Source organism: Cricetulus griseus, chromosome 3, assembly GCF_003668045.3.
Source record: "Cricetulus griseus strain 17A/GY chromosome 3, alternate assembly CriGri-PICRH-1.0, whole genome shotgun sequence".
NCBI lineage: Eukaryota > Metazoa > Chordata > Mammalia > Rodentia > Cricetidae > Cricetulus > Cricetulus griseus.
This window is the reverse complement of record NC_048596.1, coordinates 72,482,256-72,595,721: the sequence shown is the minus strand read 5'-3', so window position 1 is coordinate 72,595,721 and position 113,466 is coordinate 72,482,256. Positions and strand designations below refer to the sequence as shown.

The 113,466-nt window shown below is 45.7% G+C and overlaps 6 protein-coding genes and 1 pseudogene across 12 annotated transcripts; 4 read left to right on the top strand and 3 right to left on the bottom strand.

Annotated features, from left to right (window-relative positions):
- Nucleotides 1-14,719: 14,719 nt before the first annotated feature.
- On the bottom strand, nucleotides 14,720-16,631 carry LOC113834555 (zinc finger protein 239-like). The gene has a single exon (XM_027404482.2). The coding sequence runs from the start codon at nucleotides 16,354-16,356 to the stop codon at nucleotides 15,343-15,345; it is 1,014 nt and encodes a 337-aa protein (XP_027260283.1). The 5' UTR covers nucleotides 16,357-16,631; the 3' UTR covers nucleotides 14,720-15,342.
- Nucleotides 16,632-16,633: 2 nt separating this feature from the next.
- On the top strand, nucleotides 16,634-24,119 carry Armc5 (armadillo repeat containing 5). The gene is made up of 6 exons (XM_027404476.2): nucleotides 16,634-17,452; nucleotides 19,364-19,471; nucleotides 19,569-20,355; nucleotides 21,693-22,189; nucleotides 22,820-22,952; nucleotides 23,041-24,119. Exons 1-6 carry the CDS (start codon nucleotides 16,990-16,992, stop codon nucleotides 23,831-23,833), a joined length of 2,781 nt encoding a protein of 926 aa, XP_027260277.1. The 5' UTR covers nucleotides 16,634-16,989; the 3' UTR covers nucleotides 23,834-24,119.
- Nucleotides 24,120-25,793: 1,674 nt separating this feature from the next.
- Tgfb1i1 (transforming growth factor beta 1 induced transcript 1) lies at nucleotides 25,794-32,299 on the top strand. 4 transcript variants are annotated; one of them, XM_027404477.2, is made up of 11 exons: nucleotides 25,794-25,997; nucleotides 27,132-27,247; nucleotides 27,376-27,428; nucleotides 27,538-27,680; nucleotides 27,850-27,937; nucleotides 28,056-28,161; nucleotides 28,272-28,466; nucleotides 30,643-30,816; nucleotides 31,046-31,127; nucleotides 31,336-31,484; nucleotides 31,665-32,299. In XM_027404477.2, exons 1-11 carry the CDS (start codon nucleotides 25,811-25,813, stop codon nucleotides 31,929-31,931), a joined length of 1,560 nt encoding a protein of 519 aa, XP_027260278.1. In that variant the 5' UTR covers nucleotides 25,794-25,810; the 3' UTR covers nucleotides 31,932-32,299. The 4 variants fall into 4 exon arrangements, with proteins under 4 accessions (XP_027260278.1, XP_027260282.1, XP_035298070.1 ...); XM_027404481.2 differs by having other exon boundaries at nucleotides 25,867-25,997; nucleotides 27,543-27,680; XM_035442179.1 differs by lacking the exon at nucleotides 25,794-25,997 and adding an exon at nucleotides 26,141-26,224 and having other exon boundaries at nucleotides 27,543-27,680.
- Nucleotides 32,300-39,438: 7,139 nt separating this feature from the next.
- Nucleotides 39,439-41,409, bottom strand: LOC100771460 (annotated as a pseudogene).
- A 1,329-nt stretch (nucleotides 41,410-42,738) lies between these two features.
- On the top strand, nucleotides 42,739-49,052 carry Slc5a2 (solute carrier family 5 member 2). Its single transcript, XM_027404471.2, has 14 exons — nucleotides 42,739-43,036; nucleotides 43,546-43,617; nucleotides 43,694-43,798; nucleotides 44,560-44,724; nucleotides 45,023-45,128; nucleotides 45,639-45,719; nucleotides 45,872-46,101; nucleotides 46,451-46,586; nucleotides 46,827-46,934; nucleotides 47,070-47,220; nucleotides 47,338-47,506; nucleotides 47,584-47,799; nucleotides 48,337-48,466; nucleotides 48,551-49,052. Exons 1-14 carry the CDS (start codon nucleotides 42,905-42,907, stop codon nucleotides 48,772-48,774), a joined length of 2,025 nt encoding a protein of 674 aa, XP_027260272.1. The 5' UTR covers nucleotides 42,739-42,904; the 3' UTR covers nucleotides 48,775-49,052.
- On the bottom strand, nucleotides 47,949-71,946 carry Rusf1 (RUS family member 1). 2 transcript variants are annotated; one of them, XM_027404472.2, is made up of 13 exons: nucleotides 71,613-71,945; nucleotides 71,266-71,380; nucleotides 67,489-67,534; nucleotides 65,783-65,815; nucleotides 65,587-65,692; nucleotides 63,211-63,312; nucleotides 52,532-52,602; nucleotides 52,266-52,450; nucleotides 52,126-52,183; nucleotides 50,669-50,739; nucleotides 49,750-49,893; nucleotides 49,570-49,647; nucleotides 47,949-49,186 (listed from the first exon to the last, which is right to left on the bottom strand). In XM_027404472.2, exons 1-13 carry the CDS (start codon nucleotides 71,904-71,906, stop codon nucleotides 49,089-49,091), a joined length of 1,401 nt encoding a protein of 466 aa, XP_027260273.1. In that variant the 5' UTR covers nucleotides 71,907-71,945; the 3' UTR covers nucleotides 47,949-49,088. The 2 variants fall into 2 exon arrangements, with proteins under 2 accessions (XP_027260273.1, XP_027260275.1); XM_027404474.2 differs by lacking the exon at nucleotides 65,783-65,815 and having other exon boundaries at nucleotides 71,613-71,946.
- Nucleotides 65,286-76,729, top strand: Ahsp (alpha hemoglobin stabilizing protein). 3 transcript variants are annotated; one of them, XM_035442176.1, is made up of 4 exons: nucleotides 65,286-65,415; nucleotides 75,711-75,883; nucleotides 76,062-76,136; nucleotides 76,370-76,729. In XM_035442176.1, the coding sequence occupies exons 3-4, from the start codon at nucleotides 76,062-76,064 to the stop codon at nucleotides 76,601-76,603; spliced, it is 309 nt and encodes a 102-aa protein (XP_035298067.1). In that variant the 5' UTR covers nucleotides 65,286-65,415; nucleotides 75,711-75,883; the 3' UTR covers nucleotides 76,604-76,729. The 3 variants fall into 3 exon arrangements, with proteins under 3 accessions (XP_035298067.1, XP_035298068.1, XP_027260276.1); XM_035442177.1 differs by lacking the exon at nucleotides 65,286-65,415 and adding an exon at nucleotides 70,672-71,084; XM_027404475.2 differs by lacking the exon at nucleotides 65,286-65,415 and adding an exon at nucleotides 71,989-72,122.
- Nucleotides 76,730-113,466: the final 36,737 nt, after the last annotated feature.

Genomic DNA, 113,466 nt, shown 5'->3' with positions numbered 1-113,466 from the left:
AAGAACACTTTGGAACCTATTGTGGTGCTTGTAGCCTGTACACAGTGCTGCAGGTTTCCAGCCTGTGTGGACTGTCATCCATGCTGGGGCAGCTATCTGCATTATTTCTGCTCCTATAAGTGACCCCTCCCCCATATTCCCATGAAACTCATTGGTTTACCACGATAGATTTTTGGTGGTGTGGTGGTTTGAATGAGAATGACCCCTACAGGCTCATATATTTGAATAGTTGGGCCCCAGTTGGTGGAACTGTGGGAACAATTAGGAGGTGTGGCCTTGTTGGAGGAGGTGTGTCAGTGCGGATGTGCTTTGAGGTTTCAAAGGCAGTGACTTTCTCAGTTAGTTCTCTCTGCCTTGCCCTTGAGCTCTCAGCTACGGCTCCAGTTCCATGCTTGCCTGCCTGCCTGCTGCCATGATCTCAAATATGATGGTCATGGAGTCTAACCTGTGCAACTGTGACCCCAAATTAAGTGCTTTCTTTTATAAGTTGCTTTGGTCATAGTGCTTTGTCACAGTGATATAACCAAGACAGGTGATCTTGGTCCGTCACTGGTTCTCTATCTGGGATAAATAGATATTGATCAGTATCTACAGGGACTCTAGCCAGCCCGAGCATGGCAAACATGGCTCTGGCAGGCCTTACCCTTCTCTCCCATTCTCTCTGCCTTGCTAAAAACTGTTAGATTACATTCTTAAAGATAGCCACCAAGGTCTATTCTCTTGTTTGGCCACTTCCTCCTCCTGAGGCTGACTACCAAAGTCTAGCTATCAAAGTATTGAAGTCCAGCAATCAAAACTCCCTTTTGGCTGCCCTAATTAGCATGCCAAATTAAAATTAGACACCTCATCCTAACATAGGGTTTCCGTTTTATCTTCATAAACAACCATTTTCCTATGGGCCGATGGGATATGTTATTCTGTATATGTGTGACTAGTGGCCAGGCAGGAAAGATAGGCAGGTCTACCAGATCAGGAGAATTCTGGGAAGTGTAGGCAGAAAGGAGTCGCAATGTGAGCCCCGGAAGAGAGGACGCCAAGGCCATATAGAAATACATAGATTAATAGTTTGGGGTTAATAATTAAGACAGAGCTAGCCAATAAGAAGTCCAAGCTACTGGCCAACAGTACTATACCAATATAGCATCTGTGTGTTCATTTGGGGCTCAAGGGCCATGGGACCTGCAGGGCCAGAAAACTCATGCTTACAAAATAAGTGCCCAACGTGGTTTGAATGAATTTCTACTTAAAACCTGATAAAAGCTTAAAAGGGGATTTTAGAAACAAAAGAACAAAGTCAAGCACAGCTTCTTGGTAGTGGCATTTTCTCAGGTGGTCTCTGTTTGTTAGAGACAAGCAGAGGTTCGTGTGGCTCCTTTAAGAGAGGCTTCCTGATTCAGCATAAGCAGTAAAAATGGCATGGTAGATGCTGGTTTAATTTTAGCCAGGCTGTTTAGCAGATAAAAGACTCATGGACAGAAAAAGATAAAGAAATATAGTAAAGACAGACTCAAAGAGAAAAAAAAAAACCTCTAAATGTTTTATGGTGTGTTTAAAAATATATGTAAGCTTGTGAGAGAAAAGAAACAGGATAAAGTGGTAAAAGAAAGAAAGAAAGAAAAGAAAAAAGAAAGAGAGAATAGCTGGGTGGTAGTGGCACACACCTTTAATCCTAGCACTAGGGAGGCAGAGGCAAGCAGATCTCTGTGATTTCAAGGCCAGCCTGGTGTATAGAGTGAGTTCAGTGCAGCCAAAGTTACACAAAGAAACCCTGTCTCAAAAAATGAAAATAAAAGTAAAAGAAATAGAGTAATAAAAAAGCCACATAAAGATGGAAACTACACAGAGAGTCTGGATTCTGTATGTTATTGTCTTGTCTTTAAATTGTTTAATTGCTGGAGAAGGAGCAACAACTGCTAAAAGATATTTGATTATGAATGCAGCTAGATTAATCCAACTTATATATTTTAAAAGTGCAAAACAAGATGGACAGTCTCAGGGCTGCTGCTTCATGGAAGAGTCTGCCATACATTCTGCAGGACACAGAAAATGACTGACAAACTGACAATACAGGTGGACAGTTTAAAATTTCCTGCTTTGCTGAGAAGTCTGGCAGACACACGAGGCCTGTAGGATGAAGATGGATGCCCCAACATTACAGAACTTCAGGTGACTATTCAGGCAGTAAGATGTCTCTGTCAATTCTAGAGTTTACATATTATCCTTCCGTGGTCTTTGATGGAGTTGAAGATAGATAGTCATGGCTATGGTTACATTAGTTATGATAAAAGATAAGTTACACTAAAACTGTAGACTCACAAAGATAGGATAGATGATAGGATATTTTCTATAAATTTTGCCAAATGTTAATGGACTAAATATTGTAATTATAGTTCTTACTTAATAACTGTTTTGTTATATATAATTTAACTATGTTAAAACCTTTCTTTTTAGACAGAAAAGAAGAGATGATGGGAGATGTTATTCTGTATATGTTTCACACTGTGTGGCTAGTGGCCAGTCAGGAAAGATAAGCAGGGCTACCAGATAAGGAGAATTGTGGGAAGCGCAGGCAGAGAGTAGTTGCAATGTGAGCCTGAGAAGAGAAGACGTATGAGCCATTCTCCGGTAAGCCAAGACCACATAGAAATACATAGATTAGTAGTTATGGGTTAATAATTAAGACAGAGCTAGCCAATAAGAAGCCCAAACTACCGGCCAATAGTATTATAACTAATATAGTGTCTGTGTGTTCATTTAGAGCTCAAGGGCCACGGGACCTGCAGGGCCAGAAAACTCATGCTAACAATGGACCGTGTGTCTGTTTCCTCTCTATCCAGAGGCAGTCCTTTGTCCCTCTGGAACAACACCCCAGTCCGTTTCCCTTGTTTTCCTCCCCTTCTCCCTCTATCTCTCCTCTTTGTCTCTTATTCCCTCCCTCTGTCTCTCTGGGACAAATAAATCTTTGTGCTGAGAACTTGGTCTTGGGATGTCCTGAGGCAATACCAGTCCCTTTCTGTATCCCCCTAGAAGAAGTCTGTCACCTTCCAAAGTCTGACCTTCCAAAGAAAGCCTCCTAATGGGTCTAAGGCCTCCTTGATAGGCTGTCCTGAGAAAGCCTTTCCTAAACCACTCCCTATAGGATATGGCCAGGGTCCTCTTCCACCTCTGTATTGGGACTTGGGGTCCAGTCCTGGCACCTTGCTTAATCCTGCAGGTTCCCTGATGAGTTTGTGTTTTTGTCCAAAAGAGGGTAGGGTGGAGGTCAGCCATTCTGGGAGTCAGAGAGCCATTCAGAAGAAGTTTCCAGAATACTGTCAGGGAGCTCTCTCATCTCATTTTTGGAGACTGGATTGAGCAGCACACAAAGGGCTAGCATGGGGGAAATCTTGCTGGGGCTTCCATTTGTTAAGGGGGAGAGAATTCTCAGTGCTCATAGATAACCCAGCTCTTTAATTAGCACACAGCTGTAGCCTCCCCCTGTTGTTAAAGAGGCCCAGCCCAACCAGAAATATTTCTTAGCTTATATAGGATTAGGCATTGCCATAATCTTGTCTATGTGGCCATTGACCATCCCGCCCAAGCCTCTGGGAAAAGTCTTTCCCAGAGCTAAGCCAGTTCACAGAAGCTGAAGGTGCAGGTCTCTAGTTACGGCAGTTTTATATTTAGCAGACAGAACTGGCTGTCTATGCTCTTTTCCAGAAAAAGAAGGAACACATAGCAGGTTTAGAAAAGCAGGCATCAGTCATTTTCAGCACTGTTGTCTCAGATGGGAGGCATTATTGCACTCTCTCCTTACTCTGATACAACCTAGCATTTATTTCATAAGAAAGCTTCTTAATCATGTTTGACTAAGGCTAAAGCTTGCTATTTCCCTTCTCTTCTTCACCATAACACCTCATTCTCCCTGGGCCACCATAGCCATCCTTCCTATAAGCCCTGGTACTAGTCTAGCCCAGGATTTTTTTTTTTTTTTATCTTACCTCTAGATTACAGTTTTCTACCATGTGGCCTTTATTGGGGGTGGGCTTTGTTTTCTTGTCCTACAGTTACTTACACAGGTTGTGAGGCATATTTGTTACAGTAGGATAGTGCTTCCTGTTTTGAGGCAAGGGATAGTAAGAAAATGTCACAATTGGGGCATCACACATCCTCTAGTCAGGGCTTTACCCCTCCCACTAGGGCCCCATCTACCTGTCTAGGAATTAAAGTAGTGGTCTTCAACTCCACCTGTGTAACAGAATTACCCAGGACCTTTACACAATTGTGCTAGCCAGTGTTGAGAAACTCAAGCTAAAGAACTCGGTCTTTGTCACTAACTTCCAGGCCCATCCTTTTACTGCAGCTCCTTTCTGAGAAAGGGGTCCCAGGTGTTAATAAACTAACGAACAGAGGTCAAGACCCTAAACCAGCCAGGCAGTGGTGTTGCATGCCTTTAATCCCAGCACTCAGGAGGCAGAGGCAGAGGCAGGTGGATCTCTGTGAGTTTGAGACCAGCCTGGTCTACAAGAGTTCCAGGACAGCCTCCAAAGCCACAGAGAAACCCTGTCTTGAATAAACAAAACAAAACAAAACAAAACAAAACAAAAGAGACCCTAAACCAAGGTGTTCTTGGCTTTCAGCGAGTGAGCAGACAACAAATTCTGATATTAAAACTGGATGTCTACACTAGGATCACTCTGTACTTTTAGTCAAAATGATGTGGTAGAAAGGTCTGGCCAAAGTTGACCCTGAAGGTGGGTGTGTGGTTATGCCAGTGTGTATGTGGTGATGGCAGTGGTATGGGCAAGGTGTTGGTCTGATGGAAAACTTAGGACCATTGTAGGAAGGAGATTGAGATTCTAAGGGGAGGATCCAACCAATGGGATAATCGTGTTCCAGGAAACAGATAGAAGGAAAGCTAAAAAGGGCAGTGGAGGTGCTTGTTCCATCCCTCCCAATGTTTATGTGGAGGCAATGTGGTATCTCACTAAACATTCTGGGGTGAGGTAACAAAATATTTTCACATCATACCTTTCTCCATGTGGTACCATGTGAGATGTGAGATTCCACATTTACACAACTCCTGCAAGGTTCCCAAAGATGCAGCCCAGCAGAGGAGTCACCTCCAGTCTTCAGACAGGACCCAGCCCTAGCCGGGCAAGGCTGTTGGCACTGGAGAGGACCCGAGCCTACCAGGAGCCACCCTGATGAACGCAGGAGGGTGTGTACTCTTGGCTTTAGTGAAGAGAAGAATTTCAGGATGAGCCAGTATGTAGAATTGGGGTTCATTAAAGAGTAATAAGATACAGATTTAAGCACCAGAGAACACACTGGAGAGTTTGGGTGTGGGCTTCTCAGTTGCTACACTAGTTATTATCTTCAAAGTATTCCTAAGGAATCTTTGGCGGGAACACTTGACAGGTTTACAGTTGATACAGTGAAACTCCAGATCACCAGAGTGCAGGAAGTTAGGTGGTCTCCACTGTAAACAAAGTTTCCCAGAAAATGTTAGGGAGAGAAGTGAGGCTCTACCATGGTCAGATACATTCAGGCCTTAAGCTTAGCTCACTGTTTTTTGAGCATGATTCATATACAATATATAACACAGATAAGGGATTTTATCTCTATGCAGCCTTCACAGTAAATGTGCTGGGATTCTTGCTTCAGGCTGGGAGAGGCTTCAGCCAGACTCCTGGGGGTGAGGGTTCCTTTCCCATCCCATGTCTCATATCACTTATTTGCCTTTCTCTTCTGCCTAGACTCACTCTAATCGTGGCCCTGGTCCTAATGCAATGTTATTAACAAGATCATGGGGCTTTCATAGGTTGTACTTTGCTTATTTTTCTTCAGTGCTAGGAATTGTACATATTATACAAGTTCTCTGCCACTAAATATATCCCTAGCACTTGGCTTTCTGAGATACTCTCACGAGATAGCCTAGGCTAGCCTGGAGTTATGATCATTCTTCCTCCACCTCTGAATCAGAATATTGGGGAATCCAGTGGGCTATCCAGGTTTAGTCCTCCTATTGTGTTTCTTGGCTTTTGGGATTGAACGTGCTGTCATCTTAAAGAAGAATGGTCATGGTCACTCACGGACAAGAGCCCCTCGAATATAAAAGAGGGAGGGAGGAACAGAGGGAGGGAGGGAGAGAGAGAGAATAGGCCAATATGAAAGGGATGGTGTAGGAGAGGCCAGAAGAGCTTCTACAGAGGACTTCCTTGAGAATTCTCAGACAGTCTGACTTTTTATAATTTTAATCATTTTTTAGAGGTGGCAGGAAGTTTCAATTGTATGATTTAGTTCAGCATAGATATGTGACAGGGAACATAAAGGAGACAGGTGCTATAAATTGAGACCTGTCAAGTCACACCACAGATTGCTTCTTAACTGTTTCAGAGGGCGCCACAGGGGAGTCAGGTTATGGGATCAGGCCTAAAGATGCAGTCCCATTGGCTGACCAGTTTTATGTCAACTTGTCAGAAGCTAGAGTCATTTAGAAGAGAGAGCCTTAAATGAGCAAATGCTCCATAAAATTGGCCCGTGGGTAGGCTGGTGGTGCATTTTCTTGATTGATGATTGATATGGAAGGGCCCGGCTCACTGTGGACAGTGTTATTTATCCCTGGTGTTCTTGGGTACTACCTATAGGAAGGCAGGATGAGCAAGCCAGTAAGCAGTAAAAGGACTGGGTTGGGCACCAGACACCCCAAGACCATGTTCTCAGCATAAAGAAGATTTATTTGCCCCAGAGGGTCAAGGGTAGGGAATAAGAGACAAAGACAGGAGAGAAATGATGAAGGAGAATGGGAAGGGAGTAAGGGAGTGGGGAGGGATATTTGCCTGGAAGGGACAAAGGACTAACTGCCTCTAGATAGAGAGGAGATAGACATGGCCCATGGGAAAATGTCAGTTTATAAAGGTAAAAGGGGCAAACCCCTGTGTTGGGATGACATGTTTAATTTAATTTTGATTGGACAGGCTAATTAGGTGAGCTGAAAAGGGTCTTTTGATTGCTGGACTTAAACACTTTAATAGCTGGACCTTGGCAGTCAGCTTTATAGGCTAAAAGGGCCAGCCAAAGACACCCACCCTAGCCCTGAAACTAGAGATAGTGAAAGAAACCCACCCTGGATCTGAAACCCAAGTGAAATAAATACTTTAGCCCTGAACCTAGAACTTAAGAAACACACCCTGACTCTGAAACAGAGCCAAAGAAACATATTTTGGCCCTAGAACCAGAGCCAACTCTGTCCCTGACCAATTGAACATGAAACCAACCAATCACTGAGCAGGAAAGCCAACCAACCATTTGAGCACCCTGACCCTGAACCCAGAGCTAGTGAAAAAAACACACCCTGGATCTGAAAACCAAGTCAGTGAAAGAAACACTTTAGCTCTGAACCCAGAACCTCAGAAACACGACCTGACTGAAACCAGAGCCAAGGAAACATACTTTGGCCCTAGAACCAGAACCAGTGAAAGAAATATTCCTTAGCCTTGAAAATAGAGCCAAAAGGCTAAAAGGAGCCAGTGAAAAATACACAGTTTGGCCTGAAAGCAGAGCCAACGCTGCCCCTGACCAACTAATTAATCCCTGAGCAGAAAATCTTCTCCCAGGGAAAAAAAACCCTAAGAAGCCCTATATAAGCTCCTCTGCCTGCTCAGTTGCTGGCTGTTTTTTCCCACCCTGGCAGAGGCAGCCACTCTGCTGGACTCCTCCTTCCCAAATAAATCTCTTCCTTAAAAGAGTTTTGGATGAAGATCCCTTCTGCTGGTGTGGAGCAGAAGAACCTTTGCTGAAAGGTTCCCTGGGGGGTGGGGGACTGAGCAGAAAAACCAGAAGAAACAGTTACATCTGCAGGGAAGCTCCCTTAGGAGCTTTTCACTGGAGCAGAAGGAGATTGCTACATTTCTGCAGGGGCATCTCCTTCAGTAGACTGAAGCAGAAGAAGTAACATATTCAGATGGAGTTAAAGCGGATAGCCACGGTAGGAAGCAGAAGAAGTGGATAGCCTTGCTAGGACGTTTCCTTAGGGGAACTAAGCAGGGCTCAGCTGTAACAGCTCTCTTAGGAGAGGAGCAGGATTGCTACCTCCTGCGGGGAGACCATCCCCCACTGCACTCCAGCTTCAGGTATAGCCTGGCCTTTCCCTTCAGAGCTGTCTCTTTTTGGGGAGCCATGAGATTGTAATGTTAAGACCATGGGAAAGAACATTGTTCTGCCAAATGTGCAATTCTAGGCTGCTGATGCCAGCAGGAGGTATATTGTGAGTGATAATGAAACTGTCTGTTCCCTGACTCAAGGATGGAGCAGGGATGTGGTCTTCTTAAGATAGTATCTGCCATGTGAGTGTCAGCTTGTTCTGAGTGCAAGTTTTATATTGTTACTTCTGCCTTAAAGTTGTATATAAACATGCCAAGAAATAAACTTGGGGCTGCAGTATTCACTGACAGTCCTCCCAAATCTATCTGCTGTCTCTGTCTTTTCTTAATCCCCACACCCCACTCAGGAACTGTTTCCCACCGTGCCAGCAGGTGCCGGCATCTCTTCACAGCTTCAGTTATCACCTGACTTTCCAGTGAGTCAGGTTTCACTTACCAACAAGTCAGGATACCTTTCCCTCCAGAGCTGTAACATTGGCTTACAAACCTCAGGAGGAGGAAGTGACCAAACAGGGGAACAGACCTTGGTAGCCAGCTTTAAGAATGTAGTCTAATAGTTTTTAGCAAGGAAGAGGGAATGTGTGAAGGGCAAGGCCTTCCAGAACCATGTTTGCCATGCTCAAGCCTGCTAGAGCCCCTTCAAGTAGTATCCTCCATAGTCCCTACATCAGTCCTGCTTCAGGTTCCTGCCCTGACGTCCTTTGATGATGGACCTGAGAATTGTAAGTGGAATAAACGAGTAACTTCCTAATTTTTTTTTTTTGCCATGGTGTTTTGCCACAGGAATATAAACCATAACTAAGGTAGAAATTGGCACTAGGCCATGGGATATTGCTGTGACAGATGTGACTTAGGATACTATTGCTGTGATGGAACACCATGACCAAAGCAACGTGGGGAGTAAAAGGTTTATTTGGCTTATGTGTCCACATCATTGGAGAAAGCACAGAGCTCAAGCAGACCAGGAACCTAGAGGCAGGAGCTGATGCAGGGGCTGTAGAGGGGTGCTGCTTCCTGGCCGGCTCCTCGTGCTTTGCTCAGCCCTCTTTCTTATAGGAGCAAGAACCACCAACCCAGGGGTGGTGCCACACACCATGGACTGGGCCTCTTATATCAATCATTAATTAAGAGAAAGCCCTACAGGCTTGCCTACAGCCTGATCTTATGGGGGAATTTTCTCAGTTGGGGTTCCCTCCTCTCAAAGGGAGGGAACAGAGAGCTCTAACTTTCACCCATGTTGGGGTGAGTTATTGGTGACCCTGTACATAACCCTTTACTCACACTCCTGTAACTCCAATAAATTCATTGCTTCAAATCGGATGTTGTTGATATAGTTACTTTGGTCTGTTTGTTTCCTATCTAGGTCAAGCAGACACTGCATGTCTCCCCAGGAAGAATGTCACACAACACTATTATATTGGCCCTTCCTTCACTTCCAACCTTGTTCATTGTCACCCCAAAGTAACAAGGGTGGAGAGAAGGTGCCAAACAAGACTATCTTTACATAATGCTATCGAGACCCATACTTCTGGCAAACAGAAAGCCTTGGGGGCTGAGATATTTATTTCACCTATTATTTTATTCTCAGAACTTAGCACAGTATGTTTATAAATGAATGAGTAATCCATTAATAATCATAAAAGTCATCTTTTAATACAGTGGCAATTTTTGGTATATAGATTAATGTCTTTAAACTAAACAGTCCCAAACCACCATACTACTTGAGTTTGTAGATTTATTTTTTTACAGTAGAGATTGAAACTAGGCTATGCAAGGCAAGCACTGCGAATGAGCTACAGTCTCACTCCTTCCCCCTTAAACTGCCCTCCTTTTTAGAGAGGGTTGTTGTGGAATAGAATATTTGTTTAACTATGTAAAGATGTGCTGCAGAATAATTGTTTAACCATGTAAAAATGTGTTGCATTTGTTTATGCTGCATTTGTTTAATGATGTAAAGATGTGTTGCTGTATGATACAAGAGATAAATGGAAAACTGGTTCACATTGTTAGTACAAGTACTCACACTACCTGTAAAATCGAATTATTAGAAACCAGACATGGTTTAATTTTAAACTCATATTGAAAACTTGAGGGCAAACACTTTGATTTTTTATTATTTTTGAGATTATATTACACCATTTCCCCTTTCCTCTCCTCCATCCAAATGCTCCCACATACCCTTCCTTGTTCTTTTTTCAAATCCAAAAACTCTTTTTACATTCTTTGTGGTTAAATATATATATATATTTATTATATATATATATATTATAAATATATATATTATAATTATATGCAATGTATATTCCTACAATATAAACACAACCTTCTCATTAAAAAAAAAAAAAGATGTGTTGCTGTTTTACCTTACTTGCCTAAGGTACCTGATTAATAAAGAGCTGAATGGCCAATAGCTAGGCAGAGGAGGGATAGGCGGGGCTGGTGGGCAGAGAAAAAGGGAGCCAGCTAGGGGCCAGACAGACAAACATGGAGGAAGCAGGAAAGCAGATGGACAGAGTGTAGATGAGGTAAATGAGCCTCACTCAGGGCAGCACACAGATGACTAGCAATGGGTTAATTAGAGTTAAAGGGGAAAAAAACTAACTAGAAATAAACCTAAGCTAAGGTTGAGAATTCATAATTAATAAGTCTCAGTGTCATGATTTGGGGTCTAGTGGTCCAAGAAAGCCCGCTACATGGGACATGTCCAGAAAAGGAGTCTGGGGTTCTCTGATGACAGAGTTTCTGAGCTGTGCATATTGGGATTCCACTCATGGCTTCTTGTAGTCGACACTACAGGAAATACTGTGAGCCTCTGAGCCAGAGCTGTTGCTAAGAGCATCTTTCCATGCTGAATGGACGTTCTCATTCCCACATTCTTCACTGTCATGGTCCCAAATGGAACTTGCTCTCCCCAACCTTCCAACTCATAATGGCTGTGGTATGGGAAGGATGTGGGCCTGGGGTTGAGGGATGTGAGAGGCAACCTGTTCATGACTCTGAACAGCTATGTGGGGGAAGCAATGGGAAGAGAGGAGATACAAGGCCCTGGTCAGAAGTTTTGAGGGTCCAGGTCCTAAGCCAGAATCACTTTTGATGTACTCAGATCATCACACACAGGAGGTAGGTGCATGTAGTAAGACAGGAGCGTCTTACTACAACATATGGTTTATCATGTTCCTGGACTTGTTACTGAAGACTTTGACTCTACCCTTTAAGGGTGGCTTGGAACAGGAAGTCTTGAAGTCACTTTCTTTTTTCTTTTTAAGTATAGGGACTCACTGGCTGGCTTGAAACTCACTAGGTAAGCCATAGTAGCTGGCTGCAGATTCAAGAGATCTTCCTGCCTCTGTCTCCTGGAGTATTGGGGTTAAAGGTATGTACTGCCATGTCAAGCATTGCATCCACCCAACATTCTGTTTCCAACTGGTCTCAGAACCTGAGCATGTCCAGAAATTTACCTGTACCCATCCTTTGAAATGAAAGGTCCTGGGATCCTCAACCTTGCAGCTACATGACTGAGGTAAGAGATGGATGTCTGCCCTAAGCCAGCCCATCTTCATCCATCCGTTCCTCAAACTGGCTTTTCCCCCATAGACTCCCCTAGGAAATGTACCCAAATCTTAGAGAAGAGAAATTGTAAATCACATGGCCTTTCTTCAGGGCTGTCTGTCCCATGATGGGATTGCTGAGACTCAGCAGGGAGAGCACCGATCCAGGCCTTGCCCCCTATAAGTACACCGAGGGGAATGAGCTGGGAAGGGAGTCAGCAAAAGTCCCAAAAGTCCTGCCACACCAGGTGAGCTTATAGGTAGTCTGGACTCCAGGTGCCAGGCACAGCCACACTTATCACAGCATGGGTCTCTATATACCCCATCAGGATTCCATGAGACAACTTGATGTCAGCACTTCAATCTATCCCATGTCTAGAACTAGACAGGAGCCGAGCCATTCCAAGTGTGATAATGTTACTCACTTAAACACTCCCTGGTTTACTTAAGCTCTAATAGAGTGCTTCTGTGTTTGCTGGATTCTCACAACCACTCAGTGAACCAACCAGGGTTCAATACTTAGACCTCTTCCTAACATGGGCCTTGATTAGTCTGTGTCCTCTTTCAGAGAGAAAAAGAAGCTTTAAGGAGTGATAACCTGGGTGGGGAAGGAAGCAGGGAGACAGGCAGACTCAGGAGGAGGAAGACAGGTCAGTTACTGAGAGTGCTAGGGGAGGGAAAAGAAGGAAAGTAGTAGGATGGGGCTACAAATGGGTAAAGGGGACATTTTGGCTTCAGTCTATGAAGGGTCCTTCTCATTCATGGTAGTATTTGAGTATTCCCTGTGGCTTTTGTAGGCTTACCCTGATGAGTAAGAAAAAGTCCTAATATTGAGCCAGAAATAGAATAAGGATGATGGAACAGCCACTACCAAATCATTGCTCTATTAGGATCTTATGTTGGGCTGACAATTAAGAATGACTACCATTCTTGCAGAGGACTTGAGTTTGGTCCCCAGCATCAGCATGTTAATGCTTATAGCTCCAGTTCCAGGGAATCCAGTCCCCTCTGGCCATGCAACACCTGCATGCACGTGGTGCACACAAACTCACCTCGGCACAGACACATAAAAATCAATCCTAAAAAGAAAAAAAGATCAAACATTGATGGATTAATCTTCTAACTACACAAACAGAAAAACTAGCAATCTAAATTTGAATGTGCAGTTTGACTGAAGTTTTGTATTGATTGTAACATAAACAGACACAGCCAGACAATTGTTTGGCATTTCTGGCCTACAAGCTGGTCACATACTTGGATAATGGTATCTGTTGAATTAAGCCCATCTCTCCTGTTTCTGAAATCTGCTTCTTTGTTTGGTCAGGAAGTTTTGTTTTTTTCTGCAGTTAAGAGAGTAGGTCCAGAGATTATCTGCTGTATGTGAGAAGAAAGCTTTTAGCTCCTCTAAGAAATTTTGCTTCCATGCTCACCTGTGCCATATGCTTAACACATACACAGAGGTATGAGTAAAACATTTGCATTCTCTCATTGTAACAGAGCCAAAGGCCAATAGTAAGCAGTGTAAACAGAACCCAAACATAGCTATTATTGAGTGCCAAAGAACCAGATTTCAGAAGCAGAAGATACGTATGTGCTATGCTCATGTATTCAACTCAAACCTTGGGTTGTGTTTTTTGAAGTACTGTTGATGGGAACATATCAAGAATCATTTCTTTAATTACTTACTCCTTCTTGGAGTAAGTTTCTCCTACCCAGCTTGAGGAGGCAGAGATGTTCATTAGATGTCACCTGGGTCATGCCTTTCAGATTTGCTCCAGGTGACACCCCTTCCCCAATGTTATTACTGGTCCATTGCCTTTATGGGACAATAGTCTACTACAGGAGTGTCTAGTTCATTTCTGTGATCTTAGAAGCTGTTCCGTGAGCTGCCATGATGCTTTCTGAACGATACAACCAACAGGACTCCAGACTTCAGAACTGAGGCTTACTGAGCCATTCTCCTAACCGGGTACTTCATGAAGGTAGGCATATTCAGGGAATCTTCACAGCCTGGTGAGGAACATTGCATGTTTCACAGATGAAGTAACTGAGACCCAGAAGAGGTAATGGGTCACACAGCTAGGAAGAGACAAGCCTGGACTCTTAGAAACTGAGGCTGGGCAACTTGACATTCTTCCTTAGCCTCTTACTCTATATATAGACAGTTCTAGATGCAACAAGCTAAATAAATGGCAGCAAAACTGGAGGGCAGGGGACAAGGATTTTGCAGTTAAGGATGAAAGGAATGTCACAAAGGACTTACTAGGTCTTTGAAACAGAAAACTCTATCCTCAACCTTAAAAAGCTTAGTCCATGACTCTCAGGACAATAGGCAGTCCCTGCTTGGACTGTGATCTGATTAAAGACTATGTGGTGCTTTGGGAAACCTCCCAGCTCTCATATACACTAATTTTAGCAGCAGAAATATATTTGGGTGGGCAACCTGCCTCTGTGTTAGATAAAAAGGCTACTTAATCTCTAAGGTCCAGAAGTCTTCACTATTCTTCCATTGAGGGGAGTGAGGAAGTGTTTGGGGAGGGGGGAACAGGGGAATTTTTTGAGGGAAGGGATTGAGGACTAGGAAAGGGCCAGATGACAAATCTTGGGCCTTTGCCTATGCCCAGAAATACCACAAAGCATCCTGAACTCAAAGTCTGTTTCTTTGCTTCAACCTTTACTGTGTGAACAGTAAAGACAGTTATTAAGTGGTGAAAGTGCACTGAATGGGATCCTACACCCAGAGCTTATGTAGCAACCCCAAATTCAAATTCTTTGGTCCTTTTGCTAGAACATAGCCTTCTTTATGATCCCCTCTGGCCCACCTTCATCCTCTTGCTACTGTAGTCCTCAACAGGAACTTTGCCTGGCTTGTAAGTCCTCTTCCTCTGAGAAACAGTAATTGTTCTTTTGTTATGGTTAACCTATCTCAAAGCAGCTGGTCAGGGTTATATGGCTCTGGACATCTAAAATTTCCCTCTAGCTAATGGATATTCTAAATGGAATCTCAATAGAAGGGACCCCCCCTCCCCCCCCCGCCCACTTTAAAATCTTGTCTCATTGAAGGTAGTAGCCATAGCTCTAGTGCTGTGCTTCTAGTCTGGGATTTCTGTCTCAGTCCAGATGGTTCCTTCAGGCTTCTCAGGGCTGGACCAAATCCAAAGACAAAATGTAGATTAAAGCTGAAGCCAGGGATATCTGTAGAAGCTCCCATTTTGGTAATCCATTAGTGTTAGAAAAAGTTGGGAGTTTTAGAAGTCTTCTTGCTACTGTGGGTCACTTGGTAGAAGAACAAGTGGGAAATCTGCCTGAAGCTCCTGGCACACTTACTGCAAATGTAAGGTCTTTGGTCTATGTGAATATGCTGGTGTTGTCCACAAAATACTACCCACAACCAGGAAACTTCTAGGGCTTTTTTTTGTTTTGTTTTGTTTTGGAGACAGGGTTTTCCTGTGGCTTTCGAGGCTGTCCTGGAACTAGCTCTTGTAGACCAGGCTGGTCTTGAACTCACAGAGATCTGCCTCTCTGCCTCCCGAGTGCTGGGATTAAAGGCGTGGGCAACAACCGCCCAGCTAACTTCTAGGGCTTTTTGCCCACGTGTGAACATTAATGGAGCTGTGGTATAAGATTCTGCCACATCCCGGAAAGGTCAGTCATTTGCTCAAGTGGATGCGCTGGTGTTCAATGAACATGATGCTCTTACTGAAGCCACGTCCACATTCAAGACACCTGAAAGGCGGTTCTCCATTGTGAGTGCGTTGGTGCCTTAGGCAGTTGGAGCTGTTGGTGAAGTTCTTGCCACACTCACAGCAATTGTAGGGCTTCTCACCTGTGTGTGAACGCTGGTGTTCCAGCAGATAGGAACTGCGCCCAAAGCTGTCTCCACACCAGGAGCAGAAGTAGGGTTTCTCACCTGTGTGACAGCGCTGGTGCTGTAAAAGATTAGAGCTCAGGCTGAAACTCTTGCCACAGAGTCCACAGCCGTAGGGTTTCTCGCCAGTGTGAGTACGCTGGTGCTGGATCAGGTTGGAGCTAACCCTGAAAGTCTTACCACACTCAACACAAGCATAGGGCTTCTCCCCAGTGTGCACCCGCAGGTGTTTTGCTAGGTCTGCACTGCGGCCAAAGGCCTCTCCGCACTCCATACACTTATGAGGTCTGAGACCTGAGTGAGAACGCCGGTGTTTAGTGAGATTGGAGCTGAGGCTGAAGCAACGGCCACATTCTGGGCAGGGGTAAGGTTTTTCACCAGTGTGTACCCTGTAGTGCTTAACCAGATCTGAGCCACGCCGGAAGCTTTTGTCACACTCTGGACAGCTGTAAGGCCGGTCACACCCATGGCTGTTTTGATGGTGAATGAGGTCAGAGAGGCTGGCTACAGTCAGCCCACAATTCCGGCACCTGAAAGCTTTGTGGACTGCAGGATCATTGGTCTTGGCAAAGGTTTCTTCCCCAGGGCCAGAGCCTGACCTACATAGGTACTGCTGGCCTAGCAACTTTCCCCCGGCGGCTGGTTGCTCCGGCAGCGCCAGGAGAGGGCGCTCATGCAACTCAGCCTCGCGATCGAGGGACGACTTGAGGGCTCCCGGGAATTTTGATGCCCGGTTCCCCAGCAGCTTCGCCCCATCTGGATTCTCCCTAGCAGCTTCTGGCGCCGCAAGTTCCATTGCGGGCGAAGAGCGCTCGCCACCCGTTTAGCTCGTCAGCACTGGGGGCTTGGAGGCCACCACCGGAAACGGAAAGGTCTACAAGCCCGAGCAGCTCTAGGAAGCAGCAGCGAACTTTCTCGGTAGGTTTAACTCTCTCATTCACTGAACGAGAGCTTGGAGTTCATCAGTCCGGCTTCGGGACCCTAGACCACCACGCTTGGGGGTTGTCAATAAAATCTGAATGGGGAAAGGCGGTCGCTGACAAGGACGTACCGGCAGCGAAGTAGCTAAGTCACGTTGAGCAGCACAGACTCCACAGCGGGCCGCCTGGTTCTAGAAGCAAGAGCTCACCCTTAAGCCCTGGGCGGAGTTTCTCACGCACCTCAAACTGCTCTAAGCTTGGGCTTGACTACATATCCCAGCATGCACCGCACGCGCCTCTTACTGTCACACAGATAAATACCCTTCTCGCCATGTCTTCTGAGACTGTGCTAGTACCCAAGTTCCAGAATCTAGAACTTCTACTTCCGACTCGCATGATAACTGCGGCGGCGCTATTCAGAGGAGCAGCCTGGCCACGCCCCTCTCTTCCAGTTCCGCTCTCTCAGAGAACCGGCGAGACGCGGGGCGGAGCCTTAGCCCCGGGCCAAGATGGCGGCTGCGAGACCGGCCCTTACGGACTCTCTCTCGTTCTGCCTCGCGCAGCTCACGGCGGCGGCCGGGGAGGGGCCGGGTTGGGGAAAGGACCCAGCTACCAACGAGACACCCCTGGGCCGCGCGCTCTTAGCCCTCCGCACGCGCCACATCAAGGCAGCAGACGGAATTGAGCGCTTCCGGGCACGCGGCGGGCTCCGCCCCCTTCTCGCCTTGCTACGCCGAACGGCTGCTGCGGGCCCCGCCCCGTCCCATGCAGGCTCTGGCTCCGCCCCTTCGTCGGTTGCGTCAGCTGTTTCTTCCCCTGGCCCCGCCCCCGCTCCTGAGTCGCCTTTGACACCTTCGTCGCCAGTGCGCCTGCGCAAGACGCTGGATTTGGCGCTCAGCATTCTAGCCAACTGCTGTACGGAAGAGGCGTGCCGAGCCGAAGTGCGTAGACTTGGAGGCATTCTCCCTTTGGGTAAGTGCTCCGCCCCATTGCTTAGAAAGGTTCCGCCCACAGGAGCTGTGCAATCCTTAGTTCTTTATGTCACGCCTCTGAGTGCGCGCTTTGTGATGGTGCCGCGCCACTCAACCTTCTCAGGGGTCATGCTGTGTGACGTCACTGCTCCCCATAAATTATACCCGGACCCGCCCAGACCAGGATTAGGTATTGGCTCCTGCCCCACTTTTGAGCGAATGGTTTGCACTTTCTACTTTTGGTGTTACAGCGGACAGTGCTTACTGCTGTGTCCGTCCCTGTGCAAGGCTTCACGTGGATGAGCTGGAGGTCAGAAAAGTGTAGTTTTAAAAGTTCGGCGAATGGACTTAGAAAGTGGTGCAGTCAGACATAGCGGGCAAATCACCCAGCCCCTCCAAAACTAGAATCCAAGATTGAAGTGGGCATAAAATGAAATTCAAATATAAAATGCCCAGACTCCAAGCTCAGGCTGGGTACTTAGAAACACACAGTAAACAGTAAATTACAGAAAAGGATAAGCCTTTCTGTGTATTCGCTCATTTGGCGCCTCCTAATGGTGATGATGGGAACAAAGTTGTGTCATTGCTTTTCCTCTGATAGTATGCCAGTTTTGACAAAAAAACAAAAACAAAAAACAAAAAAAAAACTTAATTTTTTTTTTTGGTTTTTCGAGACAAGGTTTCTCTGTATTGCTTTGGAGTCTGTCCTGGAACTTGCTTTGTAGACCAGGCTGGCCTTGAACTCACAGAGATCCACCTGCTTTTGCCTCCCAAGTGCTGGGATTAAAGATGTGAGCCACCACCTAAAAATCTTAATTTTTAAAGTGAAGCATTTATATATTTAAAACTTGCATAGAATGCACTTGTACAATACTGTGTTTGCCAAGAGGCTTGACAATAGCCCCTGTAAATACCAAGTTCTCTCTAACCTTGCTTCCACATTTCTGTGCTGGGCAGGATTACCTTTTGTTTGGCAGAAATGAAAGCTGACTTGGTTCAAGCCAAGTTACCTTCACTACTGTGACAACTTCAGCCATTCTTCCGGCCCCATCCTTGTCTTGTAATACCCCCATCACTACAGTTGCCAGAGTGTATAGGTCACTTCCACTCTTAAAACCCTTTTGTGGCTGCTGTGCCCTCTCATGTAAATTTTGACTCTCGGACAGTTATTTGAGGGACTATGTGAAATTACTGAACTGTTGTGACACTATTACCGTGGGGCATTTAGAAACGCTGCTTTCAAACCTGAGGCACGCTAGCCTTTCCATTTACCATCCTTCTGGCAAATATCCATTCAGTCCTCTAACTCTTGCTCACTGTTTAGCATCTTCTAAAGATTCTTCCCTAACCTTCTCAAATCATGTTTGTTTCCTCCTCTCTCATACCTCTCTCTCCCTCAGAGTTTTCTTGTCCTGACCACCTGGTCCCAAATAAACGCACAAAAGCTTACATTAATTACAAATGCTCGGTCGATAGCTCAGGTTTATTATTAATTAGCTCTTATATTTAAGTTAACCCATTTTTATAAATCTATGTATTGCCACATGGCTTGTGGCTTTACGTGTCCTCTAGCATCTTGTTTCCCTTGTGACTGGCTTGGGTAGCTCCCTGACTCCGCCATTCTTCTTCCCTTCCTAATTTGGTTTTCCTAGTTCATTTTTCCACCTAACCTTTTCTTGCCTGGCTGTGGTTAGTCAGCCTCTTTATTAAACCAATCAGAGCATAATTTACAGTGTACAGGAATATTCCATAGCACTCCTCCCTCTCTTTTTGGATTGTTGGGGATTGTCTCAGGGCTTGATACAAGCTTGATACCATTGAACTTCATCTAGACATTTACCACATTCTTGACATGATTAATTAGAAACAAATAAGGGGTAGAGCCTTCAAAGCAGACAAACTGTCCTTGCAGTGACCATTCTTCAATGTGTAAAGATAGACAGCATCCATAACCGAACGGCTCGTGCACTGGGGAACTTAGCCATGGAACCTGAGAGCTGCAGGGACATCCACTCTGCTGGTAAGGAGGCTGTGAGAGTGGGCTTAGCTGAGACTTGCAGGAGGAGGGCTTCCATGTCTACCCTTGCTCATCATCTATCTTCCTCTCCCTTCTCCAGGTGCTGTTCCCTTTCTTGTTGAGAGCCTGACAGCCTACCAGGACTCACAATGTCTACAGAGCATAGTTCGTGCCCTCCGCAACTTGGCAGACTCACCCCAGCACCGCCTAGCCCTAGCACAACAGGGAGCAGTTCGGCCACTGGCTGAGCTCCTGGCTACTGCCCCAGACCCCGCACTGACCTCGGCCCTAGTCCGTGCTCTCTTGGAACTCAGCCGAGGCTGTTCCCGGGCCTGTGCTGAGCAGCTGAGTCTGGGTGGGGGACTGGGCCCACTTGTCAGCCTGGCTTCTCACCCTAAACGGCCAATACGTGAGGCAGCCATCCTGATCCTTGCCAATCTGTGTGCTCAGGGCCTGGTGCGGCCTGCACTGGGCAATGCTGGTGGTGTGGAGGTGTTACTAGGTGAGCTTAGGCGACGACGGGGTTCCAGCGGGACCAGCTCAGCTGCCCAGCAGCCCCTAGTGCGGGCTGTGTGTCTCTTGTGCCGGGAAGCCATCAACCGGGCCCGGCTTCGGGATGCTGGTGGTTTGGAGCTGCTGATGGGCCTCTTGCAGGACCCTGGTGCCAGTGCCTGGCACCCACGTGTTGTGGCTGCTCTTGTAGGCTTCCTTTATGATACTGGGGCCTTGGGCAAGTTACAGGCTCTGGGCCTCGTGCCTCTTCTGGCCAGGCAGCTATGTGGTGAAGCTGGTGAAGAGGAAGAGGAAGGAATAGAAGCTGCTTCCTGGGACTTCCCTGAGGAACGGACTCCTGGGCAGACAGAGGTGGGAAGCTTCCGAAGCCTTAGGTGAGTCCTCTTGCCAGGGCCTGAGGGACAGATGGTTCTTTGGGGAGGGAGTTTGTGTCTGCTGTGGTCATCTTCCTTACCTCTGCCTCTTTTCTGTCTTGAGATTTACCAAGGTTTATTCCTAATTCATTGTTCTTCCCTAAAATGACTTGACTCTGCCATCTGACCCTGGCTCCACCCCATCATCCAGAACTCTGGGTCCTACTCAAGTTGATTGGGGATAGCATGTGACCTGGTTACAGTGGTATGCTATGGAGCCTGATTTTTATTTATTTGTATTTTTTTTTTTTTTGAGACGGCATTTTACTTTGAAGGCCAGGTTGCCTGACTCTCATTGGATAGCGCAGGCTGTCCTTGAACTTGCAGCTATCCTCCTGCCTGTTGCTATTCTGTTACCATCACCGAGACATTTGGGAAACTAATTGGCTTTTCTGAGCCACTGATTTCTTGTGTGTGCAATAGAGGGTAACAGCATACATACCCACAGAGTTGCTGCAAAGACTGCCCTTTACCTCGCTCCGAGTGACGGTCAGTAATGGCAGTCTTGTGGACTCTTCCACTCTCACTCCCTGAAGGCCTCCTCTGTAGTTCCTAAACATGATGAGAAAGTACCGTCTGAGAGTCTCTCTGCCTAGAACACTCTTCCTCCTGGGTGCCTTCATCTCTCACCTCCTTCAAGTCTTTGTTTGGTTCTACCATCTTTATAAGGAGGCGTGATCACCATCCTATGTAGTATTTCACCTCTCCTCTGGTCTTCAGTGTCCTCTCCCCCTGTCTGTTACCATACCTTGTTACACTGACTTCACAGCAGCATACCATGAAAGGGTTGCTTTATTTTGTTTGGTTTGGACAAGGGGTCTGATCTTAAACTTATCATCCTCCTGCATCTGTGCCTGAGTGCCAGGATCACAGGCATAAAACACTGTGTAACTAGTTATACCATGTAGTTTACATGCTGTTTCTCCTCAGTGGGTCATAAACTCCAGGAATAACATGTTTTGTTCATTGCTTTTCTTGAGCAGCTGAAGCTGGATGGCACACGGTAAAAACACTAGTAATTCAGAACAAGGTGTGGTCCACCTCAGCTTTGTGTCTTCCCCACTCACACTCCTTCACAGAACTGTCCCTTCTTTCCTTTCTCTCCCCCTCCTTCCTTCCTTTCTCTTTCTTCCCTCTCTCCTTCCCATCTGTCTACTTTTCTTTCTTTTTGAGACAGCAGCAGGTTGTCCTGGAACTCACTGCCCCGGCTTGCCTTGAATTTGTGGCACAGAAATTTTTGGTTCTGCGTCCTCACCTTGGCTGTGGGTTCAGACCCCTTTTCTCCTTCTCCTCCGTAGGTTGTGGCTGATTTCTGAGGGTTATGCAGCAGGCCCTGGAGATATCTCCCCAGATTGGTCTCCTGAGCGTTGTCCGATGCCAGAGCTATCCGAGTCAGTGAGTCCTACCCCTGGCCAGACCGCAGCGTCGACACCCCGAACACTTCGCAAACTGGGCCGTATCCCTGCTGCCACTACTGAGGAGCCTTGGGGCCAAGAGGGGCCAGCACTGTTGCTGTTGTCACGCTTCTCCCAGGCTCCTGACCCAAGTGGAGCTCTAGTGACTGGTCCAGCACTTTGTGGCCTGTTGGCCTATGTTACAGGTGCACCAGGACCACCAAACCCACGTGCACTACGTATCTTGGCACGTCTCACCTGTAACCCTGCCTGCCTTGAAGCCTTTGTGCGCAGCTATGGTGCAGCACTGCTGCGCGCCTGGCTGATACTCGGTGTCTCACCAGATGACTGGCCTGTGCCACATGCCCGGCCTGTACACCGAAACCAGCACCGAGAGCTGGGTATGTGCCCCTATCTCTATCCATATGAAAGGCCTGTTTTCTTTCATACGCTTTGTGGTCCTAGAACCTCTATTTCCTACTCACTTGCTCTCACAGTTCTCTCCAGCCCACCATCCAAGCTTCTCAGCCTCCAGGCATGGGGGTGGGGAGGTGACTGGAAGGCTGGGGACTATCCCTTCTGTTCCATAGCCCTGGAATACAGAGAGTTGTTCTGTCCTTTGCCCAAATAAATCTTGGGGCCCAAATAACCTGGTACCAGGTTTGGCTCCTATTACCGTAGAATCTGACCTTTCTGTGTTTGTTTACCCGCTCTACTCTTGTTCTGTACTGTCTCATTTCTACCCTGGGCACACTCACTTATGTGCTCAGACCCATCCACGGTGTCCTCTCAGCCTCTGCTACCATTTTCATCTTGGGACTGCCTTGTCTTCTGGGCCTGACTGTAGGCTGTTTCATTTCTTAAGGGCCCAGATCTGCACCCTGACCATCCATTTGCCTGTCCTTGACCAGTGCTCTTTGTACTCCTCTGTTGATTTCTTGCCCTGAGATCTTACTCTCCTCCCATTTACAGGCCCAGAGTCCTGTCTTGCCCACGACACCCCAACCTGACCCTTGTGTCTGTCTCTGCAGGTGAGATGCTGCTGCAGAACCTGACTGTTCAGGCTGAGTCCCCTTTTGGAGTGGGTGCCCTCACCCACTTGCTGCTCTCTGGGAGTCCCGAGGACCGTGTAGCCTGTGCACTGACCCTACCCTTCATCTGCCGGTAAGTGGGAAGCGGGTGTCTTGCAGGGACTGTGAATAAGATGCCAGCTCTCTGAGACCCCTGCTGAAAGATGCCCTTTTCCCCACAGGAAGCCTACTCTGTGGCGCCGCTTACTTCTGGACCAGGGTGGCCTCCGCCACCTCCTCACAGCACTAACTCAGCCGGTTCCACACCCACTCTTCCTCTTCTTTGCAGCAGATTCCCTTTCCTGTCTCCATGAGCTGGTGTCTCCCACCGTGAGCCCCATCCTTTTCTCTGTCATGCCCTCGGAACCTGACTCAACCTCCCCTTGCCTCTATGAACCTCTCCTGGGCCCAGCCCCTGTCCTAGCCCCTGACCTGCACTTCGTTCTGGATTCAGGCCTACAGCTCCCTGCTCAGCGGGCTGCTTCAGCTACTGCCTCCCCCTTCTTCCGGGCTCTGCTATCCGGAAGCTTTGCTGAAGCGCAGATGGATTTGGTACCACTTCGAGGCCTGTCCCCTAGTGCAGCATGGCCAGTCCTGCATCATTTGCATGGCTGTCGGGGGTGTGGGGCTGCCCTGGGGTCAATACCCCCACTTGGCCAGCCCCTGCTGGGATCCAAGGCTGAGGAAGCTCTGGAGGCTGCTGGTCGTTTCTTGCTGCCTGCACTAGAGGAGGAGCTAGAAGAGGCTGTTGGCCGCATACACTTGGGTCCCCAAGGTGGCCCTGAGTCAGTGGGTGAGGTATTCCGATTAGGTCGGCCCCGGCTGGCTGCCCACTGTGTACGATGGACACTGGGGCCAGGGCAGTGCCCTAGAAAACGGGCCCTGGCCCTTATAGGGCTTGTGGAAGCAGCAGGTGAGGAGGCAGGGCCTCTCACTGAAGCTTTGCTGGCTGTGTTAACGGGAATTGAGCCATAGCACAGGTGCTCCAGGCTAAACTGTTGGCATCCCTGGAAGAGCACCCAGAGATGAGTTCGTTGGACGGGAGGCTTCTCTCAGCATGGCATGAGGGGAGACTGCGAAGGAGCTATCCTCAGGGACTGAAGAGAAAGTGGAACCAAATCCAGGCTGAAGATCTGAAGATCTGTGACTAAAAGTCAGCACCAGAGTCTGTGCATGGTGTCCAAGAGGACAGCTCAGGGCCCCAGGATCTGGTCTGACCTGGCTCTGGGGTATTAAAATTAAAAATGAGATTTGGACACTGCTGTTGTATGGTGCTTCTTTCTGCTTGCTTTCCTCTGGGGATACTCTACCCATTCACCTGCCAAGAGACCTATGCTTTGACATGGGTGTCCTTAGATTTAAGAGTTCAATAAAGAATTGCCTAGTGGTTGTGGTAGATATGGACCCCGGCCGGGAGGCCTGTTTTCTATTTATGGGTCCTCATTGCTTAGACACAGCCATTCATCTAAATACAGAACCTGGCCAGGCTGCAAGGTTTGTGCTGAGGGCGACATGTATGGTAACATGTCATAACACTTCTGCCTTCTGACTGTTTTTACCTGTCAGTCTCTGTGACCACTCCCATCTCTTGAGTCAGATTTCTTTTTTAAAGATATTAATTCATGTTTGACTATGTGCATGTCATGGCTCCTGTGTGGAAGTCAGAGGACAGCATGAGGGAGTCACTTCTCTGTTTCTATCATATGGGTCCCAAACTCAGGTCATTTGGCTTGGCAGAAAGTGCCTTTACCTGCTGAGTTGTCTTACTGGTCTAAGACAAGTTTTAAAATGTCACTCACCTAAGGGGAAACCTGCTGTATTCTTAGGGTTTCTCAGCCCCATCTTAGTCACATTCAGAGAAAGGTGCTTTGCTGGCATTCAGATGAAGGAAGGGTCTCCATCATTGGGCTCTCAAGAGCCCTGGACTAAGCCTTCCAGGGTCTGGGCATTTCAGAAAGGTGAGTTAAGGTGGGGCTCTTGCTGCCCCTGAGTCTCTCTGGTTCAGATTGTGAATTTAAGATGTGGTGGCACACACCTTTAATTCCAGCACTCGGGGCAGAGGCAGGTGGATCTCTGAGTTCTAGGCCAGCCAGGGTTGTATAATGAGATCCTATCTTTGTAAAGGGTACTTATACCTGGTCCCTTTCCAGTTGATTTAGGCCAGCATGGATGTCTGTGCTGGGCTTGGGTGTTATAACCTAACTTTCTGGGTTCTGACTTGCTCCTGAGTTGAGCCCCATAGTCCATTGTTCAAATCTGTCCTCCAGGGTGCCTGTAAGACAGCAGCCACCTGTCCACACCCATCTCCAGGTGTTTCCAACTTGGTTTCTTAGAGAGTTGGTACAGGGAAAGCTTCTTGTCCCTCTGTGACTGGGGTCTGTATTGCTGCTTGCTTCCTCCTCTTTCATCAATATCTCAGCAAAGGGCTGATTTGAAACAGGCTCTGGTCACCTCAGCGCTAGGAAAGGGTTTTGTTTTACAAGTTGTCTGGGGTTTGTCAACCTGGGAGTTTACATGGGCTTAGGTCTTGTTTTTGCTCTCCCTGTTCTGTGTATCTATTTCCAGGTATGTTTTGCAGGGAAAGCCCTGACTTCGGATTGGTGCTCTCAGTATGAGACATTTCTTAGTGTCTTGCCGTTCGATCTCTATCTGGCTCCCTGTCAGACCTGGAGTCACTCCTGTCTCTAATAAAATTCTGCAAGGGACACGTATTTTAAAAATACCCTAGTGGGGAGGGGGCTCTGCATAGAACCCAGGTGCTGGCTTTGGGAGGAGTGGGCTTGGGGGGATTTCAGTTTATGGGGTTCCTTAGGAGGAAGCTACGGAAGAACCACTAATGATTTGGCTTCAGCTTCTGGGACTTGCCTCCCAGGCAAAGGCTGGGGTGTGGCCTCCTCTGAGCGGAGCCAGAAGGCTGGGTTGGTTGGGTGGGCCCTGGTGCTGTCTTTCTTCATGTCCCCATGCTCCCCCTTCATCGCTCCCCCCTCGACCGTATCCCAGCGGGTCCCGGCTTCCATACATGGTCACGGCCCTGCTTCTAACTCCCTGACGTCCCCCCCCCGTCCCCGCCCCCACCGGACACGGCCCCCGCCCTGCTCGCCCCAAGCTGTCTGCCAGCGCACCGCCATGGAGGACCTGGGTGAGTGGGGACCGGGTCCCCTTAGCCTCTCACCCCTGCCTGCATCTATCTTCCCCACTCACACCCCACACTTCTCCCATTCCAGTTTTCTCCCTCCATTTTCTCGCCTCTGCCTTCCTGTGCCTCCCTCCCAAATCCACGTACCCTTTCCTGTCTCTCCCTTCCTGCCTGCTCGCGATGCCGCACCCGCACCCTCCGTTCTTCCCTGACTCTGCTCCCTCAACCCGGTTTGTGTAATGGATTAGGCATTGAGATACCCACGGGGGCCTGAATTCAGAGGCTCTGGGAAGGAAGGGGTTAAGGGATCCTTGGGTCCAGAGACTAGGAACACAGACTGGAGAGGAGAGTGTGACATCAAGTTTCGGAGATGAAAGGGGGCCAGATAGCCTAAACCAGGGCTTCAAGAAGACAGGGGTAAGCCCTCTGAAGTATAGCAAAGGTCAGGTAAGTCCTCAGGGCAAGAAAGAGAATAACAGACAGAGAGTGCCAAGTTGACAGAAAAAAGTTTAAGGCTTCTGCCTAGATGCCCAGAGAAGAGTAAGGGGATCAGCGCTCATAGATCCAAAGCGCCCCAGGCGTTCTGCCCTCCCTATTTGCGGAGTCTTTGCTCCGCGTGACGAGATTTCTGCACCCAACAGCAGAGGGCGCTCCTCAATAATAGTACACGGATAAGAAATACACCAAAGGCAGCTCCCTGCCAGTACCTCTTGCCCCTGAGGAGAACTGGGTGAAACTTCATTGTGACCAAGAAGTGGGGAAGAATTAGTGGATATGCCACAGAGAACATCTAACCAGGAAGTTGGGTGTCAAGCATACAGGCAATTAAACAATTGGGAATTCAGTAAAAGCTAATCTTGGCTGCGTCAGGAAAGATGGAGAGAATAAAAGAGTTAAGTGACTAGGTTTGTACTTGGCTCCCAGGTTAAGCCAAGGGAGAGGTCATAAATACCTTCTGTTATCATCCTACTTCTTTGCCTTGGTCTGGCCCCGAGTTTGTTTCTTAACCTCTGCCTTTAACACTGGCTTCTATCTTTTCAAATACTGCCACTTGGAACCCTTTATCCTCTAACCACTTAAGACCTTGACCCCACCCCACCCCACCCCCACCTCTCACCTGAGGGCCTCTCACTGCAGATGCCCTGCTCTCTGACCTGGAGACCACCACTTCACACATGTCACGGTTAGGGGCTCCAAAAGAGCGCCCGCCAGAGACACTCACACCTCCCCCACCCTATGGCCATCAGCCACAGGTGAGATGAAATTCTGGGGGTCTGGGGCAGCCACTAGGAGGGCCTGGGTTGGTTTGGGCTAGGGAAAATCAGAGTCTGAGTGAGGCAGGGGACATGACTGCTCTTCCACACACCTCTACTCTCTGCAGACAGGGTCTGGAGAACCTTCAGGAGCCTCCGGGGACAAGGATCATCTGTACAGGTGAGAGGCCTGGAGACTGGGGCATGAAGATGGAGAAGAAGCCAGTTGAAGTTCAGGTGAGGGGACTTGGATTCCCCACCCTAAAGCCAGATTCTCTCCTGTCCCTTAGCACAGTATGCAAACCTCGGTCCCCAAAGCCTGTGGCCCCCGTGGCTCCTCCGTTCTCCTCTTCCAGTGGTGTCCTGGGCAATGGGCTCTGTGAGCTAGATCGTTTGCTTCAGGAACTTAATGCCACCCAGTTTAACATCACAGGTAACAGGGTTGTTCCTGAGCAATCATTGATGGGTCGGGGACAGAGCAAAGCAGGGCAGAGTTTAAGGGACACAGACTTCTCCAAGGAGCAGTTAAAGGACATAAAGCCTGCACTGGCAGGGTGAACTGAGTGTGCCCCTAACCTAGTGTCATTTTCCCATCTCTCCAGATGAGATAATGTCTCAGTTCCCATCTAGTAAGATGGCTGAAGGGGAAGAGAAGGAGGACCAAACTGAAGACAAGAACACACCCACTGTGTGAGTTTGGCATAGTTGACAAAGCTAGGAAGGAGATGATGGGTCCTGGATGTCTGAGTTACCATAGGGGGGTGTCATGCTGGCAGGCTCTAAGGTTATTCAACTGTGTTCTCCACAGTCCTCCCAGCACATTCCCTGTGCCCTCCAAGCCTTCAGCCACCTCAGCCACTCTCGAGTTGGATAGACTGATGGCATCACTCTCTGACTTTCGTGTCCAGAACCACGTGAGTCTGGAGGGATTTTGGCTGGTGTCGCTTTGTGGTTCACCAATCCAGTTTTGATGCTTCCAATTTGTGGCCTTGTTGATTCAATGTCCATGTACTCTTCACTGCAGCTTCCAGCCTCAGGGCCATCTCAGCCCCCAGCGGCGAGCTCCACCCAAGAGGGGTGCCCTTCTCCACCAGGACAGACGAGCAAGGGCAGTCTGGACACCATGCTGGGGCTGCTGCAATCCGACCTCAGTCGCCGTGGTGTTCCCACTCAGGCCAAAGGCCTCTGTGGCTCCTGCAATAAACCTATTGCTGGGCAAGTAAGTGCAGCCCTGAGAAAGGAGGCATATGCTCACATAGCCACCTTTGAGAACCAGACTCTGTGCTTTTCCCTTCATAAGTACTGTCTATTCTTTGAGAATTTAATGCATGCATACAGTATATTTTGGTTCTGTCTAATCCCTGTCTTAATTCCTTCTAGCACCCCAACTTCATGTCATATTTTTAAAATCACTAAGTACAGTTAGTGCTTCTGATATGTGCACGGGCATAGGGCCATCCTCTGGGGCATTGGCACCTCCTAGGGACCACATTCCTGGAGAAAACGGAAGCGCCCTCTCCCAGCAGGCCTTGACTGCCAGCCCATCCTCTGCTAGAGGTTGGGTTAAGTGAGCCCCTCCCTCATCTCTGGTGGAATTCTAACTAGCTTGGTACTGAGGAGGTCTTGTGAAGGATCCACAGCTGCTGTGAGCTCGTGAGTGTAACAACCCTGTCATGTGGTGAACGCACCGATTCACAGCAGTCTCCCCAACTTCTGCCTCTTACTGTCTTCCCCACCCCTCTTCTGTGATGGTCTCTGAGCCATGTGGGGAGAGGGTGTGCTATAGATGTTCCATTTAGGACGGTGTGCCCTCCCCTTTCAGTGAATGCCTGAGGGGTGGAAATTGGTTTTCTTGTGAAGTTGAGGCCCTTGAATATACTAGGTAGACCCTCTGTCACTGAGCTGTACCTGAACGCTGAGATTTTTTTGTTGTTGTTTTTGTTTTTGTTTTGTTTTTTGAGATAGTGTCTCATGTATCTCATGCTAGCCTCAAATTCAGGATACAGTCAAAAATAAACTCCAATTTCTGATCCTCTAGTTTCTACCTCCTGAGTACTGGATGATAGGCATGCGTTCCTCTTCCCAGTTAATATGTGATTCTTGGGGATGGACCCAGGACTTTGTGTATGCTAGGCAAGTACTCTACCACCTGAGACACAACTTCAGTCCAACCCTTGGAATTTTGAGATGAGATCTTACTACGTAGCCTAGGCTGCCCTAAAACCCATGATCATCCCACCTTTACCTCCCAAGTTCTAGGATTTCCAGCATGTGCCACTATGCCCACCTGGAATAGATATTATTATTTATATATTTTTTTAAAACACTATTTTATTTTTTGAGGCAGTGTCTCATGTAACCTAAGCTGACCAGAAACACACTCTGTAAACTAGACTGCCTTTGAACTCATGGCAGTGGCAGTCCTCCTATCTCAGCCTCCTAAGTGCTGGAAGTATGAGGGTGAGCCATCATGCCTAGCTATGCTTTATCTTTCTTAATTTAAAAAGGTGTGTGTGTGTGTGTGTGTGTGTGTGTGTGTGTGTGTGTGTGTGTGATTGAACACAGGGCCTTTACAAATGCTAAATACACCTTTTGCCATTGAACTAACCCTTGGCACCGTGTATTTTTATTGATGAGAAAACTGAAACTCTTAGTGATAAGCCACAGGGTAAGAAGTCCAACCTGGTTAGTATTTGGTATGGCCCTGCTGTGTGCCAGCCACTGTGTTAGTTCCTTTTTACACCTCTATTTCATTTTATCTTCACAACAGCCTCCTGGGTTTTGCCTAGTATCTCTCAAGCATAGTAAACACTGTCTCTTCCCTCTCAGAGTCTGACCCAGGAGTCCTGGTTCTTGGGTCATAGATTGTGCAGATATGATCCAGAATAGCTGTGTCTGATCAGCTTAAAGCATCTCCTTAGAGTAAGGAGATTCTCCCATAGCACAATCTTCATAGGTTGCTTCCTGGCCTGAAGATGACTCTGTTACCTGGCATGGTGGTATATGCCTTAATTCTAGCACCCTGGAGATTAAGAGGTAGGAGGATTGAACTACACAGTGAGTCTGAAGCTAGGGCAGTTTAGAAAGATTCTGTCTCAAAACAAAACAAAACAAAACAAAAAAACCCCAAACAACAAAAACAAACAAGCACCCTACACAAACTTTAAAGTAACCAAGCCTTTAGGAGGGATGTGCTCCCAAATACACCATGCCTTCTGTGCTTTGTGAATATGGACCCTGGAGTAAAGCTGGAAGGCCCGCTTTAGACCTCTAACACACCCTGGACTTTGGGTTTTCCATCCTGGTCCCTCAGGGTTAAGATTGGGAAAATGTAAACCCAGCCCCTGCCAAAGGTGAGAGCCTTTCTGACAGAAACTCCCCACTCAACTTCGCAGGTGGTAACGGCTCTGGGCAAAGCCTGGCACCCTGAGCACTTCCTTTGCAGCGGTTGTTCCACAACCCTGGGAGGCAGCAGTTTCTTCGAGAAGGATGGGGCTCCCTTTTGCCCCGAGTGCTACTTCGAGCGCTTCTCCCCACGTTGTGGCTTCTGCAACCAACCCATCCGACATGTAAGCTCTACAGAGCCCCACTGATTTGCCTGCTTCAATCAGAGAGAACCTCCTCCCTACCTCCACCCCATCCTGCCTCTCCTGTTTCCCCTCTTAGACCCCAAATTCCTTGTTAATTCTTGCCCTTACGGACACATACTTCATTCAGACTGTTGTCCCCACTCCCCCAGGTTCCCAAAGGGAGGTGGAAGGAAGAAGGGACAGTAGTGTTCTTTTTCATTTTCTGCAGAAAATGGTTACTGCCTTGGGCACCCACTGGCACCCAGAACATTTCTGCTGCGTCAGCTGTGGGGAGCCCTTTGGAGAAGAGGGTGAGAGCTCACACTAAATCCTACAGGTTCACTGTTCTTCCCCCTTGAATTTTCTTCTATTCTGTCTGGCCCTCCCTCTCCCCAGGAGTTTCCAATCCCCTCTCGCCCTTTCCTTGTCTTAGATCCTATCCTTCCCTCCCTGCTACCCAGACCCACTGCCACGCTTGGATCTCGTAGTCCCGCCCACATCCTCTGTCCCTGCCCCCAGGTTTCCACGAGCGGGAGGGCCGCCCCTACTGCCGGAGGGACTTCCTGCAGCTGTTCGCCCCACGCTGCCAGGGCTGCCAAGGCCCCATTTTGGATAACTACATCTCCGCACTCAGCGCGCTCTGGCACCCAGACTGCTTCGTCTGCAGGGTGCGTGGCTGTGGGGAGCGGGCTAGGAGCCCAGGGTTAGTCTGGTTGGCTCTTTCTGGAAGCGCCTCTTCCCGTCTGCTGTGAGGCTGCAAGGGTCAGGGTGGGTGTTAGTTATGCAGGTGGGTTATCTGGTCAGGGTTTTGCTCATTTGGCTCATTTTGTCGATTCCTCTTCTGGTAGGAATGTCTCGCGCCCTTCTCCGGAGGCAGCTTTTTTGAGCACGAGGGACGCCCGCTGTGTGAGAACCATTTCCATGCCCAGCGTGGTTCGCTGTGTGCCACGTGTGGCCTCCCAGTGACTGGCCGCTGTGTGTCTGCTCTGGGCCGTCGCTTCCACCCGGATCACTTCACCTGCACCTTCTGCCTGCGCCCACTCACAAAAGGCTCCTTCCAGGAGCGTGCCGGCAAGCCTTACTGCCAGCCTTGCTTCCTGAAGCTCTTCGGCTGACATCCTGGTGGGATCACCATCTCCAAAACGAAGTCTCCGAAGACCCATTTGTGAAAAAGGCTGAGTCCTCCAGATCCCTAGCTCTGGAGCTACCCAGACATCCCTTGTCCCTACCCCCACTCCCATCCCTGTTGTGGCCCAGCCACTGGAGAGACCTACCCCTAAGGTACCCTAGGTTTGTCAAGTTCAGAAAGGGACCCACACGCCCAAAACATCCAGTAGCCTGGAATGCAGACCTCACTCTGACCTGATCCTGGTTTTTGTAATTCCAACCAATCAGAGGCCAGGATATCCCTATTGCCGCACTGCTTACTATTCTGTACACTTTTTTTTTTCTACAAACATAAAAACACGCTCCACAACTCACAGTGCCAGAGAACCTTGCTTTACTACCCTAGCCAGGCCCTGTGCTCTGAGGGCTATAGGCCACAGCTTTGTGGAGGAGACCGAACTGTTCTTTCCAGCCTTGAGGATGAAAACAAATATCCAACAAAGGCAAGCTCAGAGATGCCTGCCTGTAGTCCCAACATGGAGGCCAGGACAGGCAGGCTATCCTCCATTGTATAGCAAAATTAAGGTTGGGTTGGGTTTATGAATCTATCTCAAACAAAACAAAACAAAACAAACAAACAAAAAACACCCCCCAACGACAACTGGAAACCCAAATCCAAAATCCAAAGCAATGATAGTTCATGACTGTAATCCTAACACGAGGGAGGCAAGTTCAAAACCAGTCTGGTTGTCTATAGTGTGTTCCAGGCCCCAGCCTGGATCCTAGGCTACAATATAAATATAGTATCAAGGCAGCTTGGGTGGGGTGGGGAGAGGACCCAAGTTCAATTCCTAACACCCACAACTGTCTGTAACTCCATTTCAGGGAATCCATCACCATCTCCTGGCCTCCGCAGGCACCAGGTGCACACATGGTATGCAGACATACCTGTTGGCAAAACACCCATACCTACGAAACACAATTGTTAAAAAGGATTGGAGAAACAGCTCAGTGGTTAAGAATTGCTACTGAACATTCAGAAGACGTATGTTCAGTTCCCAGCACACACATGGTAACTCACAACCATTTATAACTCCAGTTCCAAGGGGGCTCCTTTGTGCAAGTGCTGTGCACACATACATCCAGGCGCACACATACACATAAAATTAAATATTAAAAGCAATTTAAAAGTTCTAGGCTGGAAAGAACGTCCAGCTGTGAAGTACTGGACAGACAGGCAGCGGTGGAACCAGGATAAGGGCAGAGTCTGGGATGCCTTTCAACCCTACTCTCCCCCCTTCCCTCTCCCAGCTCCTGGTATTCTTGAAATAAGTGCTGGATTTGTGCTCTCTCTCTCTCTCTCTCTCTCTCTCTCTCTCTCTCTCTCTCTCTCTCCACCCCCCCTCTCTCCTTAGTTTCCCAGATTTTATTTCCCCAACTCCTTTGTTGTTGTTTGGTTTTTAGAGACAGGTTTCTCTGTGTAGCCCTGGTTGTCGTGGAACTTGCTCTGTGGACGAGGCTAACCTTAAACTTAGAGATCTGCCCGCTTCTGCCTGTGATTTAAGGCCTGTGCCACCACTCCCAGCTTCACCCAACTCCTTTTAAAGGACTCTTCAAGGTCACATCAAAGGCAAGAAGTTCCTTTAACTATTTTAGAGAATCACAAATCATGGAGGATTTCAGGATGAACTAGTTTATAAAGTGGAGTTAAGCTGGGCGTTTGTGGTGCCCATCTTTAATCCCAGCACTTGGGAGGCAGAGGCAGGCAGATCTCTGTGAGTTTGAGGCCAGCCTGGTCTCCAGAGTGAGTGCCAGGATAGGCTCCAAAGCTACATAGAGAAACTCTGTCTCGAAAAACAGAAACAAAAACAAAACAAAAAAAGTGGAGTTACTGTGTATTAAAAAGAAATTTTTGACATAGGTCTTAACCACAGGGTCAAGAGAGAGGCTCTGGGGAAGAAAGGAAGACCCACCTCAAACCATAGGTGTGGGCTCCTCAAAGACAGACAAGTTGGGCCTAAGTGTCCTAGCGGTGAGTGAGTATAGGATTTTAACTGCTAATGAGTTTCTAAGTTATTCTCTACTTCTCTGTTTCTACTCTTCTTTTTGATAATTAAGACTATTAATTTGGACAAAGTGTCAGGCTACAGAATTTAAAGATCTTTACCAATTGCACATCCAATAGAAGGTTGATATCTATAATATAAAAAGAACTAAAAAAATCCTCAATGTTAAGAAAACAAATAACTTGGTTTAAAATGGGGTACAGAACTAAACAGAGTTCTCAAAAGATGAAATACAAATGTCTGAGAAACACTTAAAGAAATGTCCAACATCCTTAATCATCAGGAAAATGCAAATCAAAACTATTTTGAACAGTATTTGGGAGGCAGAGATAGACAGATCCATCACACGAATAATAACAACCCAGAGACAGATATTGGGTTTCAAGCTGAAGATCAGAGAAGCAAAGCAGCCGGCCACTGGCTCTTACCTCTACCTCAGGTTGAAAGGGTTGTCCAGTCCTCAGTGTGGCTGGAGAATCAGTCTCTGAGACTGAATACTGAATGCCCACTCCTATAGTATATATCTTTCTAGAGCTGGGATTAAAGGCATGGGATCCCAAGTGCTGAGATCTTCTTTGTGTGAGCTGTTTCTCTTTTAGACTGATTCACTCAAATGTAACCCTGGGTGGCCTTGAACTCACAGAGATCCATCTGCCTTTTCTCCTGAGTCCTGGGATTAAAGGTGTGTACCACTACCACCTAGTTTCTATGGCTAACTAATGTGGCTGGCTTTGCATTCTGATACTCCAGGAAATATTTATTAAATCATAAATAATATATCACCACACAGATCTCTGAGTTTGAGGTTAGCCTGGTCTACAGAGCAAGTTCCAGGTCAGCCAGGGCTACACAGAGAAACCCTGTCTTGCAAAACAAACAAAAAAACCAAAACTATGTTGAGATTTCATCTTCAGTCAGAATGGCCAAGATCAGTAAAACAAATGACAGCTCATGCTGGTGAGGATGTGGGGTATGGGGACCACTTATCCATTGCTGATGGGAGTGTAAACTTACACCTCGGGAATCTGGGACTAGATCTGCCTCAAGATCCACCTATATCACTCTCAGGCAAAAACCAAAACAAACAAACACAATCCCCCCAAAACAAAACAAACAAACAAACAAAAATCCAAAAAACAAAAAACAAAAGACTCCACATCCTACTACAGAGACATTTGGTCAGCCATGCTGTTCTATTCATAATAACCAGAAATTGAAAACAGCATAGATGTCTATCAAGGGATGAATGGATAAAGAAAATGTGATACATTTGCACGATGAACTATTATTCAGTTGTTAAAAACATAATCATGAAAACCACAGGTAAATGGATGGAGCAAGAAAAAAATCATCCTGAGCAAGGCAACTCAGACCCCAAAAGACAAATACGGTATGTATTCTCTTATTTGTGGATGTTAGCTCTTAAGCTGTTGACAGACATGCTCCAATTCATATAACCACAGAGGCCAGGTGTAGAGTGAAGGACTAGGAGTGGAGGGGAGATCTTCCAAGGAAAGGGAAATAGAATATATGGTTATGGAGAGACAGGAGCATGGTGAACAGGAAGGTTAAATGGAGAGCAGGAGGAAGAGGGGTAAGAGAGGGAATGTGAGAAAGGGACCGCTAACCCTCAGGGCCATTGGAGGGGTCATTTGGAAACCTGCCGCTATGGAGTCTTCCTAAAATATATACGTATATAAAAGGAATCTAAATGGAGTCATCAAAGAATGGGGGAGACGATGTTTCAGCTAGACATTTTACACCACCAAGGGAAACATCCAGTGCCAGGAATGGGTTACATCTAGTTGAGTCGTTGGTCAAAGGAGCCCCCTGGAAACCTCCAAGCATCTCAGGCTATTACCAAGGATATTGGTTGCTCTCCACAAACTGATGGTAAGGCCCTCCCTATTGCTGAGGGTAACACATATGCCAACCAACATGGAGAAGTCAAGCTGGTGTCTAATAAGAGCCTCCACCACTACTAAGTAGTGTTCATGGTCCTGGAAGGTACTCTGCATGCTTCCAAAGGAGAAAGGTAAACACCAACCTGACGGGGAATGCACTGTGTATGTTCATCGTATTGACTGTTGAATAAAGTACTGTTTGGCCAATGAGACGGCAAGTTAGGCAGGGCTAGGAGTCGAGGAGGATTCTGGGAAATGCAGTAAGAAGTGGTGATCCAGGCAGGAAGTGACATAGCAGGGAGACCCATATTTAAGGAAGGAGAAGTAGGAAGTGGCCCTTTTTCCCTTGGCTCCAATGGTGCCATGTGATCCACCGACAAGGGAGGATGCCAATGGAAGGCATCTGATAAGTCTTATAAAACATATAGATTTATGATAATTAAGACGGAGCTAACAGATGAGAATCCTAGTCATTGGCCAAGCAGCATTTGTACATAATACAAGTCTGTGTATAATTTTGTCCATCCATGTGGCGGTAGGGCTCGGGCGGCTTTTGGCAGAAAGATTTATCCTAACACCAACCCAGCTACAAGCCCTTCAATATATAATATGGTGACTGCCTTCAGGATATGCTGGTGTAATAGTGGTGCACACACACAAACATTGAGGGAGTAACCAACCACTGTTTAAGGCCCACTCCATGGGATGGAACCCATGCCTTACGCTGCTCAGGTGGCCAAGAAACTGAGACTAAATAGGTCATAGACCTAGGAAATAAACAAAACACTATGTCCTGCTAGGAATGTGGCAATAAAATCACTCCTAATGACATTCTCCTGTACCCACAGATCAGTGTCTCTCTCACCCAGCTATCCTTAGAGAAACATTTTCCTGCAGTATGTGGGAACTAACACAGAAAGACTGGACAATCTTCAGAGAGTGAGAGAACTTAATGGCATGTCTTCATTAAATTCCTCCCCCCAAGGCTCGGAGAACTACATAGAAGAGGAGGCAAAAATATTTTAAGAGCAAGGGGGAATGAAAGACATGAAGGAAACATTGTCTACAGGCACAACAGGACTGACTTAAATATGAACTCGGAGACCGTGGCAGCAGGCACAGGGCCTGCACAGGTCCAAGCCAAATGGAGTCCCAATGCTGAGAGGGTGAAATGAACAGAAACTCCCACCCCTAACCAAGAGGCTGTCTTCAACTGACAGCCACTTGCAAGAGAAAAATAAGTTTTCTCCAGTGGAATCTCCCTGGTTATACAAATCCCTCTTAAGGGTAGGTCCCATGCCCAGCAGTAGCTGGCCAATATAACATGAACTCAATGGTATTTTTGGAGACTTTTTGTCTCTTATTGCTTTGTTTGGGCTTTTTTAAAAAACAAAACAAACAAAACAAAAAAAACCTGGTCTTTTGTTTGTATATTATGATTTCCTTTTTTTGTGTTTTTATGTGTGTGTCTGTGTCTGTCTCTGTGTATATGTTTCTCATACTTTGTTTTGTTTTATTCTGGTTTGTTTTATTTGCCTATTCTAAAGAGGGAGAGAGAAAGAAGGCTTGGAGATGGAAGGGGAGGATCTGCAAGGAGATGGAGGAGGGGAAACTGATCAGAATATATTGTATGAAAAATTATTTTACATTAAAAAATATTATTGGGTGGCTCTGGGGTGCCATGTGGGTTCTTAGAATTGATCCTAGGTCTTCTGCAAGAGAAAGCAGTGCTCTTAACTATCTCTCCAGCCCCCTTGTTAGAATTCTTGATTCTCAGATGGTGAGAGGCATTAACCAGTATTAAGAAATAAAAGAAGCTTGGGATAAAGATATCCTTTACTAGAAAAACACCAGCCAAATGCAAGCCTTTGAGCAAATCCATTTGAGGAAAGAAAACTGTGTTTGTACCGGGCATATGCAGAACTTTCCTGGTCATTATTTCTTAAACAATGGAGTATACCAACTGTTTTCATAGCATTTGCATCATTTAAGGTATCATGAGAAATCTTGAGATAACTTACAATATCTGGGCATGTGTAGGACTTGAGTATCCTTTTAGATCTTCACTTCTGTAGTGGATTCTGGAACCAAGACCTTACAGGTCCTGAGGAATGAGTATTCTTTAATTATCACATGAATTCTAGACTTAAGATGGTGGTGACCTGTGCCATTCTGTCTGGTGGAACCAGGACAGAAACTTCAGCTGGATCCTCACCAAAATGTCTTTCTTCCATTCTTATGTCTTGAGAGACTTTATGTCTCTTCTCCTCTGAAGGTATTTTTGCAGCATGAGGCACTTCTTAAACACAGGCCATCATGTTCATTCAAAGCATCTTTCTCTGTTTCCCATTTCAAGGATGCTCGAAACAAGTCCTCCTGACTCAGGATGCCGCTTTCTGAATTCCAGTCTGGTCAATTCTAGGAGGCAGAAGTGTGGCTATTTACCACACCTTCCTGTACTCAGCCTATGCTCAGCAATGGGCCACCAAGAACCAATCACATCAGACTGCTCTTGAGGAGTCTTTAATCTGCTGGTGAGAGAGATAGGAACCTAGACAAGGACCACAAGAATATCCAGAACTATATCAGAAAAGTCAAAGAAACCGGCTTCCCCTCCGTCCACACTCTGCCCCCTTCCAGGGCTCACAATCAAAGCAGGGCACTTGTACATGCTGGGCAAGTGCTCTGACACAGCATCATTTACTTTTGTGTCACAGAGACCAAAATACCTGACAAGGACTTAAAAGGAGAAAGAGTGTATCTTGGGTCACAGTTTCACAGGGATTATCCACCATGGTTGAGAAATCATGGCAGACCTGCTCTGTGCACTGTGGGAGAGTCTCTTCACATCATGGTAGACTAGGAAGCAGAACAAGCAGGAACCAGGAACTGAGTATTGTCTTCAAAAGTCTCTAGCCTTCCAAAAACAGTGTCACTATCTTGGGCTCAGACATTTGAAACATGAGATTGTGAGAGACATTTCATATTTGCGCCATAACAACCACTGAGTTACAGCCCATGGGTTTTTGAGACCAGATCTCATTATGTAGTCCCAGCTGGCTTGAACTTAGGATCCACGTGTATCCATCCACTGAGTGTTGTGATTATAGCTGTACACCAGCTGAGAAATCTTTTTAAAGGAGGTGTCATAGACTAGATACTGAAGCCGAGGAGAACTTCATTTGGGAGGCGGAGAGCTCTGTAACTAGTTGTTGTTGTTTTTTTTTCCTGTCCCACCAGCTCCCAAATAATGACATGTAGACTTATTTATTATGAAAGCTCCGCCTATAGCTTAAATTTGCTCCTAACTAGCTCATGTAATTTAAATTAACCCATTTATATGAATCTACGTTCTATCATATAGTGTTACCTCTCTTCCATCTTGCACCTCCTCTTCATGCCTTCTGGTGTCTCCTGCACACCTAGCTTCCTCCTCCTCTTCCTTTCTTTCCCCACCTATCTCTCCTGCCTAGCTATTGGCTGTTCAGCTCTTTAAGTCAATCACAGCAATATATCTTTTTCTTTTTTCTTTTTCTTTTTTAAAAACTATACACGAGTCTTTATTGGCCACAGTTACTTGAGGGGGATGAACCGGGAGGAGTGGGTGGCACCGATGCCAGGCCGGCCAAGCTTCACAGGCTTGTAGGTAATGGAGAACTCGCCCAGGTAGTGGCCGATCATCTCTGGTTTGATCTCTACCTGGTTGAAGGTCTTGCCGTTGTACACGCTCACCATGCTGCCCACCGTCTCGGGAAGGATGATCATGTCCCTCAGGTGGGTCTTCACCACCTCGGGCTTCTCCATGGGCAGCGCCTCCTTCTTGGCCTTTCTCAGGGCTTGAGTAACGAGTGCTGCTTCCGCCACAGGCCACGGTTCAGCGGTTGCCTCTGCTGGGCGCTTACAGCTGCATCAGCTGCTCATAGGACATGTCCAGCAGCTGGTCCAGGTCCATGCCGCGGTAAGTGAACTTGCAGAAGTTCTTCTGCTGCTCAACTTCAGTCATTTTGGTGGCTTCTAGGAAAAGGAAGTGGTGGCTGCGTCTAACAATATATCTTCATATAGCGTACAAATATCCCACGACAGAACTCCTCTAAGTAGAAGCCACAACATAGGCAAAAACTTGAGGACTATGAAAATTTCCGGTTAGCTGAACTCACTGATGCAGGAAAGGACTTTCTGAACAGGATCCTGATAGCACACGCATTGAGATCAACAATAGCTGCATGGGACCTCACGAAGCTACAAAGTTTCAGTATAGCAAAGGACGCCATCATTCAAGCAAAGAGGCAATCTACACAATGAGAAAAAATCTTTACCAATTACACATCTGATAGAGGATTAGTATCTGGAATATACAAAGAACTAAAAAAAATGTGAGCATCAAGAAAAATATAACCCAATTCAAAAACGGGGTATCCAAGTAAGTAGAGAGTTATCAAAAGATGAAACAAATAACTGAGAAGCAGACTGAGCTAGAAACAATAATTTTGAATGAGATAATCCACACCCAGAAAAAAAAAAAAACATTGCAAGTTTTCTCTCAGATGTGGATGTTAGCTTTTAAATTTTAGATACTTTGTTTCGTCCATAGTATCCACAGACGTTAGGTAGCTATTAAGTGACCAAGAGGGAGAGGGGATTTGTCCAAGGCAGAAGAAATAGAATATAGTGTTATAAAGGGACAAAGAGAAAATTAGAGTAGGAGGATTCAGTGGGGGCACAGGGTAGAGGAGGGGATATGAGGAGGGACAAATAACACTAAAGGGCTTTTGAAAGCTGTGTGGATTATCAGAGTAGCTTCCCCCTGCTGTAGATGGGAGCCAATACAGGGGCCCACATCTGGGCAATGTGGAGAGAGCGAGTGAGCCAGAGAGCCAGAGACAGACACAGAGAGAAAGACAGACAGAGACCTTGGAGGATTCAGGCCTAAATGGGATTGTCTGGGATGTCTGCATCAAGTCCCTGATCTTGGGCTCAGAGAACTTTACATAAGAGGAGGTGGAAAGAATGTAAAATGGGGATGAAAGACACCAATGGAACAAGGCCTTCTGGACACAACAGGACTGAAGCACACATGAACTCACAGAGACTGTGGCATCATGCACAGGGCCTGCCCAGGTCTAAGCCATATGGGTCCAGCTCCAAGAGGGTAAGTGGACATGAATCTCCATCCCTAACTCAGAAGCTGTCTCCAAATGATATCCGCTTGCAAAGGAAAAATTAGTTTTCTCCAGTGGAGTCTCAGTAGGTATACAAAACACACTCAAGGGTAGGCCCTATGCCCAGCAGTAGACAACCAGCATAAATACAAACTCAATGGTAATTTGGGAGCTATTTATGTCTGTCTCATAATGCTTAGTCTGGGATTTTTTTCCTTATGGGTCTTTTGCTTATATATTATAGTTTCTAACTTTGTGGTTTCGTGGGATTTTTGTGTGTGCAAATATGTGTGTCTCTGCATCTGTATGTGGTTTTTTTGTGCTTTTTCCTTGGCTCTTTTTTTTTTCTCTCTTCATTTTGTCCTATTTTGTTTGTTTTATTTTATATTTTAGATGACTGTTTTCTAATGAAAGAGAGGGAGAAAGGGTGTGGATTTGAGTGGGTGGAGAGGTGGGGAGGATCTGGGAGGAGGTGGAGGGAAGGGAAACTGTAATCAGAACATATAATATGGATAAGTCCATTTTCAATAAATAAAAGAAATAAAGAAGAGACATATGGAAACCTACTACTGTAGAAGCTTCCTACAATACACACATGCATTAATGGAATTTAAATGGAGCTGCCATATAATGAGGGAGACAATGTCCCAACTGGACGTCATATGCTACTCAACAAAATCCCAGTACCAAGAACAGGTTACCATCTCATGAAGTTGTTGGCCACAGAGGTCTATGGAATTCCAAGCATTACAGGCTATTGCCAAGACTCTCCATAACCTGATGGTAAGGCTCTATTGCTGAAGATGGTATTTACTTATGTCGTTAAGGTGGAGGTTGACCCCAAGGAAGCAGAATTTTCTAGACCCAACAGGGATGATGCCTATCTGAACTCACAGACTGTGACAGCATGTGTAAGACCTGCACAAGTTCAAACGAGACACAATCCCAGCATGGAGAAAGGGAAGTGGACACAAAATCCCAATCAAGAAACTATTTGTGATTGATAGCTACTGGAAAAGGAAAAGCTGTTTTCTCAATGGAGAAACACTGGGTGTATTAGCTATACCCCAGGGCAGGCCACATGCTCAGGAGTAGCTGGTCAACACAAAACAGTCTCCATCTTTTTTCTTTTCTTTTTGTGCTCTTTTTCTTCCTTCCTTCCTTTCTTTTTTCTTTCTCTTTTCCTTTTTTCCTTTCTTTCTTTGAGAGAGAAAATGAATATGAAGCTGATTGGGGAGGGGAAGAAATCTATGACGAGTTGAGGAAGGGAATGAATATATTCCAAGTGTATTGTATGAAATGTTTTGAAAAATAAAATTTAGAAACTTCCTGGGACAGAACAAAAAGAAAGTAGGAAGCATTTGGGTTGGGAAGGGCAGGGGAGTGATGAGGGCAATGTGATTTCATTCTGGGTTTTATATGGAAGAGGTCAGGGTCTGGCAAGTCTGGGTAGTCAGCCCGGGGAGCATGCACTTCCTGCCCACTGTGGTGGGGAGCTATGGAGGACTTCTGGGCATAGGACCAACACTGCCAGCTTTGGGTTAGAACCTAGAGGCTCCCTAAGCCAGGCCCCCTATTTTGAAGCTAGAGTGTGTATTTTCAGAGAAGGTGGGAAGTGACTTCGCCTGGAACACTGGGGATGGGATGGAGGCTGAACCCAGGAAGGCATGCTTCTGAACTCAGAAGGGCCCAGCATCCCAGGACCAGCCTTCGGCCTTGATAGAAACCTGATTCAGCTAAATAAATCGGGAGAGGGAGGTTGAGACCTGGGGGACTTGTCGGCTCAGTGCTCCTGAGGTAAACATTAATCCTTCCACTGGGAGAATCCAGGGACTAGCCCTTTGAGGGGCAGATGCTAGAGAGAATGGAGGAACGCATAAAGGAAGGCTCTGAATTTGGGGAGCAGAGGGTCCTAATTGACAACCCTGCTGACATTCTGGTCATTGCTGCGTATTTCTTGCTGGTCATTGGCGTTGGCTTGTGGGTGAGAAGTTGAGGGGGTTTTGATAGGGAATCGCTTCTGGGGCTTGAGGGTAAAGATTTAGGGAGACCTCAGAGAGAGGTGGGAGAAGGGTATTTGGATATTTGAGGGAGAATCGTAGGTCCAGTAGGTAAGCAAATCTTTAACTCTTTGTCTCTTGGGTTCTGGACTGTGCAAAAGAGGGTGGGGGTATCAGTGGGTTTTCATTAAGCTAAGCATTCTAAATGAGGTCTCTGTTTCCCTGTCTGCATTGTGGCTGCAGCCCATATCTGAAGCCACCAGGTAAGTCAGGCTGAATCCAGCCATAATTAGGCTCCAGCGGTTGCACTAGGATTAGGGCTGGGGTGTTCTGAGAGTCTGAGAGGAGGTTGGGGGTAGGGGACAAACAATCGGGGGGAGTCTAGTACTGGTTAATCTTCAGCCCGAAAACAAGGCTGAGGAATGTGTTGAGGAAGCTAATGAGGTCCAAAGATGTGCCCCAATCCCAGTTCCCCCCCACTTCTGTTTCCCAGTCTATGTTCAGAACCAACAGAGGCACAGTTGGTGGCTACTTCTTGGCAGGACGAAACATGGTGTGGTGGCCGGTGAGCTGGGCTGGGCCATGGGATGGGAGGGACCCTAAAGGAGCAGCCTAGCTCACCCTCATTTCTGGCCACCCAGGTTGGAGCCTCTCTGTTCGCCAGCAACATTGGCAGCGGTCATTTTGTGGGCCTGGCAGGGACTGGTGCTGCAAGCGGCTTGGCTGTGGCTGGATTTGAGTGGAATGTGAGGTCTTTTTTTTTTTTTTTTTCCTATAGTAACCCACCCCAGTGGAAACTCCCGAAAAGACCGTGGGGAGGCTCCCGGTGTGGGGATCTGAACAAGTTGGAACAGCCCAGTTGTGGGGTGAGGCTGGGCTGGGAGCAAGGATCACATGCTAGTTTACTGGGAGTAGGGTACAGGTAGGTCCTGCTCCTGACTTCCTGTATATGCCAGCATCGGTCCTCAGGGGGCCTTGACCTATGTACTCCACTCTGAAGCAGGGCAGGCAGCTCATAGATACAGAAGTACCTGTCCCCATGTTCTTTGATGCTGTGGTCTCTGGGCATCTCTAGCTGAATTGAAGTCTTTTTCAAAAACAAGGAGACCAAGGAGTCCTGGGACTGAGCTCACCTCGCAGGGTTGGAGCTGGAGAGTTTGAGCCTTCCTGGAGGAGACCTCTGAACTGAGCCTTTGAGAATAAAATTCTTGGGTGGGTGTTGGAGGGGAGGAGCCCGGCAGATGCTGAGGTCAGTTGGAAGAGTCAGTGCACACAGCTTCATTTGCTAGAGAGGTAGGGAGGGGCCGGAAAGACCTCTTTGGGGGAGACTGTAAGTGCAAAATGGGCTCTAGCTAAGGTGCCAGGAATACGTCAAGATTCTGTTCCTCTCGCGTTCAGGGCCCAGGCTCTTCTGCTGTTGTTCTCTGGGTCCTGGATGTGAGGATTAGTACAGGCCCGCTTAAGATGCTAAGACCGAGTCACCCTGGGCTGTCACGTGTTCCCACAGGCGCTCTTTGTGGTGCTGCTGCTCGGCTGGCTCTTCGTGCCCGTGTATCTGACCGCCGGTGTGATTACAATGCCTCAGTACCTACGCAAGCGCTTCGGGGGGCACCGTATCCGCCTCTACCTGTCGGTGCTCTCACTTTTTTTGTACATCTTCACCAAGATCTCGGTGCGCATGTGTGGTGGGCAGTACAGCTAGAAAGGTAGAACCACCCAATGAGGTCTTCAGAGAGCTCTGGAGGAGGCCGGACCAAGGAGAAATGCAGGAATCATGGGGGCAGGGGGTACTGAAAAGAGCAAGTCTGAAAAGCTGTGGGCACAGTGGTTAGGACCCGGGAAAACTAGGTCATTGAAAAATGAGTGGACTTTTGAGGTGTGGCCACATTGGATGGATGGTTTAGGAGGCAGGAGGTGGACTGGGGTCACTGCCTTTGCCTCTGATCTATGCATTTGTTCTCTCCTGAAAGGTGGACATGTTTTCCGGGGCGGTATTCATACAGCAGGCCCTGGGCTGGAACATTTACGCTTCCGTCATTGCACTCTTGGGCATCACCATGATTTATACTGTGACAGGTGACTGGCTGTGCAGGGGTGGCGGTGGTGGGTGGGGAACTTAGAGGTGGTGACAGAGCTGGCTTGGAAATGATTTAGAAGTGTCTACCCTTCTTGGATGTCTTGAAAAGTTGACTTGGTCAGTCTCCAAGATCTTCGGCTAAATCCAGTGCAGTTCCCAGGACCCCAGATCACACACAGAATTGGGTAGAATGGGGCCAAAGTGGGCTTGGAAGCCTGCTGCAGGATAGGATGCAATCAAGGGCTGAGTTAGAAGAATTGTCCCCACTCCATTACCCAGTTGAAAATAAAAGGTTAAGGAGCATATTATGGGCATCTTGTACCGCATGGATTCCTGGCCAAGAAAGCATCAGTGGACTCTAAAACTCAACTCTGCTTCCTGGTGCCCCAATGCACAAGCCTAGCATCATTTTTTATGAAATTTGTTCTCTAGAATGGGTACTCCTTAAAAAACATGGGTGCCAGGGTCCAGCAGCTGTGCTGCCCCTCACTGACTTCAGGTCATTGCAGGAGGGCTGGCAGCACTGATGTACACAGACACTGTGCAGACCTTTGTCATTCTTGCTGGGGCCTTCATCCTCAGTGGTTACGGTATGGGGTTTGCCCGGTGAGGGCGGGGCACGGATCTGTGTTGATAAAGAGCTTTTAACCCAAGGTCTGGAACCTTGCTTGTCTCTGCCATGTGGGTCCTGAGGAGGGCTTTAACACTTGAGTGAGATCCCCTGACAACCTTGCCTGCACAGCTTTCCATGAAGTGGGCGGGTACTCGGGTCTCTTTGACAAATACCTGGGAGCAGCAACTTCGCTGACGGTGTCCAAGGACCCAGCTATTGGCAACATCTCCAGCACCTGCTACCAACCGAGGCCCGACTCCTATCACCTATTGCGTGACCCAGTGACAGGAGACCTGCCCTGGCCCGCACTGCTCCTGGGGCTTACCATTGTCTCAGGCTGGTATTGGTGCAGCGACCAGGTGAGGTCAAGGTTTGGGGTGGTGTGTGTGTGCGCACACACCTGGGATGGATCTTTAAATGACTTGTGCTGGTTGATAGGTGTGCCTGACACCACCCTTTTTGGAGTTAGGATGAAGGCAGGGCCTCAGCTGATGGAATCATGCCAGGGTAGACCTAGAAGTCAGAATCCACTGGCAGGATCTGAGGATGGAGATACAGTAGGGGCTCCGTAGACATAGAGGTTGAGTATGATTTAGAGTAGGGGGGAAGGCTAGTGTTGAGGGGCCATGAAGAGTGGACGGCAAAGCCTGTCGGGGCGGGGGGGTGAGGTACAGGGATGACCTATATAGTTGGACGCCCCCATCACAGGTAATAGTGCAGCGCTGCCTGGCTGGGAAGAATCTGACTCACATCAAAGCTGGCTGCATCTTGTGTGGCTACCTGAAGCTGATGCCCATGTTCCTCATGGTCATGCCAGGCATGATCAGCCGCATCCTTTACCCAGGTAATGTCTGCACCACACCAGGCTCAATGGTGCTGTGCCCCATCCAGCACCCCTACCTTCTTGCACAACGATCAAAGTGCCTGTCTCTTATAGCATCCTTAGACTTGGGAACCTGGAATGTCAGTCCTGCTTCCCACCAGGAGCACCACACCTCTAGGATCCCCAGCCCACATTAGGCTTCAGTGATCTTCATTTCCAGATTACAGTCCTTCCTAGCCCCCTACGTCTTGTTTCCTGCAGATGAAGTCGCGTGTGTGGTGCCCGAAGTGTGTAAGCGGGTGTGCGGCACTGAGGTGGGCTGCTCTAATATCGCCTACCCACAGCTTGTTGTGAGGCTCATGCCCAATGGTGAGAGAGAGCTGGAAGTGGGCTTGCCTTTGGCCAAGCCTGCAGGGACTGCCTATGGGAGGGCCACCTCTTGCCAGTCTTTCTCCACCTTGAACACACTAATGGCCCTGGCCTGACAGCCTTTGTTGGCCACAGGTTTGCGTGGACTCATGCTAGCAGTCATGCTGGCTGCCCTCATGTCTTCCCTAGCATCAATCTTTAACAGCAGTAGCACACTTTTCACTATGGACATCTACACACGCCTGCGGCCTCGTGCGGGTGACAGGGAGCTGCTGATAGTTGGGAGGTATGGCCTGGCTTCCATCTCCTGCTCCATAAATGAGCCTGCGGTGTGGGCATGGGATACCAGAAGGGTAATGGGGAAGGAGGGTTCTCCGTAGAATCTGATTGTCTTCTATTGCAGGCTTTGGGTGGTATTCATTGTGGCCGTGTCAGTGGCTTGGCTCCCTGTGGTGCAGGCGGCGCAGGGTGGGCAGCTCTTCGACTACATCCAGTCTATCTCCAGCTACTTGGCGCCTCCCGTGTCGGCCGTCTTTGTACTTGCACTCTTCGTGCCCCGTGTGAATGAGAAGGTGAGCGGGGCGTGTGCAGGTGAACTCTGGGTGAGGCTTGGGCATCTTGAGTGGGCTAATACTTGTTTCTCCTGCAGGGTGCTTTCTGGGGACTAGTTGGGGGCCTGCTGATGGGCCTAGCACGGCTCATACCTGAGTTCTTCTTTGGCTCGGGCAGCTGTGTGCGACCCTCAGCATGCCCAGCGCTCCTCTGCCGGGTACACTACCTCTATTTTGCCATCGTGCTCTTCATCTGCTCTGGCCTCCTCACACTTGTAGTCTCCCTGTGCAGTGCACCCATCCCACAGAAGCATGTAAGTGCTGGCCTCTGGGGGAACGGGGAGAACACACATGAACCATATGGGACGGAAGAACCATTTTCTCCCCTTTAGCCAGTTTGCTTCAAGGATGCCCACAGAGAGAGACTGAAAAAATTTCATACCAAGGGTTGGTAGGAGAAGGCTGGGAGTTCAGTATGAAGTTTCATTTCCAGGGCAAGCACATTTACCTAAGTGACATTTTGGGGGAGCGGAGCAAATGACAATAGGAACACACTGTGATCAGAGCTTTAAGACCAGTCTGAAGAACTACAATTCTGGGCATAGGCATAACATTTGGGGTGAAACAGGATGGGACTGGGCAGGGCCAATGACTTTAATACTCAGATGAAGAGTTTGGGGTTCAGTGTGAAGGCAAAGGCTATCCTGGAAAGAGGAGTCTTGAGTGAGCTGAGCCTCGGCAAGTGTGCAGGCCAGGACAGGGGCTAGGGAGGCAATGACAAAATTGGTATGCCAGTGGACCTGGGGTGGAGAGCAAAGCTCCCACCTGGTCCCTTCTCCCTAACTTCCCAGCTCCACCGCCTGGTTTTCAGTCTCCGGCACAGCAAGGAGGAACGGGAAGACCTAGATGCTGATGAGTTAGAAAGCCCGACCCTGTCCCCTGTACAGAATGGGTACCAGGATCATGCGGTGGTGATCGAAGGTAAGGCACGCTTCAGCGAGTGTCCTGGGAAGCTAGGGGAGCTAACTCCCTTCAAACTAACTGTATAATTACCATTTCTTCCAGATGTCCAGTCCCCAGCGCCAAGCCTGCTCAGCAGGTGCCTTCTCTGGTTCTGTGGAATGAGCAAGAGTGGGCCAGGAAGTCCTCCACCTACTAGTGAGGAGGTGGCTGCAACAACTAGGCAGCTGGAGGACATCAGTGAGGACCCTCGCTGGGCCCGTGTCGTCAACCTCAACGCCCTGCTCATGATGACTGTGGCTGTGTTCCTCTGGGGCTTTTATGCATAAAGTCAAATGTGTTCAGTACCATGAGCTGCAACAGGGGTGTGCCTGAGCCTCACAGAGAGTGAGGATGGGGACCTTGTAGTGGGTCCCAGAAAAGTAAAAGGGGCAAGAAGGTGTGGTAGGAAGGAACTGGTTCCCTTCCTCTTCGCCTGGAGTCCAGTCCATTTGATTGGTTGCCACTTCCCACAAGGTGGTGGCCAATTGGTCATAGCAGTTTGCCTATGCAAAAATAAAGTTGCCCTTCTAACATCCTGTTGTAGCTGTAGTGTCCTTGCTCCAGGCTCCTGTCCTGGGCTCTGGGCCTCTAGCTGGGCTGCTTATGAGACCTTCTTTTCTGGAGACAGGGGCCATGTGGCCCTCCACTCATCCACTTCTAGATGGTGCTTCTCAGTCTTCCAGCCAGCAGCCTGCAGTCCTACAAAGAGGTCACAGGGTGAGGCCAGGGAGAAGGTTCTGGGCTGGACCTGGGGATGGGTTATGGGAGCAGAAACACAAGCTGGTGCAGCCTTTCACACTGCTTGGGCTCTTTTGTTGAGATTATCTATGGCAGAAAACAAGGCTAAGATTTCACTTGTGTAGTTAGAGATCAGGCATGGCACATGGAAAAGGGGCAGGATGAAGTAAGTGCTCTAGGACCAACTTGGTTTATAGACTATCAGTATCGCTAGAGCTTCGGAGACCATCCTGTGCAGCAATCCTGCATTGAGGAGCACAGACTGAGACTGAAGACCACAGACAAATCAATCCTTTATCTCCCAGGCAGGGCGCAAGGCTGAAGAAGCCAGGAGCTGGTGTTACCTTTCAAGAACTTTGGGAACAGTGTGTCCAATACTTGATGTGTCTCCCTGACGAGAATCCAGCTTTCTTTCTTAGGACCTGGTGGGTGTAAAATCAGAAATTCTCATACCCTCGTCAAAACAGATAGTCCATCCCTTTCTCACCGTTGCTACTGTCAGCCCTGGTCCATGAAGCTCTTACCAGCCCGAGCCTGCTCCCTCAGCTCTGCTAGCTCTTTTGGAAGTGGTCCATCTTCCTGCAGGGCTCCAAGAACCAGGCCATGAGTGGCAGCCCTTAAGACAGCCTCAGGGCCTGCCACTTGGCTCAGAGCAACCTGGACCTGGTCTGGAGAGACCCACAGGACAGACAAAGATCAGAAAAGAACTATTTCTCAAATGCTTTCCACCCATCTTTCTGATTCACTCATCTGCCTGAGGCCACTGCCAGGTATGGAAGTCCCCATTCTCCCCTTTCCAACGTCAATTTCAGTTGTTTCTTTAGCTAAACTGATATGCTCAGTTTCCAAGGACAATTTCACAGTAGCTCGGAGAGGCTATCAGCAATCCTAAGAACTTGCTTCCCTACCAAAGGACTCAGGCTAAGAGACAAGGTGATCTCCATAAAAGCCAATGGGCCACAGTCTTTACTTGAATATGCTACAATATACAAAGTCCTTTTTACATAAATACCCCATTCAATCCTTGGAAAAATGACACAAGTAATAAGGCAACTTCTGTAGCTTCATGTTATAGATCACTGGTTCTCAACTTTCCAATGCTACAGACTTTTAATAGAGTTCCTTAAGTTGCGGTGACCTCCCCAACCAGAAAAATATTTTCGTAACTGCAATTTTGTTACCTATGAAGTATAATGTAAATATCCGACACACAGGCTATCCCTGTGAAAGGGTTTTTAGAACCCCAAAGGGGTTGTAACCTACAGGTTGAGAATTGCTGCTACAGATACAGTGAATTCACTAGGCATGAAGCTATTAATTTGAATGCATCAAAATTTTAGTCTAGAGGATCCTCTAGGACACGAGGCAGACTCCAAACTGTCCAGAGATTGACGGCCTGGAGTCAGAGGCAGTAAGTGAACTGGGAGAACGTAGCACACTCACTTTGTGATTGGTTCCAGCAAAGGAGGTATGGTTCTTGATGCCCTTCAACCAGCTGCTCGAGCTCAAAGACACTGATGGAGAGAAGAGAGCACTGGGGCAGGGGAAAGCAAGGCAGGAGGACCCACTTGGTCAAACTGTTGGCTGTGGCTGCCCGTTTGCCACTGGCCTTCGGCTCACTGCCCACTTTTTCCTAGCTCCGACTTCTACCCCACTCCCACGCCTTCTTCCTTCCTGTGTGCAGCCCCCGTCCTCCCGATGCACCACCCCCTCATCTGTGCGCATCTCCTGTATTGAAATTATTAGTTACAGCTTTGCATATGCACATCCTGCATACTGATGACTTAAACCCTCCCCATCTACCTCCCACCCCTCTCCATCTTCCTTCTCCCCACAAATCTCTTGCTCGTATTTGTTGTCTATTTTGAGCCTTCCTTATGACCAGGGGCTTGGAACTACAGTTGAAGCCTGGTGGGCTCAGCAGTGGCTACACGGCTAAAGACTGTGATTTTTCCCTTCTCACAGAATCCATTAATCACTAATGGTCCTCTTCCTTGGCTGACTGGTAGGGCCAGCCTTATGTGGGCTTAGTGCAGGTCACTTCAGTTGAGTTAATGACTTCATTGTTTATAATGTGTGGGGCTACTGGCAACTTGACACAACCTAGAGTCACCATGGAAGAAGGAGCCTCAACTGAAGAACTGCTTTGACCAGGCTGGTCTTTGGATATGTCTGTGAGATACTGTCTTGATTGATGCTGGATTTGGGAAGGACCAGCCCACTATGGGTGACACCATCCTTATGCAGGCAGGCCAGGGTTGCATAAAAAAGCTAGCTGAGCATGAGCCAGCGAGTGAGCTAGCAAACAGCATGGCTTCTGTCTTAGTTCTGTCCTGCCTGCCCTTGATGACTGTTTGTCTCCTGGAAGTCTACTTCAAAGAAACCCTTTCGTTTCTTTCCTCCCCAAGTTGCTTTTGGTCATGGTGCTTATGATAGCAAAAAAGCAAACCAGATCATACCAAGTGTAGAAAATGGAATTTCAGAGCTCTTTATCTTCCAGCTCTTACACACATCTGCCCCCATTCCACAATGTTCCATGGGCCTCAGAGGGGATGGGTGTAAGTGCCTTGTAAGGATGGGTCTACATCCTCCATTTACTCTGTGTACCTTGGGTGGCCATGAGTCTGCATTTGCCACCACCATTCATAAGGAGAGGCTGAGGGCTGCTTTTGTCTATGGGTGTACACAGAGGTATGTAGAGGGCAGTTTGCTGTTAAAACGAATCTGCTCACTGCTTCCCTCAAGCACTCAGGCTGATCAGAAGACCTGTACAACAAGAAACCTAGAACAGGATATACAGTAAAACCTAACCAAAAATCAGTGTGTAACTAACTGAAAGTACGGGCCCATGGGACAAGTATATGAAGCAGCAGTGAGGGAAGAGACACCGGGCCACTCACCTGGAGACCAAGTGGTGTAAAGGAACACCCAGGGACAGAGACAGGGATGGCCAGAAACCTGTAGGAAGCTGTAGTCAGAATGTCAGGCACAGGAGCAAGGCTGGGAGACAGGGGGATGTGAGACCAAAGGGTTGGGTCACCTGTCCACAATGGCTCCATCTGATTGGCTGAAGCAGGCGCAAGTACTTCTCCTCTCTGAAGGAAGTGCTTTAAAAGCAGCTGGAGCCGGCTTTCATTCAAGGTCTCCAGGACAAGGGCTCGGACTGCCCGGTAGTTGGCATAGATGTGGAGAGCGGTCAGGAGGATGAAGCATCCAAGGCTGAGGCTGGGGAAGACAGTACGGTAGCCAATATGTACACGGAGAGCTGCACTGGGCGTCTTTGTCCCAGCCTCACTCCTGCCTTACCTTGGGCAATCTGATACCAGAGGAAGCATCAAAAGGCTGACCAGGAGTCCTGCTAGGTTCACCACTGTCTCCTGGAAAACAGCAGAGAAGTTGAGCATTAGAGAGCTTCCTTCAAGGCAGAAGGGATGACCTTGGGTGCTTTTCATTATAATCCTTACTGCTCAGAACCAGCCAGGGCTCCTTCCCTTGATGGGAGTGCCAACTGCATTTTTCATGTTTTGGTGAATGGGCTGCTATTTAAAAGATGCTGGGAATTTCTCTGCTCAATAGACACAATGCCCTCAGAACACCCATGGAACATATTTTTGTCGAGTCATCTGAATTCCCACACTGGGTACTCTTGGCTGTGCACGACTAGTTTTCTATAGTGTGTTAGGAAACACTGGCAACAAGAGCCCTAATAGCTGGATGAAGACACCTTAGTGGGGAAGAGCCTGCTGCCTGGCCCATGTATTATTCAAGAGGATAAACTGGGGGTTCCTAATTACTAGGGTTCTGGGAAAAGCTGGTCTTGGAATCCCCCTGCCCCCTCCCCAGGCTCAAGAGCTCGTTTGGTCCCAGCTTTCTTTGCAAGGAGGTAGGCGGAGGGAATGAAGGCTGTATGAAGTGGTAAAACAGGGATTGAGGTGCTTAGGAGCTCAGGAGCAGAAAGGTAGAGAAAGTTTCAGCAGCCATGTAAAGTGAAAGCATGTGAGCACTGAACACAGGACCGGAGAGGAGCTACCTCAAGACAAACGTGTGAAAGGAGCCAGGAGGAAGATTTGTGCCTTTCATCTGACAACAGCATTCTCCAAATAGCCAGAGAAATACCAAAGTGGTGGTGGGGGCGTGCTCGTTCATGAAAGAACACACAGCTTGCCTGGGTGCTCTATGGACTTTTCCTCAGCTCACTGCCCACTCCCATTCCTGATGGACTTTTAACCCCCCCTTTAAATAATCTATTTCTATTCCATGTCTAACTTAGAAGTTGTTGACTTTTTCTCCATCTTCCCTCTTGGAGGCTGCTGGGATTTTTCACTTGTACTGTTTTTCTCTTAAGTGCTAATAAAGGTACCCTTGAGCTTCCTTCTCAATCTGTTCTTAAACTCTTTCATTAATGAGACTTAAACCCGCACAGGGAACACTAGTTTCCCCTGTAAGATGTGGTAACCAGGAAGGAATTCCAAGGAGGCTCCTCGAAAGATTCAGCTCCCAGTTGTCCACGATTCCCTTTGAAGCACTGTCCCCAGGCTTCATCTTCTGTTCTGCCTCGGGACTTGAGGCTCGGTGCCCAGATCTCTGGTGTGCCCACAAACCTGCCTGATCTGTAAGGGCTGGAGGGCTGTGATGGCAGAGCCCAGTATGAGGGTCCAGAGCCCAAGTGAGGGTAATGATGGCACAGCCAGCCCCTGCTTCCTAGTGAGCCTGCCTTTCTATGGGGCTGCAGGGTATGTGAAGGCGGCATCGACAGCCAAATAATGGAGGCAAGAAAAGCAGGCCAGAGGCACGCCCATCCACAGAGTCCCCCGTGACCTGCAAACCACTCTGCCAGCATCCATTTACTTGCATATCCCAGTCTTCTCTACACTCCTTTTATCTCTCTCATCCTGTAAATCTTCCAGACCCACCCACCTGGGCACAGAGGCTGCTAAGAGCTGTGTACCTGACCCCAAGGGTTCAGGCAGGTGGGGCCCAGGTATGATGGAAGCACTACAAAATGGTGCCGAGGCTTGAAATCAGGATCAACTCTCTTAACTTCATTTAAACAAATGCTATCTGTATATTCCTGACAATTCTGGTGATGTCTCTTTTGCTTCATAAGATCTACAAAATCAGACCAAGACCATGCCAAATACCTCCATCTCATTGGTAAACAGGTTTAGAATTAAATCTCTAGGTTTTTGTGGCAGAAATGGGTTATGTTTATTATAATCTGTTTTGTTTTGTGTTTGGTTTTCCAGGACAGGGTTTCTCTGTGTATCCCTGGCTGTCCTGGAACTCACTCTGTAGACCAGGCTGGCCTCAAACTCACAGAGATCCTCTTGTCTCTGCCTCCCACGTGCTGGGATTAAAGGTGTGCACCACCACTACTGCCCAGCTATTATAATCTTAATAGTGTGGTGACATTGTGTATTTTTTAACTTTATGTCCTGTTTATAGTCAATTGACACTCAGATGGTCCTGTGAAACTCTTTGCTCCATCCAAGGCCTGAAAGCTGGCAAGCGAGGGAATCCCAAATTCCCCCATACCCTACTCTATGCAAAGCCTATTCTTCCTGGTTTCTCTTCCTTTTATTCTCCACCCCTCGGGTCTCTGTCCAGGTACTCCTTTATTAAGAAGGGTATAATACTTCCTGGTGCTCCCACCCTCATAGGATAAAGTGAATGCTAATGCCACTCCTTGCAGGACCTTACCGTTTACAGCTTTGAGTGATGGTGCCACCCAGCTTACATTTCTTTTCTCTGCAGGGACAACAGTCTGGGGTTCTACCCCAGTGGACCTCAAGGACTAACGAGTGGCACTAGGAAAGATTAACTCTGGAACTGAGTGGTGTACATGGTGACTTGTAGGTCCTGATCCCACACTACTCAGGTGATGGGGGAGGTCCTTCTGTGTATATGTTTGTCTTATTGGTTGATGAATAAAGCACTGTTGGCCAATAGGTGGGACTAGGAGTCGAGGAGGATTCTGGGAAATGTCGTAGAAGGAGAATTGTAATGTGATCACCAGGAAGATTGGACGCTAAGGCCGGTGTCCTCGATAAGTCTTTATAAAAATATATAGATTAATAATTATGGTTAATACTTAAGACAGAGATAGCAGATAAGAAATCCTAGTCATTGGCCAGCAGCACTGTAATTAATATAAGACTCTGTGTGTTATTTCCGGCGCCCATGTGGCTATGGGGCTCGGGTGGATGGCAGAAAGATTTATCAATACACTCAGGAAACTTAGGTCCCTGCAGCTAAGGTAACTCCAGATTTCTACTGATTCACCTCTCAGATGTCTTCTCCATCACAGGAAAACGTTTATCTCCAAGTGAAATGATTCTAGAGGTAAAACCCAAACAGAAAATCACACCCACTATGTACTTTTAACCTGCTCAGTGATTTAAATCAGAAGAGCTTTGAACCCACTTGTTTTTCTCTTTTCTCCATTTTTGTTTACTTTTTAGAGCATCTTAAGAGACCACGTTCAACCTCAGTGCAGGAAACATCTCAGAGACGCTAGCAATGGGGATCTGCACCCAGTGGTTTGGGGTGAAAGAGAGAGGGGAAGAGGTGTAGTGGAGAGGGGAGTATGAACCGGTGTTTCTAATTCTATTGGGGCTACACTTGGGGGCTTATCCTCAAGGATGCTTGGTAGCTGAAGACGGGAAGATTGGTCTTGGGCACAGAGTGGCATCAGGGGACATTCTACTTTACTTTGGGAGTTCTAGCAAGCCAGGCAAGCACAGGAGACACTTTATGACCCTGGGCTCCTACCTGGTTTTGGTTTATGCACATCTGTCTCTTGTTACAAGGCACTGAGCAACTGGGCTCCTTTATCTGCATGTACTTCACACACACACCTCCAAACACTGCACTTAGCACTCACAAAAACTCTCCATTCCTGACTTGCACTGGCCTTCCAGTATTCCCTGCCCCTGATAAACCTCAAATTTAGACAGTTTCTATTCAAATGTATTCCCTATGTATGCAGGTATAAAGAATAGAAAGGCCAATCTGTCCTGCACTGGTTTTGGGTGCATGAGCAGAGCAGTAAGGCAAAACTGTGCCCTCTAATAACCTTTTAGGGAGAGTTCTCTATTTATCATCTAATGTCTACATAATTGAGTTTGCATATGACTAAAATTGGAAGCATTATGGGAATGGGGCATACACAGTAGAGAAACAATTATGTAACCTAAGTTATTAATCAAAATATTGAACAACCCAAACTACGCCTGTTAGTAACCAGCTCCTCCTTTCCTTAGGCTGTACCAGGGTCCTTTAGTATTTTCACTCATGTGGCCAGCTGTCAATCTTGACAGTGTATCCCATTTTAATCTATATGACAGCTTAGCTCCAAATAAGGTATGCTTCTTGTGTATATCTCTGTGAGCTCTTATTTCCAATTCTTGGGCTAAGAAGCCAAGACCTGGAAACCCTAGTGCAGGCCCCAAGTACTGGTAACGCTGGTGCTGCCTCTCCTTACATTCGTTGCTATGACATGCTAGGATGCAGCCCTAAAATGCAGAGAAAAAAGAGACTAATATTTTACTGCGATCTCTGGCTTCAATACAAGGTAGGTGAATGAAAAATCTGGCCCAAAGGTAAATCTTAAAGTTTAATGCCTTCCTATAGCTGGATTTATTTTGTAAAAGTCAAGAGAAATGATCTAAAGTCCTATAGGGTACACCAGGAGTAAAGAAAGTCTCCATAAACTCCAATGTATATAGTGCCTCTGGTGGGGAAATGTCTGGCCCCCAGGAATAATCATGGTCCACATTCCCTTTCATTTATATACCCTCAACAAAAGCTACAAAGTGCCTCTGGAGACTCCCCAAACAGCAGCTGGCCACATTTAAATCTATGTCTTACTGTGATTATCTGTTGTGTATCTTACGGTGACTTACAAAACCCCCACTTCATAACGGGTGCCCTGTTCTTTTTGTTGCCTTCCCAGAGGGATGCTCCTCACACCAGCTGGTTTCCTCTTTTTTTTTTAAAACTGTCCAAATACTATTTCTAAACTTACTAACTCAAGTAACAATGTTATTCTAAGATCTTTTAATAATAATACAGGACTCAGCCCCACCCCACCCCCACCTAACTGCTGGACACTACCCTTTCGATGTTAAAACAGTGGTGACATGAAAACCCCATTCTTGACTCAGCCTTTTTATACACACAAGGTTCTGAACATACGGACACAAGGCAGCCTAAGTGATTCCCCAAGAACTAATCTTGCTCCCTCTAAAGCTACAGAAGGGGACTTCTGAACATCTGATTGTAATTGTGCAATGTGTTTCCAAGTGATTGGCATTATGATAGTCTATGTTGGAACAATGTGGAATGGAACTCACTCTGTCTTTAGAATTCAAGTAACAGGGACCACTTAGATTTTTTTCTTTCATCCATTTTCTTCTGTATACTTATAATTGTGTGTGTATTACATGTAATATATACATATATATGTGCCTATATAAACATAAATATTATTAAAAATTTTGTAAATACATAAAAATCTCACACTGGAAATTTAAATTTATTTTTTAGTCTTGGCATACCTTAAACTGTGTTTTGGCATATATTAAAAGGACTTGTATGTGTGTATATATAAATTAAAACTCTCACTTGCTTTCTTAAAACCTACTAATATGGTATCTTTGGGTTTATAAGTTACTTCCTAAAATCTTAAAATGCTATTTGTTTATATAAAACAACAATAACATTCACAGTCTAGGTTACCTTGCTCTTGAGATGACTACATTTTTAAGTCCTAAGTTATTAATAATGGATACCTTACATTTCTAAAGCTAAACTTTATCTTAGAACTATATCATTATAAAGCAAGAGCTGCTGACAGTCCCCTCTGCTCTCCTTTACAGACAGGCCTTTCTAGATTCTTATTTTGTCCAATGTGAAGAAAGTCACATAACGATCAAGCTTCAGGCTCCTGCCCAGCCTTTTCAAAGCCTTAGAGTCAGGTTACACTCTGATTTTAAGGTCCAAGGTCTCTGACTTTATATTATAAAATCATGTCTGTAAAAACTTATTTTGGATTAAGAATTGCTAGTGCTATTATAATGTGATCTAATCGGCGGTCTAACTTAAGACTAAGGAGTGGTACAGAATCTAGCATTATCTTTACAAATGACTGTGTTCACATATGATTGCATTTTTATAGTTCACATAGAACCAAACTGCTTTATAAGTAAATGGTCTTATTATTTAAAACTGCTAAGTTTAGTAAAATTCTTTTTAATTCATACTGTAACTGAAGCTTAAAACGAAAAAGGGGTCAGACAAAGTTTCAGCCAAAACACTAGCTTTTTGAAAGTTTCAGTGCTGGTCTGTAAGTGGTCTGAAGCATCCTACGCTTGGGAAGTAAACTGGCTTTTAGGATGTGATGAGTGCTCCACTGCAGGCCTTGCCTTTGGGACAATCACCTCATCAGAGAGGTGACTGTCTAGGCTCTGCTATTCCTAAAAATCTAAAAATCGGAACAATGATTTAGCCCTGTGCCTTTAGGTTTTCCCAAGCAATTAATACACTTAAAAAGAAAGATTATATTTTATCAAAGTAATTGCTTATAATTTCTACTAAATGTGCCAGGCCTCTAACCAAAAAACTGACCCTTAATTCAGGTTCATTAAGACAAAATTTGTCTTTGCTAAGCCTCTCTGGTGCACACACCAATGTATTCTAAACTTGATTTGTGTCTGTCTCTATTCTGTGAAACTAATGGAGTACTACTCAGTGGGGAAAAAAAACCCAATGAAATCTTGAAATTCGCAGGCAAATGGATGGAACTAGAAGAAACCATCCTAAGTGAGGTAATTCAGTCACAGAAAGACAAACATGCTATGTACTTACTCATATACAGAGATTAGACACAGAGCTACAGACTACAATCCACACCACCACAGAAGCTAGGCAACAAGGAGGATCCTAAGAGAGTCATACATGGTCCCATGGTGAAGGGGAAAGGAACAAGAGCTTCTGAACAAATTGGGAGCATGTGGGGGGGGAGGTAGGAGAAAGAGGAGGGAAAAAGAGGAGGGGGAGGAGAACGAGGGATCAGGAAGATTGAGTTGGGAGATGAATAGAGGAGAACAAGAAAAGAGACACATCAATAGAGGGAGTCATTATAGGTTTAAAGAGAAATCTGGCACTAGAGAATTGTACAGAGATCCACAAGGATGACCCCAACTAGGATTCTAAGCAATAGTGGAGAAGCTACCTTAAATGCCCTTCCCCTATAATGAGAATGATGACTACCTTCAATGCCACCCTAGAGCCTTCATCCAGTACCTGATGGAAGCAGAAGCAGAGATCCACAGCTAAGCACTGAGCCCAACTCCTGGAATCCAGTTGTAGAGAGGGAGGAGTGATGAGCCATGCTGGGAAAACCCACAGAAACAGCTGACTTGAGCAAGTGGGAACTCATGGACCTCCGTCTGACTGCTGGGGAACCAACATAGGACCAAACCAGGTCCCCTGAATGTGGGTGTCAGCTAGGAGGAGTCTATAGGGCCTCTGGCAGTAGAACTAGGATGTATCCCTAGTGCACAAATGGACTTTGGGAGCCCATTCCCCATGGAGGGATACTCTCTTAGCCTAGATACACGGGGGGGGGGAGGAGGGAGGGGGGATAAGCTAGGCCCTTCCCCAAATGACTTGACAGATTTTGATGATCCCTTATGGAAGGCCTCACCCTCTCACAGTGGAGTGGATGGGGGAATAGGATGGGGGGCGGTCAGTGGAGGGCATGGGAGGATGGGAGGAAGAGGGCATTGGGATGATATGTAAAATAAGATTGTCTCTAATTTAAATAAAATTCATTTAATTCATTTAAAAAAGATTATCCTTGAAACTGTCTAGGTTATCAAGGGCATGCACATCAGAAAAGCCACTAAGTATCTGAAAAATGTCACTTTATGTGGTCTTCAATGTGGTCTAGCATGTTGGGGAAATTCACAGAGACAGCTGATCTGAGCAAGTAGGAGCTCACTGACTCTAGACTAACAGCTGAGGAACCTGTGTCAGACTGAACTAGGCCCTTGAATGTGGGTGACAGTTGAGGGGGGGCTGGGCAGTCTATGGGGCCACTGACAGAGGAACCAGTATTTATCCCTAGTGCATGTGGCTTTTTGGAGCTCATTCCCTATGGAGGGATGCCGTACTCAGCCTAGATACAGGGGGGAGGGCCTCAGTCCTGTCTCAAGTGATGTGACAGACTTTGTTGACTCCCCATGGGAGGCCTCAACCTCTCTGAGGAGTGGATGGGTGGGTGGGGTGGGGAGAGGATGGGGGGAGTGGGAACTGGGGTTGGTATGTAAAATAGGATTGTTTTAAAAATAAAAAATATTAAAAAAATTCATGAAACTGCTTCCATATTGGAACATGGAATTGGGGGTACAATTCTGTGTTCCTGGGCAACAGTCACTCAAAATGGCTCCAGAATAAACCATCCCTTATCTCCTTTAAGATGACAGCTGTGGTTTTTGTGTCGACAATTGCTGCCCTTTTTTTATCCTGGTATCATCTAAAACAGTCTATATGAAACACAGCCTGCAAAGTACAATAGGAGGTGGCTATAAAAGACCATATAAGCATGGCTGGATGCTCTCTGGAGTCTTTCCTTAGCTTGCTAGCCACTTTCTAGCTTGCTAGCCACTTGCTAGCATTCTTGGGAGTGCTTCTTCCTTCAATAAGCTATTTCTGTTCCATGCCTAACTTAAAGGGCATTAAAGTTAAACCTTTTCTCCATCCCTCCTCCAGCAGGCTGCTGGGATTTACACCTAACCTCTGCTATGTATTTATCTTAAGCTAATTATTCCTGAGCTTCCTTCTGAGTATTAGGTCTCAGGCAGTCCATATGTCCAGAAATGAGCACAGGTATTGAGATAAAAGCCATAATGCTTCAGGAACTTGTGAAACAGGTTTCCTGTCCCCCAAAGGAGTCATTTCCCTTGCCTCTGGCAGAAGGGACATATGGCTCTCCATTGACATGTACCTGTGGGTTTCATAGCAAGCCCATGCTGGCCTCCAGCTCCTCCGTCCCTCCTGACAAGTACTTGTTATTCACCAGCACCCTGACCCCTTTCCTTTCTTCCTTCCTTCCTTCCTTCCTTCCTCTCTCTCTCTCTCTCTCTCTCTCTCTCTCTCTCTCTCTCTCTCTCTCTCTTTTCTTTTCTTTTTTTTTGATGCAAACTGCATGAGGCTTTATTGTAGTTGTTTAATGAGCTAACCCCATGTTAGCTCCGGTCTTTCACCCACCCACCATGGCAGATGGCTAGAAAAGACAGCTCGAAGCGTCTGCATAGAGATCTTGTAGGGCAGCATAAGGGGAGTGTCTAGGGGTACGCACAGGCTCAGGATTGGTGTGGCTCCAGGCTTGGAGGGTTTGCCCTGTGTTGATTGGTCAACTGGTTGTTATGGCCCATAGGCCCTCCCAGGGTGGTTGCTATGCTCTGCGCGTCATTGCTGTGCACTTGTCCGTAAAGCACACCCAGAGCCGTAAAGCATAGCACCACCAGCTAACTTCTGATTGGTTCCTTGCCACGAGGCAGGCATCTAACCTCCTAGTGACTAAGACAATGGACCCCTTTCTTTATACCCTGTCTTCCCCACTCTTGCTATTGTATCTTACCATTCTCTGTCTCTTGCTATCTCCAATATCCTTTCCCGATCTCTTGCCTCTCTTGCAGATAGCCCTGCAAGAGAGGCAAGAGTCTATGTCTACTTCTTATCTCTCTGTTATGGACTCTTCCAGATGTCTCTAGATATTCTTTCTCTCTTATCTACAATAAAAATCTAATAATAGAAAATAATAACAGTAAAAATCTTAATAATAAAGTGACCATTTTAGTAGTTTCCTTACTGTACCCCCTCACATACAGTGAATCTGTTTCTAAATTATTTTATTAATGAGACTAAGAGCCCACAAAGGGAACCTCACTTTCCTGCAGAAAGCAGGGGCCAGGGACTGAGCACATGGTTTACAGTGCCCTGGTGACGTACTTCTGCCTTAGGGACAGAGCTCTACAGAAACATGGCTTGGGGACTGAGGCAGGACTGGGAGCCAGGGAGAACTAACATGAGAGATGCTGGGCAGAAGGATCTGGATTTTACTTGATTTAGTCTAACCATTGCCTGAGAGGAGGGACTTAGATGGACTTGGAACTTCCTGTGCTTTAGCTCCTTATTTGTGAAATGGTCACAATAGGTACAAATAACATGGTAAAGACTGGACTGGAGAGGATACACTTGACATGTGATTAATGCTTTACAAATATTAGTTAAAGATTACTGAACAAAACAATGTAAGATAAGGTGAGAACTAGGACTGGATAGAATAGGTTTCTAAACTGATTCAACAACTATAGGAATAAAGAAGTAACAACAACATCACCCCTTCACATTTTGGGGACCTGCCTGAGCCTTGCATTCCTCAACTGTGATCCAGGATCCTAATAGTGTTGATTTTACAGGGGAGGTATGATTTAAATGAGAAAACCCAGAGAGCACTTAGCACAGAGGTTTGGGGCAAAACCTAACACCTATCAGTCTTAGGGCCGTCCCTCCCAGCCCCACTGTGCTCCAGGCTCCCAGTTAGGGGGAAGGTGCTGGCCAGAAGGACCTTCCAAACTACTAAGTGGAGGCCTTTGGATGGTGACCCTAACAACCTCACATGCTAAGTACACCGCAACTTGCCAACTGTGATCAGTACACCTAGCTCCCAGGGTGGGGATTCAGCCTACAGAGGGCAAAGGTTCACTGTTGGCCAATAGGCAGTGAGCAGGGGCTGAAAGGAGTTTGAACTTGTCTTGTCAGATCTGCCCCACACCCTGAGTCACAGCAGGGGCACTTGCGGTCCCTACTCTACCTCCTTCCCAGGGGTACTCACCGGCCTCTTTCCTACTTCTCAACTGTGGCCTGTCCTGGCCCCTTCCCTACCTCACACCGTTTCCCCAGTGCTTGGTGCTCACCTGGCTGCTGTCCTTGGCTGATACATCAGCCATGTTGTTTCTTCGGGCCTGGTGCATGGTCAGTGCCGCTCGAGTGGCCCCACCAGCCACACCCACAATGCACTGGGAGGGAAAAAGAGGAGTGAAGGTCAGAGCAGCTATGTGCTGTAGAAACACTGACCCTTCTGTGGATGAGCACATAAATAACTCAAACCATCCAGAGAATGGCTGGTCTCTGGTGACCACTCCTCTCCAGCAAAAACCAAAGTCCTTTTACCTCTAACTTGTGTCTTTAGGGGCATGCTCCCTATCTTGTTCCATAAGAACGAAAGCCTTGCCTGCCACTATCACCCTGTGACCCTGACTGTAGGGAATTCCAACTTCCTTTCCTGCCCAAAGATCTTTTTTTGCCCTTTGAGTCAGGGTCTTAGTAGGCTGCCCTAGAACTTGCAATAGTCTTGCACCAGACGCCAACATGCTAAAGACACAGGTGTGTGCCTCCGCAGACATCTTTTTAAGCCATATCTCCCATCCCCTTTTCTCAGTTTGGCTGCAACCATTCTCTGACTGAACCATGAGGCCCTGTCTGGTCTCCATTCTACCTAAGTATAAGTCCTTTCTTCTCCCTGCCCCAGTTTAGCCCCCATTTAGCCTTTCAGGCCAGTCCAAGCTTATTCCAGGGGCCATGGAGTAAGGTACTTACACCTCTCCTTCTGAGATCTCTAGTAGCAAAATCCATTAACTACAGTCACTAGTTTGATGACTCTGCTCATCAAACCTCTTGTGGATGACAGACAAAATGATAGACTGTGCTAAAAATCAGACACAGCTTCTTGATGAAACGTGTATACCTATGAAAGTAGAGGAACTAATTTGCTCACAAGCAAGAGAAAAGTGGTATAAAATGCGGCTGGGGTGACTGGCAGGCCACAGACTGGTCCAAGTAGAGCCTTGGAAGCCTTTAAGGTTCCCAAAGAGCAATGGGTCAGATAAGTAACTTAATTTGATTTTGGCCTTTATTATTTTTTAATTAAAAATATTTATTTATTGTATATTGGGCATGTGTGTGATGATGCATGCACGGAAGTCAGAGGAGAATTTGTAGGAGCCCTGACTCTCCTTCCATCATGTTGGTCCCAGGGATTGAACTCGGGTTGGCAGGCTTGGTACCGCCATCTTGCTGGCCCAATGACTTCCACTTTCAAAAGAGTATTGGACTTTGTTGAGGACTTAAGAGGGATTATACTACCTAGGAAAGAACGGCTTCTTCAGCAGAGGGAGACAGGGGGATGAATGGAAGGAGGAGGAAAACTCCCAAGAACAGAGTGGAAAGTGACAGTTGGGAGGAAGTATGGATGACAGCCACTTTCAGGCTGCTGTGGCTGTGGATGAAGGGCTGGTCATGGAGTGATCTTAAGGGGAAAGACAATGCCTTGTTCTGGTACAGTATTTGATAGTCACACAGGCCTCAAAAGCAGTTTAATGCAGGATTTGAAAGTCACAACCCTTGGTCCACAGCTACAGTAGTGTTTCCTACACTAGTAACAAAAGCAGGGGTGAAGGATATGGTGTGCACAGCATTTACTGCTTGCCCTTAAGCAAAAAGACTGCTTAACACCAAATGCCAAAAGTGCTTGCTTGGGTGTGGTGCTGAACAGACAGGCCCTTGAGATGGGGACCAGCACTGAGTCACAGAGCTTTACTGTGACTTTACTGACCACAGTGGGCTTCTCTCCTGACCTTGCTAGGCCTGTTTCCTCACCAGAAGGAACTGTGGGGGCAAATGAACCCTATCACAGAGGGGAAGCTTATGTTTACTTCAGTGGCCCTTCAGCCTCTCCATTTGAATCTGTTGTGATTTGTGGTTGCTGTGTGTGTGTGATTTCTTGGCCCTAGAACACCCTCCCTTCACCATACCCCGCCCCCCCTCTTCAGGACTCAGCTTGAGGCAGGGCCTTCCTACAGCCCCAGACCATTTCCCATCTGGTATGCCCAGAACTGCAATTCTATAAATATTTGTGTAATTATGCATCATTTCCTTTAAAGATGGGAGAGTCTGTGGTCTGTGTCACTCATGTAGTAGGCATGAAAAAGATGTTTTACTGAAGAATGAAAAACAGCCAGGAGCTAGCTCCAGACACTGGTGTCAGACTGCCCTCCAGCTCGCAGCTCAGGACTCCCTCACCAGGATGGTTTCCCAACATGGCCTTGCACAGGCTGGCTGAGGTACAAGGGCTGTCCTGTCAAAGGAGGGTCAGAAAACTCGTCTGTGTCTGAGTAGAAACACATGAACTTTGTTCCCCTTTCAGAAGTGCCTTCAGCACAGGGTCCAGGTGAGCCACACACAGCACCATTAAGGACATACTTCAGTTACACAAGTGCCCCAGGGGTGGGTACCTTGGCTAGGTTGCTGATACTGACAGTCATGGTGAAAAAGATGGGGTACATGGGAGCCATAATCTCCAAGAACATGGCTATATCGTTGAGGACATCAGCAAAGAGCCTAGGGAAGGGACCAGAGGCCAGGGGTTATAAACAAGAGACTTTTATAAGAATGGCAGATTCCCCCATCCTCTCCCCCGCCCCTTCTCACCTCCACTGCTTTGCATTACAGTCCAATTTGCTCCTGGTGGGGATAAGAAGTTGTAATTTAGAACAAAGGAAAATGCTGTGGGCTCTAAGGGAGTTGTCCTTCATCATGGTGAGGTCTAAAGAGCTCAGGGAGGAAATGGGCTTCCAACCCAGACAGCTGTGACCCTGTCACTGTTAGATCACAAATCCTCTAGCTGCTTTTCACTAACCCAGTAATCAGGCCACACTCTGCTGCAGCTCTATGACAGCAGCTGTGGGAGCCTTGCAGGCCTTCCCAACCGAGCTGCAGAGTAAGTCCACCGCCCTAGCTAGTGCCGGCTCCATCCCCCTTAGCAACAGACTGGCCAAACTAAGTCCTGTGGTGTGGAACTTGCTGCTACTTGTCTGAAAATCTATGGAAGTCAGATCTCTGGGGGATGTGAAGGTTTTTTTTTTTTTCCTTTGGGCTCCTCTTGTCACACCACACGTGCATGGCTGTCATCTCCCCTCACCTAGCTTCTCTCTGGGTTTTGAAGGGAAGGCCTGTTCTCTTCTGTTGGGGCCCCACCATGCTGCCCTTGGTAGGATGCTCTATCCTTCCTAACTGGTCTCCTGCTGCAAGGCAGGAAGCTCCCTCTCCTGATGAAGCCCTTCTGAAAGGTAACTTTGTATCTGCTTCTCTGCCAGGGTTTTGTTCTGACTGTCACTGCTGCCTGAAATATGACCCTTAGCGGGGAGGACCATCAGTGACCGCTGGCTGGGTATATCTTCCTCTTACTGGCTCCAAGGAAAAATTATCCTGTTTACTGGCTGTTCTCCCACTGCCTGGGCAACCTTTGAAGAGGCTATTTCTGGATCATTCTCCTTTTTTTCTTTTCTTCTTGCTTCTTCAAAGGTAACCAGGCCAAAGTCCACATACCCGGGACTGCTTTATGCACACTCAGTATAACTGCAGGGTACAGGAAGCTAGCCCAGGCTCTCTTGGCTCACGAAACAATGGATGGGTGGGAAGGAAGGCCAAGGGAAATGGCTGGGCTCCAATATCCAGGCTGAGGATGTTTCTGTTATACACCACGATAGGTACTACCTCTTCTGTCTCCATTCCACAGTTATTCTCTGGCCCGTGCATAAACACCTGAAGCCAATTGCTCTAAGATCTTAGTGTTACGAGATGCTGCAGTGCAGTCCAGCCCAGATTCTCATCCCTAGCTCTAGATCTTCATCTGGAATCCCTCAGCGGAGGGGGAGCCCTAGCTAGGGTAGACTATATGTGCCCAGGGGAGTTGCTGAGCACATGGCACCCTTCCCACTTACCCAGCCTGATGGCATGGTAAGAAGAAAGGTCTCGGTCCCACCACAGCAATTACAGAGTGAGTGGCTTGAGAAAAAAATAATTTCCCGATTCTAGATATATTTCACATCTTAAAAAGTGTCCCTGTCATCTTTTCAGTTTGGGCAAATTGAACCCAGGGCCTTGTCCATGGCAAGGCAAATGCTGTACATCTGAGCCATATCCCCAGACTGGCATCTCCAAAATGTTCAGTGCTACCCAAAAAGCTTACAGGGATTAGAGATGATACAAAATTCAAGTAGGATATAAAATGTTAAACACTTTGCATAGATTTTTTTTCCCATTGAACTTTCTCCAACAAACAAAGGCTTGCATTATTACCAGTGCCACTGAGAGGTACTACCAGAGCCAGCTGACTGGAAGAGTCACAAACTTACCCTTTCCACCAGGCAAAGATGATGCGGCCCAACATGCCAGTGGAATCTGGGGATGGGAAGAAGGCATTGTAAGGACAAGGAAGGAACTCAAGAGCTGCAGGGCAAGACAGACACTGGCTCTGAACTGGCTGATTCACTTCCAGTCATGCTGCCCTTGGGAAAACATCTGGTGTGACAAATTCTAGACAGAGCTAATACTGAGGGGTACGATGAGGTCAGCAGTTTTCCAGTACACGAGAGCTATGTGCCTGAGTACAGAGTGGACAAGAAATGTTGTTTGCAAACTCGTTGGACAGGCAGGCACTCTATAAAGTGAGCTGCATCCTCAGCCTGCAATGCTGTTAAATGACAGCAAAACACTAAAATGATGTAAATGTTTAAAGATAAGGGGATTCATAACATCCTGGTAGATCTACTCAGTGGCATATTAGGCAGTCACAATGATATGTGCCAATGATTCACAATAACACTGATAAATATTATAATCTTGTATGAAAGACGAATTCATAGAAATTACATACAGCACAATATGCTCTTCAGGAAGCTCTACAACTACAGTGTTGAGAAACATCTCATATATCTTAGGCTTATGGGAACATCCCAGAAAAGGGGGCAGAAAGATTGTAAGAGCCAAAGGACCAGGATGTCTTCTTTGAGATGGTGCCTTCTCTGTACAACAGGGAGGCTGAACTAATGAAATCTCAACAAATATGGTTGCCTAAACAAGACCTGAAAATGATACCAGTTGACTTACCAGCATGGGGCAGGGGTCAGGGGTCAGGGGATGGAGCTCACAAGGCTCCACCCCTAGATAAAGAGCTACAGGCAATTAATAGTTTCGAGACAGGGAGACTCTGTCTTCTCTAGGAATGTGCTCCCTGATAATCCAATTACAACATTAAATGAACACCCCCCCCCCCGTGTGTGTGTGTGTGTGTGTGTGTGTGTGTGTGTGTGTGTGTGTAACAATAATTAAAAAATAAGAGCCTGTGGATTATAGGTGTGGGGATGATGAAGGGAGAAGAGGGTAAATTATGTAAATATAGCATTCACTTGAAATTCTTAAAAATATAAAGAAGGAGACACAAGAGTCACTTGGCCTGGGACTGATTGGAGTTTCTCTGTCTGAAAAATGAATAAGGCCATCGAACTGGCTACAGCAGGCATTGAGAGACAAATTATATGTAAGAGGGCAAAATGCCTGGCCTATAGTAGGCTGTTAAAATACTAGCTGCTAGTGATACTACTATTGTTGGTTACAACAATTAATATGGACCCAATAGAGTATATGTGTTAGTTGGGGTTCTATTGCTGTGATAACACATATGACCAAGAGCAGCTTGGGAAGGAAAGGGTTTACTGGCTTATATTCCCTGGGTCACTGTCCACTGAAAGAAGTCAAGGCAGGAACTGAAGCCCAGCAGGAGCCTGGAGACAGGAACTAAAGCAGAAGCCATGGAGGGAGAATGCTGCTTACAGGCTTGTTCAGTTTGCTCTCTTGTACACCCAAGGACAACCTGCCCAGGGATGGCACTGCCCAGTGGGCTGGGCTCTTCCACATCAATCAATTAAGAAAGTTCCCACAGGCTCAGACCAATCTTACAGAGGCATGTTCTCAATGGAGGTTCCCTTTTATCAGGTGATCTTAGCTTGTTTCAAGTTGGCAACAAACAAACAAAAACTACTTAGCAAAACTATCTAGCCAACCAATCAGGACAGTATGTGTCTGAAAATGATTACAACGTACATTCCAAAGCCAGGTACAGCAGTGCATGCCTACAATTCCAAGTGAAGAAACAGGGGTTATCTCCAGTGACACATGTAGTTCTAGGCTAGCCTGGGCTACAGAAGACCCTGTGTCAAAAACAAAGCCAACAACGAAAATTCCAATGGTACTTCTTATGTGGTGCATATAAAATCTTACCCTTGAGGGAAACAAGCTTGAGGGAAACAAGCTTGTAAAATCCTTTCTAAGAGGATTTCTTTTAATACCAGTAACAGGTTCTAAAGTACATATACTTTCATAGCTTAAAATGGTCTCAGGTTTTCTTAAAAACCTGTTGGACATATGCAGCATTCTGATGACAAGAAAGAGATGCATAGAAATGACACTAAAACACTGACCCAGACCTCACCTGGCTAACAGAAGAACAATGGAAAAGATTAAGTTAAGCACAGTATGATATTGTGAAAAGGACTAAATCACCTGTATTCGAATCCAGGCCCTATAACTTACCAGATGTGTAACCTCGACACTTCTATTTCCCCAGCTGTAAAGTGGGGAAAACAGCAACACTTGTCCTACAGCTATTATGGTGTCTAATCAGCAAACTTAATGACTGACATAAAAACACTGCAGCAGCTATTATTATTATTGCCATTATTAAAAGACAATGAGGACGAAAGGCCATGGATCACTTCTGTTCTAACAAGCTCTTTTAAGAGATGACCCCTAGTTACACAGTGTGCTCAGTTCTAATAGTTAGGGCATAAATGGAAGCCTCCTGATGTTCACAGGGTCCAGGGAGGCTTGCCAAAGACATGGCCAGGCCGATGAAGGGAGGATGAGATTGCCCCTAGGTTTCATTTAAACACCTGTTGTGCCACGTGTTCAGTTCACTCGGGTTGATGGAAGAAACAGGGCCACTCTAGGATGATTTTAGGCCTTTGTGGCCATTCTGGTGAACTGACTGAATATAGCTTTGCAAAAAGCTTTTTATTGTTATACAATTTGCACCTTAACAAGTCCATTTCCACATATCAAAACCTCTTATCTGACTCGCCCCAAAGAGACAAATGCCAAAGCAGTTTTCAGCCACAGGACATCTCAGTTTTCTAAGTCCTCCCTCAACCAAGTTTCTCATAGGCTTTGAACCTTTAGGAAACTCTCAGGCAAGATTTACATACTTCAAACAGAAGGCAGTACATACAAAAGGTAGCAGTCACAAAGGGCAGAGCAAGGCCCAGGTGCTAACACTCCCAGAATCAAACCAACTGCAAAGCTGTTCCGGGAACTCCCACTACAAATACCACTGTGAACAGCAGGGCAGAGGCCAGCAGACTGAATCATAAGAACCCCTAAACGTGAAACTAGTAGCGATATTCCTTTTCTCTGCTTCACTCTCTGGGTGGCATGGTGCTAAATTAACTTTTTTTCTTGGCGATTTTTTTTCCCTTGAAAAGCTGTACACTCTCAGCTTACTGTAATCATTACTTCAGCACTCTCTCCTACCCCAGAGGAGTCAGAATACATTTTAACCTTACCAATTTAGGTCCAGCTACATCCCCTTTTCCCCACTTGAGGTGTCCAATTTTCAACCATCCCAAGAAGCTGGCAGCTTTATGTAATAAACTGCATTTCTATGCAATCCTGCATGAAGTAGGACTAAAGTTAATTTAACAATGAGGGACCCAGACGACTTGGGGATTCTAAACTTTGCAAGGGTAACGAGTTGTGTCTTTTTGGCTGATTCACCGATGACATATTCCGACAATGAGCAACGAGAATACTGTTGCAGGCATGGGCACACGTGGCTTCTGTGTACTGTCTCATCCGACAACAGACCAATAAACACACACCAGAGCCACTGTTGGAGGTCAGAAACACTGCGGAACGGCAAGACGAGGATAACTTGGAGGAAAGGAGAGGAGAGGAGGGGAGGGGAGGAGAGGGGAGAGGAGAAAGCGAAAGAGAGAGAGAGAGAGAGAGAGAGAGAGAGAGAGAGAGAGAGAGAGAGAGAGAGAGAGAGAGAGAGAGAGGAGAGAGTTCCAGCTCACCTTTCAGGAGCCAGGTAGACGTGGCAGCTGAAACAGAGGCTTTTGCGTCGCCTACCCCTAAGCCCTGCAATACTGCCTGGGTGGCTAGGGAGCCGGAGAGGCTGGAAGCAAAGGCCTGGAGAGAAAAGACGTGGAGTGAGGAGTGGTCGCGGGAGCACGGGGGGCCTACTGTACTATACCAGCTCTCCTCGGTGGTGTGACCTGGAAAACTGCCAGGACTCGGCGGTGCACCCCAGCCTTCCACGTGCAAACGCAGACCGCAGTGGCCTCTTCCCTTGGTCCCCAGCTACGAGCCGCTGCTCACCCCCACCCCACCCCAGCCCTCCCCGGCAGTCGGCCGGCCGGACCTGCACGGAATCCCACAGCTGGTAGGGCAGGTAGTCCGTGCTGACGCTGTCTGGGAAGCCCTGCGGCAGCAGCACGGCTCTGAGGCCCGAGAGAGCGGGCAGCGCTGCCCAGGGACCCCCGCCTCCACCCGCATCCTGCCCGGGTTCCGCGGCCGGGTTCCCGGAGAGCCAGCCCCAGCGCCGAGCCCCGTCCCACTGCAGACTCCCGTCGGCGGCAGCGCGGCAGGCGCGCGGGGCTCGGGAGCCGAACTGCTCCGTGCACAGCGGCACCCGCAAGCTCGCACAGTCAGCCATCCCCAGGCTCGGCGGGTCCGTCCAAATACAACACGCCAAAAAACCAAAACGAACTACATTTCCTGTTCGGCTACGGCGGCCGCAGAGGAGCAATAATCTTCCTTTACTCTCTTGGAAATCAGACTTGTGAATTCCAACAACTGGGAGAGGGAACCATGCCTTCTTGGGGAAATAGTTGTGATCACGACCCCGTTCAGATCTCAAACTTTTGGTTATGTAAGTTTGAAAAGTATTCCTCTCCGGGTCCCAGGTGCCTTTTTACCTCTGTGAGGCCAGGGACAATGTAGCTTTTGCAATTTTCAAAATTAGCTTTTGACTTAATGGGCGTCATTATTGTGTCTCCTTCACCACTCACCTCCCCTGTGCCTTGCCTGACTCCTACTGGTTAGACACTCACTTCACTCCCCCCTGCCATTTTTATCTTCTTTCTACTCTCCTGAAGATCCCTTCTTCCCTCTTCATAGTTCCATTTCTAACTTCGTGACCCATACCGCCCCCCACACATACACACATATAAAAGTTTAGATCTAGGAATTGCATACGAGAAAAAAACATTGGGTATTTGTCTTTCTGAAACAGTCTTAAACTCATTTTCCTGCAAATGTCATGAGTTCACTTTTCTTTATGGCTGAATAAAATTCCACTGTTATTCCACACTTGGTTACCCGTTTGTCTACAAACAGAGATCCAGGCCGGTTCCATTTCTTAGTTGTTATGAATACTGCCGCAGTAAACGGGGATGTGCAGGTTTTTCTGCGCTAGGACACAGAGTCCTTTGGTGTAAACCTACAAGTAGCAGGGCTGGGTGGTTCTACTGTTTGTTTCTTCTGCTCTTCATAGCAGCTGCAACAGTTTACATTCTCACTAGCAGCACATGAGAGTTCTTTGCCAATGTTTGTTGTTGTTTTGTTACTGGGGAAACTGAGGTTCCCATGGGAACTTCTTAGTCTCTTTAATTAAAAGAATTTAGAGGCTGAGGGATGGCTTAGTGGTTAAATACATGCAGTTCTCCAGAAGGTCAGTGTTTGGTTCCCCACACTCATGTCAGTTCACAAACCACCTGTGACTCCAACTTCAGGGGCTCAGACACCCTCTTTCTGACCTCCTCAGGCAAACACAAGGATGTGCACCTACACACACACAGAGATGGGGTAATAAAATCTTTTTAATAAAAGAATTTAGAAATGGAATGAACAGGACTCTTGGGGATAGTTTTATTAGTTTAAGAAGGAAACATAGAACAGGTTGAGCAGAAATTCTGGCAACCACCAGGAGGAGCAATGGAGAAAACTGGTGCCTTTTAAATTAGGCATGGAATAGAAGTAGATAGCTTACAAGAAAGAGTAAAGACTCAACCAAGAATAGAAGTGGGCTAGAACCGAGGAAAGAGCCCAGATAGATCCAGCCAAGTGCTGTTTGGTCATTTAGAGTTGTCATGTAATAGCCCCCCTAAACATATAGAGTGATACAAATAGTCCCTCTGACCATTGCTCATCCCTATCCCTTGAGAGCACGCTCTCCACAATGGTCTCTTTGAACGCTGTCCATTCTCACTCTGTGAGAATGTTTTCCTTTACAATGGCTCTGTGGCCATTGCCCACTCACAACCCTTATTATTATGCATTAAACTCTGTCTTCTACACTACACTCTGTGTCTCACCTGAAGTCACTTAATAGAGAACACAAGGACTGGGGCACTGAGGGAAAAACAGAGCAAGATCCAGTAACAACATCATCTCTGCCAGGTCTCTGTGTCCTTTGCTACCTTAATCTCCATTCAGACCATTTCTGCCCAACTCTGCATGCAGATATATTGATCATTAAGAACCACTTTGTCTAGAACAAGGTTGATTTGACTTAAACTTGCTTGCTTCTCTTCCCTTCAGGGACGAAGACATCAAAATTAAGAGTAACTCAACCAACTACAGCCACTAGAGTGGCCCCAGGAAATCACCAGTCATCGGGTTTTTGTTTTAAAAATCTCCTCAGCTGTTAGCTCTTTCTTGCTTGCTGCTTGACTTTCCTCTCTATAAAGCCCTTTCACACCCAGATGTTTTTTTTTTTTTTTATTGGTGTTAGCCTTTTTGTTTCCTTGACTTTCCAAACACTTTTTTTTCTTTGCCTAGGTACTTGCCCCTAAGTCATTGGCAAATAGACAGTGTGTCTCCCTAACATCGTGAGAAGAGATTCTCTGTCCTTCAGTTTTCCCCAAATTAGAGTGTTATTTCTAAAAGGCCTCTAAGGATCCTGGGGAGTAAGAACCTCCAGCCATTGCAGGGATAGTTCCAGAAAACACCATAGGCACAGGGAGGTTCTTGTGTGTTTCATGGCAGGGTTGCTCCGTGGAGTTAAGAAAAGGGTCTAAGTCACAGGGTTTCTCTCCCTCCAAACTCATCCCTTTCCTTTCTCCTCTTTCTCCTTCCCACCAACTTTAGGGAGCTGGCCCTAAAGTAGGAATTTACCAAAAGCATCTTCTTTTTCTCTTTAAATCAGAAAATAAAATATCATTGTTCCTTAGCCTGGCATTCTTAGATGGCCACCCACCCCCAACCGCACCCTGTTTGACCTGGATAACAACTCCATTCTGGAACTGATTCTCAAGGGCTGCTGGCTTCATCATGAACTGTGGCTAGGAGCACCCTGCCAACCCATACCACTGTATCTGACCCCACACAGAGTCTGTCTAAGGTTGAGATAAACACTAGCACTTTTGTGAAAAATTGAGTTTCCAGGAAGAATGAAAAAGTCAAAGGTCACTCAACACTGTGTTGTATTCTTTATGCTAGCTTCTGTGAATGAACCAAACCCCGTAGCCACTTTCCATGAGTGAATTCACCCAAGGGCCTTACTTGAAAGGCATGTTTGTAACTGTGAGATCTTGGGAAAGCTACTCGTTTCTCTGGCATTCAGTTTCTCAATCTAAAAAATGGAAAGAATACTAGTATATACAAGAAAGGGTCAGGGTGAGGGCTAAAAAGATTATATGTGTAGGGGTCTAAGTCAGATTTGGCAAATGGTATACACTATTTTACTTTTACTTGCTTACTTATTATTTATTTATTTGTGTATGTGTGAGAGAGAGATATACATACACACCATGGCATGTATGTGGACATCAAAAGACAACTTGTGGGAATTATTTCTCTCCTTCCACAATGTGGGTCCCAGGCATTGAACTCAGGTCAGTAAGCTTGGCAGCAAGTACCAGTGAGCCATCTTGCCAGCCCAGTACATAACTATTTAGATGTTACAAATGATTTGGAGGTAGTGACAAGTATTCAAAGATTCCTTTGCTCTGCTGAAGCAGACATAATTTCATTTTTCTTTATAGTTGAAAAGCTCCAGTATGTACATAGCCTACATTTTCTAAAGGGGTTTTTATAATGATAAATACTTAACACATGCCTGAAAAAATGTCTGGCATAAAAGAATACCTAAAATGGCAAAATAAGAGAAAAGTAACATAAACTTCTTTTTTGAGAACAGGTTTTGTTTGGAGATAGCCTGGGACCGGCCTTTTTAACTTGATTCTCCTTCTTCTGCTTCCTGAATGGGGGATGGTAGTCTGGCTTCTAAACTGTTATGATATGGGAGCTGTAGATGGAGAAACAAATGCCATTGTGTATAATGCAACAGTACCCATTATATAATGGGGTCCAGTAAATGTTAGTTTCTTTAAAATATAAAGACTGGTTTGGGTTTGTGGGGAAAAAGGAAAGCTTATGTCCCTGGGTTGTTTCTTGCATTTTTCTGTCTTCATTTATCTGTATTTTTTTCTTGGTCTCTCTATCTTTCTAACTCCAGGGAAGCCTCACCACCCACCTTCCCCGCCCCAGGATGACCTATCACGCTCCTTCAGGACCTTCAGGCAGGGCGTTTCCGACTTAAGCTATTCTGCCTACATCTAGCTTAGTGCAGAGGACACACCAACTCTGAAGAGTGTGTGCAAGGCAAGCTCAGCGCCATTGGACTTGAAGGTGAGCACATAGAGGTAGAAGTGTGACTTCCAACAGAGTAGGACTGGAAAGGTTTTGGAAAGGAGGCATCCCTCTCGGCCACGAGGGATGTTTGGGGGCAGGTAAGGGGTGAGAGACCTGGGAGAGTACTCAGGTGTGAAAGAAAAGGATACATTTTACCTCTTTCTTTAACTGACAGATGGCCCCTTTTCAGACCAATAAGGAACTGATTTCTGAAGGAATAAAGCAATTCAATGTTCTGCTGGGTCAGCAGGTAAGCCGGTGCACCCTGTTTCAAAGGACAGAGATGGATACAGTGTCTGTTGGGAGGGTAGAGAAGGTTCATTTGGAACGACAAGGGCAATGTTGGCATTGGTCCAAATGTCTAGAAACAGGGAGTGCAAATTCAAGAAAAGAGAATGTGAGCGTTTAGAAGACCATCCTGGCGTTCCACATTGCTGAACACATTCTCCCTTGCCAATCTCTCCCTTCTATCCCCACCCCCAGGTCTTTGATGACCCTCTTATCCCTGAAGAAAACATGGTGACTGTGGTGAATGACTGGGTGAACTTGTACATCAACTATTACAAGCCCCTCGTGTTTGGGAAGCAGCAGGAACAAGACAAGGCTCTGCAGGAACTCCAGCAAGAGCTGAATACTTTGGGCAGCCAGTTTTTGACCAAATACAGGACCATTCTGAAGTCCCGAGATCCCCCGAACAGTAAACTGCCTTCCTCATAGCCAAAAGGCTCACTGCATCACATCTCAGAACCCTGAAGTCTTGATCCTGGGTTATGTCTTCAGGCTGTTGTCCCATGGCCTTGCTGTACCTTGACATCTCAATAAAGACCAATACTAATTTGTTGACCCCTGGCTCTTTTTCCCATCGTTCCTGGATGGGGGTGCATTTGATCACTTTTTCCTAACTAAGCAATTAAAAAAAATATTTTTAGAGGTCTAATTTAGTACAATAGAGCTTGGTAGCTTTAAGCAAACATTGGATAATGCTGGAGTAGGATGTAGTTGTGTGTTCAGCCAGCCAGGGACCACAGAGAAAGTTCTGAGTGAGGAAGGTAACAGAAGAAAGAAAAGCAAAGAGAAGTCTTCTATGAATTGCTATTTCCCGAGCTGTTTGTCCAGCAGAGCCTCTGCTTCATCTTTTGTCAGGTCTTCTGCTTCTCCCTTAGCTCTATCTTGACAATATTTTAGGATCTTCTGCTACAAAGCACCCCGTGGACCTCAGAGGTGGAGCATGGTCATTTACAGTTGGATAGGATGTTGGGAACCATTTGGTACATCCTTTACATATCAGGTGGGAAATCCTTACCTTGGGCTCTACCATCACCCAGTGTAGATTCCAGAAATAGGAACAAAGCAGTCAGCTTTCCAACTGCATTAGCTGTCTCTTGTCACTTGTGGACTAATGGCCTTTTGTTGTTGTGGGTTTTTTCCCTCTCTCTAGGCTTTTTGCTTTAGGAAGTTTGGGGGATACAGAGCCATGTTAGGAAAAATATGAAACCAAATTTTAAGACCATAGTTCAGTCTTCCATGAAAGCCTGACCACATGAAGGATGGGGACAGCGGCAGGGTGAGAGGAAGAGTGCTTTCATGTCGTTTTTTATGGTTCCTTTCCAGTGGGAAAATTTGGGAGGAGTAAGGTACATCTGTGAAACTCAGTTTGAGAGAAAGAGAGGTGGGGGTGGGGAGGGATGAAGAGAGGGAGGGAGTCATGGAGGAACACATGAGGGGTGGCATTACGTCTGGTTCAGAGTAACAGTGAACCAGCACAGTGTGCTAGCATCCTTCCAACTTGCAGGGCACCCCCGACTTACTGGGAGTGGCAGCTTACCAGGGAAGCAGGATGCATGCCCCTCTGAGGATAGCTGGTTCTCATGGTGGCTGGAGACTTTTCCCTGGACCCCCTTGGCAAATCTCAGGCCGTTAATGGGAATCTGGTGCCTTTGCACAGAGGACAAAAAAAACTGCTTGACACTTGAGTCAGAACGTGGAGTAGAGTGTAGGTGGGTACAGGAGTCACTGGGGGGCCAGATAAAGAAGTTACTTATTTACACTGTTATTATGCACAGTGTACCTGCAAAGACTAGTCAGAAGCCAGTTGGCCTTAGTGCATGATAATCTTTCTGAAGCCTTGGGATGCTATTTAACCTCTCCTCAAGAATTCAGACCAGGGAAGATGATAAATGAGTATAGGTATGTCTAGTAAGGTGAACGATTAAACGCCAACCATTCCTTAAACTATGAAATTGAGAAGGTACCTTTTAGTGGCGTCCATGTTCTTACATTCTTATTCCATGTGTTTAGTCATAAATCTACCTAGAAGACCACCTAGAATCCTTTGAGCTTTGTATTTAGAGGTGGCAGAATCTCTAATAGCCCCAAACAATAAAATAAACAGAAATAAAGTTCTAAACCATTGTGTGCCTTGTATCCATTACTGAAGAAAAATGAAGCAAACTTAGCTGGAAGGATAAAGACTCTGAGATAGAAGCTCTGAATTAATTCTATAGAGAAAGCTGTAGGCAGGAGGTGGCATGAAGCCACAGTCCCACCTTATCTACACCCTGGCGTGAACCCTCACCAAGGGCTGGCTCCGAACTTGAACCACGCCTTCAGCTCTGATACCATGCCCCACCCAACTTTCCCAGTGCCCATGGCAGACACCTTGCCCTCACCCACAGTGTCCCAACATTGCACCAAGAATTTATATTTACACTAATCTTGATGATGAAGTTGCTCTGACTAATGGGATGATTCTAACCCTGAACCTGGCTCTCTCTCTTTTTTAGAGAGTTCTATAAAATCTTTATAAGCTTTATGAAAAATTTACATAAAAATTTTACTTGAAAAAATGTTGTATAAAATATTACTCTTATCGTCAAATTTCCCCATAGAGTTCAAGCAGCTTCCTGCCTTAAAGGTTATGATATGACATTCAAATGAACGGTTTTTTCAAAGAGCCACCTGGCTTTCAAGTGCCTTTTAGGTATGAAAACAAGTAATATAATTTTGTATCCATTTGAAAATGGCACATATAGTGAGTATATCCCAGCGGGTACGAGACTGCCCACGTTCGGTTGTAAACACAAAAGCAATGCAGAAAATAGCATTCTCCGAAAAGCAATTCCAGATGCCGTGACTTTGTCCTAACACCAGTTCAGACAGTGAGCGATCAATGCTCAATCAACCAGCAGAGCATAAAGAACCCAGATATGCTTTGACTTTTAAAATATCACCAGTAAAAGGTAAGAGAACAGCCACCAGGCCAAGGAGGGCATCTCATTTCCAATCCCATGTGACTGTTGGCTGGATGTGCTGCCCCCCCCCAAAAAAAAAACAACACTGCATGATGAGGCTCCTGAATGTGAAGCCATTCTCTGGTTCCTCTGCTGTAACCTGGCAGACTTGAACTGCCAGTCCTCTGCAGTTTCTTCTTACAGAACTTCCCTCCCTGGGATGGTAAGAAGGACAGGATGGCGGTTGATAAAAATGTTTTTAAATGACAGTTACAGAAGCGGCTACAGGCACCCTTGACAAGGGTGAAAGGTTTCTTCTGATTTTCTTGGATTTCTTCTTCCAAAATGTGCTCACTGGCATCACTGCACATGACCGCCTCAAAACACCCCCACCCCAGGGGCACTGCTCCCACTAGTGTCCTGTAGACTCCATGCTCTCTCCTTCTGGACTTCAGGGTGGACTTCCCAGGGACAAGTGTTCCACTCACATAAATAAGACTGTAAATGTCAGAGGAGCTCCTGATCACCGCTGGCCTCCAGGCAGCATGTCTGCCCGCTGCTCTTCCCTCCCTGGTTGGCTCCTGGCTTCTTTTCATTGCATTTGAAAGTGGTATTTTCCCTGTATTTATTCAAACACTTTTAGAATCAACAGTATGAAAAGCAAGTATATATTATTGGTACAGAACTATCTCTGGAAGCAACATGGTCATTTTCATTATCACTATCATCAACGTCGTCTTCATTATCATGGAGGCAGCTTGGTATCCCTGTGCCCCAGGGGGCCCTCAGACCTGTCCTGTTCCAGTTTTCTGCCACTCCCTTCCCCAGCTCCCTCCACCAATCTTAGCTGAAAGGGGGTGGAGTCTGGGAGTGCAAGTCCAAAAGAGAGGGGACACTTTAAATTTTTAATTAATTAATTTTATTTATTTTGTTGCCAATAGACATTTAATTCCAGAAAAATGCATGACGTAAATGTCAGAACAGTAACAATGAGAAGAAGGGAGCAATTGTAGCTATATTGGTTGGTCTCCTTTTCTCTACTCTCATCTTAGGCCTTCCGTGTATTTTTAATTGATTTATTTGATATTTTAAAAGATTGTAGTTTCCCTGAGGACTTTCCACACCTAGGTGCAGACTTAGGGTCCCCCTAAATGTTTCCCACAGTCTCTCCCTTTGCTTCTAGTCCATCTCCATTGCCTTGTGTCACCTGCTGACCCTCAGAAACACTATGTACCAGGGATTCCCTAGTGTCCACACCGGGCTGGGACACAGGTGGCAATGTACACTGTCATTCCTGTTCTCCATTCCAGTCTCTCTGGGCTTCTTCTTAGTCCTGCAGGAGTCCCTCCTCCCACCTTGCCTCCATTCCCTGGGATTCTTCATCTTGGTGCCAACTGCAGAGACCCTCTAGCTCCTTCCCAATGCCCCTCTAAGTCATATGGGCTGATCCACAGAAACACTATTGGGGACCCCACAGCCATTGCACTTGCTTAGGATCCAAAGCAGGCAACTAGAACCAAGGAACAGAACACACACCCAACAAAGATAAGGCCAGATATCTACACCAGAAATACTTCAAACATCGTAACTCCAGATGCCTAGATTCCAGTGCAAAAACCCAAACATGAGCATCAAAAACAATACCCCTCTTCCTGAAGCCAGCCATCCTATTAAAATGGATCCTGGAAGAAGCTCTCTAGCTGAAGCACAAGGTGAATAGCAATTGTGGATATGTTCAAGACCTTAAAGAGGTTATGAGTAAATGCCTTAAAGACTGTAAAAACACAAACAGTGAATAAAATAATGAAAGTAGTTTAAGACATGAAAGTAGAGTTTAACAAAGAAATGGAATTACTAAAGAAAACACAAACTGAAATAAAACTTACCTCAGAGGTAAGTCTCACCAACAGATTAAAAAACATGGGAAAGAGAATGTCAGGTCTTAAAGATAAAGTAGAAGAGCCAGGTGGTATCGGTACAAGTTTTTAATCCCAGCACTCAGGAGGCAGAGGCAGGTGGATCTCTGTGAGTTTGAGGCCAGTCTGGTCTACAGAGCATGTTCCAGGACAGGCTCCAAAGCAATATAGAGAAACCCTGTCTTGAGAAACAAACAAACAAACAAAAGACTAAATGGCAAACAACAATAAAAACAAAAACACATACATACCTGGTTTTTTTTTTTTAATACCTATAATCTGACTCAGGTCCTCATACCCATATGACAAAGATTTTACTAACTGAGCCATCTTCTCAATCTCAGCATTAGATATTCATAAGTAGTAACCCTTTACCTCTGTGACTGACAGTTGTTTTATTGCCTATGTCCTAATTTTATCTTTTCCCTTGTTTGACACACAGTCTCATTATGAAGCCCTGGCTACCCTGATATTCTCTGTGTGACCTAGTTGGCATGAAACCCATAGGTCTCGCCGTTTCTCGGCTCCCTATGTGCCACTGTGCCTGTCTTGGATATTCTTTTTAAGGTACTTTTTATTTACACTTCTAGTCACCATGCAAGCTTGTGGTCAGCCTGAATCTACCATAATGGATACCATTGCATATAATACCCATCCATTAACCTCTTAACTTTCATCCTGTATGTCAGTGCTGTGTGTTTGGATATTTTCATACATATGGGTACATGGGTGTAAATGTGCCTGTGAAGGCCTGAGATTGATGCCAGGAATGATCCTTCATTGCTCTAGCAACTTATTCACTAATGCAGATTCTCTCAACAAATCCAGAGTTCACTAGCCCACTTGCTCTGGAGAGCCCCAGTACTACTAACCATAACATTAATCCTAAAACAAAGAATATACCAACACCAGCCCTAACCTTAATCATAAACCAAAGGTTAACAGAAGTATTAACCCTAACTCTAACACAAAGGATATTCTCTAACAGTAACCATAACCCGAACCCAATACTAACCCTAACCTCCAAACTACCCCTTACACTAGCATTAACCTCAGCATTAGTGCTAACCTTACCACTAACTCAAGACTGTACAACCTAGCCCTAAACCTAACCCTGACCCTACTAAAAAAGTATCTTACCCAAACCTACCACTAACCCATGCCCTAACCTAACCCTAGCCACAGCTACAACCCTAACAATAGACCTAACCTTAACCTAACGCTAACATTAACTCTAGACCTAAACCTAGCACCAGCCATAAACCTAACAGTTGCCCTAACACTAACACTACATCTAATATCAATGGTAACTCCAACTATATCCTTAACACAAATCATCATTCTAACCCTAGACCTAACTAAAACCAAAAAATATAACCCCATCTTTACCCCAGCATAAACCAAGCCCTATCTCTAACATTAACCATAAATCTAGACCAAAAAATACTCCTACCACAAATACTAACAATGACCCTAAACCTAATTCTAACCTCAACCTGATTGCTAGCCCTAACTCTAGCCATCATCATAACCTTGGGCGACAGTCTTAAACCTAAATTTAACACTGGGCTTAACCCCATACCTAGCCTAACCAAGCCTTAACCCTAACCCTAAAACTATACCTAACCTTAACCTAATCCTAACCCTAACCCTAACTCTCTATCAAGAATCCTAGATATAAGCCTAAACATAATTCTAGTACTAAATATAAATCTAGCCCCAACTTTAACCCTACAACCTATAAACACCTCTATTACTAACTCCAGCCTTAACCCTAAATATACCATTAAACTTAACCCAGGCCCAAATCAGTGCCTAATCCAAGCTAACAATCCAAGCCCTATCCCTGACACTAAATAGTTGTCAATCTTAAACCTTCCCAGTTAAGTTATAACATTGCACTTAACACTAACCTCAGCTAAACTTAACACTAGCCCTAACATTAAACCTAGCACTAATTTTAAATCCTTACCTTTAAAACTATCATACCCTACTACAGACCTAAATATGTGGGCCTAGACCCATACCCAAGCCTATGCTAGACCCAGCCCATAACTTAACCAACCCTGCTTCCTAGCCTTAAACCTACACAAAACCCCAATAGTCACTGTAAGTAAAAGTTTAACCCTAACTCTAGCCATAATTTAGCCCTAAGACAACTCAACACAACCATAACCCTAGCCTATACCTTAAATCTAAACTTAGGAAACCTAAACTTTGTAGGAAAACCCATAACCCTAATCCCTAAATCTTTCCCTAACATTCTCAGCCTTACAATATTTGTTGGGAAGCTCCACCCAGGTCTGCTCCTCCCATTCTAGACCCCGCCTCTGAGAAAGCCTGCCATCGAAGCTCCTCCCCCAAGATGCTCAAGACCTCACCTATAGGCTATTTAAGGTGAAATACCCCAATCTGTCATGTGTTGCTCTCTCCTGCTTTCTCTTCTTCCCCTGGGACCACCCAGGAATGCTTTGCTCAGATTAAGCCTGGACTTATTAATTCGGCCTGATCTGATTTATTACATTGGATGACAGACTTATTATCAGAGTACAGAAACCTTTCATCTGATGCATTGTCTGGGAATTGAACCCAGGTCAACTGCTTGGAAGGCAGCAGTGCTCACACTGGTTTTGAATGTCTGAGTTTGTGTATTCTGTGTGTCTTGGTTCAGCTATGCTCACAACTAGCTGCTGGGGCTCAGATTTTGTCCTGAATCTGATGTAATGGCAGGAAAAGTTATTTTATATTGTTCTGCCTTATTAAAAAGAAAAACAGATAAGAAATAGGGTATGGTTAAGCTTAAAACTGATAACTCCAAATTGGAACTGCTCTGGAAAAGTACAAAAAAGTGGCCAGCTGCCATTTTGGTTAAGAGTTGGAAACAAACAAACAAGGAGGTCACATGTCTTCACCGCCATCTTGAATAAAGGTGACCACATGGAGACATCTGGTCTCCAAGTTATTTTGGTTCTGTATGATATTTTTTGTCCTGTCCTAAAAACAAGGTGTGTTAGACCCTGGAAAAGCCGAGGCTTCCAGAATCTTAGCCCAGGACCTCGGCCACCCCAATCACAGAATGGAGGCGAAAGCTTGATGCAAATTGCATGAGGCTTTATTGTAGTTTAATGAGCTAACCCCATGTTAGCTCGAGTCTTTGACCCACCCACCATGGTGGATGGCTAGCAAAGACAGTTCGAAGCCGCTTCGTACAGATCTTTATAGGGCAGCGTAAGGGGAGTGTCTAGGGGTACGCACAGGCTCAGGATTGGCGTGCCTCCAGGCTTGGAGGGTTTGCCCTGTGTTGATTGGTCAACTGGTTGTTATGGCCCATAGGCCCTCCCAGGGTGGTTGCTATGCTTTGTGCGTCATTGCTGTGCGCTTGTCCGTAAAGCACACCCAGGGTCGTAAAGCATAGCGCCACCAGCTAACTTCTGATTGGTTCCTTGTCACGAGGCAGGCATCTGACTTTCTAGTGACTAATTTCTGATTGTTTCCTTGTCACAAGGCAGGCATCTGACTTTCTAGTGTCTAGGACAAGGTCATAGAAGCACGTGTTCGGCCATTATGGCTGCCAAAAGGGAAGCTGGTCCCTTCAGGTGTATATAAGATAGGATTTAAAACAACACTGGTTTACTGAGATATTAAAGCTGCACCTTGCATTCATGTATGGGGGTGAATCTTGCTAGCAGACAGATTTTATAACCCTTAATAGTGATACAGGAGACGAAGGTTCAATGTACTCGCCTTGACCTAGCTTCCCCAGCGGGATTCACAGTCCTGGCCACCCACCTCATTTCTCAGTCAGCACCAGATATTAGAAAGAAATTTAAAAAGGCTGGGGAGGGTCCCAAAACCTCTATACAAGAATTGCCTTTAAGGTTTCAATGCCTGAGAGGAGGCAGCAGAGTCTTCCTGACAGGCTAGGCTGCAACAGAAGTCTGTGCTCCAAGCCCATGCCTTGGCAGTTGCCCTGAGACCACCAGCAACCCCACAGCAGAGACAGGGGAAGTTCATGAGGCTCCATCCTGCTGGAGCTTAGCCCTAGTCAACTCCACCGGGAGGCTGCCACAAATGTGGACAGAAAGGTATTCCCCTGACACTTGGTCTCCAATGAGGCTATGCCTGTGCACTGGGAATCGGAATGCCCCAAAGCGGGCTCATCTTCTAAGCCACACCACAGAGCCTCACTGACACCAGCATCTGAGACTCCTCCAGCCTTTGAACTCCTCAGCCTGGCGGATGACTGATGTGGCCTAGACTTAGGGATTCCCATTGCTCTCTCCAAGTCTAGGTTAACACTCCAAGTATGGGTAGGTCTATTGCCTTCCTATTGGACACTGGAGCTACCTAATCTGTTTTAAACTCTCACTGAGACCCCACAGTTCCCTCACCAATTTCTGTCATGGAAGTGGGTGATAGGACTCCCTTCTTCCCATTTAAGACCCTGTCACTTCCCTGCATTCTTGCAGGGCAATTCTTCTCACACTCTTTGCTAGTTACACCCGACTGCCCTGAAACCACCTCCTACCCACCAAGACTACAAGTGCTTGGTAGTTCATTAGTTAAGCCTCCTGTTAAAAGTACAGACAGGTATGCCACATTGACAGGCTTTATGGTACAGGATAAAACAGATTTCAGATGTAACTTCGGAGGTTCAGAGTTTTAAATTTCTTCTGGTTGTCTTCTAAAAATGTTCATGCCCTTTAACACAAAGCCATAGCCTTTTGCTATGACATGAAGATGTAAATCTGTTCCAGCTGCTTTATAGATAGCTGCAGATTCCTGGGAAAAGAGCTGTTACTGTGTCAAGCAATCTGGCTAGGTGAAAACTAACAGTCTCCAGAGTCTCTCTTTGATCCCACCCCATTTACTAGTATATTTTGCAGGTTTACTCCTCCTGCCTGGGCCAAGGCCAACCTGCAGGGGGCCTTACAGATATGTCAGCCTCTGCACCAGCTTTGAGGACACCAACCCAGCGATTAACAGCAGGTCGATTTTACCTGTACATCCACTCATATAAACTCTGTTATCTTCTAACTTGTTGACACTTTTACAGAATGGATAGAGGCATTTCCCACCTCCAGACAAACAGCAGATGTGATGGCTCAAGTACTCCTGAAGGACACATCATCCCCCTATCTGGTGTGCCATCTCCCAAGCTCCTGGGACTTCACTGCTGGTACCACTTCTCCAGGCTCAAGTGGGTACCTACCCAGCAACTGGAACCTGGCTTTCCAAGATGTCCCAATGAAGGACACATCTGCTCCCATGTCTGGCTCATTCACCCTTTTCCTTTTTTGTACAACCAGAACATATCTCCATCCTTTTTGGCAGTCATCACTCTTCCCATGCCTAGCCCCATTCATAGCACCAGTGTTAATAATAATCTAATTTTTCTCCTACCAACCTGCCTTCTCAGCTCCCTCAAGAACAGATACCTAAGGTCTTCAGTGTGGTAGCTAACCAAATGTTTCTTCACCCATACCCTATGCTGAGCTTGGGCCCACCAACCCCCAACTCCCCATGATGTCCCTTGTCAGCAGGAAGCAGTCAGACTTGAACCTACACCCATATATACCCCAAAAGGTTGAGATGTTGGGAAGCTCCACTCCACCCCTGAGAAAGCCTGCCATCAAAGTTCCTCCCCCAAGATGCTCAAGACCACACCTACAAGCTATTTAAGATGAAGTCCCCCTATCTGTCACATGTTTCTCTCTTCTAGTTTCTCTTCTTCCCCTGGGAACACCAGGAAATGCTTTGTTCAGATTAAACCTGGACTTATTAATTCAGTCTGATCTGATTTATTACACTGGTGGAGAGACTTATTACCTGGGTACAGAAACGTTTTACTATCTTAACCCAAACTCTAACTCAGCCCTAATTCTAACAACATACCCAACCTGAAACTCAAATCTAACAAGGCTTCTAAACATAATCATAGCCCTAATCCTAACCCTAATGTTATACCTAACCCAAATCCTAACCACACCATAAAGTTATTCCTAAATATAACTATAACACTACCTTTATATAAACTATAGTCCAAATATGAACTAGCACTAGGCCTAGACTTCACCCAAGCTCCAATCTTTATCCTAACCCTAGTCCTAAACCTAACTATAACCTAGAGCTAACCCCAATGCCAGTTCCAATCCCAAACCTAAACTTAAATCTAGTCCTAAACTTAACCCTAGCCTTACTGTTAAATCTAGCCATAACCCAAATGCCAGTTCTAACCATAACCCAGCCCTACACTAACCCAAGTACAGCCCTAACATTAAACTTGACCCTAAATCTAAGTTTGCAGCAGCCCTTAATATAACCATAGTACCAGCAGTAACCCTAACCCGATCGCCAGCCTCCATGCTAGTTTTAGCCTTAACCCTAATCACATCACTAGCCTTAACCCTAAACAATTCCATAGTCCTTATCCTAACTTTACCTGTACCAAATCTCCAGGCCTTACTGCAACCTATCCCTAACACAAACACTAACCCCAACCCTAGCCATTACCCTGACATCAGCCCTAAACCTAATTCTCACTTCTAGTCCTGATCCTTAACCATAGTCACAACCTGACACTAGCCCCAACTCTAAACATAGCTGCAGTTGTAATTATAATCTAACCATAACCTGCCAGTGTTTTTAGCTATACGGAGTCAGTTGAAGAAAAAGACACTGTGGGATGTTTTATAGTTTAGTAACAGCAACAGGGCACAACAGTGTCTCGTAGACTGAACTCTAAACTTCTTTATTGTTACATGAAAAGCATTTTTAGCAAGTCAGTTCCTGCCTACCAAAACCTCTTACCTGATCTAGGAGGTGTCTGAAGGAACCATTACCTAAGCAGTTCTCAACATTATGAGACATCTGGTTTTCCAGGTATGTCTGGAGACTAACTTATGCAAAGGCCCTATGAAAACTTCAAGGAAAAGCAACTCCATAAACCTCAGATAACAACCACTGAATATTTACAAGAGGTTCTGTCAAAGCCCAGATGCCATCACTCCAAATTCGTGCCAGACACAATGAATCTGTGGAATCTCTTACTACAATAACTTTGGGCCTAAGCTTCCTTCCCATCAACCTAACCAGAACCCAAGACTTGTCCCTAAATCTAACCCTAACACTACACCCAGCTCTTACAATAATCCTAACCTTAATCATACCCTAAGCCCTACGCATGGCACCTGCACAAACCCTGAGTCTAGCCATTATCTTAACCAAAGCACTGATTCTAACTCTAAATCTCCCCCTAACTCTAACATTAACACAAGCCTTAATTCTAACCTATCCCTAAATATGGCCTGAGACCAACACCTATCACAACCCAGCACAAAACTAGATCCTGCTGTGGAACAATCTTTGTATGCTGTAAACATGTATTACTCTCATTAGTCAATAAAAGGGCTGAGTGGCCTAAAGCTGGGCAGGATGAGCTAGAGTAGGAGAGCCAGACTAGGAGGACACTGGGAAGAAGAGTGTAGTCTGAGGGGTCTTGAGGAGATGCCATGAGGTGCAGAGCAAGCAGGATGGGAAGTATATACATGAGGTAAATGAGCCTGGGCAGCACATAGCTTAATAGAAATGGGTTAATTTAAGTTATAAGAGCTAGCTAAAAACAAGCCTAAGCTATAGGCTAAGCATTTATAATTAATATTAAGTTTTTGTGTGTTTTTTTGGGAGCCAGGGGTCCTGATGAAAAACTCCACCAACAAGATCCAGTACTTACACTAATTATAAACCCAGCCCAAGATGGACACTGGTGGCACACGCCTTTAGTCCCAGCACTTGGGAGGCAGAGGCAGGCGGATCTCTGTGAGTTTGAGGCCAGCCTGGTCTCCAGAGCGAGTGCCAGGATAGGGTCCAAAGCTACACAGAGAAACTCTGTCTCGAAAAACCAAACTAAACCAAACCAAACCAAACAAAACAAAAAAACAAAAACAAAAACAAAAACAAAAACCCAGCCCAAGTCCTAAGACTAGCTACAACCCTCACTTTAAACCTAACCAAACTAGTCCTAACCCTAATATTAGCCATAACCATAACCTTGACACTAATCCTAAAATTAAGCTTTTCACAAAGTCCCAAAGCTCATTTTAGCACTAGCCCTAGCCCTAACCTTAATCTTATAACCAACTCTAAACCTAACCAAATCCCTAACCCTAAACACAGTGCTGCCTCTAATCACAATCTATATTATTAATAATATATAACAAACCTACAATAAACCATAGGTTTAACCTATAGTGCTAACCCTAACCCTAACCATAATCCCAGCCCAAACAGCCCAAACTTAACTCAAACCAAACCCTAGCCCTGCACCTGTCCCCGACACTAGTCATAGTCATAGTCTTCACCCTAAACCCAGCCATATTATCAGTTTTAATCTTAACCCTAACCCTTGCCATACTCAATCCTAACAGTTGACTTAAAGTTAACTGTGGCCAGGCAGTGGTGGCATATGCCTTTAATCCCAGCACTCAGGAGGTAGAAATAGGTGGATCTTTTAGTTAGAGGCCAGCCTGGTCTACAGAGTAAGTTCCAGGACAGCCAGGGCTACACATAGAAATCCTGTCTCAACCCCCCCCACAACCCGGAATAATAATAATAATAATAATAATAATAATAATAATAATATAATATAATAATAATAATTTGGATCTTCTCTTTGGGTAATTTGTCTAAGTAAATCTCACTGATTCTTGAGTCAAAGAATCAAGTCTTTGTTTTTTGTTTGTTTATTGTTGTTTTTACTTTTGTTTTATTTATTTATTTATTTTTCCTTTTTTTAATTAGAAAGAAAATTATTTTACATGTCAATCCCAGGTCCCTCTCCCTCCCCTCCTCCCCTGCCCCCCCAACTAACACCCTACCTATCCCATACCCTTTCTGCTCCCCAGAGAGGGTGAGGCCACCCATAGGGGGGCTTCAAAGTCTGTCATAGTCTTTGGGATAGGGCCTAGGCCCCCCCCTTGTGTCTAGGCTCAGGGAGTATCCCTCTACGTGGAATGGGATCCCAAAGTCCATTCCTATGCTAGGGATAAGTACTGATCCACTACAAGAGGCCCCATAGATTTCCAAGGTCTCCTCACTGATACCCACATTCAGGAGGTCTGGATCAGTCCCATGCTGGTTTCCCAGCTATCAGTCTGGGGACCAAGTCTTTGTTTCACTAACTCTTTGTTTCATTTTTTTTGTTGTTGTTGTTTGTTTGTTTGTTTGTTTCTACTTCATTGATTTCCATTATTTCTTCCCAACTTCCCTTTTAGGGTATTATTTCTTTTTTTTTTTAAATAGAGCTTTCAAGTGCATCATTAAGTTACTAATACAGAATCTTTCCAGTTTTTTAGTACAGGCATTCGGTACTATGAACTTGCCTCTTAGATTTTCATTGTGTGTCCCATAGGTTTGGCTATCTTGTGTTTTCATTCTCATTCATTCTAAAGAGTTTTTAATTTCCTTATTAATTTATGTATTGACTCAATTTTCATTCAGGAGTGAGCTGTTCGGTTTCAATGAGTTTGCATATTTTCTGCTGTTTCTGCTGTTGTTGATATCCATGGTGGTCAGATAGGATATAGGCTGTTATCTCAATTTTCTTACATCTGTTGGGACCTGCTTGGCATTCTAATATGTGGTCAGTTTTGGAGAAAGGTTTGTGAGTTGCTCAGAAGAAATGATTCTTTCTTATTTTGGTGGAATGTTCTGCAGATGTCTGCTAGAGTCATTTGATTTATAGTGTTATTTAACTTCAGGCATTCTCTCTTTAGTTTTGTCTGGATGACCTGTTTATTGGCAAGAGTGGGATTTTGAAGTCTCTCACTACTCCTCAGTCAGTGTTCTATTGCTGTGAAGAGACACCATGACCACAGCAACTCTTACAAAAGAAAACATTTATTTGGGGATGGCTTATGATGGTTCAGGGTTTAATCCATTGTTATGGTGGTGAACATGGCAGCATGCAGGCAGACGTGGTGCTGCAGAAGTAACCGAGAGTTCTACATCCAGATCTGCAGGCAGCAGGAAAAAAATGTGAGACTGGGCCTTAGATTGGGGAAATTTTCTTCTATTATTTTGTTAAAAATATTTTCTGTGTGTTTGGGTTTCTTCTTCCTTCATAGCTTTGGTCTTTTTATGGTGTCCCAGATTTCTTGGATGTTTGTGCCTGGATTTATTTATTCACTTACTTACTTTTAGATTTATCATTTTCTTTGGCTGAGCTATCCATTTCTTCTACATTATCTTTCTCTCTGTGTGTGCATTTCTCTCTCTTTCTCAAGACAGGTTTTCTCTGGGTAACTGTAGCAGTCCTAGAACTCGCTCTGTAGACCAGGCTGGTCTTGAGCTCACAGAGATCCACCTGCCTCTGCCTCCCGGGCCATTTAATCTTAATAAGTGTCTCTAAAACTTGATTAAGATAAAAATATTGATAAAAATATGTTAACTTTGTTAAAGTAGTTAGATGGGCTTTAAGACTTTGTCATTAATGTCTACAAGTAACAGACAGGTGACCACAAGAAAGGCTGAGAAAAGCTGAAATGCAACTTCATTTCAGTAACAGAGAGTGCCACTTACACGAGTGCCAATACTCTCCCGCTGCCTCTGACAGCTCACATCAATTGACTTTTATTCAGATGTATCTTGGAGTGCTTTCATAAGGGTATCAAAGAAGTAAAAGCAACAATTGGTCAAAATCAATAATGTTGACCACTTAAATTATATTCACTTAAAATTGTTTTTCAGGCAACTGTGAGAACCAACCAGTTCAGACAAAAGCAAAATATCAGTAGTTAAACTTAACGTGAAATGAAAGTTGACTGGTATACATTTGGTGTTGAGCTGCCATTCTGCCATACAATAAGGAACTGAGTGACCACTTATAGAGACAGGTTACCTGCCTTTTACACTGACCACATGTAGTCTACTGCGACAGATTGAATTTGTCAAGTGCAAGGTGAAATTATGTTGTTTGGTTCTAAAACTGCCTTACTTCATTTCAGCCAAATGATACTATAGATAAAAACTAATACCTAAAACCTCTGGGTGGTGCTAGAGATATGCTAATTAGTAGTTTATTAATTCATGACTATCCAACAGTTTCTAACAATTACCTATCCAACTCTTACTGACTCTTATAATTCATTGAACATTTATTCTTTAACAGAATCACCAAAATGTTCCTGTTATCCTGTGAAAGATGTTAGCATTTCTCTGGCAACAGTTTAATGAATGCATTCTTTTATCTAAGATTGTGGTTTTAATGAATGGATTCTCTTTTGCAAAGTCATTCTATGACTTGCATTCTTGGCTCACACATAATATGTTTTGTGTTGGCTTCGCATTATTGTTTGTTGTGGCCACCAGCTGCTCTGGTAGAGTGCTGGGAAGGACTTCTGCTTGCAGGCTGGGTTGTCTCTGCCCTTAACTGGTGGTTCCTCAGTCCTGATTTTTTGTGTCTGTTAAGTTGGAAGTGATATAATGTATGTATGGGAAGCCCTTGGTCATCTTAGAAAACCTAATCAATGTAGTAGGTACCAAAACTGCTATCCACACAGCTGCATTCTCATCCTTAAAGTCAAAGCAACCAAGAAAATCATTGTTCTGATGATTGTCTTTAACAACAACAACTAGTTTTTTACTTAAAAATAAAAGAAAATTGGCATTTGAATGGGAATGTATCATCTTCATTTTGCCATGTAAGAGGCTTCCAAAAGACTGTAAATCACAGTTTATCATATTTAACATGTATGAGCTCCGTCCGGGAAATACAGATTTGTATCATTAATTATGAATGCTCAGTTTATTCTTGTGTATGCCTCTCATATGTGGGGTGGATCTTCCTACTTCAAATAATCTCATTTAAAAATTCCTTTACAGGAATGCCCAGCAGCTTGTGTCTTAGTTGATTTCAGACACAGTCCACTATCAACCAAAATAGTGCAAAAGCCAAGAGTTATTGGCAATTGGTGACTTCTGGGGGGGCAGGAAGAGCATTACCATTGGTGAGCTCTAGGGGAAGGCCACACATTCATGAGTATATGGGAAGCACTAACTGGACTTGATGGTGGGAGAAGTTGGGGGAGAGGGTGAATATGTTCAAAAATCATTATTCAAGCATCCTCAAAGAACTAATAATAAGAAAAGCAATTTTTTTTCAAAAAAAAGTTACAGTAACCAAGGTAATTTGGTATTAGAATAAACAGACATGTAAACCAATGGAGGTAGTCCAGAAAGAAAAAGTCACATATATGGTCACATAATGCCCAGTTGTCTGCCCCATGACCAGCCTATGCTAAAACACAATTCTATTTCAGAAAAAGTATAATAGTTTTCTCATATCATTGCATTTCTGCCTTCACAGAGCCCAGGCATCCCACGTATAAAACCCACATTATAGTTTGCTCACAGATGAGCACACTATTTATTTATTTATATAAATAGTCACACGGTAAATATTTTTCAGTTGCTGGGGAGATCTGGTATTCCTCAAAAGTGCTCAACTCTGCCAGTGTAGCAGATAAAAACAAATATATGTGTATCTGTGTCAATAAAACTTTACTGCCTAAGTAGGTTGTTAACAAATTTGGCCCTGGTTTGATTCAACCATCTAGTTTGATTCACCATCAGTTTGCCTTTAAGATAAAATGTGAGATCTTTAATTGGGACAAGATTCTGCACGATCTGTTTCCTGCAAACCTCTCTCCTTACCACTGAGTCTCTTTTCATATTCTGGTCACAGATTTCTTATCTCCTTTCCAACTGAATAAAAATTTATTATTGCTATGGCATGTGCCCATTAAAAGGGTGAGCTCTTCTTCTAGGTTTCTGCACAGCTTCTTCCCCATAGTTCACTCTTTTCAAATATTATCTCTAAAAAGATACAGTTTTCCCCAGACTACCCATCCCAGTGCTCTTTAGCCCTAGCATTCTCTAAGTGACTTTTCTCTGCTTTAATTTCTTTATGACATTTGCACTGAACTAAAATGATCCTTTGCTTATTCCTTTGAGTTTATTTTTGCTCTTACCCACCTCTCAATTAAGCCTTGAGAATTTGGGGGCTTTACCTTTCTGTTTTTAAGATTTTATTTATTTATTATGTATACAACATTCTGCTTCCATGTATATCTGCACGCCAGAAGAGGGCACCAGATCTCATAACGGATGGCTGTGAGCCACCATGTGGTTGCTGGGAATTGAACTCAGGACCTCTGAAAGAGCAGCCAGTGCTCTTAACCTCTGAGCCATCTCTCCAGCCCGGCTTTACCTTTCTTATGTCTGGCTGTATAGTTCCTATCTAACAAGTGCCTTGTATACTGTAGGTGCTTCCTAAATTGTTAACAGAAAAAAAAATTGAAAGATGCACCTGGAGAGATGTTAATTTACTTCTATTAGGTACTCAGCATAGAATAATTCATTGCTATTACCATTTAATATACTCCACAGCTAAGTCCCAAATACCATATCCATTGGCAATCTAATTACAGCAAACACTGCATTTCTTATTTAATCATAAGCAAATGCTCATTTGTTTCATGTGTCACAGATTACCAGTGTAATATGAAGTTAACTATTAGTGTTGTCATCCTTTATCATAAGTTTTTTATGGTTTCTTAATTTCGGCACAAAAAGGTGTCCTTACAACGCCATAAAGAAGCAAATAATGAAAATTCTCATAAAGCACATAGCACCACATAATCGTGAATTTTCTGTCCTCATTAAAGTGTGACGCCAACTAGGTCACAGGTAGAATCTGCTAGCACAAAATTCAGTGTGGTTGTTTCTCAACTTGTCCTGCATACTGTTTTACCTACCACAAAACTTAGTAATCTTGTTCAAGCTAGCCCATAATGGCTTCTAAAGGTAACACACGTATTTTATTAGTATATTCCAAATATTCAAAGTGATGCTATGATGACATTTCTATACATTTATAGGATACATATTGATTATATCCAACCCTGTATTTTTAAATCATCATTTTTGCTCACATTTTTAATTTTAAAAACCTAGTGGAGGGGCTGGAGAGATGGCTCAGAGGTTAAGAGCACTGACTGCTCTTCCAGAGGTCCTGAGCTCAATTCCCAGCAACCACATGGTGGCTCACAGCCATCCGTTATGAGATCTGGTGCCCTCTTCTGGTGTGCAGATATACATGGAAGCAGAATGTTGTATGCATAATAAGTAAATAAAATCTTAAAAAAAAAAACCAAGTGGAATTTTCATTAACTTCAGTTATTTTTTTTTAAAAAAAAACTTTGGTATTTTGATACTTTATCTCAGTTTTTAATATCACTTTGTGCTGTGGAATAATCTTTGTACATTATAAATATGTATTACTCTCTTTGGTTAATAAAGAGCGGACTGACCTATAGCTGGGCAGGAAGAGATTGGGAGGACAGCCAGACTAGGAAGATGCTCGGAAGAAGAAGTCTGAGGCCTCACAAACCAGGCACAGAGGAAATAGGACGAGTACGAAATGAGGTAACAAACCATGAGCCACCTATAGAACTTAGGTAAGAAAGATGGGTTAATTTAAGTTGTAAGAGTTAGTTAGTAACAAGCTAAGCTATTGACTGAGGATTTATAATTAATAAATTATTAATTATTACAGCTGGCCAATCTTTGTGTGGTTATTTGGGAGCTGGCCAGTGGTCCAGGGCTGTAGACCACTCAGGGAGAGAACCACACTGCAGAAGAATCAGGGTCTTAGTACTCAGGTAGGGACAGATTCGGCATGACAGACAGACACAAACACAAGAGAGGTTTGATTCTGCTGCAAAAATCTTTACTTTATTACCATGGTTTATACAGGCAATACAGGAACTTCATTTTTGGCTTGAAAGAAAAGATATGTATCATAGATATTATTAGCTCTAAGTAAATGTTAAACCAAAAGTACAGGACAGGAAGCAGTCTTAGTCAGAATTATCTCGGCCCCAGACAGTGGTTAAGTTGCCAGACTGAGCTGGCTGTGATTCTGAGAATTTGAACTTGCTGAACTTCAAGGTCCTTTAGGTCAACAATTTATACATTTCATAAAGCAATCAATAAAGTCCTTTCTATCCCCTGCATGTCTCCATACAGTCTTCTGATTGATAATGTAAATATCTGTACACTTGCCATAAAATATCTCTTTTATCAGCTAAAGACATGGCACACCAAGGTAGTCTTGCTCTTTTTAGTCTCTCTCACCAGCTTAATGATATATACGATCTCTTTTCACCCCCAATGACAACCCAGCAATTAAAGTCTTTATCATAAGCTCATGTGGTCGGCAAAGGGGCACCTTTTGTCTTATAGAAATATGGACCTTTGTACCTTGGGGGCTGCCACCACTTCCCATCAATCTTGTAATAAGTTCTGCCTGATTCAACCTTTATAGGAATTCCAAGTTCCCCTAAGTTTTCCGAATCATCTCCTTCTTGAGCTTCTCTTTTACTTTTCCTAGACATCTGGTAAGATAACTCTGCTTGTTGGAATTGATTCATAATTGATCTGAAGTTTTTGTTTTCTGTTTTAAACATTTCAAATAGAGTTCTAACTAACAGGGGTCTTCTAGTAGAAATGTTCATATCCTGAGCCACCCTTACAAGGAACTGTTCCATTCGGACCACAGGCACAGATGGAACTTCAATGGTAGCATTCTGTACAGAAATCGCTGGTGAGGTGCTTTCAGTTCCTATGCTGTGCCAGGTTTGCGGAGCCCAGAGACTAACCCAAGGAGTCGACACTGATGCAAAAACAAAAGGTTTCTTTTTATTTTAAGCTGGCCAGCTAGGATCTCACTGCATGGTGGGCAAATGAGATCCTACCCAGCCAAAAAGGGAAGCTTTTAAAGGGGCAGATCATAAGGTTGAAGGCCACAAATTACAGTTTCCATGGTTACTTAAGGTCATACAAAGTACAGAGTTAGTTAGAAACTATACATTTTAAGGGAGATACATTTGACTGAGATAAGACAGGGCATGGGCTTGCAGGGTTACAGAGTCACAGGGTCTGTCAGTTATCCCCTGGGCTGGGGGATCTTTATGACCAGCAATTAGCAAAGGAATGTTAACAGGAGTGGTGGACAGTTACCTCTCCTTCTCTGAGAGCAGGGGATCAGGCGCCAGTCATGGCACTCCTGATTTAAGGAGTTAAATTTTCCTTTATCATTATACGTTCCCTTTCAGGGCCTAAGTTTTTAAACTTTTATTAATTTGAAATTTTGGTACCTCATCTGGAACCAAAATATCTAGAGGTACTCAATCTTTCTCCAAAGCAACCAACATCTGATCATCTGCTGATGCTAAGAAAGTCAGACCAGCCATAAGAAAACAGGAAAAAGCAGAAAACAACCCACCACAGACAGCGAGACACAGAGACCATCTTGTTCTTTTGGGATCCTGCCAATGACCTCCAGGAGACTTGGCTACAGCAAGCACACGCCACAGGCCTGGACATGTCTTCAGCAATATTTGCTTCATGTCACACAGACTCCACTGGAGTGGGTGTGGCAGTCCAGATGAAAAACTCTGCCTAAAACTTTGGATATTGACTCAGTTCTCTCTTGTATTTGATGATCTTCTAAATGTATTATAGATTTGATGAGATTTTTGTCTTTGCTTTTCACCCAACTAATTGATTTTAAAATGTAAAGAGTTTTAAACTGGATTAAGAGAAAATATGTGGCTGTAAGATCTCAATTGGCATTTTATTTTTTTTTACTGGTTTTCAACTCAAAGTCATGATCCACCAGAGGACCATAGGAAGAACTACACAGAGGACTAAGACTGTGGGAAGGACTACATAGAGACTGTGGAGAGGAAGGACTACATAGAGACTGTGGGGAGGACTACATAGAGGACTATAGGGAAGGATTATATAGAGGACTGTGGGAAGAACTATGTGGAGGACTATGGGAAGCCATGAATGATATAAATCAGAATTTTGTGGCCTAGAGACCCACGGCCAGACTGAGCCATCTCTGCCACAGAGCATACCTGAGTTCTAGCTTTGATTTTCATCAGGACTTGAATATACAAATTCTCAATATAAGGTACAAATATTACAAATAAACAGATTGCCATGAGTATAATCCTCAAGCATAATTCGACCACATCACTTTACTAATTGAACATATTAGTATACTAATGATCTTTATTGCTATAAAAAAACAACAAAAAAATCACATAACTGGCCTAAGAGTCTGCGAATAATCTTTCCAGTATTACATTTGCAACATTTCAATAGCCCATGAAAGAGTCAATGTTTCAGCCTTTCTTTTTAGGCACATCCTATTTAATGTTTTCATTCTGAGCATAAATCATGAAGGAAATCCCAGACTCTATCAGTTCATGTGCCCCGTGTTTACAACTGCACCCCTGCCTAATTACAGCTGTGTCAGCCCGCAAGCCACAGGTCAGAATGCCCCAGTATGAGGCCACATCAGGGTCTTCGATGCGACACAAGATAATACAAAAGACATTTACTAGCAATTCTCCTATTAATAAACTATAATTTCTGAACTATTTAAATTGCTTACTGGATCTGTGGGAGAGGTGTCTTCCTAATGCAGCTGATTACAATGGTAAGTGTTTACCATAGAGTTACTAATTACTCAAGAAGCCAATTAATTGCCTTTTTGTATCCTTTCACAGATTTCCAGTTAATATTTAATTTATAATGAAGACAATTGGCAAACACTGTGTCATTTTGAGCAACAATTCCAATGTCTAAACAATGAGCACATCATTCTCATTGGTGTCTGAGGAGTGAGCAAATGAGCTCATGTTCTGTGCATACTCGAGCATTACTTTTCTCCTCAAGGGTAAAAACATCACATCGTTGCAGGACATACAGTGACAGTGACCTCAGGGGTCTGGGAAATGTTCCCTACTGTATGTTGTACAGCTGGGGGAAAAAAACAACAGGCATGTAAGAGCACACCGTCAGAAGAACCTCCACCCAAAACTTGCTTCAGAAGTGGCAGTGCTAGCCACTGAGCAAACCTGCCCTTCACCTCAACTGCTGCCAAGACCCTCTTCAGACCGTGGACAACTGACTGCCTGGAGTTGCCTAGACAAACTCCTACTCCACAGGGTCTTCTGAAGCATGGCAGGCCTACGCCTTCCAGCTGAAGACTTGGATGTTACCCTAACACCTCTGCTCTCAATGACCACAGAGGACCCCGGGGTAGCTGTCTGGGCAGCCAGCAAGTAAGTGTCTGTCATTTTTTAAACATTAACTCAGATAAAATTTATCCTTCTCACCGGGCAGTGGTGACTCACACCTTTAATCCCAGATATATATATATATATATATATATATATATATATATATATCCTTCTCAAGAACTCTGGTGCTGTTTGACAACTACTAGGTTCACCAGCTAAAAAGCAGTAACCAAGGCTTCAGCCGCCTTCTCAGTTCTCTGTGCAAAACTCAGGTCACAGGCTTCATTCTCCTAGAGCTCACACTAAGTCCAGACACAGTCTACCTTGTTACCAGACTCAGAAAAGAGATAAACTCACAAAACAAATTTCAATACAACTTCTTATCATTCCTTTGTTTAAAGGAACTTGCTTTGCAGTGACTGCCCTCCGCAATCGACCAGCGTCTCCTGAGTGTTAAGGTCATCACCATGATGACAGGGAAAGGAACAAATACTTTAAGGTCACTTATGTGAAGATAGAAAAGCTTAAGATATGAGGATTTAAGAATGTTTCAGGGTCTAAGAATGCGACCTAGATATGTAAATGCAAGTTATAAAGGTCTGGGGATAAAAAGGCTTAAGTGCTGATATATCGAAAATGGTTGGACACGTTTAAAAGAATGAAAGGTGTTCCAGATCTCTCTCTCTCTCTCTCTCTCTCTCTCTCTATGTTACTGTTATGTTAAGGCTCCAAAAGTTCATAGTCTTAACATTGATAAAATCCTGATAAGCCATTAACATGGCAGACACTACGGCTATGTGTGTACACCACCTTTTCTACAATGTGGATTTCAGTGCAGATTGCAAACAGTGGGAATGCTAATGTGTCTAAAATGAATCTTTTCACAAACGCAAAGAATTCTTATAAAATAAAAGTTCCAGGAAGTCGACTTGAAGTCTCAAATAGGTCAGACGCACTCCAGATAAGTACTGCCAATCCACAGCCTAAGCCTCCCTACCTTTCCCTGATCTTGACCACCCCCTCCCTCAATTGCCAGGACCTAAGAAGAAAAATTTCCTGAAATTAACCTTGTCCTCTGCTCTGCCAGCTCCTTGACAGGTCCAAGAGGCACGGACAGCTCCACAGAGCCTGGGGAGTGGTGAGGCAACCAGCTACCCCAGTACATGGCCAGCACCCCAGATTTCTCAGGTCCCCCAAGATTTTGACACCTACAAATCAGCAAGAAGCAGTCTTGAGAACCCTGCACCCCATTCCTGTCCCACCTGCCATCCCCTTTAATTTCCCCACCTTTTTATAATAAGCAAAAGGTGGGAATGTTAGGATTCAGGCATTATGCTGACCTGCCCCTGTCACCTGGCAGGAGGCACTCAGGCAGTACCACAGCCAGCCCAGTTGTAGTCTGTATGCAGGCACAAAAGCCCCTTTAAGAGACAAGCTCCGCCCATTCCCACTCTCTCACTTTGAAGCTGCACCTCTTTAGAGGCAGGCAGGTCTTTGCCTCTCTCTCCCTCTCTCCCTCTCTCCCTCTCCCCCTCTCTTTCCCCTCCCTCCCTCCTCTCTTTTTCCCTCTTCCATCTCCCCCTTTCTTTTCTCCACTCCCTTCCTTTCCCCCAATAAAACTTTCCATGTAATCTCTGTCTGCATGGTGTGTTTGTCCTTCACCCACTGTGGTTTGGATACACCCCCCCAAGGTCCCTCTCTCTGTCATATTGTAACAACTGGGCATTGCAAATGAAAGAGAAGTGACAACCACCTTTTAGAGTGTGCAAGCTTGTCCCTGCTCACCTCAGGAGATGTGCTCTGCTGGTCTTCCCACACCTCATTCCTCCTTCTCTGACAAACACCACAGTCAGGCTTGAGACACGGGGGAATTAAAACGTAGGCAGGAATGCTTGTTCAGTGAACACTTTAACTCACAAAAACTAAAGGATGAAAATATCTAAAGTGTAAGTACTTTACAAAAATAATAGAGAAACAGGAAAAGAAACGCAAGAAATAAGAAAAAATGTGATATTTAGCAACTCAAGTCTCCAAAAACACAATGTAGTAAAAACTCTTTATTTGTACATTGTCCTTTCCTTGGTTTAAATATCACCACTGAGGTCATTTTTAGTGCACAAAGTTACTGAATGCCGTCCTGGAGAGAGCCCTTCGGTAGCACCCTCCGTATGTTCCCACCAGATGCTGTGCAATAATTGGTAAGTGGTGCTTCCGGTTCTCATTGTTCTAATAAAGCTGATTTAATTATATTGTTACAGAAGTAGCATGCCTTCTCAATGAGAAATCCCTCCACACAGTTACAAATGAAAGAAAAGTCTTCACTTAAGTGCCTGGCCCACTGGGCTAATGCCCAAAGAACTAACCCCCAACAGATTTCATTAGCTCCTATGCATATTAGAGTTATGTATTCCACATATGCTGTCATCCTTAAATCTCTTTTGGTCCTGGCCCCAGGTTACTCTTTCAACACTTTAAACAGAGAGAGAAGACTGCAACCCTGGCCACTTAGATGGGAGATTTACACAGCAGAGAGGTTACACATTCCCAGAATTATTTTAGGTACACCAGTTTTGTTCTTCTCCAATAGCTGTTACCCAGGCCCATCTTGTTCACCTGGCAGAACTGTGTTTTTCCTGATAAGAGCACAGGGGACTTAGTGGCAGAGTGGCACTTAATGATGGTGGTGACCCTGGGCTACCATGGTGAGCTGCTCATCTGGCTAGTCAATCCTGGAGAGTAAACACTAACATCCTAGGATCCTTAATTTCCCTGGTTTCCTACAGGCCTGGTTAGCGGACCACTTACCTTTGGGGTATTCTGGAAGCAGAGCTCCTTTAGCTAAATTCCACTTGTGTGATTTAAAGTCTCCTAAGCAAATCTATTAGTGAGTCCTTTCCTTATTACTTTGAGTTTCTTCCACATCAAGCTTAGGTTGTTAGGAGTTGGTTACGTGAGAAATCCAAGGGAGTAATGCTGATTGCGACATTGTTCTCCTGAAGGCAAGCTAAGCAAACAGTCTGAGTACACGGGAGGGTGGCCGTCTTAAGTGATTTCCAGGTGTATTATTAACTCTGGCTGTGAGGTTCAGCAAAAGTTCCAGTCTCTCAGTTCGTAAGACATATTTCTAGAATTTTTGCATCGCCACAGGGAGCGGGGAACAGAACATCCATGCTGATTTCCAAACTCAACTATTACCCCCTTTCTGAGGAAACTCCACACCCACGTGTATTTTAGCTTATTTGATTTTACTTCACGTTTTAATTTGATTAAATTCTATCTGGAAGCCATCAAGCCCAGCTTTACCCTCAGGTCTGTAGACACATTATCTCACTGCTTGGCTAGGGACTTCCTCTTGAGTGCTACCTCGAAAGTAGTGTGCATCTCAAAATTATTTTAAATTCATTATTATTGTTGTTGTTGTTATTTATTACTAATAATTAATATTAGCCCCTAACCTTTACTTTTTTTTTTCCAGTGAAGGGGAGGAATGCAGGGGTGGGGTGGGGTGGGGGAGGGGCTGTCAGGATCTCTTTGGCCCTCTTCCCCATCTGGCCATGTTGTTCTACTTGTCACTGCCCCTACAGCCCCTTCCGATTTCCTGCCCCGCCCCTCCTCTGCACTCCATGTTTCTTTCAGTTTTGTAGGTGCTTATTTATTGCTGTATTACGCATTCATTTCTCTGAGAGAGGGGGTTGCCTATGTATTTCTGCTAGGCATTTGCCAGCAATCTGAAGCCTAATTTGTAGTTGTTGCCTAAGATGAACATGAGGTAGCAAGCACTCCCCTCAACATGGGAAGCAGGGCAGAGCCCAGCAAGCCCTGTTATTGCCTTCATTAATCTCTTTTTTGTTTTTGTTTTTTCCTCTGTGGCACCCTGCAGTGGCCACATACTCTATCCTGAATTCAAGAAATGACCTTTAAAATTAAAGGAGCTCTCGAGTATCAAGAAACAAGAATCTTAGAAGAGAGTTTGATAGGTGAGTAAAAGAAGCAAAAGAGCAAAGTTGGAACGCTCTGGTGATTTGTGGATACTTTGAAGCAGAGAGGACATACCAGTGAGGTACAAGACCCAAAGCAAGGTTTCCAGCTCTGAAAGAGGTGAAAGAGAGGCGCTCCTGTGTGTGTGTGTGTGTGTGTGTGTGTGTGTGTGTGTGTGTGTGTGTGTGTGTGTGTTACAGTGCATAAGCAGTGCACATATGCCTGTGTGTACAGCTTCCTAGCAGCTCTAGCTGGAGAGACAGAGAGAAAGACTTCTGCCCTCTTGATGATTTCCAGGCCACACTGGGAAACAGGATGAGCAGGTCCACGAGAGCCTTGTGCTATGACACTTCAGAGAGGGTCTACTGCAAAACGAGGCCACACCGCTCCTTATACCTCCAGCGTCAGTACCAGCAGACTTTGCAGAAAGCACCTGTCCTTTACATTTGTTCTTGCCATGCTGAGAACTTTGGCTTGCACTTCCTGCCGTCACCCAGACTGTTCCTCTGCCATGACATCATCCATTACTAAAGGAACCTCAAACATTGTGCTGCACTTTGTAGATGAGAATAAATGTCTCCTCTATTGGAGACTGAGAACAGAACCCTGAAAGCATCTGCCGATTGCTTTGTCCCTTCCTGACCAGCCAGCAAGTGGCTTTCTTTCCTGGCATTTTCTGTACAGTGAGTGAAGGCAGGTCCTGACAGCTGTGTCAGACGCACACTGTTTACTGTGCCTGTGTTTACATCAGCCTTGTCTATATTGACAGCAAACATCATAGGGAGGGGAAGAAAGCTTGTCACATGAATTCTTAGAGAGTCACAATATTGGACATGAAATCCCATAATTGCTCTTGGACATAGTGGGTTGTCTCATGCCAATCAAGTAGAAGATACTGTGCTTTCTCTCATACTTGAGTAAAACTGACTCATGGTAATTTGCCCCTTGGCTGAAAAAAAAGGTGTAAAGGTTTGTTTTCCTCCCTGTAAGGTGGTGTTGAGTGGAAGGCAGTCAGCAGTGAACTGTGTGCAGGGCCTTGTGTGCATAGACGCAGGTCACAGCTATGAACCACAGTGGCCAGGGGCCCGACTGTGGTTATAATCAAACTCATCTAGCATGCCATTTCATAACTGTCACCTGGGATTCTGTCTGCTAACCTGCAGGCATTCCCTTTTGCCCCTTCCAACCGAGAAGACCCCCCGCCTTGGGACCTGGCATACATCAAAGCTAAAGACTTTGTGGAGTGGCTACTTAGGGACCATCTGTGCCTAGAGATGTGCCCACGTCGAAGGGCAGCATCGAGGCAAGAGTCCAGTGCTGTTCTGATGCACTGAAGCACTTGGCACATGGCTCGTGTTATAATACAGCGTGGTGGGACCGTGGTGGATTCCATGGTGGGTGAGGAACAAACACACCAGGCAGACAGAACTTAAGTGGGAAGTTTTATTGGAGAGAGGGAAGGGAATGGAAAAAAGTAAGGGAGAAGAGAGAAAGAAGAGAAACAGAGGGACAGAGAGAGAGGGAGAGAGGGGGAGAGAGGAGAGAGAGAAGAAGAGATATGGAAAGTCTTGTCTGCCCCTTCATAGGAACAGTAGGAAAGATAGAGCAGGAGTGGGTGGAGTTTCCCTCTTAAAGAAACCGTTGTACCTGCATGCCGACTATGTAGTGGCAGGTGACAGGGGCCAGGCCAGTATAATGCCTGAATCCTTACATTCCCACCTTTGTTATTAAAAGGGGGAGGAGGAGCTAGGCATGGCAGGTTAGGGAACGGGAGTGTTGAGTTCTTGAGACTATTTCCTGCTGACCTGGAGGGTACTGACCATCTTTTGGGGAACCCCAGAAAGCAGGGGTGCTGCCACGTCCTGGGGTAGCTGGTTGTTTTCATTGCAGTTTAGGCTGAAGGGAACTCTCTAGTGCCTCTTAGACCTGGCAAGACTTTGGAAGAGTAGAGGACAAGGATTCAGGCATTACGCTGGCTTGCTCCCTGTCACCTGGCAGGATGCACTCAGGCAGTACTCCGGTCAGCCCAGGGTCCTATGGCTGCTACACCACTGTGTAGTCTGCATACAGGTACAGAGGTCCCTTTAAGAGGAAAACTCCACTCACTTCTGCTCTCTCTTTCCTGCTATCCCTCTGAAGGGGCAGATGGGACTTTTCCTGTCTCCTCCTCCTCCTCTTCCTTTTTTTCTCTCTCTTTCCCCTTCTCCCTCTCTTTCTCTTCTTTCTCCCCTCCCTTCCCTTCCCTCTCCCCAATTAACCTTCCCACTTAAGCTCAGTCCGCCTGGCGTGTTTGTTCCTCACCCACACAATAGAATCTGCCACGGTCCCACCCACCCCATATTATAGCAGCTCATTCATGCTGATCAAAGTATTCACTAAAGAGAAAGCCACATTAGTGAGTGACTTCTACACGTCATATTTAAAACCCATGAGTTCCTATGAAAATAGCCCCTGCCTTCCAGCCGTTTCCTCATGAAAGGAGCAATGTCCATCTACTCCCTACAGCTCCTGTAGACATAGATGCCCAGGCCTCAGCCTGGGCTTTAGCTGCCTAGTGGAGAAGTCATCTTATCAGTCCTAAGTCTTCAGCACACTTGAGATAAGTAAGTCTCTTTCTGGGAAGCTCTAGCTGTAGCCTCTGGGCTAGGGTCACCATCCCTGACCTCAGTGGCTAGATCTAGGCATTGGCCACTCCCTGAACCTACAACTGTGACCAGAAGACAGGCTTCCAATTTGGCTATGGCAAGTGACCTTATTGTTGTGACATGGAGACTACTGAGTCATCTGCCCATTCTTTGAACCTGTCATTGGGGCTGGAAGATGGGTGATTCTGGTCGGCTGGGGCTGAGTCACCAGCCATTCCCAGAGCTTGAGAAGCATCAGCATCTTGGAAACAGAAAGTTTGATGGGGATTTGTTCATTATGGGGAGAATGTTCCCTAGAAGAGGCGGAACAATCCGAAAGAACTTACCTCCAGGCTAAAAACAGGTCCCCCAACCCGGTTTGTGGACAGTTGTCCTTGCTTCTCCGTAACTGCCAAGGACACAGCACCTCCTTTCTACCCAGTTGCTCCCAAGCTCTATTAGTTTGTGGGCAGCTACAGAATGGAAGGGCAGATGTCCAGTGCAGGAGAGCATCTGGAGTAGCATGCTTCAGTCAAGTACTGGAGTATCCCCTGGCCAGGGAAAGCTCGGAGAAGCTTTGGCGTCATTGCAGGAAAAGAATGCTGGTCCCACTCAAATGAGTGCTTTGGTTTTCAAAGGAGGAAGCATGGTCACAGAGAGGGTGTACTTACTGTTTTTATGTCAACTTGGTACAAACTAGAGTCATCTGAGAGGAGGGAACTTCAATTAAGAAAATGCCTCCATAAGATCAGGCTGTAGGCAGGCCTGTCTGGCATTTTCTTAATTAGTGATTAATGTGGGAGAGCCCAACCCATGGTGTGTGGTACTTGGCTGGTGCTTCTGGGTTCTATAAAAAAAAAGCAGGTTGGACAAGCCATGAGGAGCAAGCCAGTAAGTAGCTCCCCTACATGGCCATGGCATCACTTCTTGCCTCCCAATTCCTGCCCAGTTTGAGTACCTGCCTTGGCTTCCCTCAATGGTCTGTGATTCAGGATATGTAAGCTAAATGAACCCTTTCCTCACTTCAGAGGAAACGCTAAAGAGCCATCGAACTTGGCATTTACTCTGGAGTGATGGCCACTTAGGCCTTGAAGTAATCGCTTGTGAATCAGCAGTGGTTTTATGAAATTATGAAAACTGTGCATTTCCCAGCTGAACATACACAGAGACAGACGGTGACTAGGCTTCCAGTCAAGAGAGGTCTGAAGAGAAAACAAGATGAGCTACTCAGCCCCATGGGCTGCTTTGTCCCTTCAAACAGCTTATCTGAGATTTATGGGATTGCTCTTCCTTGGGAACTTCAGAGCCTTAGCATGACCTCAGTCATAAGACATTCCTGGCAAACCTTGAATTCCTACAATGACTGGGATTTGCTTAGGTAATGGTTCCTTCAGACAAATCCTAGATCAGTAAAGGGGTTTTGGTATTTGGAAATTGACTTGCTAAAAAAGCCTTTTGTGTGACAATCAATAAAACAGCTTCTGCCAGGCTAATGGGAGTTCAGTCTGTCAAAGGCTGGTTCCTCTGCTGGAGCTGTGAAGCCTTAGTGCATCTTGCCAGTGTCTCTCTCTCTCCAATCATCCCACATAACCCAGAACACCAACACCTCCCCCGAGGTGCTTCTGATCATGGGGTTTTATCACAGAAACAGTAACACTAAGTCAGGGAGGATAAGCTGTTTGAAGGGACAAAGCAGCCCATGGGGCTGAGTAGCTCATCTTGTTTTCTCTTCAGACCTCTCTTGACTGGAAGCCTAGTCACCGACTGTCTCTGTGTATGTTCAGCTGGGAAACGCACAGTTTTCATAATTTAAAGCATCTGAAGAGTGGTTTTGCTTCACTTGAGAGAAGGAGAGAGGGAGGAAGAGGAGGAGGAAAAACACAAAACACAACTATTCATTAGTTTTCAATTAATTATAAGCAGTTTAGAAATTTCCTCAAACCTCCCTAAGCAGAGGGAATGTGTTTTCTCACAGATCAATTTTTCAGAAGTGGTGTGAGTCGGGTCCAGGGTACACAATGACCATCGAAGTCTATTAAACCAGAAACAAGCTTTATTCCAGGAAAGAAAAGAAATCTCTGTAGGGCACAAAAGCTTATCGGCTATAGCCGTGACCACAGCCAGGGTTCGGGCTTCTGAAACTGTGGCAAATTGGGCGGTTTTGAACTCTCCTTTTTCTAATGAGGAGCAAACATTAGTCATGAACAAAGGAATTTTTACAATCTCAAGGTAAAACTCAGTTACAAATTGCTTTTTACAATTTTCGTTAACAAGGTTTTTTAGTTAAAGTAGTGTTTGTATGTAATCCATTGTTTCTCTGGCACTTTCTGGTGGTATTTACCAAAATTCTGCACCCCGGATACTGCCAGTTTTGTGTAGCTGGGAACAATACAGTCACGTACATCTCATTATTTAAAAGTTAACTTGGCTCACATCATTCTGCTGGTCATGAGTGGCCAGGGGGCCTTATCTAAAAAGCTGACCCTCAGTTTGCAGAGAGCAATTTCAGCCTTGCAGACAGAGCTATTGGTCATAAAGCAAAGTTAATAGTTAATCCTTCAGTTGCTGAGAGAGTTGCTGACAGTCTGCTCTCATTCTCCTAGGCTCACAACTTTATATTTCTCTATCTCTACATTCCTATTTTTGGAATCTACATTCTTATGTTCTTATTCTTGGACTCTTCAGTGTGGGCTCCAGGCAACCTTCCATTTCTAGCCCAGGTCCTACATCCAGTGCCAATGGAAACATCTACAAAAATACTCCTACACCTAAGGCTCAGGAAACATTGCAAAAGATGGGGTGGAAATACTGTGAGGGTCCAAAGACTGGGGAGTTTGCTATGGGATTGTGTCTCCTACTAATGTCAGCAGCTACACATAATGTCTCATCAGCATGACCGGCTGAACACGAGCTGAACAACAGATGTGCCAAAGCGGATGGGGGAGCCCACAAGACCCCAGCCCCACACAAAGGACAGCCAGCAACTAAGGAATTCTGAGAGCGGAAGAAATGGTCTCCAGGGAAGAGAACAATTGGTTATCCAATACCAAATAGACAGCCCTGAAAACACACTCACAAGTAACATAATGCAGACTGAGCAGGCTGTATTTAAGAATATACATGATACTAATGCAATAGCAATTAATGAAAAAAAAAAGAAGCCATGATTTGAAAGAGAGCAAGGAGGGGGACATGGGAGGATTTGGAGGGAGGGAGAGGAAGAAACTGGAAAATGAAAAAGGCAAGAATTGTTGGGATGACTTTTCCATTAGTTACTTCAGGACAGCAGAACACCTAACAGAAACAGCCTAAGGGGGCAAGGTTTATTCTGGTTCACAGTTTGAGGGTAGAGTCCATCATAATGGGAAAGTCTTGTGGGAGAAATCTAATGGACGTGCATGTGAAGATACTCCAAGAGAGATAGGCATCCGTGGAGCTCATGGGGAAGGCTTGGGCTTGGGAAGGGACAACCAAGAGTTGTCACCATCTGAGACATAAAACCTTGGGCTAGAGGAGCCCTCTCACACAGCAGGTAGATGAAGCTATGTCAATGACAAGGACCAAAGACAGGACCAGGGCTGCACCCCATCTGGAAAAGATGAGGTGGCCACAGTCATGAGACTTGGAAAGTCAATGGCCCAGAGCAGGGCCAGGCTGAGTCCAGGGTCTGGTAGAATTTTTCAGCCCTATATTATGTTAGATGCCTCTAGTCCATCTGAGAAGGGAAAAAATAAAACTCAAGGGATGCCCATTCTCATTCTGTTTGTGCACCAGCTTTGCCTAGAACATGACTCACAGGCTAAGGTCCAAAGGTCACCTTGGATCACTCCTGGTAGTTTCAGTCTATTCCCTGGCATGGATAGAAGTCTGTTTTTCCTTCACTGGTCCCATCCCACATGTTTTGCTGAGATGGCACAGTAATCTCTGACCTGGGCTTGGGTGGGATGTTCAAATGAGGAACATAAAACATCTAGGCACAGGTTTGGGGGAGGTCTAATCCATCTGACCCAAAGCCTCAAGGGTGTCCTGTGGGGGACCGAATATGCTGGGTCCCGACAGTGTCCCTTGTGTAGTGGCTCTGCATTCTAGCTGGGAAGCAGAAAGGAAGCCAGGCTGGGGATAACCCACCTGCAGCATGGTGCAGGTTGCCAGCTGGGTCTTGGCAGGGAATGGGTAGTCATTTGAAGTGCAAGTGTGGTTCAGAACAGGGAAGTTTACAAAGTACACACAACATAACATCTAAGGGTGTGGGGAGTTCTGGGTGACTTCCATGCCTCTTGGGAGATTGCCACTCTTCTCCATTGCTACTGCCTATGAGTTAAAATCTTCACTGGAGAAAAAGCCAACTAAGTTTAGATGGAAAGCGGTGGGGTGTTAACTTCCAGTTGTTCAAACACCCAACCACACGAGACTCCACAGAACTCAGACTCTGGGCCTTGGAGGTCTTCATGGCGTGAAGGGGAAGATGGCAGGTTGGGCACATCTTCCTAAAGGCTTGACGGCTGCTGAGGTCTGAGCTAGGCCTTGGACAGGCCTCTGCAGAAGGGTCTCTGAGACTGATCTTAAACACTATGTATTGGAGGCCAGGGAAAGTTCAGGTTTTGTGAGGCCTAAAGCTTAAAGAATGTGGGAAGTAGCATCTTTAAGAAAATAAATAGCAGCTGGGCAATTGTAGTTGTTCCGACGCTCGGAACTGCAACCTAGGGCAAGATGTCCAGAGAGGGGAAGGGGGACAAGAGACCCAGAGAGAATGACCACAAGACAGGATTCTGATCAAGTGGCAAATTTTATTTTTCCCAGGCTAGCTTATATAGTCAGTAGAGCGGGGTAAAGGGGTGGGGGCAAAGAGGCCAAGAGCCAGGAGTTAGTTTAAGCAGGATGTTAGAAAACTATAGGAGGATGTTGGCAGGGTAAAAAGTTCATGGATGCTGGGGTGAGAGAGGGTTGCTTAGGTAAGTGGGCCACTTACAAAGGATTGCTGTCTGGGTCATGTTGTTCCTTCTGGGTGCTCATGCTTCTAGAAACCATTTATAATCAAAAGACAGTTCTATAACTGTGTGGCCGGCCAAGTTTGGCCTAAAGGTTCATGCCAAGCTGTATGGCTCCCAACAGGGCATGGTGGTGTACACCGTTGCACTCTGGAGGCTGAATCGGTAGGAACATAGTTATTTTTAAGTCAGCCTGAGCTATATATAGCAAGATCCTGCCTCATGGGGATAGAGATAGCTCATCTGTTATGAGCACGTGCTACTGCTGTGGAGGACTCAGGTTCAATCCCCAATACCCACATGGTGGCTCACAACCATTCAAACCCCAGCTCCAGGGGATCCAATTCCCTCTTCTGTTCTCTGAGGATCCCAGGCATGTATAGAAAAAACATTCATACACCTAAAATTAAATAAATAAATCTAAAAAAAAGTCCTGCCTCAGAGGATGAAGGAAGGAAGGAGGGAAGGGAAGGAAAGAGAGAGGGAGGGAGAGAGAGAGAGGGGGGAGGGAGAAAAAGCACTTTCTGCAGGGTTGGTGAGATGATGGCTCTGCATTTAAGAGCTCAGCCCTTGCAGCCCGCCTGTTGGGATGACCTTGGGGACCCTGAGCAAGAAGAAGGGTGCTCCTACTGCCAGCTGCCAAATATGAGTCTTATACTCAGTTTAGGCAACACTTTTCTTGTGAGTTAAACTGATTTATTTCTCACCAGTAACCCACAAACAAAACCTTTCTCCTTTGATCTCTTCTTGTCTGGGGCTTGTGGGTTCTGTCTCCTTCCTGTACACAGACTAAGAGAAACTGTCCCAGATGGACTTGAGGGCAGGCAGCCCCAGCTCCAACACAAGGCCCTGAGATTTAGATGAAAAGGGTGGAAGAATGTTGCCTTTTCTTCCTGCCATCCAAACCTTAAACCAGCCCCAGCAAGGAATGCTCTCCATGGGCTGCCATCCACCCGCTTTCTCCTTTGTCTTCTGTTGATGGTTGGAGAGTATGTCTAATTTGGAGTCAGGAGTCCAATCTAGAACAAGTCACCCTACTATCCCTTGCTCTCCACACCCAGGTCTCCAGATCCTAGCAAGTGACAGTGTGTTGTCTTGCAGTCACTCAAAGGGGAAGTTATTAGAAAGCTAAGGACAGGGATTTCTCATATCATCATATGAAAGCACGAGAGACAGGATAGTACCTGGACTGGGCTGAGGAGTACCTAGGCCCAAAGTGCATCTCTGTTCTCCCTAGGCTTCATCCCCAAGTACCTGCCTGAAATTCATCCTGACTCTCCATGTAGTTCTGACTAAAAAAAAAAAAAAAAACTGGCCCCACTTGTCACCAAGGCAGAGGTAGACCAGATGACTCCATGAAGACACTTCTACTGTCTAAAACAAGAAATTCTTTTTTGATGTGGTGTCAGACATGGAAACCAGGCCCTTGTGGTTGCTAGGCAAGCACTCTCCACCATAAGCATAAGTATGTGCACATATGTGCACACATACTTATTCAGCAAGCAATGCTGAGTAACTCCCATTTGTTGAGCCCCATCTATTCCCTTTAGAAGTGGAATGGAGACATTTCAGGTTTGTGCTTGAAGTGACCTTGATTTCAAATGTCAAGTTCACCACTTCCTGAGTATTTGGTCTCTTGTAGAACACTCCATTTTAGGAGATAGCCATGAAATACCAACCTACTTTACCCTCCAGCTCTCCAAGGCTCACCATCCATGGCCAAGACCCCAGAACCATGAACCCCACTTCATAGCATCCTTTCCCAAAGCAGCAGAACTGTAAATATATTGAAAAACCCACATAGAAGGCCCAGAACATGGTGGCCTCTGCTCAGGACCAACAACTGTCAAGCCAGCCCTTCTCCCTGGCTCCCATAGCTACCCTTCAACCCTGGCTCCTACTGTGTCCCAGATTACCACTCCTGCCCATTCCTGGAGCCAACTTCTCCCATAGCTGATGAGATCCCCTCATGGAAGGTCAAGGGGCAGTCAGGATACAGTTATATGGGTGCTTGTGGAGAGTGCTTGTCCACCCTTTGATGCACACTCTAAGGAGAAATGAGGGTCCTCAAGAAACAGCTGTCGGCCTGGAGAGATGGCTCAGCAGCTAAGAGCACTGGCTGCTCTTCCAGAGGCCCTGAGTTCAATTCCCAGCAACTACATGGTGGCTCACAATGATCTATAGTAGGATCTGATACCCTCTTCTCACATAAAATTGTATGTACAGATAGAGAGCTCATATACATAAAACAAACAAATAAATCATAAAAAAAGAAAAAACAGCTGTCTCATCCTGGTCCAACAGGACAAGGAAGTCCCCTTGTTTAAAAAGAAGGGAAGCCTTGGGGATCCCTTTCTTCCAGAGTCTTGCCTCTGCTGCTCCACTTTTCTTGAAATCTGACTCTGTCCATATTGGGAAATTACGAATAGTTTATGTGGGGAAAGTCAGCCGCCCACATATGAGAATATACACATTGTTAAGACTTAAGTACTTGCATCTGGAGATAGAGCAAACCTGTCCTGGGTTGACCTTTTGTCCACTGACAGAACCACTGCTAATCGGTGCTCAGCTCCTCAGGGGGATGCTTCCATATGTTGAAGCAAAACATATGTTGGACATTGGCTTTTGTGTCTATATGAATGTCTGTTCATGTGTGAATGTGCATGGGCACACCAACCCTCACGTG

Coding starts and splice junctions, on each gene's coding strand:
- LOC113834555 (XM_027404482.2), bottom strand. CDS start 16,356: ATGGAACTTGCGGCGCCAGAAGCTGCTAGGGAGAATCCAGATGGGGCG.
- Armc5 (XM_027404476.2), top strand. CDS start 16,990: ATGGCGGCTGCGAGACCGGCCCTTACGGACTCTCTCTCGTTCTGCCTC. Junction 17,453..19,363: donor TGGAGGCATTCTCCCTTTGG/GTAAGTGCTCCG, acceptor CTGTCCTTGCAG/TGACCATTCTTCAATGTGTA. Junction 20,356..21,692: donor GGAAGCTTCCGAAGCCTTAG/GTGAGTCCTCTT, acceptor TCTCCTCCGTAG/GTTGTGGCTGATTTCTGAGG.
- Tgfb1i1 (XM_027404477.2), top strand. CDS start 25,811: ATGTCCCCATGCTCCCCCTTCATCGCTCCCCCCTCGACCGTATCCCAG. Junction 27,681..27,849: donor CACCCAGTTTAACATCACAG/GTAACAGGGTTG, acceptor CCATCTCTCCAG/ATGAGATAATGTCTCAGTTC. Junction 31,128..31,335: donor GGAGCCCTTTGGAGAAGAGG/GTGAGAGCTCAC, acceptor CCCTGCCCCCAG/GTTTCCACGAGCGGGAGGGC.
- Slc5a2 (XM_027404471.2), top strand. CDS start 42,905: ATGCTAGAGAGAATGGAGGAACGCATAAAGGAAGGCTCTGAATTTGGG. Junction 45,129..45,638: donor CATGATTTATACTGTGACAG/GTGACTGGCTGT, acceptor AGGTCATTGCAG/GAGGGCTGGCAGCACTGATG. Junction 46,935..47,069: donor TGTGAGGCTCATGCCCAATG/GTGAGAGAGAGC, acceptor TGTTGGCCACAG/GTTTGCGTGGACTCATGCTA.
- Rusf1 (XM_027404472.2), bottom strand. CDS start 71,906: ATGGCTGACTGTGCGAGCTTGCGGGTGCCGCTGTGCACGGAGCAGTTC. Junction 63,313..65,586: donor GTATCAGCAACCTAGCCAAG/GTACCCACCCCT, acceptor TTTCCCTCCCAG/TGCATTGTGGGTGTGGCTGG. Junction 52,184..52,265: donor GATGGAGCCATTGTGGACAG/GTGACCCAACCC, acceptor AGCTTCCTACAG/GTTTCTGGCCATCCCTGTCT.
- Ahsp (XM_035442176.1), top strand. CDS start 76,062: ATGGCCCCTTTTCAGACCAATAAGGAACTGATTTCTGAAGGAATAAAG. Junction 76,137..76,369: donor ATGTTCTGCTGGGTCAGCAG/GTAAGCCGGTGC, acceptor CCCCACCCCCAG/GTCTTTGATGACCCTCTTAT.